The sequence below is a fragment of the Astatotilapia calliptera genome, unplaced genomic scaffold, assembly GCF_900246225.1.
Source record: "Astatotilapia calliptera unplaced genomic scaffold, fAstCal1.2 U_scaffold_46, whole genome shotgun sequence".
NCBI lineage: Eukaryota > Metazoa > Chordata > Actinopteri > Cichliformes > Cichlidae > Astatotilapia > Astatotilapia calliptera.
In genome coordinates, this window is record NW_020535785.1 from 39,678 (window position 1) to 141,027 (window position 101,350).

The 101,350-nt window shown below is 40.4% G+C and overlaps 4 protein-coding genes across 6 annotated transcripts; 2 read left to right on the forward strand and 2 right to left on the reverse strand.

The window, feature by feature from the left end:
* Window positions 1-7,210: 7,210 nt before the first annotated feature.
* Window positions 7,211-9,753, forward strand: LOC113018155 (uncharacterized). Its single transcript, XM_026161222.1, has 2 exons — window positions 7,211-9,307; window positions 9,724-9,753. Exon 1 carries the CDS (start codon window positions 7,252-7,254, stop codon window positions 8,530-8,532), a length of 1,281 nt encoding a protein of 426 aa, XP_026017007.1. The 5' UTR covers window positions 7,211-7,251; the 3' UTR covers window positions 8,533-9,307; window positions 9,724-9,753.
* Window positions 9,754-36,564: 26,811 nt separating this feature from the next.
* On the reverse strand, window positions 36,565-39,493 carry LOC113018154 (V-set domain-containing T-cell activation inhibitor 1-like). Of its 3 annotated transcripts, none has more exons than XM_026161220.1 (3): window positions 39,265-39,493; window positions 37,590-37,903; window positions 36,565-37,363 (listed from the first exon to the last, which is right to left on the reverse strand). In XM_026161220.1, the coding sequence occupies exons 1-3, from the start codon at window positions 39,356-39,358 to the stop codon at window positions 37,310-37,312; spliced, it is 462 nt and encodes a 153-aa protein (XP_026017005.1). In that variant the 5' UTR covers window positions 39,359-39,493; the 3' UTR covers window positions 36,565-37,309. The 3 variants fall into 3 exon arrangements, with proteins under 3 accessions (XP_026017005.1, XP_026017003.1, XP_026017004.1); XM_026161218.1 differs by having other exon boundaries at window positions 37,577-37,903; XM_026161219.1 differs by lacking the exon at window positions 39,265-39,493 and adding an exon at window positions 38,312-38,415 and having other exon boundaries at window positions 37,577-37,903.
* A 6,274-nt stretch (window positions 39,494-45,767) lies between these two features.
* Window positions 45,768-66,438, forward strand: LOC113018156 (Fc receptor-like protein 4; the record flags this gene model as incomplete). The annotated part of the gene is made up of 5 exons (XM_026161223.1): window positions 45,768-45,809; window positions 46,423-46,458; window positions 46,888-47,055; window positions 66,016-66,123; window positions 66,203-66,438. Coding segments are annotated over exons 1-5 (579 nt in total), but the record flags the coding sequence as incomplete, so codon positions are not given.
* A 5,006-nt stretch (window positions 66,439-71,444) lies between these two features.
* LOC113018152 (polymeric immunoglobulin receptor-like) lies at window positions 71,445-78,104 on the reverse strand. The gene is made up of 6 exons (XM_026161216.1): window positions 77,838-78,104; window positions 72,546-72,887; window positions 72,232-72,309; window positions 72,093-72,179; window positions 71,551-71,601; window positions 71,445-71,482 (listed from the first exon to the last, which is right to left on the reverse strand). The coding sequence occupies exons 1-6, from the start codon at window positions 78,091-78,093 to the stop codon at window positions 71,445-71,447; spliced, it is 852 nt and encodes a 283-aa protein (XP_026017001.1). The 5' UTR covers window positions 78,094-78,104.
* Window positions 78,105-101,350: the final 23,246 nt, after the last annotated feature.

Consider the following 101,350-nt stretch of genomic DNA (forward strand, 5'->3'; position numbering starts at 1 on the left):
CCCAAAAATGGCTCCACAGCATGTAAAAATATAATATAAGCTCTGGCGGACTTGGTTCTATGGTAGGTCTTAAAGGGTTAATGCAACTTCAAGTACTAGAACTGGGACAGCGATAGATGCTTTAAAAGAAGATCTCAGTGTGGTAGATATTTGGAGGCTTGTTCACCCTATGGAAAGAGAATACACCTTCATAAAATTTATAACAAAAAAGCAGAGTATGCCCTCTTTCGTCTTAAAACTAATTTCTATGAGAATGGTGAAAAGACAGGCAGGCTATTAGCCAGACAACTTAAGCAAATGGACAATCAGAATGTTATTACGGCAGTTAAAAAGGATGATAAATTAGTTACATCTTCTTCAGAGATTAACACAATTTTTAAAATATTTTATCAAGATTTATACACGTCCGATAACAAAGTAAGTATGGATCTGCTGAGTACATACTTTGATAAAATGAAAATACCAAAAATCTCACAAGAGGGTAGGAACAAATTGGAAACTCCACTAACTGAGGTAGAAGTAAAAGAAGCTATCCGTGCAATGAAAGCTGGGAAGTCACCAGGAATAGATGGATTCCCAGCAGAATTTTACCATAAATTTATAGATTTGCTGTCCTTTTCTAACTGAAGTATTACATGAAGCCTTTGAATTTGGACGACTCCCTGCAAGTTTTAATCAGACAGTAATATCACTAATTCCAAAAGGCGACAAGGATTTAACTGATCCAGGTAATTACAGACCAATAAGTTTAATCAATGTGGATTGCAAAATTCTATCCAAAGTTTTAGCAACAAGGTTGGAGGTTGTAATACCACAAATTATTCATCAAGATCAAGTAGGGTTTATCAAGAATAGATCTGCTTCTGATAATATGAGGAGATTACTACACCTGCTGTGGCTGAATAGAAATAACACAAATCCTGTATTGGCTATATCTTTAGATGCACAGAAAGCTTTTGATAGGGTGGAGTGGAACTTTCTGTTCACAGCCCTGGAAAAGTTTGGAATAGGTGACAATTTTTGCAGATGGATTAGAACCATGTATTCTGGTCCAGAAGCAGCTGTATTTACAAATGGGGTACTTTCTCCTTTTTTTAGTATTTCCAGATCAACACGTCAAGGATGCAATTTAAGCCCATTTAAGCCCATTGTTATTTATAATATTTTTAGAGCCATTAGCTATTCAAATCAGAGAAAATGCAGAGATTAAAGGTGTATTTGGGGGAGGCAGAGAACACAAATTATTCCTGTATGCAGATGATGTGCTGATATTAAACCAAGACCCAACTAATTCTATCACAAAACTATTAGAGGTGATTGATACATACTCAATGTTTTCGGGGTACAAAATTAATTGGCATAAATCAGAGGCGATGCCAGTTTCCCAGGCTTGCAGTCATAACTTAATATCGGGCTTTAACTTTAAGTGGGTGGACAAGGGAATGAAATATCTTGGAATTGAATTGGACCCCAATATTGAGGATATTATGGCTAACAGTATGGGAAAATTATTAAATAAGATCAATAAAAACTTGGGTAAATGGAGTAAACTAAATTTGACATTGTGGGGAAAAGTAAACACAGTTAAAATGGTTGTGGCACCGCTCATCAACTATTATACAGGAATGCTGCCTATGTGTATCCCGCGACGGATGTTGCAAAGCTACAATAATATGATAAAAGATTTTCTTTGTGTAAGGACAAGAAAGACATTGTGGACAAAACAAGACACCCCCCATAATCTTTAGTGACAATATTGTAGTTAGTTAAATGGTCTGATTGTTCACATCTGTATTTTCTTTGATTGTGGTAAAATAATGTGTGCCCCAGTCTCCAAAAATGACATAGTGCAGGAAGCGTAGTTATTCCTCCGTTACACCACAAGAGGGAGTATCCCCTAAAATGAGCAGCTCTAGCGGGAGTAAAGAAGCCAGCCACTACCCATAAGGCAGTGCGCCTATAAGCGTTATGTGAGACTGCAAAAGTGTGTAACGCTGTGCTATGTCCATGTATATATTTGCAGGTAAGCAGATACAAGATGGTAAATAACTTAAAATGTGTCTACAGATGAGTCCACGGGGTTGCAGAGAATGTGGGAAAGTTGGCCGTTAATCCCCACTATGTGTCATTAGTGTATAAGTTATTGGTAGCGATGTGAATTAGCTGTGATGCTAACGATTAGCAGCTAGATCTGATTCATTAGTTTGTGTGGAAACCTCGTGGCACTTTTGTGGATTTATACCTGTACCGGGCTGTAATCACAGCAGATGTAGACTGGTGGATCACACTACCTTGTGTTTATGTTTATTTCATTGTTCCACTGTAAGAAATATTAGTGATTTGAGTTTAAATACTACCCATAAGGCAGTGCGCCTATAAGCGTTATGTGAGACTGCAAAAGTGTGTAACGCTGTGCTATGTCCATGTATATATTTGCAGATGCAGTAAAGGCGAACTCACAAAGCCACACTGGTTTCAATTCATTTTAATTCAAGTGTGCAACAAAATTTGGTGGCAGCGGTGGGATCAGCGGTGCTACTGAGAAGCAGTGTGAGATTACAGAATCGTCACCCACAGTATGGAGTTGGAGCAACTGCAAGACCAGCTAAGTGAGAGCTTGCTACAGTTAAGGTCAGATCAACTACAAGAAGTGTGTTTACAAGCTAAAATCTCAATTGGAAAACAGACAAAGAAGCACACGCTGATCAGAACAATAAGTGAAGCAGTTGAAACAATTATTGAAGTGGAGGAAGAGGAAGTAGCACACACATTCCTGGACAGATTAATTAAAACTGTTAAAGAATTAAAGGAAAGAGATGACCCTACACAGGAACGTGAAGAGAGTGTCAGTAGGGATGCGGTTGCATTGGCCAGTCTACAAGAACAATATGCAGCATTGCAACTAAGTTTTCAAACCTCAACAAAAAGGTTAGAGGAAGAAATGGCAAGATTGACAGACAGAATGGCCTCCCAAGAAACTAGTCAGGGTCTGGCCGCACAGTTACCTACTCGTCCATCACCGTTACCTGCTTCACCAGCAACACAGCCCCCTGAAGTGACTATACGCAGGGAATTTAGAATCAGTGGCCAAATTGGGGAACGGGGTCAGAAAGACAAACTGTCATACTCCAACCTGATTCATCAAATCGAAATGGGACTTAAAAAGAATCACAGCGAAGCTGAAATTATTGAAGCTGTTGTTAGGGCCATAAGCCCAGGCCTAAGTCTCCGTGATATGTTGGAGATTAAAACAGACCTCACCCTCATGCAGCTTCGTACCATACTGAGGGGACACTACAAGGAGGATAGCTCTACTGACCTCTATCATCGGCTGATAAATATCACTCAAGGAAGTAATGAGTCCCCACAGAACTTTCTATTTAGGGCAATAGAGCTGAAAGAAAGACTCCTAGCATCATCAAGGGAGCCAGGAACAGATGAACAATACAGTGTCGAACTGATTCAGAAAAAGTTTCTGCAAGCCGTTGGCACAGGTCTGATTAGCGACAATGTGAAATACCAGATCAAACTCTACCTGGATGATCCAGCAGTCACTGACGATGTGCTGATTGCAAAGACAAATGAAGCGGCCAGCCTTGAGTGGGAGAGGCAACAAAAATTCAGAAAGACCATCCGAGAAATGAAAGTAAGAGAGATAAAAGCAGAGGCACAGTCAGTGCAGGAGGCAACGGTTGGTGCAGTGGGTGGGCAAGACCAGCCATTCTCCACCTCGACAAAAGGTAAAGCTGCTAAAGCACCAGCAACAGTGACACGCAAGGAAACTGAGCTGTTTGATATCATCAATCAACTAAAAGGGGAAATAGCTGAAATAAAAGGAGTGATTCGTGAGTCGCACCGACCTTCTCCCTCACACCGCCCAAGCCTCAAACGTGGCTGCAGGGATTGTCAGGACAGCAATAGAGGAGAAAACTGCGACCACTGCTTCAAATGTGGACAAAGTGGGCATTTGTCAAGGGGATGCCGCACCCCGAGAAAACTTCCAGACAGGGCAGAGCAGATTGGTATGTCAGCTAGCACGGTGAACCCACGCCCGTCACCCTCTTTTCAGCTACTAAACCAAGGTGAGCAACAACAAGATGTTCACAAACTCTTGACGGACAGTATAAAACATTTGGAGACAAAAGCAGCAGCCGCCACACCAGATAAGAGCAATGAAGCGGTCTCCGTCAGCCTCCTCTCCCCAAAACGAAGAGCCCAGCTCCTCAATCTTATAGGGAGGAAGCACCTGATCACCTGCCTGCTTGAGGGAGTAAAAGCCGCAGCGTTGTGGGACACGGGATCACAGGTTTGTCTCATAAATGAAAAATGGAGACAACAGAACATCCCACACCTCAAAGTTAGGAGTTTAACTGAAATCATTGGGCCTGGTATATTAGATGGGAGGGCAGTAAACCAGACACCAATCCCATTTTCCGGGTGGGTTGAAATCAAATTCAGGTTGCCCACAGAAGAGGCTGCGCAGTTAGAACTTCTCATGCCAGTATTAGTAGCTCAGGAAGACGGGGTGGCGGAGGAGCCAATAATTGGCTTCAACGTGATTGAATACATGCTAGAGAGGGGAATAGAGCCACCTCGTGCTGTAACAGAAGCTGTTAGCACAGCATTCTCCATTGACTGTAAGAAAGCTGAGGTCTTTATAAAGGTGATGAAGAGTGGAGAGGATGGGCTAGGTGAGGGCAGAGTGAAAACTGGGAGAGAATTAATGAGTATCCCACCTGGTCAGACAAGAGTGGTCAAGTGTAGTGTGAGAGCAGGCCCACTCCCAGCAGGTCAGGATGTACTGTTCGAGCCCAGCCCCTACCCTCAGATGCCAGAGGGATTGGAGGTGCAAGAGGGCGTTGTCCATTTACAGCAAGGCAGCTGGTCCCGTATGAGCCTCCCAGTCACTAATACCAAAGCTTATGAGATCATACTGCCTCCGAGAACTGTTTTGGGACAAACTCAGAGGGTTCGAACTATTTACCCAGCAAACACATTGACAGTGGAAATAGAACAAATGGGAACAACAAGATCTACTGTAGAAGCAACAGCTACACCTCCAGCTAGCCAAATTGGGGAACAGGAAAACAGAACAAGAAGCAACAGTGAAGGTGTTTGGGACCCCCCAGTTCCCCTCAACCATCTCTCTCCGGCACAGCAGCTGAAGATCAGGCAGCTATTAAGGGAGGAGAGTAATGCCTTTGCTCGTGATGAACACGATGTTGGCAATATCCCCTCACTGCAGCTTAAGATCCGCCTCAGCGACCCCACACCTGTTCGCCGAACATATACATCAGTGCCTAAGCCACTTCATAAAGAAGTAAAAGAATATTTGGAAGACTTGCTGAATAGAGGGTGGATAAAGAAATCAAAATCCCCCTACTCCAGCCCCATCGTATGTGTGCGAAAAAAGGATGGCGGCCTCCGCTTGTGCTGCGACTATAGGGAGCTAAATACAAAGTCAATCCCGGACCGCCATCCCATACCACGCATACAGGATATGCTCAACACATTGAAAGGAAGCTCCTGGTTCTCGGTCTTAGACCAAGGGAAGGCTTATCACCAGGGCTTCCTGGAAGAGTCAAGTCGCCCTCTCACAGCATTCATCACACCCTGGGGATTGTATGAATGGGTAAGAATTCCTTTTGGGCTGTCGTCTGCACCGGCAGAGTTTCAGAGGTCGATGGAAGAATGCCTTGCAGGGCTGCGGGACGACACATGTCTGCCTTACTTGGATGACAACCTTGTTCATTCAAAAACATTTGAGGACCACTTAAATGATCTAAAGCAGGTCCTGCAGCGTTATCAGAGCCATGGAGTGAAATTAACACCCAGGAAATGTGAACTGTTCAAAAATCAGGTGAGATTCCTGGGGAGGTTGGTAACTCAAGATGGTCACACCATGGACCCCGCTGACATTGCGCCTGTCCAAGCCTTAAAACAAAGGAACCCCACCACCATTGGGGAAGTGAGGAAGCTGTTGGGATTCATCTCATACTATCGCAACTATATTCCTAACTTTTCGCGCATTGCAAAGCCACTCTATGACCTGCTCTCCTCAGAAAAGCCAGGGGAAGGGAGAGTCAGGGCGTCAAAAGACAACAAAAAGACAAAGAATCAAGGGGGTCAGCTACCATCCTCTCACCCAGTGGTATGGTCAGCTGAGCATCATCAGGTGGTCTGTCAGCTCGTCAACTTCCTCATTCAGCCCCCCGTTTTAGGTTATCCTGACTTTGAGCAACCATTCATCTTACACTGTGATGCATCACAGGAGGGACTTGGAGCTGTGCTTTACCAAAGACAAAATGGGAAGCTAGTGGTTATAGCATATGGGTCTAGGACCCTTACTGCCCCAGAGAAGAACTACCACCTCCATTCAGGGAAGCTGGAATTTCTTGCCATGAAGTGGGCCATATGTGAGAGGTTTAGAGATTATCTCTACTATTCACCACCCTTCATTGTCTACACTGACAATAACCCCCTCACATATGTGCTGACAACGGCAAAACTGAATGCAACCACACACAGATGGGTGGCTGAACTCGCTGACTTCCAGTTCTCCATCAAGTATCGACCTGGTAGAGCTAACAGGGATGCAGATGGTCTCTCACGAATGCCCTTGGATATGGAACACTACATACAAACGTGTACAGAAGCAGTGACACCTGAGGTCCTAAACAGCGTGACTCAGGCTCTGGCTGTTCAGCTGCAGGGAAGTGAACCCTGGCTCTGCCCGTTAAACATCTCAACTGTGGTAGAAGAGCAAAGTGAGGAGGTAGGGATGTCAGGTCTGGAAATCCCTAAGGCAAACTTAAGAGATGCACAAAAAGAGGATTCTGTGATCGGGGAAGTCCTGAAGTATGTCATCTCTAATCGGTGGCCAAAAGGCAGAAAACAGGCAGGCAACAAGGAGATCGCTGCTCTGGCAAGGGAAAAACAGAAACTGCACCTTGATAATGATGGTTTACTGTACAGGAAAACACTCAGCCGAACACAGCTACTTCTGCCTAAGAAGTTCCATTCGCTCATTTATAAAGAACTACATGAAGACATGGGTCACTTGGGGGTGGAGAGAGTTTTGGCCCTCATTCGGGATCGCTTTTACTGGCCTCACATGCAGAAGGACGTGGAGCACTACATAACACAGGTGTGTAGTTGTCTAAAAAACAAGCGTACCCGTTTGAGCTGGTCTCCATTAATTTTCTACATTTGGAGAAATGTAAGGGAGGGTATGAGTATATCCTCGTGGCCATGGACCACTTTACACGATTTGCTCAGGCTTATCCCTGCAGAGATAAAAGTGCCAAAACAGCGGCAGAGAAAATATTTGGAGACTTTGTGTTGAAGTTTGGTTTTCCCACACGGCTCCATCATGACCAGGGAAGAGAGTTCGAAAACAAACTCTTTGCCAAGCTGGAGGGATACAGTGGAGTCAAGGGGTCCAGAACCACACCATACCACCCCCAGGGAAATGGTCAGGTAGAAAGGTTCAATAGGACACTGCTGGCCATGCTTCGGAACCTCCCAGAGGGGGCAAAAGCAGACTGGAAGGCATCCCTGGCAAAGGTGGTCCATGCGTACAACTGTACGCGCAGCGAGGCTACTGGATATGCACCTTATTTCCTCTTGTTTGGGAGAAACCCCAGACTCCCCATTGATGTGATTTTTGGTCTCACAGCTAATGACCAAAGCCCTTCTCATCAAGACTATGCTGAGAAGTGGAAGATTCGCATGCAGGACGCTTACAAACTGGCCTCAGCGACAGCCTGTAAGGAGAGTCGACGGGGAAAAGTGCTCTATGACAGAAAAACACATGGTGCAGAGCTGTACCCAGGGTGCAGAGTACTGGTCCGGAATTTTGGTGAGAAGGGAGGACCAGGGAAACTGAGATCCTTCTGGGAGGACCAGGTGTTTCAGGTGACACAAAGGAAACATAAGGAGAGCCCAGTATATGAGATTAAGCCAGAAAATGGCAAGGGACGTGTCAGAGTCGTCCACAGGAACCTCCTGCTGCTGTGTGACTTCTTACCAGCCGGAAAAGTCAACTCACATGCAGAACTGGGAAAGCAAAAACAGAAAAACAACAAGGACAGACATGAGCGGCATGAGCAAGAGCACAGTTCGGAGGATGAAGATGACTGGAGGGCAATCAGAGGACTGGCAACAGAACAAGGGGAACGTGGTAGACAGTCCTGGTGGACAGAAGCATCAGAGTTCAATGCAGAAAGTGGAGCAGGCAGTAGGGAGGATCTCTGTGATGACAATGACAGGGAACACCAGGAGGATTGCGAAGAAGAGAATCTGGGCGTGAATGATATAGAACACCAACGCGACCAGCATGACGAGGATACAGAGGCACAAGAGGACATTAAAGACACAGAGCAGACGCACCAGCTCGAGATGGAGTGCAGTGACCAAGAGGACACTGACCAGTCACCTGCCAGTGTGAAAAAGTATCCTTTCAGAATGAGAAAACAAAAGCTAATGTTTACTTACCACAAGTTAGGACAGCCAACGTTAGCACTTGAATAAATACCTCAGACACAGTCATATGTTACATATTGCAGTAAAGCAGTTATAACAGTTACATTTTTGGGTTTTTATTAATGCTTATTAGAAGGATAGAAATATTAATTCTGTTTTGTTAGCTATAAAGAAGACAGTGGAATGACCTGTAATGAGAATGGCACCCATGTCATGTAGCGAGGTTATGTCCAGGTGAGAGCACCTTACTCAGTAAAGATGCAGATACCCGTGATATGGATGGAAAAGCAGTGGACTGTTATCGTGCACAATAACACCTGCTGCGACATATGACATGAAGGGGAGATACATGTCATGTGTTTCACTGTGGCTAGCAGTGATGCTGAACTCTGACTCCTAAAGGGATGTAGCCTCCTACGAGCAATGTATAGTTGCCACATAAGGACTGATATTGGTAGAATGTCGGGACGCCATTAACTTTTTGAGGGGAGAGTGTAAGGACAAGAAAGACATTGTGGACAAAACAAGACACCCCCCATAATCTTTAGTGACAATATTGTAGTTAGTTAAATGGTCTGATTGTTCACATCTGTATTTTCTTTGATTGTGGTAAAATAATGTGTGCCCCAGTCTCCAAAAATGACATAGTGCAGGAAGCGTAGTTATTCCTCCGTTACACCACAAGAGGGAGTATCCCCTAAAATGAGCAGCTCTAGCGGGAGTAAAGAAGCCAGCCACTACCCATAAGGCAGTGCGCCTATAAGCGTTATGTGAGACTGCAAAAGTGTGTAACGCTGTGCTATGTCCATGTATATATTTGCAGGTAAGCAGATACAAGATGGTAAATAACTTAAAATGTGTCTACAGATGAGTCCACGGGGTTGCAGAGAATGTGGGAAAGTTGGCCGTTAATCCCCACTATGTGTCATTAGTGTATAAGTTATTGGTAGCGATGTGAATTAGCTGTGATGCTAACGATTAGCAGCTAGATCTGATTCATTAGTTTGTGTGGAAACCTCGTGGCACTTTTGTGGATTTATACCTGTACCGGGCTGTAATCACAGCAGATGTAGACTGGTGGATCACAGTACCTTGTGTTTATGTTTATTTCATTGTTCCACTGTAAGAAATATTAGTGATTTGAGTTTAAATACTACCCATAAGGCAGTGCGCCTATAAGCGTTATGTGAGACTGCAAAAGTGTGTAACGCTGTGCTATGTCCATGTATATATTTGCAGATGCAGTAAAGGCGAACTCACAAAGCCACACTGGTTTCAATTCATTTTAATTCAAGTGTGCAACATTTGGAAGGGTGGTAAACCCCGTATTAACATAAATCGACTGTCCCATTCTAAGAAAGAAGGGGGACTAGCCCTGCCCAATATAGAGTATTATAGTATCTCTTTTGAAATGGCTAGATTAGGCAAACATTGGGCAGGGAAAAATAATATAGACTGGATTTTAATAGAACAAGAGCTTGCATCTCCATTCACACCAATTGATATTTTATCACAAAAAGTGAATAATCACGGTAAGACGCAAAACCCTATTTTGAAATTTTCGAAAATGGTATGGTTGGAGGTGCATAAGAAATATAAACTTGTGCCATATGTACAGAAGTATGCCCCCTTGTGGTATAATCCTAAAATTAAAATTGGTAAGCAGACTGTTTACTGGACACAATGGCTAAGAAGAGGTATCAGAACTATTAGTGACCTATTTGAAGGGGGTGTTTTCATGTCGTATGAGGATATTAAAAATAAGTTTTGTTTAGAGGGTAACAGTCATTTCTGGAAGTATTTGCAAATAAGAAACTGTTTAAAAGGAGGAGTTACAATAACATGTGAAAGTAACTCGATAGAGAATTTCATGCTACTACCCCCATTTCTGTGCACAGCTGCGAAATGGTATAATATTTGCCCATGGATTAAAAACAATATAAATAAGAGCCTGAAAAAAGTATGGGAAAGGGATCTAGGGCGTACAATGGATGAAGATACATGGGATTCTATATTGTCGAACAATGGATTATACATTAGGGAAGCCAGGGGAAAATTTATTCAATACAAAATTCTTAACAGATACTATTATACTCCTTCAAGGCTGTATAGAATGGGGATTGGTAGAGATGACTTGTGTTGGAAATGCCAAAAAGTCAAAGGTAGTCTGATACATGCCCTCTGGGAATGCCCGCTGGTTTTTCCAGTTTGGAACACTGTACTGAATTATTTGCAGGGGTGGACACTTTGTAACCTACCCAGATCACCTAAATTATGTTTACTAGGAGACAAAGGAGAGGTGCCGCAATTAAGTAAACACCAGTTTAGAGTGTTAAGTACTGCATTGGTAACATGTGCCCGTGTCATTTTGGAACACTGGAAGGACTCTCATATTCCAACGCTTAAAATGTGGAAAGACAGAATGATTGGGAATGTTGCATGCGAAAAGATGCTGGGAAAAATACATCATGTGACAGAAGCTGCGCTGGAACAGTGGGACAATTTTTGCACCTACATGTCTACCTGACTTGGACATTTGAGTTTAATACAACATATGTTAAAACCTGACTTGTTTTGTTTTGTTTCGTTGTGTTTTTTTTATTTTTTTATTTATTTATTTTAGTTATTTATTTTGTTTGTTTGTTTTTGTTTGTTTGCTTCTTGCTTTTGGTTGTTGCATCTCTGTATTTGCTGTTATAAAATGGAAAATCTAATAAATACTTGAATTATAAAAAAAAAAGTTTTTGACAAATATACGCATCCATTGATCAGTGAAGTGTCCATATTTGCTATTACTAACACACAGTTATCCTATAGAGTTTGAGTCAGTCCAAACTTAAAGTAATTATTTTTGTGGTCAATTGCAAGAAAACTGTAACTTTTGTTAGAGCTACTTCCATTAGCTTTAATAGCTTTGATAAATTGGATTTCCATCCTGAAATGCATGCCAAATAATTTACATTTCAATTCAAAAAGATGAAATTAGGTTTCTTTAGTTCAGCTCATCTATCTCCCTGTTTGCTCCTCACTGTGTACAAACACTTTTCTCCTTTTTCAGATGGGAAAATCATCAAAGCTGAGCCTGGACAGAACGTCACTCTGCCATGTCGAACTCCACATCTCAGCGTTCCCATCAGAGCTGTGGTGGAGTGGTTTAGACTTGACCTGCAGGAAGGACATGTCCTCATGTACCGGGATGAGCAGTTTATTTCAATGAACCAGCTTCCATCGTTTGTGAACCGGGTGGATCTGCAGGACAGACAGATGAAGGACGGAGACGTGTCTTTGATTCTGAAGGACGTGACAAGTGACGACACTGGAACATTTCAGTGTTACGTGGTCCAGAGAGGAACAAATGGCAGGAAAAGCACTGTTGATCATATCAGCACCGTCTACCTGAGAGTTGTAGGGAGCAGCGATGGACATCCAACAATGAAATGTAGACGTTTAACACAAATACAATTGAATTTTTTAGCGTTTTTCTCTTTTTTACTTAGAAGTATTGTTAAGGAGATTTAAAAACAAAGTTAATTTTCATTGTCTTCTTCATTATTACGTTGCTGTTAAAAGGTAATAATGCCAATGAAGTCCGTATAGTGCAGCCAGTCCCTTAAACACTGCTGCAATCCACTTTCACCAAAATAAGTTTTCTCCTATCACTTTTGATCTTTGATTATTTGCTTGCTGAGGTTAATTCGTGATTAACAGCTTTGATTCTGCTGTTTGGAAACGTGTGCTCCAGTTTAGTTTATTTCCAGCAGTAATAAATTTGTTAAATGTTGGGTCTGTGTTTCCACATGCCCCGCTAGTTTAGAGACTTATTCCTCATGACGAACACAAGACATAGCAGAACATCTTCAACCGGTTATTAACTCGCTAATGAGGGAGAGCTTTGGTCTGAATCAGGCGGTGGAGCATAATGCTCATCACTCTCTAGCCCAAATCCTTCAAAGAGCAGCTGTCCTCGTAGCCTTTTTATTGACATGACATTTACAGTACACATGACAACACAACACAAGCACCTCCCATCGTAAAACCCCCCCTTGGTTCTAAGACAAGGCACTATATGTGTGTGTGTGTGTGTGACAAATAACTTTGTTGTTTGCAAAACTTGTGCATAGGATTTTAAAATGGACAATTTATACTTGTATTTAAAGTTATGAAATATGATTCATTAAACATGTTTGTGGTTGTTACAGTAAAAAATATAACTTTTTTCTACTCTGATTTTATGGTTTTTTTCTGATTTTAGATCTATTGTGTTAATACAATACATGTACAAATGAAAACAAGGCAAAGTAAATCGTTTTTAAAGGTAAAATGTGGAGGGACAATCAAAAGTAGTTAAAAATGGCCAATTATACCCTGGACCCCAGAGGGTTAAACATTTTTTTCAAAGTAACTCAATAGTTACTTTTCAAGTAATTAATTAATTTTAGAATATTGTAACTCAGTTACTAACTCAGTTACTTTTTGAAGAAGTAACTAGTAACTATAATTAATTACTTTTTCAAAGTAACTTGCCCAACACTGCCCACATCTAAAAACTCTCTCTCTCTCTCCCTAACTTGCTCGCTCTGTCTCCTGCCCTGCCTTCCCCTCTTCCTAAACAACCCTGGTGGTGACTTTTCTTTTTAATTGGTGGACATGAGACATTTTTTGACAGAACGGGAAAGAGGTGACTTTTTTTCTTTCTTTTAGTGTTTTCGTGCTGTCCTTAGAATACGCTTAAAAAAACACACACAAAAACAAAACAAAACGTGACAACAGTTTTTGGCATGGCATGGCTTATATAAATTATAACAACTGTGGATTTACTGGCTGGTAATTAAAATTTAAAAACTTAGAAGTTCGAACATTCAATATGGGCTGAAATAGAGAGTCAGCGTGGCTGCAGCTTGTTGCTGTGTCAGCTTAAATCAGTCATGTGATGTGGAGGTGCAGCCTGTCCGTGGACCACAGAGGGTTAATAACACTCACCTTACTTCCATTTCCAGAGTGTAACATCCAACCACCTGTATGAAATCTGAAATTCCCATGGTGTTGTGCTCTGGCACAATTATAAGCATTGCTTGCTACTGAAAACAAGAAAAAAGCCGGCCCTGCTATGGGCTAAACAATTATTAATGGTGGAGGGGGGGACCGCTATGCAATATATTCAGTTTTAGCATTTATATTCACTGCTGTCTGTAACTATGCTCTAAGTGTTAATGCTATCTTATTTTAACAAACAACAATGTCATATAGAAAACTGGGGTGGCACTTGGGGTGGCAAAGGATCATTTTATTTTATGACCCCATGCCACCCTTCTAGATCCGCCCCTGAGTACATGGCACGATCAGAAGCTCCTACACATAAAGAGTTAAAGTAGTAAAAACTCTGATTTTGGGGGAGTTGCAGTGACACCGGCTCACTCCTTGGTGGCCGCTTATCGGGGCCTGGAGCCTGGGGCTCGCTCGGGCCACTTCGGAGGTGGGGTGCCCCCGGCCTCTCGGCCTGGGGCTTGGTCACTCAGGCACAGCTGGCTGTCGGCGGAGCTCACGGGCGCGTCACTGCAACTCCCCCTGGCTTCTGCTCCGCGGCTGCTGAATGAGCTCTCATCTGGGACTCTCCTTAGCTCTTACTGGGACAGTGGCGCAGCTGCCCCTCTGTGGGTCTTCCTTGGTCTCTTGTGTTCTGGGGGCCTCTGGATGTCTGGAGTTTTGATCTCCTCCATACCTGCTTGATACCATAGAGGACAGGGCTGTGGCTCCCCACACTCCCTAGCAGATCATTACATGGAGAAACCTTTGGAATGCAAGCATGCTGATCCACACAGGTATGCACACAGGTGTACACATGGGTATTCACAGACGCGGACTAAAGCTTTCTTGGCTGCTGCCTCAAAGCACACTGTGCGCTGTCTATCTTGCGTGCTGCACAATATCGTTTATTATTTAGTAACTATTGATATCTATGACTAGCTAGTTTATTGTGATGGTGCTTTTTTTTTATTATTATTATTATGTTGCTCTTTGTTGTTTGCTGTCTCCCCTGTTTTTTTTGTTTTTCTTTCTCTCCATACAGGTGACCCAGGAGTTTTTTTTTTTTTTTTTCTCTCTTCCCCCCTTCTCACCGTCTCTTCTCCCCTTTGGTTTTCTTTCTTCCTCTCCCCCTCTTTCTTTCATTCTTTCCCCCTGTCCTATTAAAAAAAAAAAAAAAAAAAAAAAAAAAGGATGACAAAGGATGAACTGAAGCTCCGCCATCACGTGATGTCACATGCTGCTGTTTCCAATGTCACTTCCAAAAAAAAAAACAAAAAAAAAAAAAAAAAACCTCTGATTTTGTTAATACTGAGATATGTTTAAGAAGGAGTGTAAAGTCAAACCGTGAGTCTGATTTACAGCAAAACTGTCTGATGCTTCCCGCTGCACCAAAGGGCAGTTCATTTAAGAGATAAGATAAGATAAGATAAGACAAGATTTTATTGATCCCACAACGGGGAAATTTTTGCGTCACCTCAGCTCAGGTACAGATATATGAAGGAAATACAAAAATACAACTAAGTACAATCAATGAAAAAAGTAAGATAATGCACTATATACAATGGTAGCATACACAGTATGTGATTATGGATATAGTTGGAAATATGGAAGACATAAACTATATAGCTTGGAAGGTCATGGAAGGTCCATTATGCATGAAGTGGTCCATTTGCATTTATTTATTCCATTAAACACTTCTGTGAAAATCAACTAGGTGTTTGTTAAAATAAAAATTAGAAATTTTTGAATCAGTTAGTTGTTTTCTCATAAATGTACTAAATAACCATACACAGAGAACTTTGACATTTTGGTAACCTTATTATCAGAGATGGGCAGTAATGCGTTACTTGTACTTGTAACGAAACAAATGAAACACAATGAGCCAGAAACCAAAACACAGGGAACAAAGTCCAAAACAACAGCACTAAGGCCCAGGAACAGTCCAAAGGCAAACAAACAAAAGAGCCCATGAACCGTCAGCAGACACTGGAATGTGCTGGCTGGGTCCTCCTGGACCCCCAGCCGACAAGACAAGAGGCTGCACGGGCCCCTCGGACCCTCCAGCAGAGACACGAGGCTGAACGGGCCCCTCGGACCCTCCAGCGGAGACACGAGGCTGAACGGGCCCCTCGGACCCTCCAGCAGAACCAGGTTGCAGAACAGATGAAGTGGGTGTGATGTCAGAATGCTCAACAGTTCTGTAGTGGCGGCGGCCAGAACGCCGTTTCCTTCGGGATGAGGAAACAGGAACCGGTGGAGAAAAAGAGACCTGCTCCTCATCCTCTGACCACATAGCTGCCAGGAAAAAGGCAGGTGAACGAGAACCCAGCTGGTGTGGGGAGGGAGAGGAAGTCCGTGGCAATGTTGAGACAGAAGGAGAGTGTGTGTTGTCCTGGGGTAACGGTGGGGAAGATGTAGAGAGTGAGAGAGCAAGCTCGCCAGCCTTGACTTGCTCTCTCCAGGCAGTAATGGTGCCGTCCAACTTAGTGTCCTTAGCAAACTGAGACAGCTGAGGGTTATGGCGAATGATGGCATCCACTGCATTCAGCCCGACTGCCATAGTCCGTAAATCCCGTGACTGGGCAATGCGGTCGAGCAGACTCACCATCCGCTTTATCTCGCCGTTGAACTCCGAGGAAAAAGAGTCTGCGGGGTCCATGTTCTGGTCGCGATCTTCTGTTAAGTGACGGCTGTGTGCAGACAGGAATAGGACCCAAGGTGCAGAATCCAGAGACAAACTTAAACCAAAACAGCTTTAATGCTGAACTCAAACATAACATAACTGGAAAAAATCAAAATAAACTAACACCGGTGGACTGACAAAACACACAGCAAAATAAACAATAGATCACGACACGGACACAGAGAAACACAGGGCTTAAATACACAGCGGGAGCAATCAGGGAATGAGTAACAGGAGGGAAACACAGCTGTAGAATTGGGCTGAAAGATCTATCGCTTTATCACCTCTTCAGGTTGTAAATCGTGTTTTTAAAAAGTAACTAAGTAACTAAGTAATTAATTACTTTTGAAAATAAGTAATCAGTAAAGTAACGGGATTACTTTTTGGGGGAAGTAATCAGTAATTAGTTACTGATTACTTTTTTCAAGTAACTTGACCAACACTGCTTATTATGCAGTTCCAAAAGGTTCATTCTCCTCATCTGGACGTAGTGTTGTCAGTGGGAGAAACGTTTCGTCACTCATCCAACTGACGTCTTCAGTCTGCCATCTGCCATTAACTTAACTTAACTGTCGATTTTACAAAACTCAATATTTTCTGTGTCAAAATCTCAAAATATTGCATGAAATCATTAAAAAAGGGATTTTAAATAGAGAAATGTTGGACTTGTAAAACGTATAATAATACTTATGTACTCAGTACTTGGTTTGGCCCCCTTTTGCATGAATTACTGCCTCAATGCGCTGTGGCATGGATGCTATCAGCCTGTGGCACTGCTAAGGTGTTATGGAAAACCTCCGAATCTCCGAATCTGAAAACCCACACAGCTGAAAATCATAAATTTGCTCACACAGCGGGCCAACAGATCATATTTAAAGTGTTGAATTCAGTCTGATAGAAACAGCCTCAGGTCCATCTGAGTTTTAGAGGCAAACATTTTTTCAGGCTCTTTTTTACCTCTTAAAAGCTTTTTTTTCTATCTTTTGGGTTTTTAATAACCCCAAAGGTCAGCCATCTGTTACCATCTAAATTTCTATGTGCAACCTTTTAGTTAAAAGTGATCTCCACGCAGTGAACAGTCCTCAGTCTTGTATGCTCTAAAGAGTCCAAGAAAACAACAGTTTTATTACTTTGTGACTTATTAGTTCATTTGTAATTGTAGGTTTTCTCTTTGTGGCATAAAGAGACTAAATCTATTCAAGGTTCAATAAAGTATTGATAATATAAAAATATGCATTGTGTCCTGTTACAGTTACTTAGTTATTTTTAAGAAAATGTTCTGTTGACCTGGTTTTCTATTTAAATGTTTTCTGGTGTTATTTTCTGATTACATTAGTTATTATTATGCACTCTCCTAATAAATCCCTGGAGCCTTATGGGGTGGGTGGAAATAGAGAGACGGTGGGTCACATGAATGAGACTTTGAAAGGCAAAAAGACAGAAGAGTACTGAGATGAGGCCTAACGAGTCTCAGAAAGCAAGAAAATCATAGAATCAGACTGATGAAATTAGTTTATGAATTTGGAAGTGATGCAGGCAGATGAGTTAATACAGATCTATCTTACTGAACTCATGCATGAGCTTCATTGTAATGCACCATTGTCTCCATTTTACGAGTCATTAAAAAAAGTTGATCATTATGTAAATGTATGCATGCTGCATGTCACATATACACATTTATAAACATTTCAAGTGCAGCAGTAAAATGTAAAGTACAGTTTTATTATTTTGGATTTATTATGCATGTTTTTTGTGCATCGCTGTGTGCTGTATGTTAGTGGAACTGCAATGTTCATTCATTTTAAGTATTTTGATTATATCATTTATCAGATATATCATTTAGTATTGAGATGTATGCACAGGAAGATAATCTGCATTATGTAAATGTATCAATTCAACGTCATCTATACCAATGTTTCCCAACCACTGTGCTGCAGCACATACAGTGGGGCAAAAAAGTATTTAGTCAGCCACCGATTGTGCAAGTTCCCCCACTTAAAATGATGACAGAGGTCAGTAATTTGCACCAGAGGTACACTTCAACTGTGAGAGACAGAATGTGAAAAAAAAATCCATGAATTCACATGGTAGGATTTGTAAAGAATTTATTCGTAAATCAGGGTGGAAAATAAGTATTTGGTCACCTCAAACAAGGAAAATCTCTGGCTCTCACAGACCTGTAACGTCTTCTGTAAGAAGCTTTTCTGTCCCCCACTTGTTACCTGTATGAATGGCACCTGTTTGAACTCATCATCTGTATAAAAGACACCTGTCCACAGCCTCAAACAGTCAGACTCCAAACTCCGCCATGGCCAAGACCAAAGAGCTTTCGAAGGACACCAGGAAAAGTATGGTAGACCTGCACCAGACTGGGAAGTGTGAATCTACAATAGGCAAGCAGCTTGGTGTGAAAAAATCAACTGTGGGAGCAATCATCAGAAAATGGAAGACATACAAGACCACTGATAATCTCCCTCGATCTGGGGCTCCACGCAAGATCTCATCCCGTGGGGTCAAAATGATCATGAGAACGGTGAGCAAAGATCCCAGAACCACACGGGGGGACCTGGTGAATGACCTGCAGAGAGCTGGGACCAAAGTAACAAAGGTCACCATCAGTAACACACTACAACGGCAGGGAATCAAATCCCGCAGTGCCAGACGTGTTCCGCTGCTGAAGCCAGTGCATGTCCAGGCCCGTCTGAAGTTTGCCAGAGAGCACATGGATGATACAGCAGAGGATTGGGAGAATGTCATGTGGTCAGATGAAACCAAAGTAGAACTTTTTGGTATAAACTCAACTCGTCGTGTTTGGAGGAAGAAGAATACTGAGTTGCATCCCAAGAACACCATACCTACTGTGAAGCATGGGGGTGGAAACATCATGCTATGGGGCTGTTTTTCTGCCAAGGGGACAGGACGACTGATCCGTGTTAAGGACAGAATGAATGGGGCCATGTATCGGGAGATTTTGAGCCAAAACCTCCTTCCATCAGTGAGAACTTTGAAGATGAAACGAGGCTGGGTCTTCCAACATGACAATGATCCAAAACACACCGCCCGGACAACAAAGGAGTGGCTCCGTAAGAAGCATTTGAAAGTCCTGGAGTGGCCTAGCCAGTCTCCAGACCTCAACCCCATAGAAAATCTGTGGCGGGAGTTGAAAGTCCGTGTTGCTCGGCGACAGCCCCAAAACATCACTGCTCTCGAGAAGATCTGCATGGAGGAATGGGCCAAAATACCAGCTACTGTGTGTGCAAACCTGGTAAAGACCTATAGTAAACGTTTGACCTCTGTTATTGCCAACAAAGGTTATGTTACAAAGTATTGAGTTGTATTTTTGTTATTGACCAAATACTTATTTTCCACCCTGATTTACGAATAAATTCTTTACAAATCCTACCATGTGGATTCATGGATTTTTTTTTTCACATTCTGTCTCTCACAGTTGAAGTGTACCTCTGGTGCAAATTACTGACCTCTGTCATCATTTTAGGTGGGGGAACTTGCACAATCGGTGGCTGACTAAATACTTTTTTGCCCCACTGTAGGTGTGTCGTGAAAAATGATCATGTGTGCCGTATCTGGTTCCACCTGATTAGTACTCTGAGGTTACATTCACACTGCAGGTGAAAGCGCATCAATTCCGACTCTTCTGGCCCAATGCGACCCATCATGGTGTGACAGTGTGAACGGCACAAATCCGATATTTTCAAATCCGATCTGGGTCACTTTCGTATGTGGTCCTGAATCTGATACATATCCAATGTTTTAGAAAGCGACTGCTGTTTGAATGGTCATGTCGCATTAAATCTGTCTTTTGTGTCACCGACACAAGACAGACGCCAATTATCAGCGCCGGAGAAGACATCGCAAACGCTTCCTGTCCATCCAGTGTTAGTGAAACTGTTTGGAAGACAACATGAACATTTTATTTGTACAATGGCTGGCTGTTTATAAAGAGAAACACTTGGTTAGCATTTTTGTGCCAGTAATTCCCACTGCTGCTTTTACTGAAGTGAACTGGTTGCACTAAAGTGTATTAGGTTGGGAATAGGTACTTTTAGGTACTCTGTTTCTGTGTTTGTCATGTTTTCTGCCTTATTTTGATAGTCCTTCTCCATCTGCATTGTGTTCTGATCAGGCTCAGTCCAAAGAAGATTTCATGATGATTTTAAGATCCTTTTTCAAGGGGAGGGAACTCCCCTTCCTGGAAAGGAAGCTGTCAGAGTGGCTCACACCACACTACAGTGGCTTCTTAGCAGTACAAAGCAGTAGAGTACAAAGTAGCAGTACAAAGCGAGTTAATCCGGGTCACCCTGTGCGTGGTGCTGGATGGCACTAACGCGTTAACGAGCTAACTGCGTTAATGCTTTGAGGACGATCCGTGATAACTAGCTAAGTGCTGTCAGCGTTAATCTAGTTAAAATGACATTAACACCATAACTGCATTAACGCCTCAAATATCCATTAGTGAGTTATCGCGGGGCTGCACAGCCCCACACACGGGGCGATCCGCGATAACTCGCTAACGGAGATTTGAGGCGTTAACGTCAGCATTACTATCTATCTATCTATCTATCTATCTATCTATCTATCTATCTATCTATCTATCTATCTATCTATCTATCTATCTATCTATCTATCTATCTATATATATATATATATATATATATATATATATATATACACTATGTACACACACAGACAACCATGCATGTGATTAGGTTCCACTGACAGTTTAGGAATGCTTTAAACTGGATTTGAGTTTATTTGTATTTATAAGAGGGCTACACTGTTGTTTATGGTCAATTGATGCCCTCAGCATAAAAGATTTCAAAGATTTTTTTTATTAGCTGCAATGTGATGTAGCATCCTCAGACAAATAACACAAGGGATTTTAATTTCTAAGTTGTTCTCACACTTTCATACTCAAAAGTTAGATCAGCGCATGGAAAAAGCTCACTGCTACATTTAATCACCTGTTCAAATCCACCATGACAGAATGACTTGAACTTAATTCCCACATTTGGACATTTGGCACACATCAGGAAATAATCATGCTTCATCACTGCTGGAATTACTCCATTTAGGAGACGACACTGCCTGAGTAGAGCAGCAGGAGGCTCAGTCAAATGTCACTTTATACTACAGAGCAGGCGGGTTATAGACCGTCGATCTGACTAGTGACACATTTTTATCACCAGTAAATTAATTAGGGTAATTAACCCTTGTGGTGTTCATTTTTTTGTTACTCAGCCAGTGTTCATGGGTCTGGTGGAACCGCTAGAGTTTTGGCTTTCCAAATTAACACTATCAAACAATTTTATGTTAAATTACTCAACAAATGTTTACTTCATCCCAATTACAAACCACATGAACAGTAAACATGGTTAATTTTTTTCCCTTTACCTTTGTTAGATCACGTTTATGAATTAATGTGCTTCTTGTTTTTTTTGTTTTTTTTTTATAAAATGTTATAAAAAAATAAATCAGTTATAATCAAGTGGAGTGAGTGGAAAGACACAACACATTTACACGTGAAGCAATATGTTTCACAACTAAATGGGATCAGCTGCTCATCAATGGTGACATTAGGCCCAGGGTTGTAAAACAGGGGGAGGTGGTGCACACACTTATCCCACACTGTCCTAATGGCAGCTAGCTTGTCTCTCTGCCGTCGAGCTGGTCTGTCGTCTCGGTTATGAAAACGGATAATCCTGGAAATTTTGTGGAAGTTTTCCAGAGACATTGATGCACGGAAAGGTTCGTGTCGGTTTCTGCATCCCACAGGGATTCTGTGGATTCCCCTTTGGACCTGAAAACTCCTGCAAGGATAAGAACCCCATACTAGGCCTTTGGGGTTCTTAGATGGATTTGGTCCATCTCCTTCCACCTCTCTCCAAAAACACACCTTCCTTCTAGATTACTGCAATCCAGAATAATTTTCTGGATGGAATCTGGGATGAAAAGCTCAAATGAAGACTTGATGTCCTGCACATGAGTAACTGTCAGCCGTGTTGGCCCTGGCTTATCACAGTAGCAGCTCTGCAGGGTGGCTCATTTCTTGGGCAAGAAGACCATTCAATGTCACCAGTTACTGACATCCATATTTCTTCACTTGCTGTCTGGTGGGCTTGTTCTGGTCCTGGAGCTGGCAGCAGATGGGGTACTCGTCTTCGTTTTGTTACTAAATGGTGCTCAACCTCATCCTCTTCTTCAAAGTCACTGTCAGACTCTGAATTTTCAGAAATGTGAAATATTCTGAAACCTCTTTGTCAACATCATCATCCGAAGCCACTCTCTCTTCCAAAATCAATTGGATGGCCGCAGATAATCTTTTGCCATCTTGATCAGTTGTGATAAAGAACCACACTGGCAAAGTCTTATTTATAGTATTATGCCCCTAATTTGCAGGTGGGACAGGGTATGAGAAAATAAAATTTGGATCCCTCAAGAAAGAGGGTAAAATGTGTGGGAATGTCAGAGCAGACGGTGTTGATAGTTGAATTTTCAACAATGTTGCAACTTTGTGCGAGAGCAGGAGGGGAAGAAAACACTATCAGCAGCACCAGAAAGGAGGAAGACAGAGTGTGGGAACACAGGACCCACACTTTCAACACTTTTATTAGACCTGGGTCCAGTGGACCCGAACACCTTGTAGGTAATGTAAATGCGTGGGGGGAGGTACAGTATGAGGTCATTGAAAATTAGTTCGGATTTATGTTCTTCACAGAAAATAAGCCAAAGCCAATGAATTTCAGGTTGAAAAAATAATTGTTTAATTTTTCTTTTGAAAAAAACTGAAAACAGGTCTCACAGACCCGAACACCATACAAGGGTTAAATGTTTTGAAAAAATTTTGAACACAATTTCAGCACCCCAAATGAAAAATAAAATAGAATCAAACATAAGAATTCTGTAATCGTTGTCATCTGTTTGTGCAGATACATAAAGTAACATATATAATTACAAATATACTCTATTTGTAATTTAATAATTGATTTACCAGGTGAAGTTGAGTTTAGGGGTTCAGTGAAGTGATATCATCAACACTTTGTCATAACACTGATTTGTAACTTTTTAAATACTTACTTACCTGTGCTTGAAGCCTGTAACAGAAAGAGAAAGAGCACACGTGCAAACAAACCAACTTTAAACCCTGTGTGCTGTACAACAGAGGGGAAAGGACAACAGGACCCACTACCAGGAAGGTCCCACAGCTACTTGCTTGTCCTTGCTTACTAAGAAATCCACTGCAAGGACATTAATATTTTTAAACAAATGTAAAAATGATACGGTACTTGGCACTAGGTGCTGCAGCTGCTGTGTGTGTATGTATCTGAGAGAGATTTTGCTTCGTCATGGAGAGAATGAGGGCAAGAACTTTCTGTCCTGTTAAACCACTTGGTGCAGCTTTAATCTGATCTGGAATCAGTCCAAAGAATATACGTATAAGATTTTTATCACAGTATTTACGTGTTTCATGCGTCATCAATGAGATGTTTTTGTTATACTTTGCAGGAGCATGAACAGAACCTGTGATGTGTGCGTATGTGCACGAGTTTTAAATAACTTCAGCTTTTATCATTTATCGTTCACCTTTTGTTATTGTAACGTAGTTACTTTACAATAAAAAGTATCTTGAGGTAACTGTTGTTGTAAGTTGGTGCTATATAAATAAGTAAGTACTGTCATTACTTGCTTACCTAGTGATTACTTACTTACAATATAAATAAACATATTATGTTATTCAAAATAAAATAAAATAAAAAAAAAATACTTTATCTTTATTATTAGCTCATTCACTCCTGCATATAGCTTGATGTCATCCATATAGACATGGTTGCTGACAGTATCTTCAGCCACTCTTGGTAATGATCACTCCCCAGTGGGGACAAAGAATCTCCTTAACGCACTTGCAAGTCTAATAGCAGTTTTACGGTTTTTCTTTTCAGTTTTAGGACAATAAATCATTAAGTTGAGCTGGAAGACTTGGTCAATGCAAAACAAATGTTTTGACTGTTAATATGAACCCACTCTACAGCCCTAAATTTTTTTAGAATTAAATCAAAAGTACTTGTGTTTTATTTGTAGTGTTTACTGACAGAAAGGATGACACCCATGTAATGCTTAGTGGGTGGATACAATGCATTCATCAGGGCATCTGTTAAAACACACACCTCAAATAACTAAGAAAAGAAAACAAGTCAGTCTGCTCTCCCACAGGCACTCCCTGTTATTTTTATGCACGAACGTCATTATCTTTGGCATTGTTTTTTAAATAGTCCCAGATTTCATAATCAACATCAACTCCTCTTTCCTCATGAGACAGTCAGAGAGAGAGGCTGAACATAAGCATGCAGAGCTGATATGACACTGACCAGTGTTTAACCTAGTCAGGTTTAAAACAGAGTTATTCTGTTCTTCCTGGGGGGAAAAAGCTTAATCATTTAGAATAGTTTTATTTAGCTTTGAATGAGCAGAAGTGGATGAAATGCCGGCTGGGAAAAGCTCGTCTCTCTGCCAGATTTTACTGTCTGTCTGCCTCCTGTTTTCCTCTACAGGTGAGACTGAACTTGCTTTAAATTCAAGAGGATTCACAAATAGAAACACACAACGAAGAGCCATGTTTGGATTCTTGCTGTCTATGAGTACATGACACGATAAGATAAGATAAGATAAGATAAGATAACTCTTTATTGTCATTGCACAGTCATACAAAGTACAGTAGTACAATGAAATTGGAAAAACTGTCCTACGTCGGCACTACATATAACACAACACGACACGATATGACACATCACGACGTAACAAACAACACAACACAGTATATTAACTTAGTATAAAAAAGAAGAATAAGTGTATGTGTATTGCACACTGTTATTATTGCACATTAATTATTATTGCACCTTGTTATAAATATAAATATTATTGTTATCGTTTTAAACATTGTTACCTCCCCCTAAAAAGTCCAGGGAGGTATCCAGTCAGGTCAGCTATTTACATTGATCAGGGCTATTGCCCTGTTGTAAAAGCTGTCCTTGAGTCTATTTGTTCGGGACCTCAGCAGCCTGAACCTCCTGCCAGACGGCAGCAGCTTAAACACCCGGTGTCCTGGGTGTGTGCAGTCCCGCAGGATGCTGCGTGCCCTCTTGAGACAGCGAGTGCTGTACAGGTCCTTCAGGGAGGGAAGAGGATGTCCAATGATTTTTTGGGCCATGTTGATGACCCTCTGGAGTGCCTTTCTGTGTGCTGTGGTGCAGCTGGAGAACCACACACCGATGCAATATGTCAGCACACTTTCAATGGAGCAGCGGTAGAAGACGGTCAGCAGCTCCTTCTTCAGGTCCATTTTTCTGAGGATTCTCAGAAAGTGGAGACGTTGTTGGGCCTTCTTTAAGACCGCAGAGGTGTTAGAGCTCCATTGGAGGTCTGTGTCTATGTGCACACCCAGAAACTTGAAACTGGAGACCCTTTCCACGCACTCCCCGTTGATGCTGACAGGCTGCAGCTCGGACTTCCTCCTTCTGAAGTCAACTACCAGTTCTTTTGTTTTGGTGGTATTGAGGTCCAGGTTGTTGTCTGCACACCAATCTGACAGCCTCTGAACTTCAGCTCTGTATGCAGTCTCATCTCCCCCTGAGATGAGCCCCACCACAGTGGTATCATCTGCAAACTTGATGACTGTGTTGATCAGATGCTACTGAGGAGTTTTTAAAGATCTGAGCCCCTGCTCCAGAAAGTAGAGTCAGTGAAAGTTCCGATTTTGTTAAGCCTTAGATATGGTCGAGAAAATGGGTTCATTTAAACTCCAGAGATTTAGCTGGACATGTGCTGCGGTGATTGTGAGGTGGAGACTGCAGCTGCTGAGGGTGCACTACTGCTGAACCTTTGGATGGCTCTTTTGATGTTTTCAGCTAAATCGTGTTTGTGCTGGTAGGCAAGAAGTGAAGCAGCTTATGGCAGTAAGAAGAACCGGACCACTACTGCACACTTTAGCACTGGAGGTTTTCATAAAGCTTTTATTTTGGTATTTCCATTGACCGGTAATATAAATTTGCATGTTAGCTAAATATTTAGTTTCCTGTAATATTTAGATTACATTTAAAATTGTGTTTTAAATATACAAAGTAACAAATATTTTAGTAAATGTTGTACGCGTTATGTGTTGGTATAACTTTAATGTGGTAATATGCTTTTGTTTGTATGATTTGGCACCCTCTTGTGGCCACAGTTGGTACTTGGGAAGTTGTTATGCCCAGCTAGTTTGCTACAAGTGCTCAGTGGAGGTGAAACTTTTGCCCACGCATGCCTTTTTACAAAAAGAAAAGAGAAAGGAGAGTAATGAAAATGGATAAAGGATATCATGTATAAGAAGCCTCAGTAACATGGCCTGTAAACTGGAGATGCAGATCGAAGTAAAGAAGAATCTCAGTTCAAAGCATTCTCTTCTTCTCATTCTGTTCACTGTCTGTCAAACTGGATAAGCTAAATCACGCCCACATCTAGTGAGGACAGAACACGTTAGCTCCTTAACTCGTTAGCACTGTGCAGGACCATGCACGGGGCGATTCACGTTAACTCGCTAACGGAGATTTGCCGCATTAATATGGTTATGGCGTTTATGTCAAAGGTTTATGAATGAGAGGTCTGGAAAATGCTATCAAAACACATGTTGAAATCAAGTTCTTATTTTTCTCAATTAGAGTTGCATCGCTTCCCTTTTTAAGGTTAACTTGAAATTCACCATTTTTGAACTTCTATCAGAAATTTCATCAGAGCTCCAATAACACCATCGTTTCATGTTATTAAAAAATCTACAACCTCATTTTCATTCAAAGGAGTTGATCTCAGACATACATGAGCCTAAGTTTTAAGGGACTGTCTACAAATTGCAACACTGAAAAATAAAAAAATTAAAACAGAATATTAAGAAATATTAACTAAAAAACTCTGCTTTCAAACACTATAGAGTAAGAAAATTCATTTCATACCAAGTATTCAGTATAGTGACCCCAACTGTGTTATCTACCACGCTGATAGTGTTGCGAAATCAGTTTTACCCCGGTTCTTTTTATTCCTCGAGCATCCAAAGATGGCACCGGACTCAGTAGTCATTTTCACAAAGCCCTTATTCATCTTTACTCATCTTTACTCATCTTCATTCATCTTCATTTAAGCATGCATCTTCTAGAAGGGAAGACTTGCCAGGCCGGTGCCCCTCTGCAAAATCTTCACCCCTTTGTTCGTTACAGCCAGCTTTATAGAAGCGTCCCCATCATAAAACCCCCCACAGTGTGCTGCCAACTCTGTCTGTGTCTATGTGCACGAGCACATGAATGCCTACATGTGCGCGTTCCCTCGTGTCTATGTGAGCGCTCGTGTGTGACTGTGTACGCATACCTGTGTGTATGTGTGAGTGCACATGAGTGAGTGTGCATGTGGATGTGTGTGCGTGACAGTTAAAACACTGTGGGTGTAGGTGACTCCCTAGAGGTCATAAAACCCCTCTCCCTTCCAGACCACAGTTATCCAGTTACAAATGTAACTGGATAAGCATCTGGACTTCACCTCTCATCCGAGAAGCTTCTTCAGTTCTAATGTCAAATGGTGGAGAGTCCCAGATATAAACCTAGTGAGAGTGACCCCCCACAGAGGACAAAAGGACCCCCTGATGATCCTCTAATCGCCTGAGCCAAGGTGGGAAACTGGGCGTGGGTCCCAATCCGCCAGAGTTTCGGGTGTGTTCATTGTGAAACCTGGCCCCACCTTATCATGCGAATTCCTGAGGTCAGATGGCCCAGGATGTGAGTGGGTGTTAAGGCGTCTGGGAAGGGATCTCAAAACTGGATTATAGATGGCAGAGAGTTGGTGTCGTAAACCCCCGCCTCTGTTCAAAGATGGTCGCTCACAGTGGACATAGATGGCTTCTTTCACTCCTCTTTCAAACCATCTGTCCTCTCTGTCCAAAATGTGAACATTGGCATTCTCGAAAGAGTGACCTTTATCCTTAAGATGCAGATCTGTGTACAGCTGTTGAATGTGTAATGACTGTTTCCTATCTGTGTTGTTGTTGTAAGTCTGGTTTGTCAACATATCCTGTTTGTTCATAATAATAATAAAACAGGTCCTTCTGATCTTACTGCAACAGTGAGTCTGAAATAAGGCTTTAAAACGGTTTTATTTAAAATAAGGTATATATTTCAACACTTTGGCAAATCTACACATAAACTAATCAATGATGTATGCATGCTTGCCAAAGCTAACACACACTTATCTGAGATGAAAACTTAAAGTAAACATTTTTGTGGGTAATTGTTAGAATACTCAGTTAACTATTTATTATAAATGTTCCCTCTGCTTTAATTGAATGTATTTACATACTGCAGGAACTCACGGTGTGTCAGATGCTTCTATCTCACACCATATCTCAGATTAAAAAGACTTTTTAGTTCAGCTGAGCTCTGCGGGCTCTCTGTCTGTGAACTAATAAGGTTCTCCCCTGTTTCAGATGGGAAAATCATCAAAGCTGAGTCTGGACAGAATGTGTCTCTGCCATGTCAAACTCCAAACATCAGCATGCCCATCAGAGCTGTGGAGTGGTTCAGACTTGACCTGCAGGAAGGACATGTTCTCATGTACCGGGGTGAGCAGTTTATTTCATTCAACCAGCTTCCATCGTTTGTGAACCGGGTGGATCTGCAGGACAGACAGATGAAGGACGGAGACGCGTCTTTGACTCTGAAGGATGTGACGAGTGATGACACTGGAACATTTCAGTGTTACGTGGTCCAGAGAGGAACAAATGGCAGGAAAAGCATTTTTGAGTATATCAGCACCGTCTACCTGAGAGTTGTTCCTCCAGGTGAGTCATTTAGAAGAGGAAATGGATTCTTTTCTGTTCTTCGCTCATCACCTACCTGACAACTGACACCTCACACCTGTTTCTCACCTGCAGGTCAGCCAGGAGGACACAGGAAAGGCAAAGGGAACGAGGATGTATCCTCTGGACTGGACTTTTGTTTAACAGTTAGTGTTATACTTGTTACGCTAGCTCTTGCTTTTTTTATGACCTTCACAATACCCAAAACACAGGAGAAGAAGATTTGATCCAGACCTCAGATGACTCGACAGGTGAACCTTAAGTCACCTACCCACTAAACATTGGACATGGGATAGACGTGCAGATCATGTCTATACTGGGTCCATCAGTCCATGACCAATTCTGAACATCTATATATCCAAACTAGGTCCACAACTTGAAAGACCTCATCTGGTGTTACAGAAATGGCAGATAAAAGTCACTCCGAGGTCACTTTGCTCAGTGGGTTGTAGATGTCTAACACCTGAATTTATTTAATAATGTCTTTAGTGTTTCTTTAGAAACATTATTAAAAAGATTTTAAAAAATAAATGAATGAAACAAAGTGTTTCCTTTTCCAAGATTGTTTAGCTGTTAAAAAGCAATCATTTAAATCAAAGCTGGATGTAGTCAAGTCTTCATAGAGCAGCCAGTCCCAAATGACTGCTACAATCCACTTTCACCAAAACTTGTTTTTTTATTTCCAGAATTATTTCTATCATTGTGTTTTCATTTATTAATTTGATGATTAAATTTTTTGGGAAGCACTGTGTAACACTATAAATGTATGATCACATACATCATGTTGAAACAGGATTTCTACATGATCTAGTCCTCACTCATTTTGTTTCTATACTGTACATACAGCCTGGTATATATTTCTTTGGGAGACGGTGGAATATGTTTGTCACTGTCAGACGTTGTGTATTGTTGTATGTGTTCAGAGATAAAGAGAGTTTACAAAGTGAATAATAAGCAGGTTAATCAGTGTTAGTGAATCTGCTCAGATATATTATTGAAGCTGCAGAGCAGGAGGATTTAGTTGTAAGTTACACTGCATGTAAAAGGGATCAATAAAAGGTCATTATTGTGTAAATTTATACCTAAACAAACAAGGTAACCAGGTGGGTTTAAAGATCTTAACCTGAGTTAACGTTGTGTTTTTATGTGACGACAAGATGACAGTGTGTACATGGACAAAAAAAGATGGTGAAATTCTGTTTAATAAATAGATGAGGAAGAGTTTGCAGACTGAACACAACTTATGTCTCCTGCTCGTGTTTTTCTGTATAAAACAGGCCCATCTGAATGCCTGCAACAGCTACAACGAGCTCTCATGTTCCCTGTTTCTCATGAAAACACTGCAAAATGTCAACATTTGGGACTTATAGAAAATCCCATTCTAATTTATTTAACATCCTTCTCATTAGAGTCAGTCTAACTCTGTAAACACCCTCATTACTAACACAACCCACATACTCATAAAAAAAACACTTGTCGTGAAATCAATCAATGTAGAGCAGTGTCACAAACCACGGAGGCCCCAGAAAAGTGCAATCAAACGGTGAGTTTATTAACACCCAGGAGAAAACATCAGCATACGTCTTCTGACAAAAATACATGTTGAGAACACTTATAAAGCAGTGAGGTACACCCCCCCCCCCCCCCCCCCACATGGCGTAAAAATAGGTTAAAGACGGCAGTTACAGTAAATGGTACATCTTAGATGGCTATAAACAGACATAGAACTACTCTTTTCTATAACACCTTCCAAACAAGGTAATAACTTCAAGCCTTCAAGGTCTCTGAGGGCTGGTTGTCGACTCCAGTCATCTGTTACCAAGTAGACCAAAATGCAGTTGGAAGCTAAATGAGTTAAGGCCTCAGGCCTGACACATTCCTAGATTATCTGTGTTATATGTATTGTAAGCATGCATCCAATCATCCTTCTATGTTCTAGTTTCCCACACCATGGATCACGTGGACAGTCACACCAGTGAAGCTTAAAACCTTTAATGAACCGAACATCAACTCGAAATAAGCACAAATATGCAATGTGTACGAAATACTCCTGGCCGTACCTGTAATAAAAGTTAACATAATAAAAGGATCCTTAAATTAACATCTTCAATAAACGACTTTAATGCAATATCAATACTGTGAGAAATATTATTAAATGGAATAATGCTGTAAAGAATGTTATTAATCCAATTGTAATGCTGTAGGTTATATGGCAGCAATAAAAGAATTTCTGTATCTCCACACACTCTTGCAGAAAAGGTATGAAAAACATTCTGTGCTTAGGAAACAGCAGAAACGAACAGGGTCTGTGTGTGTTAACTATAAAGTTTGGAAATAAAGGTAGAGTAACAAACAGTTTTTCCTGTCTTCCTTATCTGTGTGTTATCTTTAATTTCAAGGGAGTAGCATGTTTAAATGCACATGTGTCAAACGCTACTAAAAACACAACCCCCGCGGCGGAAGTAAGAAATACTTCTCGCTGCAGTCGGGGCACGTGTGGAAACAGACACCATAAAATAATTAGAGGCACTTATTTGTATTTATGTTTTGGTGCACCATCAACCCTTGGCGTGTTTTTTGATTAGTCTCAGATTTCATAATAAAGAACTTTAACACATCCATCATCAGAAGACACAGAGATTATTCTGTTCATCATTTGGAAATTCAGAATAGTTTTGTTCAGTTTTGGTGAGCAGAAGTGGATGAAATGCCTGCTGGGACATGTGTGTCTGTTTGCTGGATTTCACTCCCTGCCTCCTGTTTGCCTCTACAGGTGACACTGAACTCGCTTTAAATTCAGCTGGATTCACAAATAGTAACGCAGCACTGAGAGCCATGTTTGGATTCTCAAGTCAGTTACCGCTTTGTTTTCCATCCCGTTTTCTTCCTGCTGCACCTGTTTTTATTATTACAGTCACTCAATACAACATTAAAGTGTTTTAATCAGCAGAAGTTCACAGTTTGAGTTAGAAACACTCATCAATGTCACACTGTGAACTTTTTCTACTTCACTGATCCCAGCATATTTAATCCTGTTATAAAGGTTAAAAGGTTATAAAGGAAATGCTGTCAAAAAACATGTTGAAACACAGCTGTGAGATGTTGTCAAACAACATTTAAAGTTTGAACCGAGTTATCTGTAATGAAAATAGGAGGCCTGCTACACCTTGTTAAATATCCCAAATCTTTGTTGTTTGGGCTGAAGGAAGAACAACAAGAGAGACAAGATAAGATAAAACTTTATTAATCCCTCGGGTGGATTCCTCTGGGAAATTCAGTTTCCAATAGCACAGCACCAACAGAAGTTACAGAATGTGAGCAGAATAGCATATATACACATGTATAAATACAGAGGATACAAAAGGGAAAAATAGAATAAATAGGAATAAGAATACAAGGGAATTGCACATTTCAAGTATTGTGAGTCTGTTGCACCGTTGGTTATTAACAAAAAGCCTTGCACAGTGAAGAGGCACTACAGCTTAGTTGTTCCCCCCTCCTTTGTCCTCCTGTTTCCCCTCCCTCTCCCCTCCAGAGAGGAGTTAAACAGCCTGATGGTGTGTGGGTGTATAAACACTCAGTGCTTCCTGGGATCATTTCATTAAGCGCCTCCACTAACACACCCACTGTTCCCAGTACTGCTGAACACCTGTACGCTACACTGAAACAGGTTTTTACCCTCAACCTTACCCTTTGGTTGCAGAGTCAGAGCTCTGCCCTGCATTCAAAACACTTCCTGGTTCAGATAAAACAAAAAAACAAAAACTGGAGGCTTCAAATTTTCACAGTGACAGGCCCACACAGGTTTTTCTGGTTCATATTGTCTCTATTCGTAAAAGTAAATATGTTGCGGTGTTATTAAAATATTATCTTTAATGTTAGGAAGGTTAAAGAGACTTAGATCTGCCTACATTACCCCAAAGTTGTTGAACTAAAGTGAGTGGGATGACTGGTGTGTTTATTTTCAGCAGCTCGCTGTGTTTGCCTTTCAAGGAAGATGGAGTTAATCTGTTTCAGAACGAAAAAGAAAAACAAGGGTGGAGTTCTAAAAAACACAGGATCCTGTTTCAGAGCTGTTCATCTTTAAAAAAGAGCTTCACCTGAAAGGCCTCATAGAAATGATGTATCTTGTGACAGTATAAGACAAATTCTGGTTTAGAACACCCATCCAATATAATGTCAATACAAAAGCACCAAATCGCAACAACGGTTTCCTTTGGGATGCTTCATATTGTAATGTGAAGATCTTGCCATAATACAGAGAAAAAACACAACAATCAGAAGACCCCCTATGATCAAGCACTTGGCAACAAAGGGAAGGAAAACAGTAAGAGACCTCCAGCAGAGCCAGGCTCAGGGAGGCCTGTGACCAGTTGAGGGTGAGGGGAGAAAGACAGGATAAAATACATGCTGTGGAAAACATCCAGAGATTAATAGCAAGTATGATTTAATGCAGAGAGGACAATTAACAAATAGTGAGTGAAAAAAGTGACTGAAGAAAAAATACTCAGTGCATCATGGGAATCCCCCGGCAGCCTACGTCTATTGCAGCATAACTAAGGGAGGATTCAGGGTCACCTGGTCCAGCCCTAACTATGTGCTTTAGCAAAAAGGAAAGTTTTAAGTGGAGATAGTGTCTGTCTCCCGAATCCAAACTGGAAGCTGGTTCCACAGAAGAGGGGCCTGAAAACTGAAGGCTCTCCCTCCCATTCTACTTTTAAATACTCTAGGAACAACAAGTAGGCCTGCAGTGCGGGAGTGAAGTGCTCTAATAGGGTGATATGGTACTACAAGGTCATTAAGATAAGATGGGGCCTGATTATTTAAGACCTTGTATGTGAGGAGCAGGATTTGAATTCAATTCTGGATTTAACAGGAAGCCAATGAAGGGAAGCCAAAACAGGAGAAATATGCTCTCTCTTTCTAGTCTCTGTCAGGACTCTCAGAGCAGCCTTTAAATCTGTTTCCTGGTGGCCTGTTGTTGGTTTTGGACATACTGCTTTTTAATTACACCGAAATAGAAACTAATCGAGTGAGGAAAGGAGATCGGTCACATAGGGTGTTGTATCAGACAGATTTATGGAACAGAAAACATCAACAAACAAAGAAGCTAAGAGTCATTATTACACAATGGCAGGCAGGAGAGCACCAAGCCGAATGAAGTGACAGCAGCAGATTATACAGCGTGAGAATGCAGGGTCCCAGACCTGTAATGGTGACTGATGAACTGCCAGGTTTCAGTGCACTTGAATAGTATTTCTGGGTCCTTTTACAAACATTCAGCTCAAAGTGAAATAAGACAACTGTCTCATCCATCACAGGAAACCTCAGTTTACAGGTACTGAACCGAAGAAACACTCATGCCCTCTCGCTGCCTCTCACTGAGGGAAACTCCAGTCTAAGTCCAGCCCGTCTATAGGAGACTGCTTCCAGGAGCTGAGCTGTGAGTTTAATGATACATTTCACTCCTCCTGACTGTATGATGCTGCTTACACACTTTCTCTAGGCTCTTTTGTCACCACAGAGATTCCGGTCCCAATCTTATGACCTGTTTCAGCAGGATCTTAAGAGGCTTTAGGGAAAAAGGCAGATACTTGTCTGTGTGATGACACAGGGCCAAACACAGCCTAAAAGATCCTGCCTCATGTTTTCTACATCAATTTTCTCTATAAGTTAAATACAAATTAAGCAGACATTTTTTTCTTAAAGCAGTTCATTTTACCAGTTTAAACATTTGACGATTTTATTTTCTACAGTGATTAAAAGTTGTGTTTCTGAGATTTGCAAATCATTGCATTATGTGATTCTTTACATTTTACACGGGATCCTGTTTTTGGAATTGGGATTATAAAACTATTTTGGTTGCAGTTTTTGATTAGCACTTAATCAGTTTATCATCTGTACTAATGAAGCTACGAAGCCTCCAACATGATGGGAAAAAATTGTGAAAGGTGGTCAAATTTTGACCCACCCTGTGTACTTTTAGCATATACTGTTTTTAACATATACTGTGACCTGCCAGTGAGAGGCAAAGAAGCAAAGAGTAGTCACCAGATCTAACTAAACATGGTCATAATTCCCAATCCAGCTGGCATCTGCTGTGGAAAAATAAACTGACCATTGAAACCAAAACTGATATCCTCAGATTTATTAATAAAATCATTTGCAAAGGAATCAATGCAGGATGAAAAGAAGAGAAAAAAAACTCATGAGTGGATAGAATCAGCTGTAGGAAGGTTTTTTTTTGTTTGTTTTTTTTGTCGTGGTCATGTAGGTACCTGCCTTATACAGTGAGGTTAAATAAGATGAAATACAATTTTCCCCACAGTGTCAAGAGACACAAACTTACTAACTGCTGAAAAGAAGCTGATGTTAATACAATTTTGATTCTATCAGGACACAAAATGTTTCTAAACAAGCCAACAACACTTGTCACACTCAGCTGTGTACTTGGAGCTGATTCAAACCCAAAGTTGATTTACATCTTGATTACATGGTTTAGTCAAGTCCTCCATGCTTTCTTTCAGTCCTTCTCTTGCTCTCTCACTCACACACCTGCATCCGCACATGTATGAAAACATAATTGAATAATTCTGCTCAGAATGAGGCGCGTCTGTTCAACTTTGTGCTACTCTGGTTATCCTCGGTCATTAGGAGAGGCTTACACCACGGGATCGAGCTGTAAGAGATGCAATTCATTTTATATGTAGTGTGATAGTAGATGAGTGTTAAATAATATGTGGATTCTCTGAAAAAGGACAAAAATCATTACAGCATAAATATGGAATAAAAATTATTGGAACGGGCCTCTTAACAGTCCGATTAAAGAAGCGCACCATTCTTAAATGTACTGCACAAACTCTATTCGCAACGATTCTCAAAACCACCACAAGATGGCACTGTAACACAAGGAATGAACTCATCCCTGATCAAGCAGGTCTGCAATCACACCCACCAATCAACCTACAACCGGTAAAATGGTTCCAATACCACATTTACCACCATTGTGAGATCTTGCCTCATCCTGTCATGTGACCTACTGAGATCAGCTGTTGCAGGATGTGATCAAGATCTCAAAACTGGGTTGTAGGTGGCGGACAGTCGGTGTTGTGAGCCACCTCCTCTGTTCAGAGATGGTCGTTCACAGATGTTTCATCCCAAGGACAAAACTCCCAAACACAAGCCAGTCAACATAGTGTGTGCTGTGCAGTACAGCGAGGAGTGCTCAGACCTCTACACTGGTGAGACCAAACAGCCACAAAACATAGACGCGCCACCTCGACAGGGCAAGACTCAGCTCTACATCTGCACCTAAAGGTCAAAGGTCACACTTTCAAGGATGCCGATGTTCACGTTTTGGACAGAGAGGACAGATGGTTTGAAAGTAAAGTAGTAGAAACAGCATATCTAACAATAATACAACGATATCTCTCAGAGTGTTTGTTGCAAGCCAGGCTGGTGTTAATCTGCTCGTACATGCACTGGATTCATTCACATGTCCTTTATTGCACATGACCAAGTGTAAAACATTTTGCTGATGTTACAGATTCATCAATCCTGAGAATTTGTTATAAAAACTTTGTTCTTTATACTAATAGTTTAAAAAAAAATAATCTATGATCGATTCTCATGATGTTATCCACTGTTAATGACAAAATACAGTAAATAGTCCAACATCTTACTTTTTCTTTTTTAATTCACATTTTATATTTTTCAAAGTCATCCAGTGGACTAGTGATGGCCGTCAGGGCTTATATTTGGCCCTCTTTACATATAATGTAACCTTCCTTCTCAACAGTATTTTAAGCCTTTAAAAATGCAAAAAACATGTAAAATATCAAAATAAAATGTAAAATGAAAAATATGTAGGACAAAAATATCAAAATGTAAAATTCAGAATTCATAATAGCTCAGTGATATTTGATGGTGACTAAAAAAGGCAGCAGATAACAATGTAAACAAACATGTATGTTGAGCAGGAAACTTCAGATAATCACAAACACGAACATAACTTAATGTTTCCTCCAGGTGCTAAATTCCAGTTTAATTGTGCATCGTTAACTTCTGTCTGTCCTCAGCACATCTGTCACTGTGAATGCTGAGTGGGTGGGTGGAGTGAATATACACTGTGATATTTCCATCTGTGGCCTTTCAAACTGGCTGCAGTTCAACAGACGGCTAAAACAACAAAACAGCAGCAGCAAGCACAACGGAAATCGACATGTCAACTTCTACGCCATCAGCTCCACTCCTCTGGTCTTTGTCCTTATCGAGTACTGTCTGACCTGCAGGTGAGAAACAGGTGTGAGGTGTCAGCTGTCAGGTAGGTGATGAGTGAAGAACAGAACAGAATCCATTTCCTCTTCAAACTGCTGTCAGACATTATCTACTGCACTCTGATCACATCACTCAGACCAGCTGCTTTCTACAAAGTCTCATCAACAACATCTTTAGAAACAAACATCAACAACCAGGAAACAGCTCAACTTCACACTCACCTTCTTCTTTTACCTTCAGGTTGATGCTCTTCAAAAGCTGAGGTCTCTGTCTGTTGTATCCAGCATAACATTCATATATTCCAGCGTCGTTCATGGTGACATTTTTGAGAATCATAGAAAAGTTTCCATTCTTTATCTCTGGATCTTTCAGCTCCACTCGACCTTTAAATGATTCATGCTGTTTGTCTTTGTGAATGTGTTCATCGCTGAAGTAGAACACATAATACTCTGACTGCAGGTCAGGCTTTTGCCAGCTTATCATTATGTTAGCATCACTGGGGCCATAGCACTCCAGAGTTACATCCTTTGCTTGTTTGACTGTTAGCTCTAAAATAAGAAGAAAACAGGTCAGTCATAAAGATAATATGCATCCAATAATTCAAACACGCTTATTATTGTCCTTCAAATATCAGAAACCTGAGTTTTTATTTTTGTGTAAATTCTGTGAGAATTTATAAGCGAGTAAAAAAAGCTTTACTGCGTTACATTCAGACCCAGATATGTTTACACATCCAGCATTGTGATGGCCAAACCCGTGGCCACACTCTAAAGTCGGTAACTTTCGTATTTTCATTCTTCATTTGAACATAGTAATACATTTTAGTTTCCAATAACTTTATTGATTGGTTTGGATACATTTGTTCTATTTGTAAGCGCGCACATTTAGTTTACTTATGTATTCATACCACTTCATTTCTTTGCTTTCTGACTAACCTTTGTCTTTCTATTTCTTACCTGCTATCATCCCTGGGAGTTGCCGGACAAAAAGATGGTAGCCAGGGTTTGAAACCATTAAATACAAAGGAAGATAATTGGACCATACCACCACTTCCTGCTGAAGGGGGGGAATGTGTGTTTTCTTTACTTTAAAAACAAAGTATTTGTATTTAATTAAATATTTGAGTTTAGGGTTTAATGGGGTTTTTGATTTTCTTCTTTAGTGTTTAGTTTATTAACAAACTAGATTGTACTGCATCGTTTGTGATTTGTGATTGTGTTTTGTTTGTTACCCCTCATGTGTCACAATGGTCTGATCAGCCATTATATATACCCTTGTATGTCATTTTTCATATATGACCTAAACATATTTCATGTTTAGGTCAATTATGTATGTTTGAGCAGTCATTTGGTTTAAGTTTGCCTGAGTTCAGTTTTGATTCTTTGACCTCTTTTATGAGCTCAACATTTATTAGTCTTGTAAATATAATTTTGGGGGGTTAAATAAATGGAAACCATATTTTTCTAATAATTCCTGGGCTCCTCCTGTTTTTCAACTCGGTCCATCACAAGCATGTTAAATCATGAACTTCAGTGGGTTTTGAATGTCTAACTTCAGAGTTTATACGCTTTTTTAAACATTTGTAGACTGTGGTGTGGGTTTTACTGAGCTAAAATGGGTAAAATGGCTTCACATACTCTGTGGAAAAGCCCAGAGTCTGTACAAAATGATAAAACAAAGGTATAAAAACCTGTTTGTACTTGTCAGTCACATTCAGGGTGTTTAATACAGAAATCTGTTGATTTTTGTGTACCAGACAGCGATGGCTTGTTATTTATTTCATAGTTTATTTCTAAAGGACCTGTACATAAGGCCAGACAGTTGAGAGGCTGATGTACTGAACCTGTTCTGTATATTAGCATTTGAATTTAACTACAATTTAATGTTTTACAGGATTAACACATCTTACCTTCACAGTCCAGACGTCCCAGGAAACATGAGAGGACAAACACGGTTAAAGCTGTTTTTAACAGCATTTCCTTTCTTATCTCCCACAGCTTCATTGTTGATAGTTTCCTGGATTAAAAAGCAATAATAAAGAATATACAGATGCTCTTTAAAGCTATTAAATTTACCTAAAGTTATTTTATGCGGTGTATGACTGATACCCTGAGCAATATCCCTGTGCCCCTGTGAGAGGAAATTCCACCACATGAAAAAAAGGGAACTTACAGGAAATTATGAGGTAAGGTGGCGCCTATTCGTCTGTCTGTATAAACAAGTGTTCAGAATCTAGTAAAAAGATTTTGTCTGTTTTAGGTTCGAGTTCAAAAAGATCATAGTTTAAAATGTAAAAGCTTCTAAAGGTGTGAAGGTTAAATGTTAATAATGAATGTAAAATAATAATGTGAGGCCTTCATTGGATGGTATGATGTCATACCAGCTAATCGTCTTGTAACCGGAAGGTTGCCGGTTCGAGCCATGTCTCGGACAGTCTCGGTTGTTGTGTCCTTGGGCAAGACACTTCACCTGTCGCCTACTGGTGTTGGCCAGAGGGGCCGATGGCGCGATATGGCAGCCTCGCCTCTGTCAGTGTACCCCAGGGCAGCTGTGACTACAACTGTAGCTTGCCTTCACCAGTGTGTGAGAGTGAATGAATAGTGGTATTTTAAAGCTTTGAGGGGTCCCGAAAAGCGCTATATAAATGCAATCCATTATTATTATTTAAGCAGAACTCAGGTGTTTGAGGAGAAAGGACCAGGTCAGTGTAGCTGTGTGCAGTTTGACCGTAATTTTCACTGATTTAAGTTCAGTTATGTTTATTTGAACTGAGTTAATTTGGAGTTGAGTTTCTTATTTGTTTCTTTGTAAATATTGTTTGGGTCACAAAACGGTGACAGCATCAGTCTCCTGCACTTCTTTGGCCGCTTAAGTCAAGTCCTACTACACTGATGAGGACTTTTATCTATCATTCCAAAAACACAAACCACTGCTTCCCTCTCTTTGCAGCTTACATTGTTTATAAGCTACACTTGGTAAGCATGGAAGTATTTCACTAAACACACGAGGAAGCTTAGCTTGATAAAAAAAAAAAATCTACAGGTGTAGAGCTCTAGGCACCTGTAGAGTCTTTGTATAGCAGAAAATAAATGCTAAATTGCATTAAAACTCTCAATGAAAGTGTGATAAATGTTTGTAGTACAGAGTGTGTACACGACAGGGAAGCCCAGCCCAGTATGCACTCTTACTGTCGATCTCAAACCCAGATACATGGGCAGGGCTTTGTCAGGAAGGAAATGTGTCAGGAAGCAACTGCAAAACATGGAGGTCATTAAAAAAGAATGTTAGGAGGCAGCAGGAGAGCAGGAAAGGCAGGATTGTGCTGATGAGAGCAGTCACTGTAAATGTGTTTATGTTCTGTAAAATCACACCAGAGAGAATGAAGATAGGAGGAGGACAGATATGTTGGGTGTGAGGGACAAGATGGAAGAAAAGCAAGGACTTGTCCACAGGAGGGGTGGTGGACGTATTGTACAAAACATGATGAAGATGTTAAAAATTGAAAAAGATTTTTGGTCTGCCTCTAAAAAAATTGGCAAACTGTCAGGTTGCTCGGGAGGGAAAACAGTTCTCTTCTCAAAAGGTGTCCAGTGTGGGTGAGCTGCTGCAGGAGGCTGTCAGCATATACACTACTGCCAAAAGTATTTACACATAATGTATTTACATTTGAACATTAGACCATGAGCTGTGCAATAAAATAATCATTCATGTTCAGAAACACAAGTCAGCAATAATCATAAAATGCAAGCATCACTTTCTGTCAGGTGTGCACAACCTGTGTTTTATTTGCTGTAAGCGTACATCAATATTTTATAGTCAGCCTCAACATTGTGATTCTGTGATAATTATAGAATCCCTGAACACATTTGAAAGTTATAAATGTAGTAAGTGATGCTATTATGGGATTTAATAATCATGGTTGCATCGTCCTGGTCACAGGTGGGGGATATGGTTACAGTCACCCACCAGCTGGCAGTCAGTCAGAATTCCACCAGGCATCCATCACGGTCCTGTCACTGATGACAGGACATTGAGGCTGTTTGTTTCTGTCATGGTCCTGAGTCTGCCAACTCAGTGTTTTGTGTTTCTTCATGCTTTTGTTTATTCTGAGTATGTATTCTGTTATAATTTGCCATTTGTTAGGTTTCTGTTCTGTGCCTGCCCTGGTCCCACTTCTGTGTTCTGTCTGCCTCTGGTGTCACACTGTCTGTTTGTGAATCTGTCTGTGTGGTTCATTGTCTTGTCTGGTTCTCTGTGTCTGAGTTTCCTGTTTTATTCTGAAGGTCTCCGTCTCATGTGAGTGTGTTCAGATTACGTTTCCCCTGTCCCCTCAGCTCTGATTTCTCCCAGCTGTGTTGCCCTCCTGTCTCTCATCCCCTGATTACTGCTGTCTGTATTTAAGACCTGTGTGTTCTCCTACCTGTTCGTCTGTGTTTCATGGTGTTTTGTTCCTCTGTCTGCGGCTCTCGGCGCTGCACCCCGTTTCTTATGTTTGTCATTTAGTTTTCCCAGTTTAGGTGTTCCAGTCATTTGTCATTCCTCACTAGTGATGGGCAGATGAAGCTTCATGAAGCACTGAAGCTCTTAATCCAATTGGTTCACCCCAGCGTGAAGCTTCATGTGCTCTAGTAGGACACCTACTGGACGTAGAAATATTAGTTGGCATGAATTTGAAGAGCGTGGCCTTTTGCACACAGCCTGCAAATGTCAACAACAAAAGGAGTGTGTCAAACATCTATATTGTAGTGATCAAATCAAATCAAATCACTTTTATTGTCACCTCACATGTGCAGGCACACTGGCACAGCACATGCGAGTGAAATTCTTGTGTGCGAGCCCCACAAGCAACAGAGATGTGCAAAACACAACAACACAAACGAGCAAAATACAAGAATGGCCAACCTGAAACTAATAAATATATGTACAATATATAATAGTGTATGCATTTCTGGATGTGTATACTAAATATTATCCTACGTGTGTGTGTGTGTGTGTGTGTGTGTGTGTGTGTGTGTGTATACACATTTTTACAAATTAAATAGTAAAAAAATAATAATATATAAAAATATACAGAGTTGAATATGTGCAAAACAGTGGCATTACTGTACAGTGTGTGTAGTGCATAGTGTTGAAGTTCCAGTAGTGAAGCTGAGGTGTCTATGACGTGTTCAGCAGTCTGATGGCCTGGTGGAAAAAGCTGTCTCTCAGTCTGCTGGTACGGGACCGGATGCTGCAGAACCTCCTTCCTGATGGAAGCAGTCTGAACAGTTTATGGCTGGGGTGACTGGAGTCCTTGATGATCCTCCCCGCTTTCCTCAGGCAGCGCTTCCTGTAGATGTCTTGGAGGGAGGGAAGCTCACCTCCAATTATCCGTTCAGAGCACCGCACTACACGCTGGAGAGCTTTGCAGTTGTAGGCGGTGGTGTTGCCATACCAGGTGGTGATGCATCCAGTGAGGATGCTCTCAATGGCACAGTGATAGAAGGTCCTGAGGATGCGGGGGCTCATGCCGAATCTTTTCAGTCTCCTGAGATGGCAGTATACTGTGTATATTTATACTGGCAGTATGGAAAATGATCATTTGGAAATGCTTGAAATGGAAATGATCATTTACTGTGAGGTGAGGTGTGGTTGGGGTGTGGACAGTGGTTGTGCTTTTGTAACGTTGAGGTATGGACAGCTACACACTGAGGCCTCAGTCCTGCCTGTTCACATTTTATTCTGTAAAAACTAAATTTTCACTGCTTTTATGACCTTTTTAGTGGGGAGAACATAGCTAGGATTGAATGATTTAACAAATCTTTTGAATCCTTTGTCCTCCACAATGCTAAATGGCTGGGAGTCCTCAATCACCATGCTAACCATGTCTTCATCTATTGGAGATTGTTCTCCTGAGGAAAGACAATAAAGATAAAGCACAAATATAAATATCACACATGTAACTTATTACAGTTGTATAATATTGTTATATCATTTAGTAACATTACAGCATGCTATATTATCATGGCATTTGATGGCTCACCTGGTCTTGCTCCACAATCGGTGTTCCCCTTATTCTCATGCAAAGCTCTGTAGTGCGTAAGCATGGATGAGGTGTTGTTGTTATATCCCAGCTCCCTGGCACATAGCGAACACTTCACCTTGTACAAAAGTACAGACAGCTTAACATAAATTGTATTGCACCATCAGTATTATAAAAATACATCTTCTGTAGAAATTTACATACCTTGCTGGGAGGAATAAAATTAAAATGTTCCCACACAGGGGAGGACATCCTCCTCTTCTTAGCTGGCTCCATTCTCTCCTGACTTTCTCTCCTCACTCTCATAAACCTCCAAACTGTCTCCAAACTCTCACTAACCGCAACTCTCCATCAAACACCCACATTTTTGAATGAAGTCTGAGGGGTTTATATCTGTCATAGCTCGCGGCAAAGTTCGAACCACTTCATGAACCAGTCAGGTACAGCCGGGCAGCGAGGCTTCGGACGTCATCATTTTCAGCTCCTCCCATAAATGAAGCAAGCCTCGAAACGCGCATCGCGGAAACGCCCCCTCCATTACTCGACACAAGCTTTGAAGCCTCGATACAGAACGTCACATCACTATTCCTCACTGCCTGTTCCGTCACTCTATTACTTGTAAATAAACGTCACTTGCACTATCAGTCAACTGCCTGCATTAGGGTCCTTTTACCTCCACACGGCTCTCCTCGACAGCTGTGACAGTTTCGTTTTTTTGCACCTTTACATTTTAATCCAGAGTTGGGATGTGAAGAAACAGGAGTGGGTATACTCACACACCCCTGATCTTCAATAGGAATAGAAATGTTTAACAAAGTAAAATAATAAAGCTGATAATGGTAAATCTATGTTCCGTTTATGTAGAAAAAGAAGCGTGCATTTTATTTGAAAGAAAAAACACATACATGCAGTGGAAGCCCAGATGTCAGTTTTACCCTGGGACTTGAACGCATCTTACATATGTGGCTCTGTGGGAAGCTGCCAGCGTTACATTTGTCTCAAACCCCACATGGGTGTGAGAAGTGATCCGTGCGGTGATTCGCACACACATATTTAACCTCCTAAGACCCGAACTCTTCCACAGCATTTTTAATTTCTCTTTGATATTTGGGCTGATTGGGGCCCGATAAATGTAAAAACAAAGAATTACCAGATTTTTTTTTTTTACCTTATTTTTGTTTTTAAGAAAAATAAGAGCCACATATGAGGATATTCATTTAAAATTTTGATACAAGAGTAGCAGTATAACGTCCTCGTAAGTGGCTATCAGGCCCATGTAGAGCAAAATTGAGTATTTTGCTCTAAATAACCCAAAATGTGATGTCCACATATGTGGACACAGGGTCCTAGGAGGATAAGGTTTTGTGGGCAAGAGTGATGTCGTGTGTACTTTTAGATATTTGTACGCTCAGAAAGGTTTTCAAAAGGTAAAATTTTCAAATTCAGGAAGCTGAACTTAGTAAACTGTGCTTAAACGATCAGTAATTATTTGGCTTTTGCACATTTGTAAAATAGTTGTGCGTGGTGGTCAGATTGCCTCGTATATGTGTGTGGATTGAAGCACCTGCGTGTGGGTCCTCAAAATTTACACGCAAATCATTGCACACATTTGCAAAGCTTAGTTTACATGTGGATTATGTCTCGTGCTTTGCAACACTTTTTTGACGCTGTTTAGAGAACAAATATAAAGAAGCAGACAAAGTCACAACATCAGAACAATTTGAACTTTTGCCGTAGTTAAAGTGTTCTTTAAATCGGCATCACTGATTTGTGTCATTAAATTACCTCTTCATCATCAACAAGCAGAAACGCCTCTGTGTGAGGTCACTGTCTCTTTAAGACATCAACAATACTGGCCGCTTTTCACTCTCTCCAGTTGGCAAATATAACATTAGAAAACAATATCAAAAGAATAGTAAAATACATCATCAGTACTAGTATTACTGTAGTTATTTTTAGGGGTGCTGTGATGAAATTTAGGGTCTACTATGCCTTAAGGTGGAATTCTGAGTATCTCTGCAATCACCAAAGGCTTGGGTGAAAAATGGTTGTGTTCAAAGAGTTCTACTTTGCTGACTGAAGAAGTGAATGGGGGAGTGGGGGAGGGTGGGAGAGAGAGGGTCTCATACTAGCCCCAAACACACAACAGCTACCTGCTATAAAACATTATTTCTCAAGTTGACAGTTGAAAAACAGGGTTGTTGTTTTTTTTTTACCATTTTAACAAAAGTACAACGCTTTAAAGCATAACATAGAAAGGTCACATGGTCACATGGAGTTTGATCATCTGTGCTATTTTAAATCAGCTGTCGTAATGGCAACAAGAAAACCACAAAGCAGTATATGTAGCCTTGCGTGCAGAAGGAAGTTGATTTAACTGCTGTGTCTGAGCTCAGTCAAGATGAAACCAGCATCTCTTCAGCAGCTGCTCTGTAAGTTCAATCTTTCACTTCCAAATGCAGTTAACTGTTTTTATAGCATATCAGCTGAGTTATACAAGGGTGGTGACATATGTTGTGAGACAGAGTACTGTGCAAAAGTCTTGAGCCACAGTTTTAAGTGTTAAGCTATTTAACACTGACTTATGAATCACAGATGAACCAGTGTTGTTTGTACATAAAACAGAGAAATCAGGAAAGAACATATTTTAAAGTGTGTATTTTTAATTTGTATCTTGAGGAATGAAGGCTTAAAGTTGATATTATTGTAGGTGTGGCCTGTTTGATTGACAGGCGGATGTTGACACAGGGGCTGTACCTTCTGTCTGCTGCCGTTCACCTCAGCTATCCCAGAAGTGGGAAACTGAACCTATTTTATTTGTCTGTTACTGACAATGATTAGCAGCTGTCTGTGTCTCTGTGACACATTCATGATATTTATGGATATAGTTTTAAAAACAAAAACAAAAACAGACAAACGAACAGCTAGAAAAAGCCCACAGCAGAAGCTAAAAGTCCCCTAAAGGGGAGACGTGGTACCAGAAGGAGCTTTGCTGTAATGTGAACCAGCTGAAAACTCAGATTGACTGATATCATTTCTCTTTAGGTCTGAACTTACTGCTGTGCTGCACAACAAACCAAGGTCAGTGACCTCATCGTGATCATCCAAAACATCTGAAAGAGTCTTAAATAGAGATTTTCTGCATCTTATTTTTAATGCTGTCTGCCACGTATAAACTTTCAATAAAGCTTGTCTCTAAAAACTGAGGCATTAAATCCAAAACCACCTTTTTTGGTGTTTTTAATAACGTTAATAATAACTGTGCATCTGAGAGCACTGAACCTGGACCAGCCAGGATCTGACTGCATACTTGGCTACTGTCTTTACTATCAGTATCACATTTTAAATGTAAAGTGATTTAGGAATACTGAAGACACGTGATGTTTACTGCATTATATGTTTATAGTGGAATACATGTTTTATTTTGGGTGGCTGTGTTACTGTTGTTGAAACAGTAAAAGATTATGAAACTTTTGAAAATTGATTCACATCATATCCTCTTCCTGACAGCTCGTCTGACTGTGAGTCCCAGCAGCTCTCAGTTCTTTAAAGGAGACTTTGTGTCTCTGAGCTGTGAGGAGGACGACAGCTCTGCTGGATGGACTCTGAGGAGAAACCCAAAGACACAAACGAAGACTCAGTGTGGAGATGGGTGGGGGAAACCAGCTGGTTCGTCCTGTAACATCAGCTACATCTACCCATGGGACAGTGGAGTTTACTGGTGTGAGTCTAATCAGAGTCCCATCAGCAACATGGTTAACCTGACAGTCACTGGTAAGCTGAGTGTGTGGAGTTAGTGTTGATGAAGCTGTGTGTAAATGGATGAAATGCTGTAGTTTGTCTCTGTGTTGAGGTGGATCAGTGATCCTGCAGAGTCCTGTCCTCCCTGTGATGGAGGGAGATGACGTCACTCTGCTCTGTAAAACAGAGACCACTCCCTCCAACCTCCCAGCTGCTTTCTATAAAGATGGCTCCCTCATCAGGAAGCAGCCTACAGGTCACATGACCATCCAGCATGTTTCCAGGTCTGATGAAGGCCTCTACAAGTGTGACATCAGCGGTCATGGAGAGTCTCCATCCAGCTGGATCACTGTCACAGGTGACACACTCACCTGTCTGTGTTTCTGCAGCTTTCAACATTCACAATGTGACGACAACTTAATGACTGTGTTTGCTTTATTTTAGACGAACACACCACCACACCTCCACCTACATCCACCTCCAGCACTCTTCCTCCATCACTCTCTCCTGCTGTTCTCTCTGTTTTGTCATGTGTTGGATCAGTCTATGTTGTGGCTCTACTGGTGTTACTGGTTCTGCTGGTGAGACGATGTGTTTACAGGAAACGTGAAGGTGAGATTCAGACTGTGGGGGCGTGGAGGTGGGGGTGGGGGGTTGATGCATGAATGCTTCATGATCTAACAAAATACAATCCGTTAAATTCAGTTGTTACTTCAAACTATGGTGTGATGGTCTGTCCAACATTACATTACATTGTGGAGCAGCCATCTGTCACTGTCAGTTGGGGGTGAAGGGAGTGAAACCAGAAAAAAGCCATTCTATGGAAGAGAGCGAGAGATTAATAATAATGAATTATTTAAATCAGAGAGGTGTATAAACGCATTCTAAGTAAAGGAGAAACACTCATGAAAATCCCCGGCAGCCTACACCTATTGCAGCATAACTGAAGGAGGATTCAGGGTCACCTGATCCAGCCCAACTATATGCTTTCTCAAAAAGGAAAATTTAAAAATAGAGATGGCGTCTGGCTCCCAAATCCAAACTGGAAGCTGGTTCCATAGAAGAGGGGCCTGAAAACTGAAGACTCTGCCTCCCATTCTACTTTTAAATACTCTAGGAACAACAGTTCCAGTCTGAGAGCGATGAGCTCTATTGGAACGATGGTACTAAGAGGTCTTTAAGATAAGATGCAGATCTTGCTATATCGAGTTTTTTCTTGCAAAGGCAGGCAAGCCCTTATTCACCAAGGGTTTCATGTGTTAAAGCTTTTATAAAGTCAGGCGTGTTGTGACTTTTAAACCACATCCGGGCCTTTGAACATTCCAGCAGTGCACAAAGGGGAAAATAAAGCAGCCTAGAAGAGGCTGAACAAGTTGTTAGAAAGACTGAACAGACAAAAAATCATTAACTGTCATTACCTGTAGCTCAAACTGACCTTCAGTTTACCGGTTGCTACACACTGTCCCGTTTGTAGCAACCGAAAATAAAATAAATTCATAATTATAATAAAGGTCAATTAAATGGACCAATATGGCAAGGCCATGATGATCCACTTGGTAAAATAAATCCGCTTGGCATCTTTCTTGGCCTTAAAACAACAATTCTGATGGCTAAAGATCCAAACGGGACACACAAAAAAAAAAGAATTTGCACTGCTAGGTGTTCTGGTTTAGCTTATAGTAGGGTTCATGTAGTAAGAAGGTGTTTTCCTACAAGTGTCAGTTTGCATTAACAGATGAACTTTGTGCAGCTTTGTGGTTATTTACAGCCCCCTGTTCTCTGTGTTTCACAGCGTTACGGGAAATAAAGCTGTTCACAGTTGATGGTGTTTATAAATATCATTTATTATTTTCTTCATGATGCGAAATTACAAATAATAAAAGTTTGTGTTATAGACATAGTGTATTAAAACACTCTTATTAAGAAAAAATGTAAAGATGGCATGATGTTAAATAAACTTATTTAGTAACTTCCTACTCAGTTGAGCACTCAAAGTGCTTATTACTGCATAGCTCACTCACACATTTATAAAGCACTTTTAGTCAAAGTCAAAGTCAAAGCTTGCTATATCCAGTCTTTTCTTGCAAAGGCAGGCAAGCCCTTATTCACCAAGGGTTTCATGTGTTAAAACTTTTATAAAGTCGGGCGTGTTGTGACTTTTAAACCACATCTGGGCCTTTGAACATTCTAGCAGTGCACAAAGGGGAAAATAAAGCAGCCTAAACGAGGCTGAACAAGTTGTTAGAAAGACTGAACAGACAAAAGATCATTAACTGTCATTACCTGTAGCTCAAACTGACCTTCAATCATTTTGACCACTTTAAAGTTCTGTGTAAGACCACAGCACCTCTTCCCTCTTGTTGTTTCCAGTTAACTGTAGTCTGACGCTGATCGGAATTTGCACTGCTACAAACGGGACAGACATGACTGTCCCGTTTGTAGCAACCGAAAATAAAATAAATTCATAATTATAATAAAGGTCAATCAAATGGACCAATATGGCAAGGCCATGATGATCCACTTGGTAAAATAAATCCGCTTGGCATCTTTCTTGGCCTTAAGACAACAATTCTGATGGCTAAAGATCCAAACGGGACACAAAAAAAAAAAAAGAAAAAGAATTTGCACTGCTAGGTGTTCTGGTTTAGCTTAAAGTAGGGTTCATGTAATAAGAAGGTGTTTTCCTACAAGTGTCAGTTTGCATTAACAGATGAACTTTGTGCAGCTTTGTGGTTATTTACAGCCCCCTGTTCTCTGTGTTTCACAGCGTTACGGGAAATAAAGCTGTTCACAGTTGATGGTGTTTATAAATATCATTTATTATTCTCTTCATGATGCGAAATTACAAATAATAAGTTTGTGTCATAGACATAGTGTATTAAAACACTCTTATTAAGAAAAAATGTAAAGATGGCAAGATGTTAAATAAACTTATTTAGTAACTTCCTACTCAGTTGAGCACTCAAAGTGCTTATTACTGCATAGCTCATTCACACATTTATAAAGCACTTTTAGTCAAAGTCAAAGTCAACCTCATTGTCATCTCTGCTATGTACAGTTCAGTACATAGAGAGACAAGACGACGAGGCTCCAGTTCCATACAGTGCAAAAGAGCAACAATAAATATAGGAAAAATAAGAATAAGAAGAATACCTCCTGTACATGGATGACATCAAGTTGTATGCCGAGAGTAAACGAGACATTGATTCACTGATCCAGATCCACTACCAGGCTATACAGCAATGACATTGGAATGTCGTTTGGACTGGAGAAGTGTAGTCGGATGGTAACAAAGAGAGGGAAGGTAGTCAGAACTGAGGGGATTGAACTACCAGAAGGCAACATTGCAGACATAGAGGACAGTTACAAGTACCTGGGGATCCCGCAGGCGAATGGGAACCATGAAGAGGCCGCTAGAAAAGCTGCAACCACCAAGTACCTGCAGAGGGTCAGGCAAGTCCTGAGGAGTCACCTGAATGGTAAGAACAAGATCCGGGCCATCAACACGTACGCCCTGCCCGTGATCAGGTACCCCGCTGGGGTAATAGGCTGGCCAAAGGAGGAGATAGAAGCCACTGACATAAAGACAAGAAAGCTCCTTACCATGCATGGAGGGTTTCATCCCAAGTCCAGCACCCTGAGGCTGTACGCTAAGCGGAGGGAAGGGGGCCGGGGACTGGTGAGTGTCAGCACCACAGTCCAGGATGAGACAACGAACATCCAAGAATACATTGGGAAGATGGCCCCAACTGACTGAGTGCTCAGTGAATACCTCAGGCAGCAGAAACCCAAGAAAGAGGAGGGAGACGAGGAACCATCATGGAAGGACAGGGCCCTGCACGGTATGTACCACCGGCAGATAGAGGAGGTGGCTGATATCCAGAAATCCTACCAGTGGCTGGACAAAGCCGGACTGAAAGACAGCACAGAGGCACTAATCATGGCAGCACAAGAACAAGCTCTGAGTATAAGATCCATAGAGGCTGGGGGCTATCACACCAGGCAAGACCCCAGGTGCAGGCTGTGTAAAGATGCCCCAGAGACAATCCAGCACATAACAGCAGGGTGCAAGATGCTAGCAGGCAAGGCATACATGGAACGCCATAACCAAGTGGCCGGCATAGTGTACAGGAACATCTGTGCCGAGTATAACCTGGAAGTCCCGAGGTCAAAATGGGAGATGCCCCCAAGGGTGGTGGAGAATGACCGAGCTAAGATCCTGTGGGACTTCCAAATACAGACGGACAAAATGGTGGTGGCTAACCAACCGGACATAGTGGTGGTAGACAAACAGAAGAAGACGGCCGTAGTGATCGATGTAGCGGTTCCGAATGACAGCAATATCAGGAAGAAGGAACACGAGAAGCTGAAGAAATACCAAGGACTGAGAGAAGAGCTCGAGAGGATGTGGAGGGTGAAGGTAACGGTGGTCCCCGTGGTAATCGGAGCACTAGGTGCGGTGACTCCCAAGCTAGGCGAGTGGCTCCAGCAGATCCCGGGAATAACATCGGAGATCTCTGTCCAGAAGAGCGCAGTCCTGGGAACAGCTAAGATACTGCGCAGGACCTTCAAGCTCCCAGGCCTCTGGTAGAGGACCCGAGCTTGAAGGATAAACCGCCCACACACACTTGAGACTGAGGTAAGGGGAGTGAGCATACACTTTGAGAAAGCTATCTGTCAGGAGGATCGGGCGCCAATGAAGAAGAAGAAAGTGTACTTTATTGGTCCCCGTGGGGAAAATCCCTCTCTGCATTTAACCCATTCACTCAGTGAAGCAGTGGGCAGCCACTGGGCGCCCGGGGAGCAGTGTGTAGGGACGGTACCTTGCTCAGGGGTACCTCAGGGTAGCTGTTCAGGGGAATCGAACCCCCGACCTTCCGATCATGGGGCCACCACATGCTGCGATAGCGTCTGCCAGATGGCAGGAGGGAAGAGTCCATGTGAGGGGTGTGAGGGGTCACGCACGATGCTGGAGGCCTTACTGATGCAGCGCTTGTGAAAGATGTCCTGTAGCAGAGGGAGAGATGTTCCGATGATCTTGGCAGCTGCTTTGACGATCCGATGTAGCTGGCTGAGGTCACCGACTTTGCAGTTTCTAAACTACATGGAGATGCAGCTGGTCAGAACGCTCTCTATGATGCCCCTGTAGAATATGGTGAGGGTGGGAGGAGGGAGGTTCTCCCGCTTCAGGCATTTCAGGAAGTGGAGGCGCTGTTGGGCCTTTTTGGTGATGGAAGTGGTGTTAGTGGTCCAGGTGAGGTCGTCTGAGGTATGAACTCCCAGGAACTTGGTGCAGTTAACAGTTAACAATGGAACCGTGGATGCTGAGCAGTGTGTGGGTGGAGCGAGTCTTCCTGAAGTCAACAATCATCTCCTTGGTTTTGTCCAGATTTAGTGACATGTTGTTCTCACTGCACCAGAACGCCAGCTGCTGAACCTCATCTCTGTACGCTGACTCGTCGTTGCTGTTGATGAGTCCAACCACGGTTGCGTTGTCAGCGAACTTGAAGATGTGGTTAGAGCTGTGTAGGGCGGTGCAGTCGTGTGTCAGGAGGGTGAACAACAGAGGGCTGAGAACACAGCTCTGAGGAGCTCCTGTGCTCAGCCTGATGGTGCTGGAGAAGTTGTGGACTGATGGACTGAGGCCTCTCTGACAGGAAATCTAGTATCCAGTTGCAGAGAGAGGTGCTCAGTCCCAACTTGCTGAGTTTGTTAAACAGGTTTTGGGGGATAATGGTGTTGAATGCTGAGCTGAAGTCTATGAACAGCATTCTGACATAACTGTCTTTCTTGTCCAGGTGGGAGAGGGAGAGGTGAAGTGCAGTGGAAATAGCATCTTCGGTCGATCTGTTTGGCCGATATGCAAACTGCAGCGGGTCCAGTGAGCAGGGGAGGTTGATCTTCATGTGTTCCATGACAAGTCTCTCAAAGCACTTCATGATGATGGGGGTCAGTGCGATGGGACAGTAGTCATTCAGGCAGGATACTGAGGATTTCCTTGGCACTGGGATGATGGCGGTGGACTTGAAGCATGCTGGGACGATCATCAGGCTCAGTGATGAGTTGAAAATGTCTGTGAAGACATCACCCAGCTGATCAGCGCACTCTCTCAGCACACGACCTGGGATGTTTTCTGGTCCAGCAGCTTTTCGTGGGTTGACCTTGGTGAGAGATCTCCTCACGTCGGCTGCAGGCAAAGAGATGGTCTGGTCGGTGGTGGGGGGCGTGGCTTTCTTTGCTTGTGTGTTGTTCAGGGCATCATACCACGCGTAGAATTTGTTCAGCTCCTCAGGGAGTGTGACATCTCCAGTTACAGTTACATCCTCTGTGCACTTACTGATGTAGCAGGTCACAGATTCAGTGAACTTGTCCAGGTATAAGAAGCCATTTTGGGTGGCTGCCTCTTTAAACATGTTCCAGTCTGTGCACTTGAAGCAGTCCTGAAGCGCTGAGACAGCCCCACTTGGCCTATTTATGCCTAAGTGTATAACACTCTAACACAGACCTTCCCAAAGTGCACAGAGAGGCCTTTTTTAAAAAAAATTTATTAATAGCAATGTTGAATATTATTACACAGGAAAAAAACAACTGCATGTAAAATAATCACACCGTGATGCCTCTGCCTCTGTAAATGGAGGGACAGGAACTGCGTGTGTATATGTAAGCGTGTAAAACCTGAAGATAGAGACAAAATACTGTTTATCTGCTATTCTGCAATTCCTCTCATGTAAACAATTACGTGGCGCACAGCTGACGTGAATAAAGGCACATACCTGTGACATTGCATGACAAACTCTGTATTCCTCGTGCACACGTAAACGCAAAAAAGGAGTTTTAAAAAATCTCAGTTTTCGGTGATTCGAAACGCCGTTTACGTGTGGATGAAACAGCTGCGTTTTCAAAAATACCCGTGTAGGTGTGGACGCAGCGTAAAAGAGTTAGTAGTTTATTTTCTTACTACCTGCAGATTACTTATATTTGCTTAATTGTTTACTAAATGTTTGAGGTGTGAAATAAACCGCAATTGAGCAAAATATGGGTGTGTGTGGTTGGAGGATGTGTTAGTGCGTGCGTGTGTGTGTGTGTGTGTGTGTGTGTGGGGGGGGGGGGGGGGGGGGGGGGAGCGAACCTTTTTCTGTAAAACAAAGGGGGCCCAGCGAAGAAAGCTTGGGAACCACTGCTCTAACAGATGCATTGGGAGAGACTCAGGATTCAGTATCTTGCCCCAGAATACTGCAGCACATGGAGTGGGGGAGTCATGGATTGATCCACACACTTCCTGACTCATAGATGAACCACTACCACCTGAGCCACAGTCACAAATAGGGCTCCTTGAATTACTTGAACCCTGATGGGCCTGACACAGGTGAAGATCCAAGTCCAGGCATTTGATGTAGGTTATGAAAAGTAATCTAAACTAAAGTAAAGAGCTAAAAACATTTGAAAATACCATCACGGATCAGCCTTTTTCAGGGTGTAGAGACAAAGATATTGACAGAGCAGTCATAGCTCGACTATAACTGCATTGTCACATGGTACAGCAGAGAGGCTGTCTTGATCAAAACTTCCTAAAGAAAAAAAATGAGACATTCTTGAGAGAAACACTTTTAGAGATTTTTACTGAATCCCTGCTAATCAGAGACAAACTTGTCAAAGTCACCTTTCTGCTCTCAAACCTAGAACTTGGCTTTGGTGGCCTACAGACTGTGGTAACTGCAGTTATTTTGAGAACATGAAAGCTGACACTTTAAATATGTTTGGCAATAAAATAGATCATATCACCAGTTTCATAAACTGCAACATGACTGGAAGTCACTGCAGCTACAGTAACTGGGATGCTGCTCTGCCTGTTGTAGTAAAGAGGGAGTTGATGATTTACAGCTTGATCTGGTCTTTCAGAAACGGCTCAGAGTAGAGACGTTAATCCTCCACATTGGAAAGGATTCATTTAAGGTGACTCATAATCTGACCAGGATGTCTCCTGGGCACCTCCTACAGTAGGCGAGAGGTTTGGGACTGGAGGCAGATCCAGGACACAGTGGAGGTTTTATATCTCTGGACTGGCTTGTTGTGTATTTATTTCAATTGCTTTACTAACAGTGTTGTTTATTGTTATTATGTTGATTATAAAGTTGATTTAAATGTCCTCTGTTGACACAATCTTCTGTTACAAAAGTGCTTTTAACAGACCATAACAGCATGCACATAGTGTTGCACATGGTGAGTGAAGCTGCTCTGTTGTATCTTTGTATCTCTGCACTGGGATGGAAGAGTAATCCAATATGTGTTGGTATATTTTTGATGTATTTTACCAAATCATTTCTTTTTTTCAAACCTAGCATAGGTGCCTGGACTTGAATGTTTTATGTCATTTTATGTATAATCATTGTTAGATTTCTCTTATTGCCCTTATTGCAACTCCTGTTATTTCCTTCTAATATAACACTGTTCTTGCTAAATTTGCAGCTTTTGTACCTGCAGTAATCTAAATGTTCTTCATTGAACAGGAAGTGATCCAGATGCAGTCTACTCAACAGTGAGAATATATGAAGATGTCAGTGAAGGACAAATAGCCAACAGACCAAGAGGTACGAGAGGTATAGCCAATGTAAAAATGGACCTATTCTACTTTTCTTATTCCCTGGGATATATATCCTTTTTCACTGTTGGATGTTCATATTAAGTGTGTTTAAAGCTTCAAATAAAGCAGTCAACGTAGGCACCAGGATGGACTGAGGATCCCAATGGACCAGTGTAATTTAAAGATAAAAATGTTGTGCTGAAATCATATTAGGTCCACTTCAAACAATTTGACATGACCTATTTATTTTAACAAAACATCTTTAAAATGAGTTATTCTGACAGGAGTCAGTTCCACATCTTAATGTTTGAATTTGTGCTGAATTTAGGAAAACCAACCAAATAAAAAAAAACATATAACTTTGTAACAAATCTCATGGCTCACCAAAGTCTGGATGTCAATTTATTTTTTAAAGCAAAACAGAAAAAAAGCATTTCTATAAAAAAAAGCTGTTTATGCAAAAGAGGGCAGCTGTACAGTTTTCACAGTTTCTGATTTTGAATGCATTACATCTCCAATCTGTTAAGAAGTGCAGCTTCTACCACTCATTGGAGCACAGGTGCTACCCTTGAATTGTAATTTTTAAACTATGAAAATGGAAAATGGCCTGATGGGAAGCTTTTTTTTAAATGTTTCTCTCCTGTTTATGTCAGGGGGGCAGATAAGATGCCTGTGTTTCCTTTTGTTTTCATTTGATGTAAGTTAGATCATTATATGTGAGAATGTTTTCATTTGATGTAAGTTAGATCATTATATGTGAGAATGTTTTCATTTGCAGTTTCTGCCATGCTCACCCTGAAGTTGTGTTATGGACTGCAGATTCTTTGGAACATGGGAATCGTGTTAAGCTCAGGTTTCTCCAAAGCTGGGATGTATCCAGCAATATGCCCCTTTGGGGTCCAGGCTAGGGCTGTGTGGGCCAATGTGGGTGTCACACTACTGTAGGCTACCTACACTAATCAAAGAGGGGGGCCAACAATGAGGTCCACTGTGGGCCCGCAATGTACCCACAGTATGCCCACACTCTAGGTGTGGGCATACTGTGTCTAGGTTTTTCTACTTAGACTGATCTTCCTCGAGGACCTGAACCCAGATAAGTGGTAGAAAATGGATGGATTTGAGGTTTTGATTGAACTACAAAGATTGTAATCGTGTGTCCTGTTCTTTGGACTGTGTGTTTGTTTTCAGGCTTTAAACTAGTGCCAAACGTCATCTACTCTGGGCTGCAGTAGTCCACCAGTCCAACCACAGCTGCAATCCAGCTGCTGGTCTCCAACAGACCCCGCCAACACCTCAAACCAGAGGACATCAACATGTTCAAAAGTATATTTTATGTCTATACCTGCCTAATTACAATTACAGTGAACCTAACCAAAACCTACATATCACTTAAAGGCACAAACACACACACACACACACACACACACACACCTACACACACACACACACACACACACACACACACACACACACACACACACACACACACACACACACACACACTTATTTAAGACTAATACAAACATGCAGTTAATCACTGTTATTTGTGTTTTTTTCATGTTTGTCAGATCCTGCTCTTCTTCCCACAGTAGAGGTGTAGAGATCATGTTCAGTAAAATATTTTTTCACTAGTTTTTCTCGTGTGGTTCTGTGTAGGTTTCACCAAAGGTTCAGATAAAAAAAAAATTGGAGTTGTTCCATTTTGGTTAACCGATACACTTGTGTCTTCAGAGCAAAAAATAAAGAATAAACCACAACCACAGACTAAGAACAGCATGGGCACTCTTGAGTGGCTGCAAACTGTGCAGAAAGCCTCAGTGCATGACATATGTGTTTGAGACTGAAAAGATCTCATCTTTATGTACAAAAATATTCCAAGTAAACCGACCAAAGAAAACATTTTGAGACTTTTTTTTTTCTTGATTTTCATGATTTGTATGATGGAAAAACTCTGGAGAGAAAGAAAAAACCCAACTCCAACAAGTTATTTTGAACTTTAGTGAATAATTAATGACATGAGTTGTGCTAAATTAAATGATGTATTCTCAGAGAAACTTAATTTTATGATTGGGTGATCATCATTTTACAGTAAACCTCATTTTTACAAAACATCATAGTATTTGTATTAATCTTTCTCATGGAAACTTTCTAGTGTCACACTTGATAGTTTAAGATGAAAACAAAGAGCTTTCAATTCAATTTAATTTATATAGCGCCAACTCACAACAACAGTTGCCTCAAGGTGCTTTATATTGTAAGATAGACCCTACAATAATACATACAGACAAAAACCCAACAATCAAATGATCCAATGAACAAACACTTTGGTAACAGTGGGAAGGAAAAACTCCCTTTTAACAGGAAGAAACCTCCAGCAGAACCAGGTTTAAGGAGGGGCGGGGCCATCTGCTGCGACCGGCTGGGATGAGAGAAGGAAGACAGGATAAAGACATGCTGTGGAAGAGAGACAGAGATTAATAACAGATATGATTCAGTGCAGAGAGGTCTATTAACATAAGTGTTCAGTCATAAACTGAAAACTCATGAATATGTATAATTGAGGCTGGGTATTTTCTGACTCCCATCTCCAGAAACAGCACAGAGTCCCTCCTAAAGCTCTGGCTCTGTAAAGCCAGAGTTGGACATGAGCCACATTTACATTTTGCTGCCATCTACTGGTGAAACTGGTAGCACAGTAGCTGCTTTATAAATGGCAACAGTTTAACCTCCTTAACATTTCCACTGCTGTCAGTATAAAATGTGGTGAATACCTGGTCCTCTTTAGAATCCCTGTTCTTCCATTTATCCAATCACAGCCAGTTTTACTCACTAAATAATGAAGCTCAGGGAGAAAATGCAAACTCCACACAGAAAGGCCAGAAAGGTAGATTTAAAGTCAGGTCATACTTCCTGTGAGGCAACAGTGCTAAGCACCGCACCACCACGGTGACCTATGCAGATAACTGCATTCTTTACCTTAGCACCAAACATGTTAAAAGCAGCGTCAGGCTGTAAGCAGGTGAGTCTCACGGAAAATGCTGTGAACACTTGTTTACATGGTATATTTTTGTCTTTTATTCGCCCCTCTAAGGTAGAGGGGCAATCAATTAGCAGTCTAGCATCCACAGTTAAAGATATCACGTTTAGATTTTGTGTGATGTAGATATGGAAAATTTTAATTCTGCTCCAATCATATGGGTAAACATAATAAAATAGGTCATTTTAGTATGCAACAGTCATAGCTCACAGGTCAGACATCAGCATAATGTAATAACGTCATAAAACTGGATGTTTCCATTTCATTATTGCTCTTCAAAGGGAGTTGTGCTCTGAGTGCTCTTGTTATTATTTCACATGTACAGTTCAGATGCTTGGTGATTGGGTTTCATTATACCCCAAAAAGACAAAGTTAATACAAACATTTTAAATGAGAGAAACAAGCTGTTTTAAGAACTAAGTCGGCCCATAAAAGAGGGGAAATGAACAGAATTCTACTTAAAAATTCTTAACAAAATATCATAACTCAAAAAAATGACCGGCCCAAATGACAGGCAGCTCCACTTACACAGCCAAGCAGTGTTGTTTGGCTCACAAACACTGACCCCATTATGTGAACCTTTGAAAATCAACTGCAACAAAATAATTTTTTATCATTAGTCCTTTATTTATCCTGGTAAAAAATCATCATGGGAAAAAAAGTCATAAATGTGATAGAAAATCAGCATTTTTAACTGCTGTGCAGTTAAAAATGTTCTAAAATACACCAGAAGCACATAAACAGTACAGAGGTCAAGTTTAAGTTTTGGGTAGCACAACTGACACTGGTATCTGTCAGTGAAAGAGGTCACATCAGGTATCCAGATAGATGAATTCTCTCTTAGATGCTTCTGTGGGCATGGACCCTGTTTTGGAGAAAGTCCTAAGTGGACATCAGATGAACTGAACTGTACAGCCTTTCACTCTGGCTCGGGTCTAAGAAGGGTTTATGCTTCTATAGTAAATCTTTGCTGTAGGTATGTCACAGCTGTATACCCTTGAAATATAACTATACGTCCTACTGACGCAGTCCGCTGATATTGTTATTGCCATGTTACCTTCTTCTTTAGTTCAGTTCAAATATTGTTGCCTCTGAAAAATAAACCAATAGAAAAATTATACACAACTTTTGACTCTAGATTTCTTATGTGTTTTCAGGAAGACTTTATTATGATCCATGATGATGTCCCATATTTGTTTACATCTATAGCTCCTTCCATTAGTGTGTGGTTTTGTGTGCACCCCTGTTTGCTGTTTGTTGTTAGATGAGAGCAATAGTCTTTGTAAATCATGAACTGCAAACACTCGACCACATTTTTGGGATTGGTTTAAATGCAACAATCCAACATTCATATTGTTCTTGACCAAAACAAATTTTAAAACCATTTTATCTGGTGATACTCCCATATGTAAGAAAACTGCAAGGTCACCACATCAGTGCTGTGAAAGTTAACAGTCTGGAGAATCTTCTTTCCTTAGTTCTCGTTTGCTCCACATGTTATTGCTGTGATGTGATTTCAGAGTTCAACCTCACAACTAAAATGTGCAGTTTGCATTTTCTGCACTCACATGGACTCCAGTCCACCAGCACCACCTGTGGCAAACTGCCATAGCTTACAACCAGATTAACTTGTAACGCATCTGCACCTGGCTCTGTCACCACATTTTAATACCCATGTCATGCACAATACATTTGTAACTTTCATTCTTGTTTCTTACAAATTAACTATTAAATAGTGATTTATTCAGTTATCTCACATCATTTGGAACATGATGTTTTAGAGAGTAATATTTTGCTTGTGTTATCACTGCTTTTGTTTTTGCTTGGGAAATAAATTCAATTATTTAAATGCCTCTGAAATGATGAGGTGGTGTATTTTATGTTTTATTTGTGTAACTATAGTTACCTGGGCCACTGGAACACTTTGGGCAAATATAGATGATTAATCAGCACAGCTGGAGAGAATTGCTAGTTACACACTGGAAAGCTATGATTACAAGGCTTGATGCAGAGTTTTCTGTACGTTTTTGTTCTTGACAGGTTAAACCACAATAAATAGCGATAGCATACACATGTGGTGTGGATGTAGTTATCTGCCTCTTAAAACACTTTCCTGCAGTTTGACATCTAATGTGATCTTGTGAATTTCGTGAGTCCAGGCAACTAACCACTTTTACTAGATTGTATGATGTCATCTCAACAAGAAGAAAATAAGTTGCTGATTTTCATGCAGATGCTACATGATTTAATTATGTTCACCATAGAAACATTAAATTATTTAGTTCAAATTACAAGTTTGAATCTTGTACATGTAACAATCACCCAGTTTCATTTTTTTGAGTGTGTCTGTATGAACTCAGTTAATTTAACAAACACGGATACAGCAATCAGTGATTAGAGAACAACTAGAGACAAAGTAAATGAGTAGAGACTGTGATTGGACATAAGAACGACGTTTTGCAACTGTGGACTTGTTTGTTTGTTTGTTTGTTTTTTAATTTTGAGCTTGTGTGATCATAATGAAGGTCCTCACATAGTTTAGCTTGCAAGTGAGAAAACAGCTCTTCAAGTTTAAACTGAAGTGACAAACATGCTGAGTGTAATTCATCATGTTTTTGAAAGTAAAAGTTAATAAATGATTCAATGCTTCTCAGTGCTTCCTCATAACACTATAAACTCACTGAGATGTCTTTCAGGAGCACACAAAACACATGAAACATAGTTTCAGTCTTCGAGTTACAAAGCCTGATTTTAAACCATCATATATTTTCTTTTGAGTTTTTTTTTTTCCTTTTTTTCTTTTTTTTTCAAAATCAGGATTTGCAGCAGTGATTACTGAAGCTTTGTTTTAAACAGATATTTACCATTTACAGCCCAGTTTGATCTTAAGTGGGCTGAACCACCATGACTGTTGTGTAATAACCTGCATGGAAATTAAGCCCATGCTACCACGTAATCAGTAACATTCATTGTACACTAACCATTAACTAAGGTACCCAGCACACACACTTAAAAGTTAAGAACAAGTGTCCCATCTTCCCATGTGCTTTGGAGTTTGTACATGCTTTGTCTCTAGGGGCCACTGTAGAATTGACGGAGAAGGCGTATAAGTTCATGCACTGCATCGGCCCCTCGAGTGAAAATACCAGGTAATAAAAAACTGCCTAGTGTCTGTGTACATATCTGTGTGTGACACAAGGAAACTTTATAGACAAGTTGTCTGTATTCTTAAATACTTACAGAGACCAGTTGCTGGATTTTTGCAAGACGACTGTTGTACTATTCATGTCTGATTCTAGCTGCTCGACTGTCCTGGGTCTTCTTCTTTTTGTTTGTTTGTTTCATGGTGCTCTAGATGTTGAAAGGTCTGGACTGCAAACTGCAGGCAGGTGAGTTCAGCATCCAGATGCTATGTTGACCTAAACTGACAGTATTGACAGTTACCAGATGTGTAAACTGTCAACTCCATAGATGCTAATACAGATTTAAAGGTTTTATTGATATAATTCCCACAAGAGGAGATAACTTACTGGATTTGGTGGACACAACCTGTAAAGGAGCACATAAGGCCTCTCACCTCCCCCACCTGGGTCTCTGATCACAGAACCGTCGTGCCGAGACTTGTAAACACACTCAGAGTGCGAGTCACCAGACTAACACAGAAGCAGATACATGTGTGGCCAGAGGGGGGCGCCTATGCTCTGAAGGACTGCTTCAGCACTACAAACTGGGACATCTTCAAACAATCAGCCACCTGCAATAACTACAGACACTGAGAAATACACTGAGGTTGTCACAGGATACATCGCAAAAAGCACTGATGATCTCAGGAGGAAATATTAGTCCAGTGTCCACGAGAAAATCTTTAGCTGAGTGGCAAATTAGGGTGGAGGTCCATCGATGGCTGGGACCTTCGATGGAGCAGTGTGCAGTCCACCAGCATCAATCAAATCCCCCAAATATTCCACAGATGGAACTAAAAACTTTACTTCTTTACAGACTCTCAACCATCCTGCTCTCTGCCTTTTCTCCCTTTTTGTCCTCCCCTCTCAGACTTTGTGGCGTCACCCAGGTTAAACGTTACAGTGAATACAGTTTTTTTTTTTATTGGTTTGGCGCAGTTTTCACAAGCAATTGGTACATTTTCAAAACTCTTAGTACTTATATCACAACAGATCATCAAAAGTGCACCTTTTTCAAACATTTCAGCATATTTTCAATTGTGTTAGTACAATACACATAATGACAAAATATACTTTTCACTAGACAAAATAAGTGTTTCATCTAAATAAATGTTTTGTTCATAATGACTGCCTTTCATAATGTTATCACTATAAAATTTTTGATTTGCATCTCTTATTATTCAGTTTAATACATTTGTCTGTCATTTAATTCAACTGATCTTAATGTTTAATCAATGAATCCTTCATTATGTCCATGGATTTTCAACTTGACTGATTGTTGTCTGGTCATTTGTAAGTTACACATTGCTGCAAGAGCTTTCAATCTAGAAATACTAATTGCTAATTGTTTCCCCTTGATGATCACAATTAGTTACCATATAAGTAGAACTGTGTTTGAGACTTTGCACTGTTCAAATATGGGGCAGGATAGACTTGTAGGGAGAGGAAACCTTCAGCGAAGAGGTGGTGGTGCTCCTCGACAGAGAGGTGGTCTTCAGAGAAATGTAGGCAGAAGACAACGCACCATCATCTCTAATGAAGTCCGGGCCATCATTGTTGACCATGTGGTTACAGTTTTTTTTTATTGGTTTGGCGCAGTTTTCACAAGCAATTGGTACATTTTCAAAACTCTTAGTACTTATATCACAACAGATCATCAAAAGTGCACCTTTTTCAAACATTTCAGCATATTTTCAATTGTGTTAGTACAATACACATAATGACAAAATATCATTTTCACTACACAAAATAAGTGTTTCATCTAAATAAATGTTTCATTCACAGTTACTGCCTTTCATAATGTTATCACTATAAAATTTTTGATTTGCATCTCTTATCATTCAGTTTAATACATTTTTCTGTCATTTAATTCAACCGATCTTAATGTTTAATCAATGAATCCTTCATTATGTCCATGGATTTTCAACTTGACTGATTGTTGTCTGGTCATTTGTAAGTTCCTTTTGAGAGGAACAATGTCCAGGTGAAACAACTGCGTTCAGAATATATTCAGGTACAACACTAAACTGGCATGCAATTACTGTAACAGAGGGTGATGGAGCCGGACGCTACTGTGAATCATCACAAGTATGATTGTGATGATACTTGTTAGGTCATTAATCTGGCAAAAACTAGACACAGAGGACGTAACCTTATTGGGCTACCATCCACGTCCCTGGACAATGTGGGGGGAACATCTCAATGTGTGCAGCTATATCTGAAGATGGTGTGGTAGGCTGTAGACCAGCTCTAGGGTCATACAACACTGAACACCTGATAGTTTTTTTTTTAAATGAACTGGGGCAGGCCTGTCAGGGAGAAGACATCGTCTATGTTGTTGTGTGGGACAATGTCATCTTCCACCATGCACAGCTGGTTCAGGAATGGTGTCAAACACACCATGTTCCCCTTTCCTCAACCCAATTGAGAAATTCTTCTCTACATGGAGGTGGAAGGTGTATGATCGCCATCCCCATGAGCATGTCTCCCTTCTTCAAGCCATGTGTGAAGCTTGTGGTGATATAACTGCTGAGCAATGTCAAGCCTGGATTCGTCATGCCAGGAGATTTTTCCCACGGTGCCTGAACAATGAAGACATCCACTGTGATGTTGATGAAAACTTATGGTCCAATGTTAATGACCGGCTTGATTAATTGTATAAAAGTGATAAATATAAAAATATATTTATATATATATATATATATATATATTTTATGTCTGAACATAAGTGTAATATTTGCTGTGTAAAGTTTTACAGTTCAGTTACACTCATTCATCACCGAGGACAATTTGAAACCCTTACCTTGTATTATTTGCTCCTGTATGAAATGATTGGTAAAAGTACTAAGTTGAAAAAAGATCTTACTGTTTTGTTTGGGTGAGTAAAGCAAATGTTCTCAGAATATATCACAATGATCATATGTTCTGCAACAATGGTTACTTGGAATGACAATATGTGCAAATACAATGAACTCATGACATCAGATTTGGAAGGATGACTAGTGGTGTTACAAATGTGATCGAATGTGAGTTTTGTACTGAGAGATTTGAAAATGCACACTTTAGTTGTGAAAATAGTACCAAACCAATTAAAAAAAACTGTAAAATTATAAATATTATTACAGGTGTGGCCTGTTTAATTGACAGGCAGATGTTGACACAAGGGGCTGTACCTGCTGTCTGCTACTGTTCACCTCAGCTATCCCAGAAGTGGGAAACTGAACCTATTTTATTTGTCTGTTACTGACACTGATTAGCAGCTGTCTGTGTCTCTGTGACACATTCATGATATTTATGGATATAGTTTTAAAAACAAAAACAAAAACAGACAAATGAACAGCTAGAAAAGGCCTAAGCAGAAGCTAAAAGTCCCCTAAAGGGGAGACGTGGTACCAGAAGGAGCTTTGCTGTAATGTGAACCAGCTGAAAACTCAGATTGACTGATATCATTTCTCTTTAGGTCTGAACTTACTGCTGTGCTGCACAACAAACCAAGGTCAGTGACCTCATCGTGATCATCCAAAACATCTCAAAGAGTCTTAAATAGAGATTTTCTGCATCTTATTTTTAATGCTGTCTGCCACGTATAAACTTTCAATAAAGCTTGTCTCTAAAAACTGAGGCATTAAATCCAAAACCACCTTTTTTGGTGTTTTTAATGACATTAATTATAACTGTGCATCTGAGAGCACTGAACCTGGACCAGCCAGGATCTGACTGCATGCTTGGCTACTGTCTTTACTATCAGTATCACATTTTAAATGTAAAGTGATTTAGGAATACTGAAGACACGTGATGTTTACTGCATTATATGTTTATAGTGGAATACATGTTTTATTTTGGGTGGCTGTGTTACTGTTGTTGAACCAGTAAAAGATTATGAAACTCAGTTGGTCGTTCTCTTTTGAAAATTGATTCACATCATATCCTCTTCCTGGCAGCTCGTCTGACTGTGAGTCCCAGCAGCTCTCAGGTCTTTAAAGGAGACTTTGTGTCTCTGAGCTGTGAGGAGGACGACAGCTCTGCTGGATGGACTCTGAGGAGAAACACGACAACAGACACCAGAGCAAAGTGTGGAGCTGGGTTTGGAAAACCAGCTGGTTCTTCCTGTAACATCAGTTATATTGACACACTGGACAGTGGAGTTTACTGGTGTGAGTCCAGAGAGGGTCCCATCAGTAACATGGTTAACCTGACAGTCACTGGTAAGCTGAGTGTGTGGAGTTAGTGTTGATGAAGCTGTGTGTAAATGGATGAAATGCTGTAGTTTGTCTCTGTGTTGAGGTGGATCAGTGATCCTGCAGAGTCCTGTCCTCCCTGTGATGGAGGGAGATGACGTCACTCTGCTCTGTAAAACAAAGACCACTCCCTCCAACCTCACAGCCATTTTCTTCAAAGATGGCGTCTTCACTGGGAAAGACTCTACAGGTCACATGACCATCCAGCATGTTTCCAGGTCTGATGAAGGCCTCTACAAGTGTGACATCAGCGGTCATGGAGAGTCTCCATCCAGCTGGATCACTGTCACAGGTGACACACTCACCTGTCTGTGTTTCTGCAGCTTTCAACATTCACAATGTGACGACAACTTAATGACTGTGTTTGCTTTTTTGTCAATGAAGATGTCACTATAGAGCATCACTTCTGAAGCAGAGCTCATCAGCTTCATATTGATAAAACCTTATTCCTGCTGTGAGGAGGATATACACCATGTGCTGCTTATGCATCACTGTAGTTCTGTGCAATAAGTAATGTACAAGGCAGTTAGTTTACTTCTAAACCAAACCTGCAGTTGTTTTCAGATCATATTGGAAAAGACAACACATTTTCTGAGCAACTATCGTACCCTTTGACTGCAGATTTATTTATTTCTCATTTTAGGAAGACACTCTTTGTTTGCTGTCTCAGTGTCTCACTCATGTCTGAATAATGAGCTTCAGATTAAAAGATTTTAAAGGGAGCCTGTTAGCAGGGCCACATAAAGACTACTTTTAAAACTTGAATGCTGTGCCATGCACATGAAAGATAACATGTGCAATATAAAACTGATTTCATTAAAGAACCACTTAATGAAAATGTTCTTTGTTGGTGGATCCAGGTTGGTAGAGAGAATTTGTAGAACAGTGTTGAAGCTACAAAGTATTAAAAGATGCATTAACACACTGTTTGACTCTAAACCCGAGGTTTAGTGATAACTCGAAACAATGTACAATGACACCAGAATTTACTATTCAATCAAATTTGTGTCTAGTTTATACTTTACCGCTACTCTTACACTAAATGGATGCTTTAAATCCCAGAAAAAAATATGTTGTTCCCAGATCAAAGAAGAAATACATCTCTGTTTGGATAATGGCTCAAAATATGTATTTTTTTAAAGGTCATTCATCATAACAGAATGAAATACATGTATCATCCATCATTAATCAAGACAACTGGTTTAATGATGAGAAAACTTGAAAGAACTTTACACTATTTTTTCAGATAGAGAAACTAATGTATTTGAAGATCAGACTCTGATGACTCATCATGGCAGAAAGGGATCCCAGTGGTGATAGGATTTAGGTGAAGAGTCCCATGAGTCTAAGGAGGTGGTGCCAGTGGTGTTGAAGATGAAGATTGGGGCTTGGATGGAGGTCTGGCTGATATCTCAGTGAGGCAGAGATGGGGAGGAGGTGGGTTGCACAAATCAGAATCTTACAGTATGAATGATGGAGAGCAGAAATTTAAACTACAAAAAGTGGAAGCTGATTAGTCCAAAGAAAGCAGGCAAGAAGATGATTGGACTAGAGTAATGGTGACAGTATTGAGATTGACGGCTACCACATGGTAGTGATGTAGAAAATGGAAAAGCAACCCAAACAAACAGGCAGATGAGTGATTCCAGATCTCTGCTATTGAACTCAAACATTAGCTTCATAACAATCAGAATGAAAATGAAATTGAATGAAAAATGAAAATTTCCTCCGCTCTGTGTTTCTGCACATCTCACAATGCTAAGATGTCCTAATGAAATTCATTAAAAACATAACATACGTTTTTAAACCAAGAAAGGACATCATCATATTTGTGCTTTAAGGGGACAGAATATAAATTCTCAACAATTCTCTAAACCACCACAAGATGGCGCTCCAACACAAGGAATGAAATCATTCCTGCTCAGGCAGGTCAGCAGTCACATGTACTACACATCTAATTAATTTCTGCGCAACAGAAACATGGTTTCACAACTCTTCCATTTTACACAGTCACACAATATAATGTTCGAAAACACATCAGACATTTAAGGAAACAAACAAACCCTGAACAAGATTAACAAATATCAAAATATGAGCCAATTTTAGTGATAATTACTAATTAGCAAGTTAACTAAAGTGTCAAAATAGAGATCCACTTAGTTCACAACAGCGCTCTGCTTTGGAGTCAGACAGTCTGTATGACTGAGCAAGGGCTGCTGGGTAATGAAGTCCCAATAACATAATCGGGACTTTTTATGCAACAAATCTGAGTGAGGCTTTTGCCTCGAATTCCAACTTCATACCAAACCAAATGTATAGAGAAAGTATAAACAGCGTATCGTCAGTGTAGAGGATGGAGATCAACCAGGATGGCTGTGAAACATCTGCTGACATCTTGTTGAATTTAATGGTGTAAATCCACAAAAAGCAGCAGGTCATGTGATCACATCATGTACATTAAAAAACATAGTGAAGCTCACATTAGAAATTATTATGAGTTGTGATTTGTTTCCCTGCTGAACCACTAAAGAGATTTTAGGGTTCCACATCTGCTGAATCCCAATTTAAACCTTGACTGTTCTAATTTTACTGTTTAGGTTTGGAGGTGAAGTCACCCTCTGCCCTCTGTAAGCAACAGTAAATACTTATTTTCTTTTACTGCATGTCTCCTACATAACAAACTAGCCCCATTTTTTAAAATTATAGTTCAAATTGTAATAGTATTTGTATTCTGTCGTAGTAATATTATTATATTAATATAGCACAGGTTCAGTTCTCTTTGTGCAAAATAGTTCGTAGAATCTTCCTTCAAGGAGCCCTTTTTACTTTCTTACTTTGACTACATTACAGAGTCTGTACTTTTTCACTTTGACTCAAGTAATAAACTTACTTTGCTAAACTGAACATCTCTTCTCGGCACAGTAGCAACACACAGTACTATTTTCTATTAACACTGCTACATTTGTATACTGCTTCTTTGCTACACTACCTACATTCACATATTGTACAGGTGTGTAGTTTAAGCTGCTTAAATAGCAATACATTGTTTGTGAGACATGTATGCCACCCCAACATGATCACAGCTCCATCCTGGCCATTCTGTGGGAAATGTTCTTTTATTTTCATTGCAGTTTGGCTTCCCTTTTAGCTCAAGTTTGCTTAGTTATTCTAATATTTTGCATATATATTGGATTCAAAAGTTCAGAAAAAAGATACAACCACACACATTTTCATCTCATCACCCATGTTTGGTTGACAAATCTGACAAAACTGAAAGTGAAAATATTTTTATGATTTGTAAGGTCAAATAATGGTTTCAGTGGGTTTTATTTTTATTTTCTAAAGTCAAGTGTTTGTTTTTAAAGGTAAAAGAGAAAAAAAAGTGTAAATGAAGATGATAATAGGCTAAATTTGTGATTGTGTGCCTCTAAAAATTTGGTTAGTCTGTGAAAAAAAACCATTGGAAAAATAATAAAGTTGTTTTCTACTACAAATGTTGCTGAAGCTTCGACCTCTTCTGAGCTATAACTCAGATATTTCTAGCCAGCTTTCGAGGTTGAAATTTTTTTATTCATTAATTCTTTTATGTCACGTGTCCCCAAGAAGCATTTAAGACAGATAAAAAATTAACAGATCAATATCATAAAACACTCACTCATTTAAAATAAAATTTACTATTAGATGACAAATATTTAAAGATTTAGTGGATAATAATCAGAAGCTGAGTCGTGTTAAGCCAGTTTTGAAGTGTGTATTTGCTCTTAGGTTGAGGTCTGGTGAGGGGCTGGGGTTGATGTACCTGTACTGGCCACCAGGCGGCACAGACATTAAAGTGGACACAGCCTGTTTACAGAAGTCACAGGTGAGCAGGTAAGAGGAAGGACAGCTAGAAGGAAGTGAGTTTTTCCACTGTCTCAGCTGTTGGTCACGTCATGTTTTCTACTCTCTAACTTTTGCCCCAAGACTTTTGTAGATGTTTTAAATCTAAATGAAAGTGTTTAAATTTGAAGCACAAGGACCAGTTAGACTCAAATATACCTGAGAAATATTAAATGTTTGTCTTATATTAATGAAATCACAAAGCTGCAGGTTTGTGCCTCCTGATGAAATATATTTCTAGAGAAAATCAAATAATAAATCAAACAGGACTTCAAATGTTATGACACAGCAGTCTGGAAAATTCCTGTCCCACCTTATCAGCACCTTTTGTCTGAATGAATTTACTGTTTTTAGTTTTCTTTTAAAACATTCACAGAGGAATGAACTGAAAATGTAGCTTAGTGATGTTGGTGTATGTCGAGGTTGTATTGAATCAGACTTCATGTTTGGGCTCAAAGACCTGTTAAACCTGCTTCCTGGGCTCTTTTCATTTAAGCACCCCCCACAAACAGCCACTGTTCTCAGCACTGCTGAAGCTGCCGGGCTCTAAAAGAGTCCCGTCCTCTATGTAGAGGGAAGTCATCACAACATTTGGTTATTCAGACTTTATTCTGACTGAAACAAGGCTGCAGGCTCCAAACTCTGTTTCACAGGGACAGGCTCAGACAGTTTCACTTTAACTCAGTTACAGTGTTACACCTGTTTGTACATGCAGTGGGTTCATTCACACGCCCACACATCAGTGTTTTATTTTCTTTGGACTGATTCCAGATCAGATTAAATCTGCATTGACTGGCTCAACCGGTCAGAGGTTGAGCCAAGAAATACTTTTTAAAAATCAAATATTAAAACATTTTAAGCCTATATTAGAAAAAAAAGCCATGGTAAAAACTTGGAAAAAAAAGTAAGCCCCCCCCATTTTTCAAACCCATCCGATGGTTCTCAGGCTGGATATTTGGCTCTCCTACCATAGAGTGTAGCCTAACCTATCTAGCACGTGTGTGTGTGTGTGTGTGTGTATGCAATAAAAGAATATAACATCCACACCTGTACAGTAGCTGAGTGATACATGTTTATGTGTTACAAACTTTTAAGAAAATCACTAGATAATCTTTAACAATTCAAATACATTATTAATTTTTTTTATAAAATCTAAAATATATATAAAATAAAATATTTTTAAACAACAGATAATGATTTAAACTGACAATTATTTTTTAAAATTAGGCAGTTTGTTGGTTTGGTGAGCAGGAACATCAGACATCAGATAATTATGCAAAACAATGCAAAGTTTCCTTTTGTATTGTTTCCTGTGTCTCTCCTCTGTCAGTCTGAATGCTGAACTTACTGATAATAACGTGGAACAGCAGCAGGACTCACAGCTCCGTTATGAACCCACTGAACACAAATCATTGGATTATTTGGAAGAAGTCGCCCTCTACGATTTCTGTAGAACAAAAACAACAAGAAGCATGGCAGAAACTGACAGATCAACTGTAAGTCCACAATTCTGACCTCCGTCATTCTTCTCATCCTCCTTCCCTCCACTTTGTCCTCTTGGTTGACCTGCAGGAGAGAAACAGGTGTGAGGTGTCAGCTATCATGTAATTGATGAGTGAAGAACAGAATCTATTTCCTCTTCAAACTGCTGTCAGACATTATCTGCTGCACTCTGATGTCACTTTCTGGATGCAGTCCTGTTCTTTGCTGAGACTGAGGTTGATGAAGCAGTTCCTTCTCAAGTGTCAAAGTGACATCAGGGATCCTTGTGGCGTGTTGGTGACAGCTGTCTGTTTTCATATCATTTTTGTCTCTATGTTCATCAGCAGGAGATTCACAATTCAGCCACAGAACGTTCTCAAACATTTGTCTCTGTGGTTCAGTGCCATGTGAGTCCTAACGTTGTTGTTTATATCTTATGTTGATCAAAACACCAACACCTGCAACAACAACAAAAACTGACATTGCTACTATCTGAGTCCACTGTTGGACCAACATCAGTCACTCTGAATGTTGAACTGGCTTTTCATGAATCTGAAACAAGCAGCAGGACTCACAGTTCAGTTTGGAAGCCACTGATGGAATTTCAAAGCCCCTGATCCTCAGGGGCCCGGTAATCTGGATTTTGTCTATGTCTATATGTTCTGTAGATAAAAACAGCACCAACACCAACAAGCACAGCAGAAATTGACAGACCAACTATCAGTCCAACAGAACCACTCTTCTCTCCTTCATCCTCCTTCCCTCCATCCTCTCTGTGTCCTCCTGTCTGACCTGCAGGTGAGAAACAGGTGTGAGGTGTCAGCTGTCAGGTAGGTGATGAGTGAAGAACAGAACAGAATCCATTTCCTCTTCAAACTGCTGTCAGACATTATCTACTGCACTCTGATCACATCACTCAGACCAGCTGCTTTCTACAAAGTCTCATCAACAACATCTTTAGAAACAAACATCAACAACCAGGAAGCAGCTTCACCTCTGATCACACACACACTCAACTTCACACTCACCTTGTTCTTCTACCTTCAGGCTGGTGCTGTTCAAAATTTGAACTGGCTGATTGTTGTATGCTGCATAACATTCATATGTTCCAGAATCGTTCAAGGTGACATTCTGGAGAATCACTGAGAAATTTCCATTGTTCATCCATTTTGAGTCCTTCAGCTTCACCCGACCTTTAAAAGAGGGATCCAGGAGGTCTTCCTGAAAATGACCGTCTTTTAAGTAAAAGACATAACCCTTTATCTGCAGGTCAGGTTTGGTCCACCTCAACAGTACGTTAGTAGCATCACTGGGACCGTAACACTCCAGAGTGGCATCTTCTCCTTGTCTGACTTTGACCTCTTTTTGGCCTACAGAAGGAAAAGATGAGAAAAAAAGGGAAGAAAAATCAGTAACACAGTTCTAACAAACTATTTAATTTCAATACAATAATTCAAGCAGTCTTCTTACTTTAAACTGAACATATCACAAAACAGATGATAAGATGATGGAAATAGAAAAATATGTATGAGAGTTGATAAGTGAATAACGAAGCTTTACTGGTGACATATTCACGTGTGTTTATAGATCTTTTTATGTTGATGATAGATTTTTGTCTGTAGAGGAACTGATTAAAATATGTTGATTTTACTTTTGGAAAACACCAGAGCCTATACAAAAGTAAATGTAAAGTCATACCAATTACTACTGTTTTATTCATTAATTTTAATTTTATTTTATTTTATTGTTTTTGTAGAAGGTGCTGTAGAAGATTTCTATCCTGAGTACATTTCTTGCATAAAAAATAGAACAAATGTCCAACCTGTGTGCTTTGCTTTTAATCTAGTGAAAAACCCCAATAATAAAGCTGGTGTGCATATTAAAGTCAATAATTGAAAGTATTTTTTAAAATTAACTTTAAACATGTTGTTGTTGACTTAGATAAAGATAAAATATATATCAAAATGGTCTACACTTAAAATGTACCTTTTAAGTGAGTCCTACAAAGTGCTTTCAGGTGTTTTCACAGACACAGGATGGAGCCTGGGAGCTTTAAAGTTCGGTTTGTTAAACAGTGCTTGCTTAAACTGAACTGTGTGATTTCTGAACCATAATCAGCTAAACATTTTTTTGAGTTTGACTTTTTGCTCTACGTGAATAAATGTCATGTACATGTAGCCACCGTGATGCACCCATTTGTTTTTAACTTGTTTTTTTGTTTTCACTGATAATTGTATTAAAAACACATTTCCTCTTGCTTGAAAGTCCAGCTAATGTCTGCACAGATCCCTGACAGGATGAATATCAAACAGCTCAATATTAAAAGGAAATTTATAAAATGTTTTTAACCAACCGCATCCTACGGAAACAGAGACATTTGCAATACCATAGAACAAGCACAAGCTTTAGTTACACCTTTGTGTACAGTGGAGAGCCAACAGCCAAGTAGTCATTTCTCTTAAGGTCCCTCTGGGTCCCATTATATTCACTGCAGTAGACACCAGCGTGCTGAGCAAAAACAGCAATGAACATTATTGTCTGGAGTCACACCCACGATGTGACCACCATCTCAGCCCACAATACCTACAGTCAGTTTGGATTTCTGGACTCATGTGGGTTCTCATCACCATTCTGTTTTGACTCTTTTAATCCAGGTGACATTGATGGGTAAGAGGGTGTCCCCACAGCATAAATAAAAGGCATTTCCAGTACAAATGGGCTGACATATCCTGAGCATAACCATGTATAATATCCACTGAAGTTAAAAAGAGGTGCTTTGCAACATTAAACTACAGTGTGCAGTACGTATTTTTCGGACTATAAGGTGTGTAACGGGTGTATTAAAAAATAATTTATATTTCACCAAAGATCCATCCTGCAGTGTTATCTTGCTTTGTCAGTATTGGTTATGTATTTGTGTTTATTTATATATGTTTATTTTCTGTATTTATATTTTGGGAGCTTTTATTTTGTTTGTGTGACCTTTGACTTCCCACGAAGTCACTTCCTGTAGCTGCGCACTATTTTCCTCAGTCGCCTAGAGGCCCCGCTGAGGAGAGGTGAGCGTAAGCTAGTGTTCTCAGTTACAGAGCGAATAAACACAGTTAAAGTAACTAAAAGTAATTCAAACACTGCTCGTTCCCTTTGTGCATTTTGTCTCACAGTTCTGTTTGATGTTTTAGTGTGAATTCGTTTTTCTGTCGAGTACAGCACTTTATTATAACATGCTAGTTAGCCAATCTCAGATGAGAGCATAGGAGCATGCACGTGGCTTCTCATGTGGTCCGCTATCCTTCTCTCTCCCTTGAAGGTGTTCATGCAGAAGTCCAGTAAAGTGAAGTTGCTGTATTGCTTTGTTTTTATTTTAAACAGGTATGTGAGCTCCCTCCTTTTATTTTTGTGTCATGTGAACTGGTTATATCTTCTGTTTGTTTGTGATTCATGTTCACTGTTTCAACTTACTGTAAATATGTAAAATTGCCACTGGTAAATGAAGTCTCCCTAAAGTATAATTTTGTTGATGAGGTAATTGCCCCGTGAGTTCACCTCAGTCATCGCCACGGTGGTCTACATCCCACCCCAAGCGGACACAGGTATGGCTTTGTCCGAATTACATGATGTGCTGAGCTCGCTTCAAAACAAGGACCCGGGCGCAGCCCTCATTGTAGCAGGAGACTTTAACAAAGCGAACCTCAGACAAGTCATGCCAAACTTTTACCAGCATGTCTCGTGTCCAATGAGAGGGGATCGGATTTTGGATCACTGCTACACGCCATACAAGCAGGGCTACAAAGCTGTCTCACACCCGGCTTTTGGGAAGTCTGACCACAACGCCATCTTCTTCATTCCCCAGTATAAACAAAGCATACGGAGGGAAGACGTGATCACGAGGGAGGTAAAACGGTGGACTGCCCAATCAGAAGCTACGCTACAGGACGCACTCAACGACGTCGACTGGGACATGTTCAGAGCATGCGCAGTCGACATCAACGAATTTACGGAAGTAGCAGTATGCTTCGTCAATATGCTAGCGGAGGAGATTATCCCCACTGCGAGAGTCACCACATTCCCAAACCAGAAACCGTGGATGGACAGATCGATCCGCACTGCAGTAAACGCCAGGACCGCCTCCTACAACGCGGGTCTCGCCACTGGCGATATGAGCACCTACAAAGCGGCCTCATACGGCGTGCGGCGCACGGTGAGAGATGCCAAACGCCAGTACTGGGAACGTGTGGAGTCCCGCTTCCACCAGGGCGACACACGGAGTATGTGGCACGGACTACGCACCATTACGGACTACAAAGCCAGGGACACTGCGCCGATCAACGCCGACTCTGCATTCACCAACGAGCTGAATCGGTTCTACGCCCGTTTCGAGGTTAGCCAGGCGGCTACCGCCTGACTACCGAGGACAGTGACGTCATCAGCGAGAGACCGGTGACCAGCATCGCGGAGCATGACGTCCGAGCGGCACTGAGGAGAGTGAACACAAGGAAAGCGGCGGGGCCAGACGGCATCACCGGCCGTCTGCTGCGCTGCTGTGCTGACCAGCTAGCAGGTGTGTTCACTTACATCTTCAATGAGTCCCTGGTGAAGTCTGTGGTCCCCACATGCTTCAAAAGATCCACCATCATCCCTGTGGCCAAGAACAGCAAACCCTCATCCCTGAACGATTACCGGCCAGTTGCACTGACCTCGGTAGTAATGAAGGTGTTTGAGAGGCTGCTGAAGAACATCATCTCCTCCTCCATCCTAGACACCACAGATCCACTGCAGTTCGCCTACAGATCCAACAGATCCACAGAGGATGCCATCGCCCACGTCCTACACACCACTCTCAGCCACGTGGACAAGAAACAGGGTAACTATGTGCGAATGCTGTTTGTTGATTACAGTTCAGCGTTTAACACAATAGTGCCCTGCAGACTGTTCACAAAGCTCAGGGATCTGGGACTTAACAGCCGTCTGTGTGCATGGGTGTTGGACTTCCTCACTGGCAGAACTCAGGTGGTGAGGGTGGGTAGGTGCTTCTCCAACAGCATCACCATCAACACAGGAGCACCTCAGGGATGTGTCCTCTCGCCACTGCTCTACTCCCTCTACACTTCAGACTGTGTGGCCACCCATGGCTCCAACACCATTGTGAAGTTTGCTGACGACACAGTGGTGTTGGGTGCCATATGTAAAATTGCCACTGGTAAATGAAGTCTCCCTAAAGTATAATTTTGTTGATGAGGTAAAAAATGACAGGAAAATGAAACTAAAGATCTTTATAGTATTATAGTTTTTTGAAAATACCTTCATTTCTACCTTCAACTCAAACAGCATGTTCACTGTAAACTCAGAACACATGAGAGATGATGAGCTGATGCTGAGAGAAAAAAAAAGGTTCCTGATGATATATTCACATTATTTGTTTTAAACACATCTAGTACTGTATGTTAAACTATGAACTTCAACATACTAAACCCTGTTTATAGATCTTTTTATGTCTGGGATGATGTGTTTTGTAAATAGAGCTGAACTGGTTACAATTTCTTCATATGCTTTGTGGAAAAACCCCACAGGGGACCAGAAGAGACACATGCTTTAAAATAAAGCACTTTCTGATTTGGCTCATTCATTTTGTTACCAAACGTTCATTTTCTACTGTTACTGTCAGCGTGTCTCAGCCAGGGCTGGATTGGGACCAAAAAATGACCCTGGCATTTTTGTTTATGGCAGTCCACCATATACAATATGGAAAAGCACGTGACATACCAGAGGATATATGCGCATGTTGTGCAATTTCAATTTATTTTAAAAAGCGCAGCAGCCTACAAGGACGAGAGAACCATGTTAAAAAATGATATGCTCTGTCACTACTCAGGGATTCATCTTGGGAGAGATGGCCACAGTGTCACAATTCCCACCTTCAAGTGAAAGTGGATGTCAGAGAAACACTGCCAGAAATGTTTTATGAAAGATACGGTTTGTTCAAATACACAAAGTAAGACCATTTGCATAATACTGTGCTCACATAACTCTATAGGCTAATATTATGCAGGTTTCAAGTCTAACTGAATAAAATAAACATGAAATAATTTCCCATGTTGAGCATTTGCACACTTTGGTCCCAGATACTATTTATTAAAGATGTGTCTATAATCATTTGTATCATTTTAAAACTGTATCAATTCTCTTGCCCTCTCTCTCTCTCTCTCTCTCTCTCCGTCACACACACACACACACACACACACACACACACACACACACACACACACACACACACACACACACACACACACACACACACACACACCACTCTACTCACTCACCTGGAGGATCAACTGTCAGAGTGATGCTGTTCAAAAGTTGAGGGTCCTGTTGGTTGTATGCTGCAGAACATTCATATATTCCATTGTCATTCACGGTGACACTTTTGAGAATCACAGAGAGCTCTCCATTCTTCATCTCTGGATCTTTCAACGCCACTCGACCTTTATAAGATGGATCTTGGAGATTTTCATAAATGCGATTCTCTCTGATGAATAAAACATAACGCTGCTCGTCCTGTTTTTTCCACCTTAACATTAGGACGACGACATCTCTGGGACAGTAGCACGTCAGCGTAACGCTGTCTCCATGATTCACGTTGATCTGTTTATTGTCTTAAAAAGAGAAAAAAAAATAACAAAATAATTTTAATTCAATAATTCAAACAGTATGTTCACTTTAAACTGAGTTTACCACAGAACAGATAATGGGACAATGCAGAGAGAAACAGAATAAGAGAACTGCTGTTCTTCCATTCCACTTGTACTAACAGGCATATTTTCACATTGACAAATATGACAGATTTGTGATGAGTTAGCAGAGAGAGTGTGTCATCATCTGATGTTTGTGGTATAAACCAGTGCAAGTTATGATGCAATGAAGCATCCAGAACAAGATGTAAGGAATCGACCATTTGGTCACTTCAGTTCTGTGTTTGTTAATCTATAACAAATTAAGATAAACAAAAACATAGTAAATGTTACTATAATAAAATTATAATACACAAATATCTCAAACCTCCATTTGCTCCAGGAAAGATTGCCAAAACAACACAGATGCAAATTCAGTAATAAAAGCTGTTCTGTATTTCTCTCTGTTCTGTTTGCTTATTCATGTTTTTCCATAAATTTGTGTATTTTGATAAATAAAAAATTTAATTTCAAATTTTGGTGCACAGACAGACCCCAGATGGTGCCCAAACACCTGCCCCTTTGGCCTCTTCTCAGATAAGTGGCCTATTTTATTTCTACTTTATAATTATAATGTAATTTTAATTTTCACACAAAAACATGTAATGACCATCAGATATTTTGGAATTCTTCTAGCCTACACATGCCTAACCCTTCCTTTCACTTTCCTTGTAATCACAGCTAGCTACATGTGCCTTCAGAGCACCATGAGGAGCAACGTCACAACTCTGACCGCCTGATCTTGGTGACAGTCTGCGTGAGATGTCCGAACTGGATAATTTACAGACCACCTGACTAAAATACATTGAGCATTCACAGAGACAATAGAAGTGGAAAAATGCAAGTTCAAAATCTGACCACACACTTGAAGTCAGCTCCAAGTCTCAGTCACTTAGTAATCTATATCATTTTTAAACCTTAAACATTAGCCTGTGCATTATTTCGTTACAGAGTAATCATTAATTAGCAACTACAAAACTGATTTGTAATTTATCCCTTGTAGCACAATGCCAAGAAAAGTGGACCACGTTAAAACAAACTGTTTTGTGTTTCCTTTATTTTACTTCTTTAAATATGCTGAGAGCCTCCTCCAGCTTGCTGCACAGAAATAGTGAAGGTAAAAGAATGCATGTTCTTTGTGTGAAGTCATAACTCTGTAGGAATCTGTTGGAAATCCATCTGTATGTTGTGTATGTGTTAAAAGTCAGTAAACCAGTAGGTAAGTAAAAGGTTGCTAATGTGTGAAACTTGTTGTGAGAATTGTTTAAAAATATTTATGTGCAATCTTTTGGCTTGAACACCTGCCCACAAATGTCGGCTATCCTTGAAACTACACTGTAAAAACTGTGACTAGAGGTTACTTAAAAAAGTTATGGCAACAAAGTGACACTTGAAATAATTAAGTAGATTTTAATTTCAAAAGATTTATGTAAAATGTAGAGAAAATGTTAATTAAATTCAAATAGAAAACAAAAGTAGATATTAATAGAATTAAACTGTAAATATGTGTTGGATTTAGGGTCAAAATCTCAAACTGAAGGTTGAAATTGCCCAACTTTACCAAAAAAAATAATTGATATGAAATAAGTCTCTGAGAAAAATTACTTTGAATTTACTAACTATCTGGCAAAGGTTTAGTAAAAACTTCCTAAAATATCCATTACAAAGAAATGAAATCTTGTTTTTTCAGTAAAACTCAAATTGGATTCAATAATTTTCCAAATAAACCTTAAAAATAATGACTGAATAATAAGAGAAAATGAAATGAATTTTACTTATTTTCTGAGTAAAATGAATCAATTTCACAAAGAAAACATCAAAACAGTAATTTGTTTTATTGTGGAAAATAAAACAGTAATTTATAATATAACATTTTTCTGCTCGTATACACTGAATTCTCATCAACAATCTCCTGATCTCCTAAATACATTCCTCTGCTGTAAATTTGTTTTAGTGTCATAAACAGTTTATCACACAGCTTTGTGTACAGAGCAACAGCAACATAAACTGCATGAATGTAAACCAGTTTTGTAAAAAAGAAATTAATCTTTAGACTGTAATATCAACATGAACCTGAAATTTGAATATCTTTTACCGTTTCCTTTATCTCTGTTACTTATTTATGATTGACAAACAAAAACTTTCGTTTGTCAATCTTTTGTTAAATTGAATCACTCAATATAACTGTAGAACAAAGGTTTTTCACTCATGTACATGGAATATCAATAATGTAAATCAACCTTTTATCCCAATTTGGATGTTTAACCTGAGAAAACCTAAGACACATGTAAGAGGAAGTAACATTTCTACAGCTACAGGACTGCACTTCTGTTAAATTTTAAAGTTGTTTTAAACCAATGTTTTATAGTAACATACACTATAAACAAAGAAAAGCTTCACTAGTGATTCCTCCAATTTGCTGCCTTTCAAACAGAATATTCCTAAGAAACTTGTAGGTAATAAAAAACAAAATTAAAATGAAGAGCACAAATACAGCCTGACACATTGCAGGTCATTTGGGTAAGATATGAATAAGTTGAAATTAACTTAAAAACTGAAAAGATAGCTGCATCTAACAAAGACAAACCAAAGGTTTTCAGTGAGCTTACTTCCCTTTCATTCTTTCAGAGTCCTCACTTAAGCCAATAACTTGTTCTTGAGGTTGTTCACTTTTGGTGAGAGCTTAGCACAATCCAGTTCAAGGAAAAGTTTCTGGAATACTTCCAAGGTGTATTTTAGCTCTTTGGGATAGGCAAGATCGACTGCATATGTCAATCCAACCAGCATTGCGCATGCTCTTGGAAAATTGCCCAGAGCAGGCATAACTCTCACACCCTCCAGCACAATGCCAATGTCATCCTCCTCAGATCCAACAGCCTTGATTTTGTAGATTTTCATCCTCTGTTCAGAAAGATCTTGTGACACACCATCCTCATCAGCATCCTGAAACAACAAACACATGGGTTTTCTGACTGTAGTTGCACACATGAAATATTTCCTGGACACATCCTGTAGCTGAATGACAAATAAAACATGATAATGCCTCAAATTATTTGAAACTTGACAAACACATATGAATAACAAAAACAGAATAATGTTTCTACTTCAACACTTACACTGTACTCTTTGATCAGTTGATCAATGGACTCCCCAAGGTACACCATCAAGCACTGAATAACCAGATTTCTGGTTATGTTATTGCTAGGATTGCTTGGTGACTGAAAATGAGCAAGAATTCCAAAAATTACCATCAGATAAGTGACCATTTATTAAGACAAAACTGTGAGAATTGGCAGTATTAAAAAAAATGTTAAATATCAAATTATCATCACATGGAGCATTATGTGCGATAATTAGCTGATGTTAATGCACATGCCTGGGTGCTGACAGTCAACACAAAGGTATTGTCAACATGCTTGACAGGTTCAATCTTTAAATGTGTCGTTTTAGTAAATTACATTAATTTAGTCATTTAGTTTTTTTATCTAATTTAGTTTATGTTCGTCAGAAAGGCTTTTTCCTTCTTGGGACAAAACAAAAACCCAGCAATACCTGTACTTGTGTTTTTTTGTTTGTTTTTTGTTTGTTTTTTTTACTAAGAATAGACATGTATTTAAAATACAAAACATGAAACCCATAATTGTGTTGTTAATTATATCAGTGACGTCCTGGCGTCCTCTTGCACTGACAAAAACATGCAAACAAATTAGTGGAGCTGTGCACCATGCAAATGAAATTTGACAAAAAAATTCTTTAAATAAAATTCCAAGCTGAAATGTCTGTGGAAAATACCTTGGCTATGATAGCCTGCAACTTCAATCCCATGCTGATCAGGTGAATTTAAGTTGAGGGATCTTCCATTACCTGAAAGGAAAGCAACATTATCATTTTTGACGTTTAGTCAGCTCTGTAAAAACCAAGGAGGAACCCACCCGGGGGATTAATAAAGTTTTATTTTATCTAATCTAATCTAATAACTTTAATCTCAGCCAAACCGATTTACTCACGAACAAATAAAACACTGAAAAAAACCAAACAATAACATTTTTAGGTTGTCTAAGTGACTTATACATTACATTTAAACAGAGTAGCGAAACCCCGCGGTGATCTGAAAATGATGTGCCGGGAGTTGTGCCGTTCTCAGCGGCTTCAGTGACCCTCGAGCTCCCGGCTTGCTATCGAGCTGGTGGGTAGCAGATGCTCCGAAAACGTCGAAGCACTTTTGCAAACATGCGATATCTTGATAAACCGAGCAGATATTTGATGTTTACACAGCTACTTTCGCGCCTGAAAATATGTTAGAAGTTTATTTTGTGACCCAGAAAGATTACTAAGAGTAATTTTAAAACTTAGTAGCGGCCGCCATTATTGGAAACTGGAGTTCGAAAAACTGACTGTGGCTGACAAAATCACTCACAACTGACCGCAAAACCTTTTCATGAACTTTTAAACGTGGATGAAAGACGTTAAAACTCATCGGAATATACCGTTGATATTTTTTAATACGGTAAAACATGTGGTTAGTTAAAGCTGTTCAGTAACACAGTCGTGAAGGCTTGGAAAGTGACCTTGTGCTAGCAGTCCACTAACTGCCATTTGTGTAAAAAATACGATACTATCATTACAGTGATGATTATTAATAAAATTTCGACGTATCATACTGTTTAAAACCTTTACTCAAAACCGATATACGTTATTGTTTAAACCGTGTCTTATATTTGAACAAATTAAGAAGTCTTACCTCTGACAAAATGGAGACGTCCACTCATGAAGCGCGTGTGTCCTGCACGTGGCACAAAGGATTATGGGCGGAAGTGTACAATGATTAAAATGAAAATGCTTTCATCAGTTAAATCTATTAGATTTCTTAAATTTTTTTAGTACTCAAACATTTTTTTTAAATCTACTCAACAAACCATTGCTGAATTTACCCCAAACAAAACTGTGTAAATTTAAATAACTGAACATCTCAAAATTGTTGAATTTTGCTTAGATTTGATTAAAACTACTCATACACGTTTTTACTGAGTAATAATTACTATTACTCTCCTATTAGATTCTAATTAACCCCAATCACAGTTTTTACAGTGTACTGAATACTGCACTGACACCTACAAGCAGATCAAAGGGTTCACAGTTTGAGACTTTTCTGAATAACTGAGGTTTTTGATGTCCAAAGCTCTACTTTATATTTAGTTAGGCACAAGTGGCCATTACACAGTTCACAGCATTGTTTTGTTGCTGTATGAAAACGTGTCATAAACATCCTCACCTAGCTCACTAAAACTACCATCACCATACTGCAGAAAAAAAAAAAGAGATTAGACCAATCCTCAAATAATTGTGATTATTTTACATAAATAAATAATTTAGCATTTCACGACTGTAATAACTGAAATATATTGTTCCCCTAAATTTTGAGATATCCCAATTTTACTGAGATAGACACTTGTAGTAATAAATTTATATCCCTTTAACTATATCTCTAATTTATTTTCGATTTGGACCAAATTGTGAATATCAGAGTGACTCGGTTTACAACCAGGTCCTGTTTTCAAACATTAGTTTGTCATTCTCACTATCAATCTAATCTATTGTACTTATAAATATAGAAGTTTGTTAAAGCCTAAACTTGGATTTTACTCGCGTTGGGACTCGTTCTCGGACTCCGCCATTACACGAAGTGAAAATGAAACTAAACTTTGGTCATGACTCAAAAGTCTCGAAGTGATTTAATGTGTATTTTTAATTTTAGGTTCCTCTCCCGTGATTACCTGCTTATTTACATTTACATTCTTCATCGATACACTCACTTTTGCAATAAGCAACTGAAACTGTAGATGACTTCTGTTCATACACATAGTCACACAGAGTGATCCACTGATCCACGATCAAACAGGTTTATTTTCACAGGTACAAACGGCTTACCTGCACAGTCCAGACGTCCCAGAAAACAGGAGAAGAAAAACACAAATATCGTTGATTTTAACATCGTTCACTTTCTTTTCTGCTGAAACTCAGTTGTTGGTAATTTTTTTTAAACAACATCAGGTGTTGTTTAAAGCCGGTGGGAAAGTTTGACGATGTAGTTTATCGCTCCCTTTAGACGCCGATACTGACAAAGAGAGACGGGAGTGGTCACGTGATTTATAGAAAGAAGCGAATACATTATGTGACAGGTGAGACCTGGAGACTCGGGACCGCCCCTGGTGGGCGGAGCTGGTCTTTGCTCCTTTCATAAGCGCAGGTGTGGGCAATTGGGTATTCCTCTGCAAACCTGAAACTGCGAGTGCTTGGTCCGAGTTGGGCAAGTTGGTGTTTCTTAACTATGAAAGTCTGATACGGGTCCTCCCCTAAACTTCTGTTAGGACGGTAGGTTACACAAGCACCATGGCATGACAAGTTCTGGCTTGATAAAAACAAATTATCATTAAATTTGAATAAATCTAAACTGATGTTATTTGGAAATAGTAGTTTAAATACAAATGCAAAGATTCAAATAAATGGTGTTGATATTGAAAGAGTCAGTGAAAATAAATTTCTGGGGGTAATAATAGATGAAAAACTTAACTGGAGAGCTCACGTAAGATATATTCATTCCAAAGTATCACGAAGCATTGCAGTACTAAACAAGGCAAAACAGGTATTCGACAGAACATCACTTCATATTCTCTACTGTTCACTGGTTTCACCATACTTAAGCTATTGTGCAGAGGTCTGGGGCAATAACTATAAAACCACATTACATTCACTTTTTACTCTTCAAAAAAAAGCAATTCGAATCATCCACAATGCAGGTTATAGGGAACATACAAACTCACTATTTTTGCAGTCTGAAATATTGAAAATTGACGATATAGTGAAATTCCAAACAGCACAAATTCTATTCAAAGCAAAAAATAAAGAAATGCCAGGTAATATTCAGAGTATTTTTTTTTGAAAGAAGGAAGTTATAATTTAAGGGGTTTTTGTAACTTCAAAACAATGAAGGTACGTACTACAAGAAAAGGCTTTTGCGTTTCTGTTCAAGGAGTGAAATTATGGAACAAACTGAATATGGAATTAAAGCAATGTCCAAACATAAAACTGTTCAAAAAGAGTTATAAAAATATGATCTTCTCGATCTATAAAGAAAAGGAAAATATTTAAATTATGTGAATGTCTCTATTTAAAAACAAACAAACAAAAAATAAATTCATGATGTGATATTATAGTATATAGTATATCAGAAATCTGTTCACTATTTTTATTACAAATTATATCAGTAAGGAAGCTGACTAAATAGTCACTGATAATTTATGGGACAGGGGTGGGATTAAATAAGTGTATACTTCTTCCCACTCCCTTTCAACATGTAAATTAATCAGAATGTTTTTTGTATGTAATTTGTATAGTATTTTTTTTCTCTTATTTATTTTCTAAATGTACTTGTATATTGTTCACATGTTGAAATAAATTACCAATCAATCAATCAATCACAAAAATGTACCACTTGAGCTCTGGCTGTTGGCAGAGGTTTACAGTTATTTGCACCCTTGTAGGTAGTGATGGGCAGATGAAGCCTCATGAAGCACTGAAGCTTTTCATCCAATTGGTTCACCCCAACGCGAAGCTTCTTGAAGCTTCATTTGCTCTAGCAGGACACCTACTGGACGTAAAAATATTAGTTGGCATGAATTTGAAGAGTGTGGCATTTTGCACACAGCCTGTAACTGTCAACAACAAATGGAGTGTGTAAAACATCTATATTGTAGTGATGCAGTATACTGTGTATAGTTATGCTGGCAGTATGGAAAATGATTATTTGCGGCAAAGTTCGAACCGCTTCCTGAACCAGTCACGTGGTACAGCCGGGCAGCGAGGCTTCGGACGTCATCATTTTCAGCTCCTCCCATAAATGAAGCAAGCCTCGATACGCACTTCGCGGAAACGCCCCCTCCATTACTCGATACACGCTTCGAAGCCTCGATACAGAACGTCACATCACTACTTAGGTGGGAAACATTGCTCCCGTGAGAGCGGTATAGTGGACTTCATCGCCACTGACCCACATTTATTAGGGTGTGACACGAACTTGTGGACAGGTAACAAGACCAATTCAATTGAGGAATATTCCTGTGTTTTACTGTCCAGCTAAGTGATCTCCTGCCTTTTATTCACAGAGTACCGAGCTGCTGCTTTGCCAGGTGGATTTCTGGCTGCGGGCAAAGGACCCGACACTTCAGTGTGTTTTAATTTGTTTTAAACTGGTGTAAGTCGACAGACTGACTGCTGCGACTGTCGATTGTGGGTTTTTTTTTTTTTTTCTGTATCAGTAGGCACCACAGATATTGATTCTTTTAGTATTCTAACTCCTTATTTTATATTTATATATAAAATTAGTCGCAGACGGTGAAGGCGCTGCAGGGAAAACAAATCCTTTTTTGTCTCCCGCTTTTGCATGCACAGCGGTGGGCCTGAGTGAAGACGGCACCGAAGATTTGCCTTCTTATAGTGTTTTACCCATGTGGGGTCATGTGTGAGTTGCCGTCCATTCTTAACCTGTGTGCTATGTCGATTTGTTTTTAAACGGTTCCCCGCAGCGCTTGTCCTGTCTCACGGGCAATCGTACAGTTTTATAGTTTCTAATAAGGTAAAGTTTTTAATTGTTTTTAGGTGCCGCTGTTATACCGTTTCTTTTATTTTGTACTAAAAATTAAACTCTTTTAAACTGACTGTGCGCCTACGGCTCTGTCCTATTTTAAATAGGTACCTATACCACGGGTCACAATTATTTCTACCTGTGAGTTTGGTTTCACTTCTAACAGATATTCTGCACACATATAATCTATAGCAAGTTTCTGTGTCCAGTTACAGCTTACTAAATGCCATAATTTATAATCTAATGAACTCTAAAGCAGGATTCTACCTTAAAATTCAACTCTCTCTTTAGAAAGTGTCATTTGGTTTGGGTTATGAAACCTGCTCTGTAAAGAGGACCGGGACGAAGAAGGTGTACTTTATTGGTCCCCGTGGGGAAAATCCCTCTCTGCATTTAACCCATTCACTCAGTGAAGCAGTGCAGCCACTGGGCGCCCGGGGAGCAGTGTGTAGGGACGGTACCTTGCTCAGGGGTACATCAGGGTAGCTGTTCAGGGGAATCGAACCCCCGACCTTCCGATCATGGGGCCACCTCTCTACCTACTGAGCTATCCCTGCTCCCTTTTTTTTTTTTTTTTTTTTTTTTCTTTTTAAGAAGAAGACGTGTCCATTAAAATAACATTAATAATAAACTGTATAGTAAAAACATGCACTAGTATTCATTCACCAACCACTTCATTTCGTTTTATTTGAATTCATGATGAAGTTATTATTATTGATTATTATTATTTGATCACTATTTTGTAATTTGATTTTCTGAGTCGTTTAGTATCTTGTTTCGGAGGCTTCTTAGTATAATGTTAAAATATTAAATGTTACAGTTACCACCAACATCAGGCCCTGTCATATTTGTTACTGTTACAGGAAAAATGATTCTATGTTTCTTTACCTTCTTTTAAATGTGCAAGCATGCCCTTTTGTCTATGGTTAGATTCGTTTAGAATTATCTTTTTAGACTTTCTCAGCAAAGACATACTGTTTTGGGACATATTGTTTTAGATTGTTTTATCTCTCACAGCTTTCTCCCAGCTCTCTGCTGACGAGACTAGCGCCACATATGGAGTTGTTTATTTTATTTGTTTTGTATTTTCTTATCCTGTTCTCACTGTGTTTCCTATAAAAAGTGCCAAGCCTCTGTACACGTCGTGAGTTGTTCTGAACAGCTTACCCGTGTGCACGTTAAAGCATAAAAAGTGATCTTGTCTCATTGTGTCTTTATTTCTCCTGGGTCTTTTACAGAGTTTTCCCCCAACATTTCTTGGTCCTTCGACAGCCGGAGCGCCTCCATCGTGTCCCATCTCCGTGACCAGTCCACGTTGTTCATCTGTCGACAGCTCACACACCAGGTGTGTGATAAAAGTCCAAGAGCGTTAAATTCGGGTCTTGGCCAACGTCGTAGAAAGCGACCCACGGTGGTGGGACCCGATCGAGGTGGACCAGACCCGGCGACACTGACTAGGTAGATACAGACACACTGACACAATCTTGCGTAAAAGCGCGTTTTGAATTCAGGGAATTTAAAATAGCAGAAGTGGCTCGTCGACTGGTAGCTCTGGGAGCTCGTCGACTCGTAGCTTTGGAGCTCTGGGTAGCTCCCCCAGCTTGGTCTAGACTGGGTCTAGGGAGTAAGTAGCTCTGGGAGCTCCCCTTATCTTAAGGGTTCCGGTCGCGTGCGCGTCGAAGCTGTGAATGTGAATGTGTGTGTATTGTTTTAATTAACGGAGCAAGCTGAATTTTCACGGTCCAATAAGAGACTGAGCTGCTCCTACTGTGTTTTTCTTTTACTGCTGTTCACTGACGTGCTGGTGAGTTGAGAGAACGGTCGAGTTCCGTCTCGTAAAGTTCACACCGCTTTCGGAACTAGTCCGAAAGTAGAAGGGCGTGTGAGCAACCACTCTCGTCTCTAATACCAGCGAAGGTGATAGCAGCTGTATCGTGTATATATTACTTAAACAAAAATAAGTAAATACATAAATGAGATGGGTAATCAAGCAAGTGAAATTAAAACTCACTCCTGCTGACGAGCAGTGGTGAGAAAAGAAAAGTCCAGACGCCGGACAAAAACAGTGTCTGTAAACTGAGAGATTTAAGAAAACAAAATATAAACAGTCAGAAGAACAGAACTCAACTGCCAGTTTAGTAAAACCAGAAGACGAGACACTGTGCAGTTCCCACAACCCTTTTAGAAAGCCATCACTCATTCCTGCAGCCGCATCTGCAGCACCACCCATATCAGGAAGAACTTAATAATCCCTTATTAAGTGAAAACTAGAGATCAAAGTAGTTTGAAGTAGTTTAAAAGGGTTGAAAACAGACCCCACTGAGTAGATATAAATATAAAAAGTACGAAATAAAGATGAAGGGAAAGTTACAGTAGAAATTATCTTTAGAGTATTTGAAATTAATAATAGCAAGGATAACAACCTGTAAAGTGATATTATCAATGAAACACAGTTGGCATGATGACCATGCCCACAATGTATAAAATGAATATAAAGCAAATAATTCACACGGAAATATTTTAATAACATAAATAAAGTATATTAAGGCTGTGTCATTGTTCAGCCAAGGACAGTGTGTGAAAAGGTAACTGTCTCCACCTTGGGAAAATGGTGATAACTGCAGATCACCTGAAGCCCTTGATGGATACAAAATAAGATATAAATAATATATTATAATAGACCTGCCTGGTCCGCCATGCAACAGAGAGAACAAATGTGACCGCAGATTGGATGAATTCAAAATTATCTGTTTGCTGAATAAGATGATCCTAACTAACAAATTGGCTCAGGAGTAGTATAGTGGTACACACTGATAAAATATTATAATGCTATTGCTGTTATATAAGACAAAGAGGATAATATTAACAATGACATAATATTAATATGAAGAGGCACCTTAATCGGTTATGATGTGAGGTGGATAATTGTTAAGCAGTAGTCTGCATCAAGCTTAAGGTTTGCTGAAACTCAGTGTAACGACATGTGAGATGAAGACAATACAGAGAATAACTAAACTAATGAAGTGCATAGAGGCACTTGACCAGCTTGAAACTTATCATTCTAGAATGACACATTGCTGAGATATAGAGCACACCTATAATAACAACCAATAAGCAAAACCCTGTAGACAACAGCTACAACTACAGGATTGAGAAGCTGAATTAAATATGTAGACACTGCTAAGCTGATGAGCATGTTACACATTTTCTTTTCTTTTTATTTATTTGTTTCTTTTAGAGCAGAAGCTGCTATTCTGCCCAAAGAAAGACTCTAGGTCTGACCAACCGTTTCAGTCATGGGCAAGATGTCAGTCAATAAAATTCTAAAAGATAATTTATTGATGAAAAATATATCAAGAGATAAAAGATAAAACAGTCCAGTTTCCCACTTATGAATTGTATAAACACACACAGTCACAAGGCCAGAGCCAGCTATGTCACACAGCCAAGTTGCACTCCACATGTTGCCTTTAACAGGGTTAGAAGTTGTCCTTGGAGACCCACCACCCTGCAAGCATATAGTCAGTGGTCACTCAAGCCTCTGCAACCCTGCTGCCTTTAGGCTGTGGCATATAATAGGCCCTGGCCTGCACAGAGAGACAAAACGACACACTTAATATAAAATTCATAGCGCAAAACCCATCCATCCCAAACATATCTGATTTCATCACATTACATACCTGCACAGAGAGACAAAACAACACAGCAGTGTTTGTAGTGTGGGCTATAAGTAGACCGGTGTATCAGTGCAATCAAGTACACCTGCCTCTAATTAGTCCAACCCCATTCCAGCCATTGGCTCACCAAAAATGTGACACACACAAAACCACTCCCAACCCAGTGCAACTTCACACAATAATATGGAGCTGAATTAACACAGGCACATTAGTCTACCATATTACAAGCTGCATGCTATTACAAGCCAACATATGCAGACTTCTGCCTTGTTCGGGTGGCAGCATTTTTCTTTTTTCTTTTGTGTCCTGACACGTTTATGTTTTTTGTTTTTGTTTGATTATTTTGTTGGTTTTGGAAACGAATTTAAACGAACTTGTGACCATACTTGAGAATCACAGTGACACATAGTGATTAGGCATATGATTGAAAAATGCCTAGGTTTAGAGCTGTGAACTATGAGCTGTGAGCAATGCAAAGTTAGATATATATATATGTATATATATATATATATATATATATATATATATATATATATATATATATATATATATATATATATATATATATATATATATATATATGTGTGTGTGTGTGTGTGTGTGTGTGTGTGTGTGTGTATAAATGGGAAACAACCCTAACTTGAAAGTTTGAAATGTGTGAGATCCATGAATTGTTTGAAGAACTAGAAATTATCTAAAAATGCCTTAAGTGAAAATGTAGAGTTGCATCTATTCTCCCAAACAAAAAAACAAAAAACAAAAAAAGGGAGAAGCTTTCTGTAACTTAAAAATAAGGCTGACTGTTGACAACAGACTAAAACACTAATTCGCAGGTGGCTATCAGGAACAGAGAGGCGAACAAAGTCACAAACACCAAGGCCGCAGACAGCCACGCAGAGACACCAGATAAAATAGAGACAATGCCTGCTAGAACTGTGGAGAGGAAGGTCACTTCACACGAGATTGTAGGAGTAGGCCACAGAGAAATAATGCAAAACAGTTTTGAGGCAGCCACTTAAACTTACAGTTTTCAAAGGACAAATTAGTTGTAAAGTCAGCTGCAGGCCACACAACTGTACAACAATTAACTGCCCCTTTAGAACTAGTACATACAGCAAGTGGCCGCAGGTGCTTTATTAAATGCATATGACCCGTCGTGTCCAGTAACTTTGCTAGGTAGAGACGCTCTGACAAAACTTAAGATAGCAGTCATGCCATTCTTTTCTGGTATTACACCTGAGTGCATGCTAAATGACACCCGCCACATCCATTTTCCAGAAACCAACCGAGTATCACAACATTCTGAGATTTAAACAAACCCCAGGCCCAGATCCACCTTATGATCAGCAAGTGTGGAAGCTAGGAGAACAGCATTTGACCTTACAGCACATGCCGTAATTGTGTAGGTTACGCAGTAACCACAGACAGTAGAATAATAGAAGCAAAACCCCTTTCTTCTTCATATTCTGCACAGAGCGCTGAGCTGATAGCTGTGATACGTGAAAGCTAAATACACAAAGACAAACTAATAAACATACATACAGACAGCCAGTATGTTTTCTCTGCTGTGCATCATTTTGCAAAAAAATTGGCATAACAGAGGAATGATTACACCAACTGGAAAACCGGTTCAGCATGCCAACCTCTTACAAAACTGATGGCTCTTTCATTACTACAGGCAACAATTTTGCTGACAGAGCAGCAAAACAGGCGGCACAAACGGCAAACATCGCATTGATGGCAGTAAACACACATCAGATTCCACTGGATGTGTTGCAAAATGAACAAAAAGCAGCAAGCACAGCAGAGCAGGCAAAATGACTAAAACACGGTGCAGTTCTGACAAACGACTTAATGATGTGTTATGGCAAGCCAGTGTTGCCAAAAATTCCTCCACAAAATGGCGGCATTAGTGACTCATGGCTGTACGCATTTGTCATCGGGGGGGAATGCCCTGTATTGTCAACTCTCATTTCTACACTATAAATTTTGAATCTTCAGCAAAACAATTTGTCAGAACGTGCATGACGTGTCAAAAATATAATCCTCAGGGAAACCTGAGACCAAAAAGAGGACGTTTTCCCACTCCACCTTATCCTTTTCACACAATTCATATGGACTTTATTGAGCTAAGCGAATGCCAAGGGTCGAAACACGCCCTAGTGGTTATAGATGTATTCTCAAAGTGGCCGGAAATCTACCCAGTGAAAAAGGCTGATGCAATTTCAGTAGCAAAATGCCTGTGCAATCACTTCATACCCACATATGGCATCCCAGCTTTGATACGATCAGACAACGGCACTCATTTTGTAAATGATGTCATCACTAAGGTCTCTGAAGCACTCGGTTTCAGCATAAAACACCACTGTGCTTATCACCCTCAGAGCGCAGGCCTTGTAGAGAGAACTAACTGCACTATAAAACAAAGGCTCAGGAAATGCATGGCAGAAACAGGAAGGCCGTGGCCTGAATGTTTGGGTTTAGTGAAAATGTGGATGCGCTTAACGCAAGGCTCCCATAAACTAACTCCATTTGAAATCATTCATGGCAGGCCGTTCCCACTGCCCATCACCAGTCAACCAATAGACAAAGCAATCAGAGAAAACACATTAGCAGAATGGATGTCTAAGCTATTGGAAAACAAAGAGATCATTGTACATAATCAACAACCTGATGATGTTTCTCCAGTGTCTTGCAGACTAAAGCCCGGTGACTGGGTTCTGATCAAGGTGCTCCAAAGGAAAAACTGGAGCACACCCAGGTGGGAGGGACCATACCAAGTCCTCCTCACTACACCGACCGCTTGCAAAATTGCGGAACGACCATCCTGGATCCATCAGAGTCACTGCAGGCGAGTAAGTGAAGCCATCTAAACACAGCTGACGGCAGGCTTGCCCACTTGTTGTGATCTCGCCCGGTGGAGGGGTCAGCTTTCCTGGCCGGGGGGTCTATTCGCGACAGGAGGGTGTGTCCCGTCGTCATGAGGTGGTGGCTCTTAATAACTGCAGCGGCCCTGACCATGGCCGGGCTCCTCATCTTTGTTTCCGTGAGGGACAACAAGTCACGCCATATGAAGAAAAGGCAGACACTGTATGACAAAGGACAGTACACCGAGTTTCCCCATGGATACGCCACTAACTTTTGGTGGCAGTTTATGAACACTACAGCTCACTTGAATAACAAAACTGACTGCTATGCATGTACCCATATGCCCCTAAGCCCACAGACGTCTGGCCTGTGGCCGTACAGCATACCTGAAGATCGCAGTTGGTGTCTGGTGGGCCTGGCAACACATCCAGGCTACGGTACTCTTTGGTCCAAGGCCAACTACAGCATCCCAGCAAAAGCAACCTGGAGGTCATCATCACTCACGAATGTGCACTGTTCCGGACAGACCTACCTACTGACCTGGCCCAAAGTCTCGGACCCACTGCCTGATGTAATTCTACTGAACAAGCTGAACGCAGCACAACTGCCAGTATGTGTGATGAACAATGGATCACGGGCAGTGGGGGAGCTGCCTACTCACCTATGCAAATACATATACACTTTCTGCCCACCGAGGAACGAGAGGAAGTGTATGGACTGTTCACTCAACGAAACCTGTGCCAGTAACGCGACACTGATGAGCCTCAACTGTCGCTCCAACTACAGCTACCGGATGATACTACAAACAAAGACTCAGTACCAGACAGGATGTGCACGGACGGCACCAAGCAGTAAAGGAACCAGAGTTTCGCATCTGAGGAGGAGTGAAATTCTTAAAGAGCTTGATCCCCGGCATTGGAGTTGCCGAGGTGCGGGATCATGTGGAAATCAACCGATATGCTCTGCTACGACGCATCAACTTTGACAAAGACCCTGGGAACCGCCTTAGCAGGAGAACAGCAGGCCATCAGAACGATGGTGCTGCAGAACAGACTGACACTAGACCTGCTAACAGCATCACAAGGAGGAGTTTGTAAGCGGAGACATTTATGAAGCTTTGCAGAATTTGACCATTCTGCAGAAATATGTCACTGACCACACACCTGGAGCAGCTGCAGCACAAGGCTGGCTAGACTGGCTGGACTGGCTGTTCGGCGGTTCATGGCTGGCTGCTGTAGCAAAGCCGTTTGTCCTTCTAGGTCTCATCATGATAGCACTGCTCATATTAGTGTTTTGTGTGTTGCCATGTCTAAGAGTAATGATTTCAAAGATGATAACAACTACAATGACTGCTTATGTTGCCGTGCCTGAAGAAGAACAGCATCCCGTTGCAATTCTGTTAGAGGAGAACTTGTAATAACTGCTAATGAATGACGTGGTGATTAAAAATGACTTGTCAGGTGATCATGATATGATTAACACATTAGTAGGTTATGCAGGTTTTAAATATAAGGTTTTCATCCTTTTAAATATAAGGTTTTCATCATTTTATTTTTTGAAGTTCTCATTTTAAATATGAAGTTTTCATCATTTTACATATAAAGTTTTCAATTTAAGGTTTGCATCATTTTAAATATAAGGTTTTCATCCTTGTATTTTTTGAAGTTTTCATTTTACATATTAGGTTTTCATCATTTTTAAATACAAAGTTTTCATTTTAGTTTTCATCCTTTTATTTTTTGTAGTTTTCGTTTTAAAATATAAGGTTTTTATCCTTTATTTTTTGTAGTTTTAGTTTTATTATTTTTTCTTGTTTATTCCACTTGTTATTTCATTTACTATGATTTTCATTTACTATGTTTTTCTTTTTATTATTTTCTTTTGTTTTATTCTTTAGACCAAATGACTTCCATTTCTGCTATGCTGACATTTTGAAAATTAAAAAATTGCTAAAGATGCTTAATAAATAACCTTCACAGACAATTGTTGTATACATTTAAAATAAGTTAAAACAGGAGGGAATGTTACAGGAAAAATGATTCTATGTTTCTTTACCTTCTTTTAAATGTACAAAGATGCCCTTTTGTCTATGGTTAGATTAGTTTAGAATTATCCTTTTAGACTTTCTCAGCAAAGACATACTGTTTTGGGACATATTGTTTTAGATTGTTTTATCTCTCACAGCTTTCTCCCAGCTCTCTGCTGACGAGACTAGCGCCACATATGGAGTTGTTAATTTTATCTGTTTTGTATTTTCTTATCCTGTTCTCACTGTGTTTCCTATAAAGAGTGCCAAGCCTCTGTACACGACGTGAGTTGTTCTGAACAGCTCACCGGTGCGCACGTTAAAGCATAAAAAGTAACCTTGTCTCATTGTGTCTTTATTTCTCCTGGGTCTTTTACAGAGTTTTCCCCCAACAGTTACCATGTCAGAGCAGCGGTTACTTGTCAGGTCATTATCTCTTCTGTTTCTGCCCTCTCTCAAAGCAAAGACAATTTATTCAATTTTGTTGAATTTCCATCTGTGTCAGTTTATTTTTCTTTTCTTTTCCACTGACATGACGTCAGCTGATGGAGACATATGATTCAGAAATAATAATAATAAATTTTCTAACACTGGAATATTTCTAACATTTTGAGTTATTTTCCAGTGTTAGAAAATCAGCACTGCTCAGTGTTAGCCTTTGTTAATCTTCAAAACTGACTAGGTTACTTTTAAACATATAACACTGACAAAAGTGTTAATTTAACACTCAGCAGTGTTGTATTTAACACTCAGAGGTGTGGACCCATATAGACACTCTCCAGTGTTAATTTAACACTGGAGATTTGTCACTGATCTGCAGTCGACGCGATAAAGAGTAAAAGCTGGAAAACAGCAGACTCGATGAATTTAATATTAGTTTCGTGACATTGTAATGTGCCGTGTGGAAGACAGTTTACCTTATACTGTACACTTAAATAACCTGCTGGGAATACTTTGTCTAGAAAAAGACTTTGACACTGTAATACTGTAAAACCAGACGGGATCATGTCAACACATCGCTCTCCGGTGAATTTACACTCGGTTTACACTTTGTAGCGAAGCTATCACGAATGAGTTCATTTGCAAAATCAATGTCAATCTAACCAATAAGTACAGTAACTTTGGAGACGATTTCTTATTCACAGCTAAAGTTATGGAGGGATACAGATTTTATCAGGCTGTGTGGCATCGGCTGCCAAAATGTGTGCCCCCCCAATCTATGATGGATGCACATTGGCAGAGTTTTTCTTTGTAAATAAATACAATTTAAAACAACATTTAAATATATATATTTATCGTATTTGTAAGTAACAGGGCTTTTCGAAATTTGGCAAGTTAGTTTTGGCCAACCTTTCGTAGGCCTACTCGACTACGACCCCGGCTCCGACATTGCATCGTCATAGATTGGGGGGGGGGGGGGGGACATTTGAGCAGCCGATGCCACACAGCCTGATAAATTCTGTATCCCTCCATAACTTTAGCTGTGAATAAGAAATCGTCTCCAAAGTTACTGTACTTATTGGTTAGATTGAGATTGATTTTGCAATGGCCAAATCAAAAGCGGCCAGCTCTATGCCCACCTCTGTTCTGTGGCACCTAGCTTTGCCATGGACAGATGGCTTAGTGGGTTATTATCTGTAAATACAGTGCAACAATGACCCAAAAGATACTCCCTAAACTTTTCAGTGACGGCCCACTTGAGGGCTTCAAGCTCAAGCTTCATGGAACTATAATTCCTCATACGCTCTGTAGGCTTTAAGCTCCGACTGGCAAAAGCTATTGGCCGCAATTTACCCTCATACTCCTGGGAAAGCACTGCCCCTAGACCCCATAGCTTGCATCTACTTCCAACGTAAATGGCTTCTGAAAATCAGCAAAAAGCAAGCACTGGTGCAGAAACCAGAGCAGCCTTGAGCTGATGAAAACTTTGTTCACACTCTAAATCCCAAGAACACAATAACGGTTTGGGGGGGGGGGGGGGGGGTCCTACCTTTTCTGCCTGGAGGGAGGAGTGCAGAGACCAGTCTATGCAAGGGAGCAGCCATGCATGAAAAACCAGCTATGAACTTCTATAATAACTAGCAAATCCTAAGAAGGAACGCAGTTCTGCTAGATCCTGGGCGTTTTCCAATCCCGCACTGCAGCTATTTTATCTGGATCAGTAGAAACTCCTTTGGCAGACACCACATGCCCCAGATATTTCACTTGCCTCTGGAAAAACTGGCACTTTGAGAGTTTCACTTTAAGCCCCTCTTATCCAGACGAGAGAATATTTCTTGCAACCGCTCCAAATGCTGTGCATGGAGGACGAAAAAAACAATTACATCGTCCAAATACAAAAGCACCGACTGATGTCTGCAATCTCCAAACAAATGCTCCATCAGGCGCTGAAATGTACTGGGTGCATTACACAAACCAAACGGCATGCGGTTGAACTCAAACAAACCAAATGGGGTACAAAATGCAGTTTTAATCTTATCCTTCTCAGCCATTTCCACCTGGTTATAACCACTAGCCAGGTCCAAAGTGGAAAACCACTGAGCACCATTCAAAGCATCCAAGGATTCTTCAATCCTTGGCAAGGAAATGCATCCTTTCTGGTTTTGGCGTTTAACTGTCTATAATCGACACACATGCGTAGACTTCCATCCTTCTTTTGAACAAGAACTATGGGGATGAGTACGGACTACTACTTTCTCTGATGATGCGAGCTTGCAGCAGCTGTTTGATATGATCCCTTGCCAGTTCATACTGAGACGGAGGGATTCGCCTGTATGGTTGTTGCACTGGTGTTTCATCTATCAAAGGAATTTCATGAGTGATCAATTTACTACAACCAACATCCAACTCATTCTTGCAAACACACCGCTATACTTCTGCAATAAAACTTTTGCTTGCCATTTCTCGCCTCTCAAGATTTTCAAATTCAGGCAGATCCAATTCCGCTGCATTGTCTGCCATTGTATGACTGGAAATATAAGCTGTACGACACTGTGAATTTACAGAGACCTGTATTTCAGAGTTACCCTCTGCTAGCACACTGACCAGTTGAACTGCAGCAATCACCCGACAAGGTGTCAACCAGACATCAGTTTTACCCACATTAGTAACTGGAACAAAAGCCTCCCCTCCTTCTCCCTTTACCAATGAAGGAGACACCATAGGCCTTCCGGGAGAAAACCATCATCAGGCCGAGGGGTTCAATCAAGAGGTCAATAGGTGTATCACAGGCATCTTTGGACAGGTAACAGGAACATAACTTTGCATTCCAGCTGGAACACAGAAAGACTTCTTACCCTGTACTCTAACACGATGGGGTTCAGGAGAATTTGCCATGGCCTCCATCATTTGGCAGTATCTCAACGCTCTTCTCCAACCATGTGGCGCAGTCTTCAAAACTGGAGCTTCCAGAGGTCAGAACCATATTGTTTACACAATTCAGAGTACAGGGGGTTCAATACATTCATTCCTAACACACCAGGTACAGATGTCTTTTCTGTGCCAGTGGCTATCTGTTGGATCTCCCACAATCAACACCCCTCGACGAGGTAGGTGAATTCCCTGGATTGTAACATCCAACTCAATATACCCAGAATAAGGAATTTGTAGGCCATTAGCTGCTTTAAGTCCCAACCAACCACAGTCTTTAACCTTTTCATCACTGAGATGAGAAAAGTTATTTTTAAAAGAGCTTTCTGTGATTGTTGTGACCATGGACCCTGAGTCCAGCAAACATTAAATAATAACCCCACCAAAATCAACCTCCCCTTCCAAGCATTCACCAACTAGATGACTGAGTTCTACATTACTGGAGCCTTGCAACCCTCCCACCAGTGTGTGGCTCTGTGCACTGGTGGGTACTAGTTTTCCGCCGTCGCAGTAGTTTGGGCAACAGCCCTAGCTGCTCTTTCATGCTGATTCCATCGGAATTGGGTAATGACGGCCAAAATCGGGCAATATGTCCAATTTGCTCACACCTAAAACAAAATGGGTTTACCATTCACCGTCCTTCTACGTCGAGAAGTGTGATTGCTAGAAGCAGCCACCTCCTGTGGGTTTAATGCCTTAATGACCAACTCTAATTGTGTCTGTTGGGCTTTAAAAAGGGACACCAACTCAGCATATTCTGATGTTCTAAAATCTACACTTTCACAAGAAGCTTGCATATCTGCAGAGACTGAAACAGACTGATTTTATCTAGACCTAAAAGGCTGATTCTCATACTGTGCCATCCACCTGGTCGCTTCGGCTCTCGCCTCACGAATCGTCCACTGTGGGTTGGCATTAATCAAATCTCTCAGCCGATCCTCAATGTCAGATCTCTAACACCATCACAAATTGATCACGCAGATCTTTTGAAGCTTTTCTTGCGGCTTCCTCATCTGTTTTAATAATCTGGTCCATTAAGGCCATCAAAGAATGAGAAAAGTCAATTAAGGACTCACCTTCTAATTGTTTACGATTTAAAAAATCTGTGTTGCAAAGAAAGGTGGGAATCTAAGCAGCTGTAAGTTTCTTTCAGCGTATCAAAAATTTTCTCAACATTTTCTTTCTGTTCCTTTGGTAAAAACTTTATCTCAGTGCGTGCAGTACCCTCTAAATGGTTAAAAATAATTTGAGCTTGCTCTTTTTCTGTTCTGCCTCTCGTGCGCACAAAGTCTCTCATTTGATCAATCCACTCATCTAGAGTCAGTGAGCCCATATTGTCCAACTTCCCTGAAAATGTTGGCAACTTTCTATCCTGTTGTACGTATACCACAGGATTGGGTCTCACAGTCGCTGATTCACTTCCTGTAGCTCCTGTTGATGTAGAGGGCCTCTCTGTACCACAGATGTTTTTCAAGTCTCTAAGTTCATTCTCCAACTCCTGTATACGTTGGGCCATTGGTTGTTGCTGGCTTCCCTCCATGATGGCGATCGAGACCTGGCTGCTCCTTCTCTCCAATCTTACAAACCTGTCCCTGCTGTCCTTACAAAATAACAAAACAAAATGGCCACTCCCTTGAAACCTGTTCGTAAAAACGCCAAAATGTAACCGAGGACAAGGGATGAGTAAACGGGGCAAAGAAATAATTGATCATTTATTTATCATGAGTTAGACATACTAATTCCCATCATTTCCAGACAGACTTCAACAATCCCTTGATATCAGCTGCACATGAGACTACCACACAAACTGTGCAAATAACACTGCAACCGTCACACCCCGCTTAGCACACTGCAATCGTGGCACACACTGCAAACAATTCGGGTCTCAGTGCAGCAATCAGTGCTATGTATGCTGTGATCTGAGAGATAAAGGGAAGTGGCACAAACAATTAAAATAAAAAAACAAAAAACAAAAGGGAGGTTAGTCCGCCCTTACACAACTTACTCTCAATCAATAACCGCCTCTACGGCTGGACGGACTAACCAAAACAAAATAAAATTACAAATCAATCAAAAGACGAAAAAAAGAGACAGCAGAGACAGCACAGCTGAAAAACAAACAACATTATCAATTAAAATATTACCCAATAAAATAGCAATTTTATAAAACCATTCAAAATCATGAAGCTAAAACAAACAATATACCTACAATATTGATCAGTTTCCCTGTGCGCAGTCGATCTAGGGCTTGATCAATTCTTCTATTAAAATTCGTGGTCCACACTAAAAAAAAAAGTCCAATGACACTTTAAAAACAGGCACATGCAATAGCAAACGATCCAAACAAAATGGCAAAAGTCTCTTACCGACAGTATACCCACTCGCACCTGAGTGAATTAAGTGCCTCTGTTTTTTTTCCACAGAAGAGCGCTGACTTCACCCCACACACCCATTACCTTTTCACAGCTCTTCAGCCAATCACCTGGCAGAGAGCAACAAACTGCCAGGTGACACTTGTTACATT

Coding starts and splice junctions, on each gene's coding strand:
- LOC113018155 (XM_026161222.1), top strand. CDS start 7,252: ATGGACCACTTTACACGATTTGCTCAGGCTTATCCCTGCAGAGATAAA.
- LOC113018154 (XM_026161218.1), bottom strand. CDS start 39,358: ATGAAGCTGTGGGAGATAAGAAAGGAAATGCTGTTAAAAACAGCTTTA. Junction 37,904..39,264: donor GGGACGTCTGGACTGTGAAG/GTAAGATGTGTT, acceptor TTCTTATTTTAG/AGCTAACAGTCAAACAAGCA. Junction 37,364..37,576: donor CCTGAAGGTAAAAGAAGAAG/GTGAGTGTGAAG, acceptor TCTCACCTGCAG/GTCAGACAGTACTCGATAAG.
- LOC113018152 (XM_026161216.1), bottom strand. CDS start 78,093: ATGTTAAGGTGGAAAAAACAGGACGAGCAGCGTTATGTTTTATTCATC. Junction 72,310..72,545: donor CCTGAAGGTAGAAGAACAAG/GTGAGTGTGAAG, acceptor TCTCACCTGCAG/GTCAGACAGGAGGACACAGA. Junction 71,602..72,092: donor AGTGGCTTCCAAACTGAACT/GTGAGTCCTGCT, acceptor TCTCTCCTGCAG/GTCAACCAAGAGGACAAAGT.